We start from the raw sequence: 136,694 nt of genomic DNA on the forward strand, positions 1-136,694 counted from the left end.
GTGTTCTTTTTTCTTTTTTCCCGGCTGCGTGGGGTCTTCGATGCTGCACGCGGGCTTTTCTCTAGTTGCAGCGAGCGGGGGCTACTCTTCATTGTGGTGCGCAGGCTTCTCGTTGCAGTGGCTTCTAGGCGCACGGGCTTCAGTAGTTGTGGCATGCGGGCTTCAGTAGTTGTGGCTCACAGGCTCTAGAGCACAGGCTCAGCAGTTGTGGCGCACGGGCTTAGTTGCTCCTCGGCATGTGGGATCTTCCCGGACCAGGGCTCGAACCCGTGTCCCCTGCACTGGCAGGCGGATTCTTAACCACTGCGCCACCAGGGAAGCCCCACTTGCTTGTGTTCTGATAACTGATATATCTGAACATATCTGTACTCTTTACTTTGTGTTTCTAGTTAAATATGATCCTTTGGCTTTTCTCTTCCTAGTGTCCCTGTGGGATTGCTTGCACTTTCTCTTCATATTTAACAAAGTCTAAGCTAGAGCTTATCAAGACCTCTGTTCTCTCAGGACGCTTTAGAAGCAAACCACCTGGCTCCCTTCTTTAGTCCTGCCAAGGTTGGAGGGCCTCTCTAAAAACGCTCCTGGTTTGCTTCTGCTGAGCAGTGAGTTTCAGTGAGAGCTTCTAGGCTGAGGAGGACACCAAACCCAAGTGAAGCGCAGGCCCCTAGCTATGTGTTCTTGGGGGGCCTTTCCTGACCCAGGGATCCCAGTACCTGGGAAGTATGGCTTTTTGGGGTTTTGTCGTTTGTTTTCCCTGGTCCACTCTTGCACTGAGGTTGATCAAACTGCGTTTACAGTTAGAATTTCAAACATAATTTTAACTTTTGTTTCCATTCTTCATTTCTCAGCTTGGAGCCATATTTTCATAAATTACTAGGTGCAGATGACATAATAGAGGGATCAGCCATCACAGTCAGTACGGTGCTGAAGTCCTGGCCCTTGGAACGTGATCCGCTGATCAGCTGACTGGTCATTTTTGGTGTACGTGGCCACAGCAATGGGGGGCTCACACAGCGCCACCTTCCTGCCCCCGTGTGCACGTGTGTGCTCACGTGGGTGTGGTGTGTGTGCGTGGCGTGTGCGTATGTGTGTGGCATGTCTGTATGTGGTATGTGTGCGGTGTGTGTCTGCTGTGTGTGCTGTGTCTATACGGGTGGTGCGTGTCCTTGGGTGTGGTGTGCATGTGTTTGGTGCGTCTACACGTGCGTGGTCTGTCTCTGTCTGTGGCGTGTGCCTGTGGTGTGTGTTTACGTGTGTTCGGTGTGTGTGCGCTCGCGCCCGCCCGCGCCGCTCCGCAGCCCCGCTCTGCTCCCTCCTGGTCGCGCGGTCCCGGCCAGTCTCGGCTGCGCCCGTCGGCAGCCGGCCCTCCAGGTCACTCACCGCGCGCGCCGGGCTCGCAGCGTCGGGACCGCCCAGACCCCACCCTTCCAGTGGCGAGGCCGGAAGCGGAAGTGCCTGCCGGCCGCTCACTTCCGGGCGGCGGCGGCGCGCACGGTGAGGCCGCTGCGGGAGGGTGGTGCCGGGTCGGTGGTGGCGGTCGCCGCCCGCTGCCCCCTTCCCCGGGCTCCGGCGGGTGCGGGCGCGGCCGGGAGGCGGTGCGGGTGGCAGTGGGGTCCCGGGGGCGGCCGAGTCGAGCCGCGAGGCTCGCGTCCGCGGAGGGGCCGACGACGCGCCGCGCGAGGAGGGAGGAAGCAGGTGCAGAGCTGCGCGCGCGGGTGGCGGGCGGGGAGACGCGCGGCCGCCCCGGGGTGTCCGGCCCTGTGCGCGGGCCTGTGATCAGGAAAGGGGGCGAGGAGGGACGGCGCCGCAGCCCCGCTCCGTGGGCGGGCACGAAAGGCACTCGTGTGCAGGGCCCTCGGGGGTCTGCGCCGACTTGGGTGGTGCTCTGAAAGTGTGTGGGGAGGGGTGAGAAATGTCTTTGAGAATTGTGCACAGAAAACACGCATGGAGACGGGCGGCTAGTAGCTGAAGTCAGTCCTCCTCTGCCAGACGCTCACCAGGTGTCCGTAGCTCCGTGGCTGGGGTGCTGGTGGAGCTGGCGCTGAAGGCAGCTGTGCTGGGTGTCCAAGCACCTGTGCCCTGTGCGCTGCACCTGAGTAGAGCGCCTTCTGCCCGCTCGCCTTTGTTGACTAGGGCTGTTAAACAGCAGGAAATGGAATTTGGGGTACTGCAGACAGTGATTTTTGAGGGGAACGGTAGGATGGGTGCTGGAACCTCAGCTAGGGAGGGTAAGGTGCGTGCTGTCCCTCTGCCTCCACGTGTTCACGAGGTGTCCTGGCGCGGCCCCCGCCCCCCGTGTGTAAAGGGGTGGTGTGAGGGCTCTGGAAATGAGAAATTGGCCCTATCTGGGGGAGAGAAGTGCCCTGGAGACTGACGTCTGATACGACGAGTAGTCTGGGGCCCACATAGAGGCGTCGTCTGTATGTTAATATCTTATACCTGTAATCGCCCCTGCTCCGCCTAAAGGTAAAACTGTGTTCTGAAGGTTTGTATTGCTTATCGAGGAGTTCATAATCCTAGTTCAACTTTCTTTCAGGTTTACTGGGTGAATGATCTCGAATGCTCTCATTAGAGCCCCGCTGTGAACAGCACTGTTGGTGGAGGGGGGTAAGTTTTGTTGCTAACATTTCTACCTCCCTAACCCATCTTCCCCCTCCTGTTCCCTCTCTGCTATGGACACAGGATGCCTCTAGCATGACAGGCGCAGAGCTTCTGCCAGCTTTGTAGCCATGAAGGAGATGGACCGGGAGGCCGTTGCGACAGCGGTCCAGAGGGTTGCTGGGATGCTTCAGCGCCCGGACCAGCTGGAGAAAGTGGAGCAGTATCGCCGAAGAGAGGCCCGGAAGAAGGCCTCTGTGGAGGCCAGACTGAAGGTATGAGGCCAGAGTGGCCACGGGCACCTGCTTCCCTCCCAGACGGGACAGAGGCTTTTATCTCAAGTTTCAGGCCCCTGCTTAACAACTGGACTTTGTGATGACGTGGAAGGGGGCAGCCTTGAACGTTACCTTGACTTAGCACGTTCCTTCCAACAATATACTGCCAATCAGTAGACTGACAAGACTGGGGGAATGTTGAACACACCAAAGGAACAACCGTTTTGAGCACCCAGAAATGTCCATTTAACTTTTTGAAAAACACTAGAAGAGTAACAGCTTCTCTTCTTTATTAACAGCTCTTGTACAGAGTGAATCCAGAGAGCATTTTGTTTGGCTCCTTCTGGCACATGCTGTAGTAGGCTGACTGCGTGCGTACCAGGCATGCTGCTGGCCCTGGGGCAGGAAGGAGGGGAGCTCAACACATTTATTAGAGTGTGTGAGAGTGAGGCAAGAAAGAAAATCGATCTTTTATGATTTGGATTGGCTTTCAACTTAATTCACACAGAGGGAGGGGGTTTTATTAAAATTACACACACTTGGTGTAGTTATAAAAACGTCGAGACCGAGGCCTGCTGTAGTTGACTGACAGCACAGCGGTCTTGAGGACTCGAGAGCGCGTTTGAGGAAGGTTACTTCTCATGCTGACACGGCAGTGAGGTCACCTCTCCAGTCGAAAACATTAGCGTCAGGTAAGTGCAGGTTTGTTGAGACAGGATGAGGGTCATTCATTTGCACCAGCGAAGCAGCCAAAGACCTGTTGGACTAATTTGAAACAGTTTCATGTCAATTTAAAAAATAGTTTAGGGCTTCCCTGCTGGCACAGTGGTTAAGAATCTGCCTGTCAATGCAGGGGACACAGGTTCGAGCCCCAGTCCGGGAAGATCCCACGTGCCGCAGAGCAACTAAGTCCGTGCGCCACAACTACTGAACCTGCGCTCTAGAGCCCGCGAGCCACAGCTACTGAAGCCCGTGCGCCTAGAGCCTGTGCTCCACAAGAGAAGACACCGCAATGAGAAGCCCATGCACCGCAACAAAGAGTAGCCCCCGCTCGACGCAACTAGAGGAAAGCCCACATGCAGCAACGAAGACCCAATGCAGCCAAAAAAAAAAAAGGAAAAAAAAATAGTTTAGACCTGCTACATTTTTATTCAGAATTTTGTTTTATTTTATTTTATTTTATTTTAAATTTATTTTTGGCTGCATTGGGTCTTCGTTGCTGCACGCGGGCTTTCTCTAGTTGCGGCGAGCGAGGTCTACTCTTCCTTGCGGTGCGTGGGCTTCTCATTGCGGTGGCTTCTCTTATTACGGAGCACGGGCTCTAGGCGCGGGGGCTTCAGTAGTTGTGGCGCCCGGGCTTAGTTGCTCCGCAGCATGTGGGATCTTCCAGGACCAGGGCTCAAACCCCTATCCCCTGCATTGGCAGGCGGATTCTTAACCACTGCGCCACCAGGGAAGCCCTTATTTAGAATTTTCATCTGTTCTAGGACCTTGTGGGATTAGCTAACAGTTGTTGTGGTTTGTTGGAATCGTCGATTATTTCTCAGCGCTACTTAGTGTTTCGTGGGTGAACAGGATCCCCGGCCACCACTGTGCTCCCTGGTCTCCCCCTTCCTTTTCCCGCCCACCTGCTGCTGCTCCTTCGTGCCCTCTCCGTTCTGACTGTGCAGCTCGCTGGGGGGCATTGCCACGTGCTCTCAGAGTGAGTCTGAATCTCAGGTGTACCAGCTCTGCGTCGTGGGGCCGGCCGTCCTGGAGCGCAGTCTGGCTCTGGCCGAATGGCAGGAAAGCCCTCTCCGCTCAAGCTGATGAGCAATTCCTGACGCTGTCTCCATCTAGTGAGGGCCCGTCAGGAAGCCGAGGGGTGCCTGAGAGGTGGTGTGGAGAGTCCTTCTAAGGGCACCGCTTAGGGGCGGCCCTGGGGCTCGGGGCACTCCCACGGTGGAGCCTTGCGTTTTCAGGTCAGGGGGCTGGAGGAGGGGTGTTGTGAGGTTTTCTCAACAGAGCTTTAAAAACGTTGTTTTGTTCTAAGGCAGCAGTGGAAAAAGGGAACAGTTACCTTATGAATCAGTGGAATCCTTGTTGCGTTTCATTGTCTTGTCTGTGGGCATTGGCTGTTCTCTGCTATTGAAACGCCTCTTGTCTACACTCTGAGCCTCCTGGGAAGGTCCGCTCGTGGCCGTCCCGGCTCTGCTCACCCACCCAGCGTCTTCCCCAGGCCGCGATCCAGTCGCAGCTGGACGGGGTGCGCACGGGCCTCAGCCAGCTCCACACCGCGCTGAGCGACGTCCAGGACATCCAGCGGTCCCTGGCCGACGTCAGCAAGGACTGGAGGCGGAGCATCAACACCATCGAGAGCCTCCGGGATGTGAAGGACGCCGTCGTGCGGCACAGCCAGCTCGCCGCCGCCGTGGAGAACCTCAAGAACATCTTCTCAGGTAGCCGGGCCGCGCGCGCCCACCACTCTCGTGTGTGTCTCCTTGCCCCGCGGCTGCTGCAGGGCAGTTGCAGCTGTCGGCGCCCTGCTCAGAGGTGTGATTCCCGCCTGCACAGTTAGGTTCGTATTTTGAACACGGGCGGATGGTCAGTTGAGTAAATAAAGGCTAGTAGGACGTTTGTGGTTCTGAAATTGTCAGGACAGGCACAGGAACGTGTAACTGAGCAAGCGCCGCGTGAGCGTCCTTCCCTCGGCTGCCGTGCGGCCCAGCGGGACTGGCCAGGCGCTGGAGGATGCAGATGCGCCCCCCGCCGCAGCGGCTCGCGGTCTGCGGGCGAAGCAGCCCTGCGAACCGGAGGACAGAACCGGACGACAGGGCGCGGTCCCCAGACGGGAAGAGCGTGCACAGGCCCGAGGCTGGGGGCGGGCCAGGGGGCGGGTAGGGCACACCGTGGAGTCTCAGTCCCCATGGGAGCCGGGCTGGTGGGGAAGGTGTGGGCACGGGAGGGGCCCTTTCAGAACCCTGCCCCGGTACCGCGCCGGCGGGAGGAAGAGTGCTCCCCGGCCCGTTTGGGCTCAGCGTCAGCCGTCAGCCATCACCAGCGCAGGGTGCCCTGTTGTGTCCGGCACGGCCCCCTCGTGCTCCACCCCCTAGAGCTAGTCCCTCCCCTCGTCCCCTTGCCGCTGTCAGGGTCATCAGCATCCCAGCCGGAAGCCTTGGGATGGTCTGACCCCTTCCCTGCCTTTATCTGGTGTCTGGTCTCAGCGAGTTCTTTCTGCACTTCCTCCGAACTCTGCTCGACCCCTGAGTGTAATCTGGTGCAGTTCTTCCCCTCCGCCCACCACGTGTAAACCCGCAGCATGGGTGGCCTTGCTCCTGTCCCTGTTCCTCTGGCCTCCTCCTACGTGTCTGATGGCAGCATTATTGAGTACTTGACCCCGCCCCTCTGTGCGTGCTCTGCTTCCCGGGACCTGATACTTAGGGCCGTGCTCCGAGGCCCTTCTCCGTCCCCCCATGACTGACACGGCACTAGTGCCGACTGTGGTGGGTGCTCTGGAAGCAGCTCCTCTAGGTGACTGTTGACGACCTGGAATTGGTCCCGTCTCCCTGCCAGAATCTCCTTCATGACATTCAACCAGCCTTCTTAGTTCATTTCCCTCTTATAATTTCCTGTTGACTGACATTTTCTTCCAGTCTTGTAAAACTAATGCCAAATGACCAAAAAGTTACCTTTTCATCCACATGACCACATTTGGACCCACATGACCAAAAAGTTACCAGTTCATCCACAGAGGTTGAAAATAATTTTCTTCCTTTGATGAACGATGAGGCTGTGATGTAGATGTGGTTTTTGTTAGGAGTGTGTTTCTATTGGGAAGATGTTGTGCTTGTTTGGCTCCCTTCAGACTCTTCTCATTGCCTGTAATTCAGTAGTGTTGTGCACACAGCCTGTTTTTTCTCCACACTTTTAAAAATTATAAAATACGCATAATGTAAAATTTACCATCTTGACCATTTTTAATTGCACAGTTCTGTAGTATGAAGTACTTTCAGATCGTTGTGAAACCATCACTATCCATCTCTAGAACTCTTTTCACCTTGCAAAATTGAAACTTTATTATATAGTGCTCTGTGTCAATTCTATCTCAATAAAACTGAAAGAAAAAAAAAATCTGCAGCCATTAAATGATAGCTCCCCATGCCCCCTCCCCCCAAGTCCCTTACTAGGTATAGGTCTATTTAGATTTTCTGTTTCTTTGTGGTTTAGGTTTTGTGTTTCTAGGAATCTGCACTTCATCTGGGTTATCCAGTTTGCTGGTGTACAGTTGTTCATAGTACTCTTATAATCCTTTTTATTTCTGTAGAATTGGTAGTAATGTCCTCACTTTTATTTCTGATTTTAGTTTTTGAGTCTTATTAGTTCATCTAGGTAAGATTTGTCAATTGTTAATCTTTTCAAAGAACTACCTTTGGTTTTGCTGATTTTCTGTTTTGTTTTTCGATTCTCTGTTTATCCCTGCTCTAATCTGTATTATTTCCTTCCTTTTGGTAGCTTTGGGTTTAGCTTTTTTTTTTTTTTTTAAGAACTTTTTAAAAAAAAATTAGTATAGTTGACTTATGTTAGTTTCTGGTATACAGCAAAGTGGTTTAGTTATACACATATATATACACATATATGTAGGTATATTCTTTATCATATTCTTTTCCATTGTAGTTGAGGGTTTAGTTTATTCTTTTTATAGTTCCTTAAGTTGTAAAGTTAGGTTGTTGATTTGAATTCGTTCTTTTTTTTAACTGAAGTGTTTATAGCTGTACTTCGCCCTTAGCACTGCTTTGCTTGCATTCTGTAAGTTCTGGTATGTTGTGTTTTCATTTTCATTCATCTCTAAGTATTTTCTAATTGCCCTTGTAATTTCTTCTTTGGCCCATTGATTAAGAGTGTGCTGCTTAATTTCCACAAATTTGTGAAATTTTTGTCAATTACAGATTTCTAACTTTATCCATTTGTAGTTAGAGAAGATATTTTGTATGATATTTATCTTTTAAGATCTATTGAGACTTAATTCATGGTTTAAATGAATTCATGCCTAATGATTTAATTTAATTCATGCCTAAGGGTATGGTCTGCCCTAGAAAATGTCCCATGTGCACTTGAGAGGACTGACTGTGTGTGCTGTTGTGTTGGGTGAAGTGTTCTGTATATGTCTGTTAGATCTAGTTAGTTTGTCGTGAGGTTCAAGTCCCATTTCCCTACTGATCTTCTGTCTGGTTGTTGTGTTCATTATTGTGAGCGGCGTATTGAAGTCTCCAGCCATTATTGTAGAACCGTCTGTTTTTCCAGTTCTGTCAATTTTTGTTTCATATATTTTGATGGTCATTAGGTGTGTAAATTTTTATAATTGTATCTTCTTACTGGGTTGAATGTCTTATTAATATAAAATTCCTTCTTTGTCTCTTATAACCTTTTTTGACTTTGAGTCTGTTTTGTCTGATGTTAGGACGGCCACCCCTGCTCTCTTTTGGTTACTGTTTGCATGGAATAACTTTTCCTATCCTTTCACTTTGAATCTATTTGTGTCTTTGGATCTCAAGTGAGTCTTTTGTAGGCAGCATAAAGTTGGATCATGTGTTTTTATCCATTCTGCCAGTCTCTGTCTTTTGATTGCAGAGTTTAATGTACTTACATTTGAAGTAATTACTGGTAAGGAGGGACTTAATTCTGTCATTTCCCAACTGTTTTCTGCATGCCCTTATTTTGTCATTTTCTGCATTATAGTCTTTAGTTGATTTTGTTTTTGTAGTGAAGTGTTTTAATTCCTTTCTCAATCCTTTTTTTTGTATATTCCATAGCTATTATCGTTTTTTGTTCCCATGGGGATTACATTTAACATCCTAAAGTTATAACGCTAATTTGAATTTATACCAGCGTAACTTCAATAATATACAGAAACTCTGCTCCTATACAACACTGTTCCCATCTCCTTTCAGTTATTGGTGTCACAGAACTACATCTTTATACATTGTGTATCCAAAAACATAGACTAGTTACTTTTTTTAAAGAAATGCATTAGTCTTTCAAATTATGTAGAAAGTAAAATGTGGAATTATAAACCAGAGTTACAGCAATTCTAGCTTTCTGTTAGTACTAGCTTTGGACTAATATTTTTTTTTTCTTTAAATGTACTAGTCTCTTGAATTATGTAGAACAAAAAGAGTTACAAAGCAAAGTTACAATAATACTGGCTTTACAGTTGCCCATGTATTTACCTTTACTGAGACCTTCATTTCTTCCCACAGCTTCAAGTTGCTGTCTGGTGTCATTTCACCTGCAGGACTTCTTTAGCATTTCTCACAGTGTAGGTCTAGTGGTCACAAACTCCTTCAGCTTTTGTTTGGGAATGTCTTAATTTCTCCTTCACTTTTGGGGGACAGTTTTACCAGATATAGGATTCTTGAGTTACAGTTTTTTTTCCTTTTAGCGCTTTGAATATTACCAGCAGGCTGCTTTTTGTCCTCCAAAGTCTCTGAAGAGAAATCTGCTGATATTCCATTGAGGATCCCTTGTATGTGATCAGCTGCTTCTCCCTTGCAGCTTGCAAGATTTCTCTCTCTCTGTTTGGTTTTCCATGGTTTGATTATAATGTGTCTCGGTGTTGGGTCTCTTTGAGTTTTTTCTGTTTGGAGTTTGTTGAGTTCTTGAATGTTTATATTTATGTCTTTCATCAAATTTAGTAAGTTTTTGACCATTATTTAAAATACAGGCACACCTTGGAGATAACGCAGGTTCGTTTTTAGACTACTTCAGTAAAGCAAATTATCTCAGCAAAATGAGTCACGCGAATTTTTTGGTTTCCCAATGAATATAAGTTATGTTTACATTGTGCTATAGTTTATTAAGTGTGCGATACCAGTATGTCTTAAAAAAACAATGTACATACCTAAAATAAAAAATACTTTATTGCTGAAAAATGCTAACCGTCATCCAAACTTTCAGCGAGTGATAATCTTTCTGCTGGTGGAGGGTCTTGCCTTAATGTTGATGGCTGCTGACTGACTGATCAGGGCAGTGGTTGCTGAAGGCTGGAGTGGCTGCGGCCGTTTCTTAAAACAAGACAGCAGTGACGTTGGCTGTGTTTACTGACTCTTCCTTTCAGGAATGATTTCTCTGTAGCAGCAATGTTGTTTGATAGCATTTTACCACAGGAGAACTTCTTCTAAAATTGGAGTCAATCCTCTTAAACCCTGCTGCTGCTTTGTCAACTAAGTGTATGTAATATTCTAAATCCTTTGTTATTTCAGCAATTTTCACAGCATCTTCAAACTTCAGGAGTAGTTTCTATCTTAAGAACTTTCTTTGTTCATCCATAGGAAGCAACTCTGCATGTGTTAAGGTTTTATCATGAGATCACAGCAGTTCAGTCACATCTTCAGGCTCCACTTCTAATCCTGGTTCTCTTGCTGTTTCCACCACATCTGCCATTACTTCCTCCACTGAAATCGTGAACCCTTCAAAGTCATCCACGAGGGTTGGAATCAACTTCTTCCAAACCCCTGTTAGTGTTGGTATTTTGACCTCTTCTCATGAATCACGAGTGTTCTTAATGGCATCCAGAACCGTAAATCCTTTCCAGAAGGTTTTCAATTGACTCTGCCCTGATCTATGAGAGGAATCACTATGGCAGCTGTAGCCTTACGAAATGTATTTCTTAAATAATAAGATTTGCAAGTCGATGTTATTCCTCTATCCGTGGGCTGCAGAATAGATGTTGTGTTAGCAGGCATGAAAACAACAAGGATCTTGTTGCACATCTCCATCAGAGCTCTTGAGTGGCCACGTGCATTATCAATGAGCAGTAATGTTTTGAAAGAAATCTTTTTTTCTGAGCAGTAGGTCTCAACAGTGGGCTTAAAATATTCAGTAAACGATGTTGTAAAGAGATGTGCTGTCATCCAGGCTTTGCTGTTCCGTTTATAGAGCATAAGTGGAATAGATTTAATATAATTCTTAAGGGCCCTAGGATTTTTGGAATGATAAATGAAGATTGGTTTCACCTTAGGATCACCACCTACATTAGCCCCTAACAAGAGAGTCAGCCTGTCCTCTGAAGCTTTGAAGCCAGCCACTGACTTCTCCTCTCTAGCTATGAAAGTCCTAGATGGCATCTTCTTTCAATAGAAGGCTGTTTTGTCTGCATTGAAAATCTGTTGTTTCGTGCAGCCACCTTCATGAGTTATCTCAGCTAGATCTTCTGGAGAACTTGCTGCAGCTCCTACACCAGCACTTGCTGCTTCACTTTGTGCTTCTGTGTTATAGAGACGGCTTCTTTCCTTCAACCTCATGAACCAGACTCTGCTGGCTTCTGACTTGTGATCTGTAGTTTCCTCACCTGTCTCAGCCTTCATAGAAATGAAGGGAGTTAGGGACTTGCTCTGGATTAGGCTTTGATTAAGGGAATGTTGTGGCTGGTTTGACCTTCTCTCCAGAACACTCAGACTTTCCATATCAGCAGTAAGACTGTATTGCTTTCCTACCATTCATGTGTACACTGAAGTAGCACTTTTAATTTCCTTCCAGAACTTTCCTTTGCCTTCAGAGCTTGGCTAACTGTTTGGCACAAGAGGCCCAGCTTTCAGCTTATCTCGGCTTTCAACAGGCCTTCCTCACTCAGCTTAATCATTTCTAGCTTTTGATGTAAAGTGAGAGATGTGCGACTCTTCCTTTCACTTGACCACTTAGAAGCCATTGTAGGGTTATTAATTGGCCTAATTTCAGTATTCTCGTGTCTCGGAATAGGGAGGCCTGAGGAGAGGGAGAGGGCAGGGGGAGCAGTGAGAACACACACCACGTTTGTCCGTTATGTTTGCCATCTTATACGGGCACGATTCTTGGTGCCCCAAAACAATTACAATAGTAATGTCAGAGATCACTGATCGCGGATCACCATAACACTGATAATCATAGTGAAAAGTTTGAAATATTGAAAGAATAACCAGACGTGACACAGAGACACGAAGTGAGCAAATGATGTTGGAAAAATGGTGCTGATAGACTTGCTTGATGCAGGGTTGCCACAGACCTTCGGTTTGTAAAAAATGCAGTGTCTGTGAAGCACAGTAAAGCGAAGCACGGTAAAACACAGCATGCCTGTAGTTGCTCTGCCCATCTTTCTTTCTTTTTCTGGGACTCCCGCAATGTGCACCCACAAACCCCTTAGGCTCTGTTCACTCTTCTCTAGTCTGTTTTTCCTTTTATCCTCATGCTTGATAATTTCCTTTGTCCTGTCTTCAAGTTTGCTGATTCTTTCTTCTGCTTGATCAAATCTGCTTTGAAAATCTGAAGTAAATTTTTCATTCAGTTACTATACTTTGCTCCACATTTTCTTTTAGTTCTTTGAGCGTGTTTAAGAGTTTACTTTAGAGTCTTTGTCTAGTCCACCATCTAGTCCTTCTCGGGGATGGTTTCTGTTGGTTTATTTTTTCCTTGAATCTCCGTTCTCTCCTACATCTTCGTATGCCTTGTGATGTTATTGAACGTTGGACATTAGAATCTAATAACGTGTAACTCTGGAAATCAGATTTTCTTCTTTGCCGGGGTATGCTGATTTTGTTTATTGTTTCTGTTGTTTTGATTGTTGCAGGCTGTGTCTGTGCTGAGGATCAGGCTGAGATGTAAACTCAAGGTCTTCTCAGGTCTTTCTGAGCCTGTGCCTCTCCTGGTCATTTGCAGTCAATTTCTACTTTTCTACTGGTGCTGAGAGCTGAAATGCACCAGTATTAACCACAACTTACTTTCACACCTTTCCCTGGAAGTTGTGTGCCTTCCGTAGACTCCAGAGTTCCAAAATAGGTACTCAGATGGCGTCTGTCAGTGCAGTAGTTGTCCAAGTGGGAGACAGATTGCTGGTCACCCTTGTCCCCATCTGCCCGGAGTCCCGCATGGCCCTCTGTGTGGTTTTTCACGGTGCCATCTGTGCCTTTCCCCGCAGTGCCTGAGATTGTGAGGGAGACCCAGGACCTCATAGAGCAAGGGGCGCTGCTGCAGGCCCACCGGAAGCTGATGGACCTGGAGTGTTCGCGGGACGGGCTGATGTACGAGCAGTACCGCACGGACAGCGGGAACGCGCGTGACATGACCCTCATCCACAGCTGCTTCGGGAGCACGCAGGGGCTGTCCGACGAGCTGGCCAAGCAGCTGTGGGTGGTGCTGCAGAGGTCCCTGGTCACCGTGCGCCGTGACCCCACCTTGCTGGTCTCAGTTGTCAGGATCATCGAGAGGGAAGAAAAAATTGACAGGCGCATACTTGACCGAAAAAAGCAAACTGGCTTTATTCCTCCTGGAAGGCCCAAGAACTGGAAGGAGAAGATGTTTGCCATCCTGGAGAGAACCGTGACCACCAGGATTGAGGGCACACAGGCGGACACCAGGGAGTCTGACAGGATGTGGCTCGTCCGCCACCTGGAGATCATAAGGAAGTGCGTCCTGGACGACCTCATCGTTGCCAGGAACCTGATGGTGCAGTGTTTTCCTCCTCGTTACCAGATCTTCAGGAGCCTCCTGAGCGTGTACCACCAGGCTCTGAGCGCACGGATGCAGGAGCTCGCATCAGAGGACCTGGACGCGAACGAGATCGTGAGCCTGCTGACGTGGGTCTTAAACACTTACACCAGGTAACTCCACCGGTACACCTGGCGTTTCCTGTGTCGTGGACGCTGTGGGTGAGGCACACTGACAGTTCCTGAACGCCTGCTGAGCCCTCGTGCTCAGGGCGGGCGCTCGGCACCCACGGGCGTTGCCTTCTGGCTGATGCGTCTCCTTTTGGTCCGTCTGTGACCCGAGGTCGGGCCCGGCCCGTGGTCGTGGGGACGCTCTTGCATTTGGGTGGTGCCTGTGCTCTGGCTCTTCAGTCCGTAGTGAGCAGGTCGGCATTGCGTTTCCTGCACTCCTGACCCGCCTTCTCACGGTGACACTGAGAGCAGGTGCTGTCACCTGTTGGACAGGTGAGGACACGTGGACCCAGGAGGTCCTGAGACCCGCACAGAGTCACGTGCTGCTGAGGAGACACCAGCTCGCTCCTGCTGGCTTCTGACCACCCGAGTCTGGTTTCTTCTCACCAGCATGAGAGGAAAATCAGCTACCCTTTGGCACTTCATAAAAGGGCTGTGAGCCACTTTGTGCAGGCATTACTTTGAGGTAGGGTTTGAAAAACGAGCCAGGGGTGGGGTATTGTGAAATTCTTTTAGGACTAGCTAGCGAGAGGAAAGCACGTTTTATTCTAGCCTGTCTTGTCGCTAGTGGGTAGAAATTAATTAAACTTCCCGTTTTAGCAGTAAGGTTTTGGGATTTTTTTGGTCTGTGTTTGTTTGTTTTTTGGTAGCTGCTTGTAGTAGAGAATATGTACATTTCAACACAGAAAGATATAAAGAGAAAGAAAACATCATATTCATTGTGGCTGGTGCTCTCTCTGCTTTCCTGTGCTGGGCCTGGGCCTCAGCGCCTCCTGTGTGCCGCCCTCCATTGCCATCACCTGATCCTGTCGTCGGGTCACCCTCGAGGAAGACTGCTCACCGTCACCTTCGTTTTGAGGCACAGGGAGGACCATGCCCAGGGTCGCACGGCCCTCGGGTGGGGAGCAGGACTTGCATCTGGGGTCTGGGCCCTCGCCGTGCTCCAGCCACCAGACTTTGTGCATTTGTGTGACCTGCATGGTTTTAGGCCTTGATTTTGTTTTTCACTCACCACGTTGTAAGCATCTTTCTGCCCTTGGCAATTCTCGACAGCTTCTTGTTGGTCACCACGTCCTATCGTATTGGAGTTTCTTACGGGAAAAGTTGGACTGCTTTCACACTAGAAACATTTTCATGCGGACTTAAGGTTTTTGGGGCAGAAATAATCTAAGTTGTAGATGGTCTGTTAATATTTGCAGAATCTCATGAAGTGCTTTTTCACTCAGGAAGACCTTGGATGTCTTAGGAGTGGTGGGCAGGCTGTTAATACTCGGGATCGTCATTCTGAATCCGTACTTAGGGAATCATCTGAGCAATCAGCCTTGGACATGTAGGCACCCAGCCACATGCCTAGCTTTTATCTGTTTTTTATGAAAACTGTTTTCTGAAGCTTGGTTCACACCCCTCCCTCCTTCAGCACCATAGGCTGAAAGCACGGACGCTTTCCTTGCTGACGCGCGTTTGGTCGCAGGCGTCAGGTGTTCTCCGCTCTGGTCCTTGTCCTCCTGCTGGACCAGCGGCGTTAGCGCCTGTGCCCTGCGTTTCCAAATTCAGTGCTTGTCAGTTGTTCTCCAGCTCAGGGGACCTCCTACCTGCCAGGTGCTGGTCTTCCTCAGGGGGCACCGTGGGTGGATTAGACGAACCTTGCCCTGCAGGCCCCTGGGACAGGGGATAGCAGCACCCACCTGAGGGGTTCCTCTTTCCCCTTCCTGGCTGTGCCCGCAGTGCAGAGATGATGGGGAACGCGGAGCTGGCCCCAGAGGTGGACGTCGGGGTCCTGGAGCCTCTGCTTTCTCCAAACGTGGTCTCCGAGCTGCTCGACACCTACATGTCAACTCTGACGGTGAGTGGAGGGATGTGGTCCCAGACGGGCCGAGTCGGGCTGCAGCCGGGACCCGTCTGGCCGTCGGGCTTCCCGAGGACGCGCGGCTCTTTCTGAGAAGTTGGGTCTGGAGACGTCCTGGCTGTGCCGTGGCGCCTGCCTGCCTCACAGCGCCGAGCCCGGGAGTGGGAGGGCGGCAGGCGGCGGGGGGATACCGCCCAGTGCCCTCGGGGGTCCCAGGGTGCGATGAGGCGGTCAGGTCTGCTCCTGGGACGCGGGGAGCCTGACACCAGGCAGCCTCTGACGGAGGCGCCGAGGCTGTGCTGGGAAGCAGGGGCGGCTGGGGCAGCGGCCCTGGGGTCTGGTCTCCGTGAATGGCCTGCCAGAGGCGTGTAGGTCTCGTGCTTCCCTGTCCTGACTGACCTGGCCCGTCCTCCAGCATGACCGTCGTCCAGAAGGTTAAGTCGAGGGAGGCTGGCGGGGCCCCGCCGTGGAGGTGGCTCGTCCCCTTGTGTGGGGACTGGGACCCCCAGCGGGCGGCGTTTGCGTTTGCAGCTGCTCCGCTGAAGAGCGGCCTGTTGACTCCAAGGCTGGTTCTTGTCTTCCCTCCTGCTTAGTCGAACATCATTGCCTGGCTGCGGAAAGCCCTAGAAACAGACAAGAAGGACTGGGTGAGAGAGACTGAACCTGAGGCCGACCAGGACGGCTACTACCAGACGACACTGCCCGCCATCGTCTTCCAGGTACCGGACCTCGGGCTTCACAGATGCGCACGCTTGTGTGCTGACGGCGGAGAGAACCTGCTTCTCTCTGGAGCTGAGGAACCAAGGGTCAGACTTGCCAAGTAGTTTTGCCCACGGTCGCAAAACCTAATGTTTTTTGTTCTCCTAATGGTTTTTGATCTCAAACCAGAAGCTAATTATATGTTACGTGTGTCTGATGCTCACATATGAGTTTGCTTATTTCCTGATGTAATGGCCACGTTTGTCTTCGTAAAGGCTACACAGTCGAGTCTGATCCGAGGTGCTTTGGGAGGAGTCTTTCAGGGTTCTAGGTCATCGTGTGTTCTTACGGTCAGTCTGCTCTCTTTCTCTGGCCTGTCCAGTCCCCTTCCTTTGAGGAACACTGCTGACGGTAGGAGGGCCGAGCCGTGCTCCAGTGTTCTCCTTCTGCCGACGCGGAGCGTGGGCTCCAGCTGGGCTCTGCGTGATCCCATTAGTCCAGGACATGTTGGGCTTCACCCTTTCCTTTATTTTGGAAACTGACATCCCGTGAGCACATGGGGTGAGCTCTGCCTTCTGGCCCTTCTCCACCTTCCCACGTCTGGCGCCCCCAGCTCCAGTGTGTATCCTCCTAGTGCTTAAGAAACCCACATCACAAACCACAGCCCAGCCCCTGGTACCCGTGTGACCCCAGCCACACCCGACCTCCCTGGACCCCTCGTCTCCCCGTCTCCCCGTGAGAACATACGTGTCCCCCTGTGGAGACCAGCCTGTTTGCAGGTAATTAGGAAATAATTCCCTGGGGGTTTTTTTACCTGGTAAGAAAGTTTTGTGTGTTTGTTTAAGTAACTTTGTTACTTTTCACCTGGCTTCATTTTTTCCTCTGAATTTGGACTGTCCTGACTACCAGTTAACAGGTGGGGGGTTTATATAATGGGAAATCTGCACGCTCGTGAGTTTATATCAGAATTCATAAGTTCTCCGATTTTTAGATGTTCGAACAGAACCTTCAGGTCGCTGCTCAGATAAGTGAAGATTTGAAAACAAAGGTACTCGTTTTGTGTCTTCAGCAAATGAATTCTTTTTTAAGTAGGTATGTATTCTCGCCAGTGTGCTAATTTAGAAAGTGGTTTTTTTTGTTTGCTTTTTTAATGGAGAGCAAAACTGTGTTGATCCTAATCTGGCTAGTATTAAAAAAGAATTCAAGCCTGGATTCACTGTAGTCACCTTTTTCTGTTAGTCAGAACTCAGGCCCTTTCTCGTTACCTGCCTTTTGACTGGGTTGCGTTCCCCCGGGGTCCCGGCTGTGATGGCGTGGGGTTCTCAGCAGTGGCTGGTGCTACTGCAGCCTTGGAGCTGGGGACCTCCTTCAGTCAGCCTTCCTGGTGTCCCATTTCCCGGGGTGCCCCCCACAGGGATGCTCGCCCCCCAAGTTGTACACAAAGGAGATTTTCAAACGTATACGGAAGTAGAAAGAATGGCCTAAAAACCTGTTTAGCCCACCATCCAGGTTCAAAAGCTGCCCTTTAAAGCCACCCCTTGCCTCATCTGGCTCCCCTCCCCCTCGCTCTGCTGAAGTACACTTGACCCTTGAACAACATGGGGGTTGGAGGGGCCGACACCCTGGTGCGGCTGAACGTCCACATGTAAGCTTGCGGCCGGCCCTCCTGCCGTGGTCGCGCATCCACAGATCAGCCAGCCTTGGCTCGTGTGGTGCTGCAGTGCGTGTTGACTGAAAAAATCCACGTGTAAGTGAACCTGCACACTTCAGACCCACGTTGTTCAAGGGTCAGCTGTGCTTTACAGCAAACCCCAGACGTTGTGGCATTTCATCCCCTGCATTCCCTACCCTAACTGCAGTGCCGTCAACCACACGGAACTGTCAAGAGCGTTCCGTGGGGCTGCCTGACACCAAGTTTGGGTTTGGGTTTTCCCACTGGTCTCAGACCCACCTGTTTATAGCTGTGTGTTCAGACCAGGTCGGCAGAAGGCCTGCACGGTGTGGCGCTGGAGGGCAGCCCCCCCCCGCTCAGCCGCTGGCTCGTGGAGACGCACAGACCCTCCTGTCCCGTGCCCTCCAGCCTGGCCTCACGCTGCCATCTGCCCACGCACCACAGGTTGGCTCTGAAGGCCGTGGGGCTCCTCCGTGCTTTCTTCCTGTTTGCCCGTAACCTGGCACGGGCTGTGCACTCCACGCTTCTGCTCCTGTGGCGCGGGTGCCGACGCCCAGACCCCTGCTGAGAACCCTGTCAGCTGTCCACCCGTGGGTCATGGCCTGAGTTAGTCATCCCGTGGGGATCGTTCTGTAAAGTAGATGTTTTCCTCAGCAGCCTCAGCTGTGTGCTTACCTGAATCATGCATTGGACAGAAGGGTGGAATAAATGCTTGATTACTTCCCTTTAATTGCCCGTTTTCAGTGTGCTCCTTCCTTAACATCTATTGAAAACGCACACAAATTTATACAGTGTTGTGCTTTTCTTGTACTCCCATATATGTTTGAGAATCTCTGTGATAAGTTCAAAAATGAAGTATGTAGCCATCTCAGTTGTTTTCTTGACATGTTAAAGAGTCTAATTTATTTTTAGTTTGATTTTTTCGGGGAAAGTCTCAGAAAAGGACATTTTATCTTAACATTTGATTGTGTTCCGAACACTATTGTATGAGTTTCTAGGTGAATCGTGTCAGACGAAATAATAACTTTCCCAATTACAAATGTTTCAGAATATTTGTAAATTCAGAACACTGAGCCATATTTCGAAGCCTGATAACGAAATTAATTTTTAATGATCTTTTTTAGTTGATCAACTTCTATTAGCCTAGGTCACCCCCCCCCCAGAATCCTTTATTTTTGAAGACTCGTCTGGCCAGATGCTAGCGATGCAGAATGTGATTGTGGGGCCGCGTGTTGGCGCCGTGCTGCGAGGCTGCCCTGACGTGGCCGCGTGTCCCCCAGGTACAAAGAGGAGGTGCAGCTGTACAGGGAGGAGCATCTGCGGAAGCGGCAACACCCGCACTGCTACGTGCAGTACATGATCGCGCTCATCAACAACTGCCAGACCCTCAAGTGAGTTGGGGGGGGGTGGGCCCTGGGGCCGCGGGGCGGGGGGGGGGGCCCTGGGGCCGCCTCACCAGGCCCCTCTGTCTCCTCCTCCGTCTCCTCGCAGAGAATCCATAGTCAGTTTAAAAAGAAAGTATTTGCAACATGACACGGAAGAAGGCGTGTCTCTGAGCCAGCCGAGCATGGATGGGCTTCTGGACGCCATCGCTGAGGAGGGCTGCAGCAGCCTGCTTGAGGAAGTCTTCCTGGACCTGGAGGTGGGCGCCGCGGGCCGGGTCCCCTGGTGTGGCGTCGAGGAGAGACCCTTCCGGGAAGTGTTAGAGACCAGAGCACTCAACAGGTTACAGGGTAGAAGCTGGTATTGGAGAGGAGACTGGTTACGGTCATTAGCAGATTCTTGCTTGAGGGCACGAGCAGGCCTTCACGCCCATCACACAGCCGGGCTCAGGTTTGAGCAAAGGCACAGAGCACAGCCATAAACAAAGTGCATTCAGATCACATCCAAGGCGCGGTGTGTGATGAGCAAGTAAGTTTATTTCAGAAGGTATGAAAATGGCTCAGCATCATATAGAATTGGCAGAAACCAGAATGTATTTAAAAAATAGAATCATGATCATCTTGGGTCCTGCAGGGAAGGAGCTCCTGGGGTGATGGGTGGTATCATTTCATGACATCTGTAATTTTCTCAGAAATGGTTTAGAAAACAAAGTGTATTTAAAAAGACAGCATAATAGAGAAATAGACAAAGAACATGAATAACTATTTCACAGAAAAAGGAGTCATGTGTCCTGAGTAGGAAACAGAGTGCCCAGTCTTAACTGCTCTTCAAAGAAAAGCAAATTAAAACTGAATATTTTTGTTGCTTACCAGGACAGTAAGGATTAAGAACATTGCTACCACGTGATGCTGAGGGCATGAGACTCCTGTATTCTGTGTAGAACTGTGAATTGGTACAGTTATGGGAAGGCAGTTGGCACAAGTTTTGGAGGGCAACAGTCGTCAAGGTTGTAGTTTGCATACTTTCTGACTAATAACTTTTAGGAATTTCACCTGCAAAAATACACAGATTCAGTGCAGCATTCTTTATAATTGCAAAATGAGACATTTTAAATGTTCATCAGAATTGGGTACACAAATTACAGAGCATCCACACAATAAATAGGTATAGTCAATTCAGGTAAGATGTGTACACACAGATACCGCCCTTGCGTCTGGTAGAAGTCTCTACAGTTAAAGTACATATTTGCAGAGTTTCTGCATGAGCATCGCTGTTGTGATCAGAGCATCAGGCGGGCGCAGGAAGGTGGCTCCAAGTGCCTCTCTGCCGACGACAGGCCGTCATGAGGGTGTTTTCTGTGGTCTGTGCTTTCAGCAACATCTCAGTGAGCTGATGACAAAGAAGTGGCTGTTAGGGTCGAACGCTGTAGACATCATCTGTGTCACCGTGGAAGACTATTTCAATGATTTTGCCAAAATTAAAAAGCCATATAGAAAGGTAAGAGTGTGGGGCACACATGTGGCCTGAGTCCCCTGGCATCTTGTGTAGAATTTGGTGTCATCAGTTCTTGGGTGGAAGTTCACGGGTGGTTTTGTGAACCCAAGCAGGTCGGAGACGTTGCTGTCTGAAGGTGGCAGAGGTGGAGGTGATGGGGCATGCACCTTGCTGTCCAAGGCCACGCTGACACGGCCGCAGACCCAGAACCCCGTGGGTGGTGGGGACTTCCTCAGCAGGGACCCCTCAAAGGGCGGGTGGGGCTGTGGCCATGGCTCTGATGAGAGGCTGGAGAGGAACGGCAGTTCCCTCTTCACGTCCACGTTCGGGGGCCAGCAGGCGGCTCTCAGCACAGGGCCCACGGGAGACTCCAGGGTCCCCGGCCGTCGGGGTCCCCTCCAGGCCCTGTGAAATGCCCCAGTTGCCATCTGGGGCTCAGGCAGCTTTCTGCGGGGGAATTCTCAGGGCCTTGGGTGGTTTCTGCTGTTGTTGCGTTAAAATCAGCCTTTCTGTTTCTGGTTTATGGAAGCGTGAGTGGTTTGACACACAGAGCTCGGGTGCAGACACTTCAGGACGTGTCTCCAGGTCCTCCGGGCATCCCTGTAGACGCTTGTCTCATTGGTGAGCAGCGTCAGCGTGTCATTTCATTTCTGGTTCTTGTACCTTCATGTCTTCTCTCTGTCTCGCTGCCCTGGCTGGGACCCCCCAGCACGGGGGCACCTTTGTCTCATTCGTAAGTTTAAATTCTCCTAACCCTGCCATTAAAGGTGATGCTTGCAGGGAGACCCAGGTGTTTTAAATCCACCTGGTTGGTCGCTTCATAGCTGTCAGGAGCCTCTGATGGTTAGAGGTCGGTGGGACCAGCTCTGTTCAATTTGGAATTTCTTGTTGCTTGTACAGTTTTTGGTTCCACCTTTTATGTTTCTCAGCATTCTGTCCTTTGATCTAATAGCGGGTGTGTGAAGTCCTTGGGGCTTGTGTCTCAGCCACTCCTGGTCCAGATGGCTCGCCTCCTGGAGCGGCCGGGAGCCCGCAGTCTCACTTGCTCTGCCAAGAGCCTGGCCTCCGCCTGGGTCCCTGCTTTGTCTCGTTTGGGGCCCTTGGGGTCCCCCTCACTGCCCGGCCTCCCTGGTACACAGAGCTTCTGATGTCTGTTGTTGGGTCTCTGAGGCTGCGCCTTGTGTCAGCAGAGTCGTGCTCGCGTGTTCTTGGGTGACTGCCAGGTGTCCATCTACCTGAGGGTGGGCTCCAGAGAAAACCACGGCCTTCTCCAAAACTTCCCCAAACGTGTGGACTCGGGGCTCCTCTTTTCCCAGAAGCTCGTCACACCATCTCCAGAGACTGGTCGTTGACTAGCCTTCTGTGCACGAGGTGTGATGTGTGTGGAGCCCTTCAGCCTGTGAGGGGCAGAGCAGGGGCCTGGCCCAGGGTCCCCAGTCCTCCCACTGAACCCACACCCCACACTCCTGGGCTGAGAAGCTGAGAGACGCGTGCAGGATGGGCAAGGCGAGGAAAATAGACCCGGATCCCCCAGGGGGGGCCCGTGAGCCACCGGACGGGTCTCAGTAAAGCGGGTGCCGCACTGGCACCTGCCCCTTCGCCCCCGACGGGAAGCTGCTCTGCAGCGGGTCTGCGCCCAGAACGACGTGTCTGGTGGGGCTGCAGGTGGGCGTCCCCGCGGCGTACTTTATTCTGTGGGCTTTCTAGAATGGACATGAGCATCCGAGGTGTCCAGGCAGTACCGGCTTTTGGCTGCTGCCGTGTGGCCGGTGCGTCTGCCCGTGTCCCAGACGTGAAACACAGTGAACCTGCTACAGTTTTCTAAAACAGAATTTGTAATAAGGGCTCAGGTGTGCTTCCTTTGTTGACTCTAAAATTTGTATCGATGAGAAAGGGGAAGGAGCGCGCTGGCCCGTGCACGGTGGACCTGGACTCGCCTTGGGGCCCGCGTGCCAGGCTGACCCCGTTCTCCATGTGCCCCGTAGCGGATGATCGCCGAGGCGCACCGGCGCGTGGTGCAGGAGTACCTGCGGGCCGTCCTGCAGAAGCGCATCTCGTTCCGGAGCGCCGAGGAGCGCAAGGAGGGCGCCGAGCGGATGGGGCGCGAGGCCGAGCAGCTGCGCTTTCTCTTCCGCAAGCTGGCGTCCGTGAGTGCGCCTGGCCGGGCCAGGTCCCCGGGACCAGTCGCGTCGGGAGCCGAGCGCCCCGCTGGCGGTCTCCTTCCGTGAGCCGGTCTGTGTGTAGACCTGCCTGGCCTTGGGGCTGGGGGCCGGCAGCAGCTCTAGCCCCAGCGCTCGCTGCCCCTGCCCCTCAGAGAGGGGCCGGGCCGCCGGCAGGCTTGGCCGCTCGCCACCGGGAGTGAGTCCTGAGGGGTTTGCCGGCCTGGCGGCCTCCGCCGCAGAGGGTGTGACGGATGCCCCGGTGAGCGGCCCGCTCAGCCCCTGTGCTCTGTCCTGCAGGGGTTCGGTGAGGAGATGGACGGGCACTGTGACACCATCGTCGCCGTTGCCGAAGTCATTAAGCTCACGGACCCTTCTCTGCTCTACCTGGAGATCTCGACTCTGGTCAGCAAATACCCAGACATCAGGTAGCGGCAGGGTCATTCCTGAGGTCGCTGGGGAGAGGGAGGGTCCCGGGCATTAGGTGGGAGCCTCCCGGGTGAGTGTGGCGGGTCCGGGCTCCCGCGAGGACCCCAGACGCCGTGCGGACGGCGATGCGGGCAGAGTGGGTTTCAGAGACGACAGCGGTGCCCGCTGGCCCCACCGCGGGTCACGGTTCCCGGGCGTCACCAGGCCACACTTGGCGCTTGGGGCGCCGATGGGAAGGTGGCCGAGCAGACTGGTTGCTGGAGGCTGATCCTGTGCCCTGTCGAGGTGGAGCCGAGGAACGGAGCCGGGCCCCTCCTGCGTGTGGGGGAACGGAGGGAGGGAGGGAAGGGGCTCCCCGGTGCCGGCTCCCCGCCAGCCTTTGTGACCCTCCAGGAGCCCTGCCGCCCGGTCGGGGGCCGGGGGGCTTGAGTCTGCTTCGGAGGCTGGGTGGCCGCGGCTGCACCCTGACGCCCCCTCCCCGCCCAGGGACGACCACATCGGCGCGCTGCTGGCCGTGCGGGGGGATGCCAGCCGGGACATGAAGCAAACCATCATCGAGACGCTGGAGCAGGGCCAGGCCCAGGCGAGGCCAGACTACGTGCCCATCTTCAGGGGTATCGCCGTTCCCAGCCTGAACGTGGCCAAGCTCCTCAAGTAGCCGGCGGGGCGCCCCCCCCCCCGGGCGTCAGCTGCGTGTCTGGGGGCGGCCTTGTCTCTGGAGAAGCTCCCCCTCACCTCCGCGCTGTGTACACACTTCTGAAACTGCTGCTCAGTAAAGAGTCTGGACGTCTGCTGGGAAATGCGGGCTTCCCGCCGTGAGGGTCTCTTCCTGGTGATGAGCCAGCCCGCTGGGGTGTGGTGGGCGCACTGCTCCCCCCCTCCTCCCTCCCATGGGGGCACACCTGCCACCGGCTGGGTGTGGCGGGTGAATCCCCGCTGCCTGCAAATCCATCTCACTTCTCCACCAAGTGAATTGCAGAGTCGCACCCTGAGTAAGCGGTGAGCCCCGTGTGGTCCCTACCCCCGCCGCCGCCCCCCCCGCTGGACAGGTTTCTCGCAGCCGAGCTCCGAGGGGGCCACAGGGCTGGCTCCAGCGTTCGCCCCGTTCCTCCTCCCGTGCAGGACGTGGCGTGTGCGGTGCTGGGCTGCTCTGAGGGTTCCAGTTCCTTCCTCACAGGCTTTCAGGACGGAAGAGTGGATGCTGTGCTCTGATTTCCTCCTCACGAGGGGTGAAAAGTTCACAGGTGGGACTTTTTTCTTGGAAGAATCAAAACCTAAATGGAGACATTAGGCTGTTCTTACAAGCGTTGCTCAGAAGAGACGTGACCTTCCTCCAGGTTTCTTGCCAGTGTGCTGTCTTACCATACACGTTAATCCAGTTCCCTGCATGACGAGACTTAGTGTCTAGTAGGTAGCGGTGCTCAGTACACGGGTTTTGAATTAATAAAGTCGAGTGTTAACAGTCGTTAGTCATTGCCCCTTATGATAATGAAGATACATTTATTTTTCCACTGGCTGAGAGAATTTTCACTCTGAGTTACTTCTGGAATAAATACCCGGGGTGACTCTTCACAACAGCAGACCCAAGTGACCTGTGCTGTCCTTGCTCTGATTACACAGTGGCACCACAGGACAGGCAGGGCCCTCAGTCGCTGGGGACAGCTATGCGATGGTGGGCCCCGAGCTGAATGCCAGATGCCACCATGTTCCAGCGGGGCCAGGATGTGCTGGGAGGTGTGGTGAGGGCCACGGCAGAGGGCCACGTCCCGGTGGGTGGGCGGTGGCGTCCACACCGGCACCCAGGGGAGGGTCACCTCCAGGTCACTGGGCGAAAGGCTAGCAGGCACCCACACTGGAGGCCAGTGCCTGCCTCTTGATCAGGCTGCCACGTGCCCGGCAGGGGAAGTGGGTGTACCAGGACGGACAGCCTGTGGCCCACGCCGGAAGGCAGCTTCACCTTGTCAGGCCGTGGCAGACTCACCGAGTCTTGGGGTGGTTTTCCATATAAACACTGCCATTCAGTCGAAAAGCGTCTTTGAAGTCAGGAAATTTCCAACTCTCAGTTTTACTCAGCGGGTTTCCAAAAAGCAGGGGAGGGGGCGCCTGACCCTGTGTGTCTGTCGCACTGCCTGGCGTGCTCTCCCCCTGCACCTGCCCACGTACAGTCCACGCTGCCGTAACAAGGACACCCCACAACGGAGCCCGGAAGCAGGGGGTTTCTTCCTTTCCCGAGGAAGTCAGTCGGGGCTGGGGGGCAACCCGGGGGCTTCCAGGTGCCCCACGTACCCTCCTGCGTGGGCAGCTGATGTGGAAGAGTGGAGGTGGGGGCCCTAAGCAGACGTGCCTGTCCCGACGAGGCGACGCCACGTGGAGACGGGGTTGTGGTGAAGCTGCTACCCGCCTAGGAGCACTGGAGGCTGAAGCGGTCCGAGGCGGCGCAGCCCTGCCCTCACCTGATCGCCGACTCCCTGCAGTAAGTGTTGTTTAAAGCCACCTGCTTTGTGATACTTTCTTACCCCGGGGAGCGAGGGGAGCCGCAGGACAGAGCCCCCTCCTTGCTGGAGTCTGCTTTCCCCCAACATGGAAAGGGCTGTAAGTTTACTGGGTAGGCTCCACTTGGAAACAGTGTCTGTGGACTCCCCTTGGACTTGCTGTTTTCTTTTTATAGTAAAACTAAAAATTTTAACTATTAAAATCAAAGGCTGTCTCTGGCAGGGAGGCCCCAAGGATGACCTGCAGGAGATGACCCACAGCTCCGGGCGGCTCCACCTGGGGGACGGGGTCCCCCAGGACATGCAGGGGCAGGTCCGCCCACTTTGCTGCCTCCCCCACCAGCCTGTCTGCAGCCTGCAGAGCCGCCTCCTTGCCCCCCAGGCTCTGGACCCCGCTGTCCCCACGCACCTCTTTTCAGCCCCAGGCCCACGCCTGGGACAGGTGCTTGGTCCTCCCACTCTGGCCGGGTGGGCTGCCCCTGCCCCAGAAGCCAGAGTGGTGCGTGTCCAGTCTCTGCTGAGGAGGGACTGGCTCCCAGGGCCCAGGATGTGCCGCAGCCTCTGCGCTACCCCTGACCCTAACGCGCACGTGGGCGCACACGCACGCACAGGCGTGTCCGTGTTAATTTCAGGGCCAGAATACAGTCTGCCTGCTGGAGACGGCTCCTTAAAGCCTCCTTGACATGAACTCTCACTTGTCAACAAAGTTTTCTCCCAAACGCCTTGAAACGTTTTTAATGGACTTGATCAAGCAGTTGTTGTAGGGTCTGTGGTGGGCGCTGCCCAGACGCTGCTGACAGCACATGGGGCAGGACTTTGATAAGGCACGCGGATTGTGATTCGGGTCACACAAAGCTTGACTAGACTACGTTCACAAAATTAGCATTCACAGTCTTCACCATTCACAGCTTAAAATACATTCCAATTCCAGTTTCAGTGAAATTTCTCCATTAAATCTCCTTTAACAATAGAGATCAATAGTACACAGTATGTGAGCACTGTAACAAAATTATTTTCAAGAAAATACAGAAGTGAGAGTGACCCCTAAATTTGTGTACTTTATGGTCTACCACAAAGTAGGCCAAAGTTCGGTATTAAATAAATAAGAATTCCTTCCTAATAAAAATTCTTACAAGTTTTCCTAAGGAAATACATTCATAAGACTGTTTACATTCTGTTTTACAATGACAAGAACAGCTAGGATTCTCATTTATGAAATGTATCCACAGTACTAGGGTTTATAACACCGTGTCACAGACCAAACACAGTCTTTCAGGTTGAAATGTCCGGCCTGGAACCTTCACGATGCTGTGCTCAGCTTGTGCCAGTCACAGAGAGCCTGCCTCCCAATCCCAGAAAACACTGGCTGCAGAGCCGGCCCAGGAGAGGTTGGCCACCTGCAGGTTTACTGTCTACTGTGTCGAGTGGCTGTCCAGAGCTGCTCTCCCCGGCTCAGCCTCTGGCCCTGCAGCCGGGAATCAGATCTGGGTCCAGCGGTCCAGGGGAGTTGTTAAGGCAGCTGGAGATGCCGGGCTGGCTGGGCTGTGGAGTCTGGACTGGCCAGCCTGCTCTGGATGAACCACTCCAGTGAGTGGACGGAGCATGTGCCTTGGTCTGTGGGTCAGACAATGGCTGGCTTTTGTGCTCACAGAGTGGGTCAAAGTGGCTGCGAGTGTGGGCACAAGTACTGCAAACCGTGTGTCACTCCTGTCCTGGTGACGGCTGAGTGAGCGGCTCACGTGGTGAGCAGATCCGCACATCAGCCTACAGACCCAGAAGCCACCGTACTGAGACTGGGGTGTCTGCGGGGCGAGGGCTGGGCTCTGAGAATCTCAGCACAAAAAGGATGAGCAAACGAAGAATGTTTCTGCGGCTGTACCTACAGTCCCTAAGGTGACAGGTGGTTCAAAGACCTGGTGAGTGGACACGAAGATATCCCGCATCCCACCCTGGAGTCGGGGCTGCCCCAAGGTGAGAAGCCTGGGGGCTTTGGGAGAGGCCAGCCTGGCCTGGAGTCTTGGGTGGGTATCACAGTGGGCAAATCTCATCTGGTTTGGGTCTCAGTTTCCCCAGCTGTGATGAGAATGGACACCGGTGGCAAGAACTCAAGCACAGACTGTCCCTGAGTCAGGGGTGACTGTGGAAACAGTAACACATAAGTGCCGGCTCAGTTCAAATCCAGGACAGGGGACAGAGGGCCCACAATGGAGTCTCCCGGCAAGGGCACCCGCCCAGGCCTCCCAGAAGGCGGAGGCGGCTCACGGCCCACTTCCTGGCCCGCAGCGGCCTCTCCCCAGGAACCCCATGCAGTGACGAGGTTCAGGCCTTGCTGCACAGCTGGTCCCCGGGGAGTCCAGCTCCTGCCCACCCCAGCACCCGAGTGGATGGGTGAGCGTCCAGGGCTACTCCAGGCGACCGGAAGACCCCTTGGGAGTGAGCCCATGGAGGGCACGGCCCCAGGTGAACACGGCCATAGGAGCAGACCCCCGGATGGGCGGCTATGGCGGGGGTAGAGACCCCTGGAAGGCGAGGTCGTGAGGGTCGAGGTTATCGCCTGGGGCGAGGTAATGGGTGCAGATCCCGGGAAAGCCGCCGTGATGGGGTCGGAGACCCCCCGAGGGGCGCGGCCATGGGGGGAGTGGAGACCCCAGGGGGGCGCGGCCGTGCTGCACACCCCCGGGGGACGAGGTCGTGCGTGCAGACCCCTGGTGGGCGGCCATCACAGCGGCGTCTCCTCCTGCTCCAGCGCGTGCGGCGGCGCGTGGCACGACGGCTGCAGCGAAGACAGCTTGAGCAACGCAGGGCGGCGGCGCGCGCGGGGCCGCTGGAAAGAGCGCCGGCTATGCACGCGGCGCGCCGCCGCCGACCGCGCGTGCGCGCCAGGTAGCCCGCGGCGCTCTGGCCCCGCCCCCGGAGCAGGCCCGGCTCCCGTATCGGGGTCGGGCGGCGCAGTGGGCGGGGCGTTCGCGGGGCTGGGCGGGGCCGGGCTCGCGGCGCGCACGCGGAGGGGCTTCTCGGCGGCGGGCGGGGCCACGCGCGGGGACGAGCGTCCGGTCAGCGGCGCGTCGGAGCCGGTGTCACCTGCGGGAGAAGCCGGCGTGAGCGCGCGGCAGCGCGGCACCCCCCGCCCAGGCGGGACCGGGGACCACACCCCAGGCCCGAGGAGGGTGCGAGGCCCGGAGGCGAAGCCGCGGGAAGAAGACTGCCGCAGAGGCGCCGGCCCTCGGGGAGCCCCCCTGCACTGCCCTCGGTGTGAGGGTCTCTCCTGGACTCACTTCTGTCAGTGGGCTTTCCAGGGCCGCGGGCCTTCAGGGAGAAAAGCACCTTCCGCTTCCCTGTGCCCCGCCCCCTCTGAGCTCACGTTCTCCTAACCGACAGCCTAAAACAGTCACGTCCTTCGACAGCGGTGATCCCCCACCCCGCTCGGTTGGAGAAGCAGGAAGTCAGATGGGTCTTTTAAGAAACGTGCGCTGGAACAAGAGGCTTGTGAGAACAGGCTTAGAAGGAGGCAGGCAGCTGCCGGAGAGAGTGTGCAGAAGCTCAGGTCCAGGCGGGAGGAGGCGGGCGCTGCGAGAGGAGCAGAGAGGCGGGGTTAGAGGGGCCAGTTACATGTGTGTGGACTCGGGCGGGGCGTGGGTCTGCTCCTCGGGGCCGTCGGCCAGCAGGAAGGAGTCCACGGACTTGCCGCTGAGGCGGAAGGGTGCCAGGCGGTGGAAGTTGCTGGGAGAGTGGGGGATCTGCACGCGGGCCCTCTGGGAGGGCACCACCGTCTCCCCAGGAGACAGCCAGGGTGGCACCGCAGAGAGGATGCCGGGGTCCTCGTCCGGGGAAAACACGGGGTTGTCAATTCCTAGGAGAAAGGGCAGCGGCTCATCAGCTCCCCAGGCACGCCCGAGGGCAGAGAGGGAGGGAGCTGCCCTGGGGTCAGACACCAGCTCGTCCGGCGGCCGCAACCTGGAAGGTCACCTGGAAGGTCAGGGTCCCGGGCCTTTGGGGTCTCAGGCCCTCCACCGGCTCTCGCTCTCCCTTCTTGCAGAGCAGAGCCTCGGCCTGCTGCCCACAACTGTGCAGCCACGTGGACCCAGCGCTCGACTGCCCAGTCCTCCCGCCCGTGATCGTTTCTGGGGTAGCAGAGGGCCGTCCCCTCACCTGAGGGGGAGTCTGTCGCTGTGTCCTGCGTGATGTTCGCCAGGAACTCGATCCCCCCACTCATCTCCTCGGCATCATAGCTGGGGGCTTCCTCAGGGTCTGGAAGTTCCAAATCTGGTGGCAGGGAAGGGGCAGCATGAGGGGAACAGGCTGGAGGCGCAGACGACCTCGTCCCACGCTCTTGACCAGCGCCCTGGGCCAGCCTGCCGTGCCCAAGTGCTGGCGTTGCCTCCACCGCACCCAGCAGCCTCTGGGCAGCTCATGGACGGCGGTGCCCTCGTGGTCGCACCAGCACGGGGCTGGGCAAAGGGAACCACACCGGGGGTTCCCGCTGCTCCCCCTCCCCGGCCACACTTGGCCGTTCTGAGGAGGGGGGCAAGCTGGAAGGGAGGGGCTGGGACCACGTGGCCACAGGGGAAGGGGATGCGGAGCCCAGCTCCAGGGCACTGCCCACCAGAGCAGCTGCAGCGGGAAAAGCAGGGCAGCAGCCTGTGCAGGAGGGTCCTGGGTGCCGAGGGGAAGGGTCTCCCTGGAAGGACAGCCCTCTGCACCCGCCTGCCCCTGGCGCGTTCCTGAGTTCCCACTGACCAGCGATGCTGACCAGCGATTCTGCCGCGGCCCAGCCGTACCTTTCTCCGTAATGGTGAAGTCGTGCAGGGGGCTCACCATCGGCAGTTTCCCGTTGGGAATGCTGCTGTTCCTCTGAGAAACAGAAGGGAACTGCTCACAGCTCTGGGGCGTGCCCGATCCGCCTGTCCACCCCCCGGGGAGACCCCCGGCCCTGCCGCCAGGGCACCCCCCTCGGTGAGGCTCAGCCCAGGCGTGGCCCTCTCACCCGCTTCTGGACACGCTCCCTCTTGAGCAGCTTCGCGGCCTTCTTGTGCGGGTTGACGCCCAGCTTGGCCGACTTGAAGGACTCCAGGCGTTTCCGCATGGTCCGGTGGAAGATCTCCTTGTCCTGCTTCTCGTCCTCGTCCGCGGTTAGCTCGTGTCGACTGTAGAGATGTTTGTACTGGGGGAGGAGGGGGGGCAGGACAGTCACGGCTGCGCCCGGACGTGAGCCTGGGGACCGAGCCCCGCCCCTCCCCCGGCCCCCGCCCCCCCCCCCCCCCCGGCCCCCGCCCCCCCCCCCCCCCCCCCCCCGGCCTGCTGGAGCCGTCCTGCGCTAAGTAAGGACCCGCCCTGTCCGGGGCGGGGCGAGGGGGGCGAGAATGCTGCCCCGCCCTCGGCTCTGGCGGGAGGGGTCCGGGCACGCCCACCTCCTGCCGGGGCTTGTACAGGTACTGCTGCAGCGTGTGGTGAGTGACCATGTCCTCCGTGTCGCGGATGCTCTGTCGCCTCTGCTCCAGGGACTGCATGTCCAGGCGCACGGCGCTGGCGTTCTCCCTCCTGTGCGGGGCCTCGGTGAGCGCACGCTGCGACGCACCCTGGGGCCTGGGGGCCGTCCCCCCTAGGGCTTCTCGGCCTCCTAGCAGTGCACCCGCCCCTCCAAAGCCCCGGGCTTCTCCCCGGCACATGGCTGCCGGCGGGTGATGTCCAGAGTAGCCCTGAGCTGACCGCAAGCCCCAGTCAAGCAACCCGGCCGAGCAGAGGCCGGAGGCCTGAAATCCAGGACCGGCGGCCCTGTCTTTCCTGGCGGGGGGAAGGGGCACTCCCAATGAGGCCTCCGGCCTTAAATCTGCCGCCCGGCCCTGCCTTGCTGCCTCTGCATCAGTGCAGACACCAGCACCGACTGACACTACGGGGGAATCTGGGGCGGGGGCTCTGGCCCCGTTCCCACGCCCCCTCCGCTCCGTGCCGGGAGCCCCAGCGTGCCCACTGCTGGTGCCTGCGGCTTGGTCGCGGGGCCCGGGGAGAGCCTGGCCCGTGGCAGCCCTGGGGCACGTACAGCAGGTAGGAGACGGAGGCCTCCACGGTCGAGGGGCGCGGGGTGCTGAAGTCCACGTTGACCATGTTGTCCGTGCTGGGGGAGCGGATGAAGGCCAGGGACCCGCGGCGCTCTCCCTGCGGAGGTGGCAGCCTCATCAGCACCCGCGGCCTGGCTGCAGAGAGCCGGGTGGGGCCAGAGGGCCCCAGCCGCTGCGAGGTGCTGTGCGCTGGCCCCCAGGCACCTTGCAGCCACGGGAGAGCCGAGACCCTGGAAGCCGTGGTGGAGGCCGTGCTGGAGCTAGATGGCTCGCAGACGATTGTGCGAAGGACACGGCACCTTGGTGCACCTCGGGGAGTGTCGGGAAGACACTACGAATCCCCACGGGATTGGGAAGGTGGCCCTGTCCCCACTGGGGCTCCAGACCAGCTGCCCTCGTTTACCCCAGAAGGGCACCCCCAGGCCTCCAGAATCAGATTAAAACCACACAGAGCAGAGCCCTGGGAGAACGGCAGTCCCACTGCCCAGCGGGATGCGGCACTGTGTGCTGGGCTGCCCTAGGAGAGGGGGGTGGAGCTGGGAAGGGTGGCCGGGCGGGGGCCAACCCGCCACGGCAGAGCGGATGCTGCGGGCGGGCCTGCCCGAGGCCGCGCTCACAGGCACAGCCCGGTGGACATGCCACCCCCTGTCTGGTCTGAGCAGGGAGGCGCCCACAGGCCTGGGTCCCAGGCACCGACGTGGCAGCAGCGGGTGGAGGGGAGGCTGGCGCCCTGCTGGGAGCCTGTGTTACCTCGTGGGGACTGGGGGCCGCAGAGGGCCCCCAGGAGAGAGGGTGCAGCCAGCAGAGGGGGACACCACCAGGAGAACACCTCCCACCTTCCCAGCCCCGTTCAGGCTGCGAGGCCTCGGAGGCATCACAGTCACAGGGGTCGGGATTCGTGCGCTGCACTTTCTCAGCCAGGGTGGAAGGTGCAGACGACAGTCCTTCCAGTAGCTTCCATCCCCTGGCCTCGCCCCTGCTGGAGCCTGGAGCTTGTGCATTTTGGGGTTTGCGATCTCAGACCCACCAGCGCCACAGACTGGGGGCTGTGACATAACCCATTCTCGGGAGTGCCTGAGGACCTGGGAGCTCAGGTGAACTCGCGGCTAAGGCATCGAGAAGACCGTGTGTCGCCCGCCAGCTGCCCCCAACCCCACCCCGGGGCCTCGGGGTGCAGGACCCTGAGGCCCACTGTGTGGACCCCAGCAGCTGTCCACATCTGTGTCTGTCTTGCTTCAACCCCGACTCCAACAAAAAGAGCAGACGAGATGTCTGGTACCTCGGCCACGTAGCTGATGGCATCCTTCAAGTTGAGCTCGTGGAAAACATTCAGAATCCGATCTCGTGACTTTTGAGCTGACCTTCTCATAAGGATTTTGCTGAGGAATTTCCTATCAAAATTGGACCACCTGGGGGGTCAAACCAATAGCTGTCAGGGCTCGGCAGGGCCTGGGTGAGGCCCCAGGACAGAGGAACGCTGGTGGCATTTGTGGGTAGCAGGGGTCCCCCTCCCACCATCCAGACTCGGGATGGACACAGTGTTTGGCTGCTGGGACAGGACACCTTGATTTCCATTTCCTGTGACAACCACACAGGCGAGCTTTGAAAGAAAAGATGTAAGCCTCCATGCTGCCACCTAACGCCTGCCTCACAGTCGTGTGCGTTGCTCCTGCCTTCCTGTCACGGCATTGGTCATTAGCGTGTGCGTAAAAGTGGGATTACACCTTCTCTAATGCGATGTTGCAAGCAGTTTTCCTGTGACTGCCTAACCCTCCAGAAAGATGGGTGGAGGGCGGGGTGGGCCGGCAGGGGCGGGGCCTGGGTCTCTGGCTACAGTGACCTGGGTGCATTTTACCTGCACCAGTGGTAGGCTGGGAGAAGCCACCTGAGCTCTCACACTTAGAGAACTAGCCTGCCGAGGAGACTTTAACTCCAACACAAATCGAATATTTGGGTTATTTGGGTCAGAAAAGGAGGTGGCTGGGCCAGACTTGAATGGGCACAGTGGACATGGGGGGACAGGGGTGCCCAGGGGGAGGAGGGGATCTAAAGGAGGGAAGGGGGTTCCCAGGAAAAGAAGGAGAGGGATTCTAGGAGGAGAAGTGGGCTTTGGGAGAGGAGGGAGCTCCAGCGGGAGAAGGGGCAGGAGGGGGAGGAGGGGGGACCCAGACAAGTGGGCAAGTGGCTTCTGGCTCCTTTGAGGGCAGTATTCTTAGGTCACTAGGGCTTTGTGGGGTTAGGTTTATGGTGATGCCAGAGATTCCTTCTATAGCCTGGGGGTCCCGCGGTCATCAGTTAAAGGAGGAGGGGGACTAACAGCCGAGACAAACGTGCCTCTGAATTTTCCTATTTCACTTCGGTCAGGGGCCACTCCAGCCACTTACTTATCTCTGAGATAATTGTGTCCAATTTGCCCTGATATGTCCTCGATGGCTGAGAGGATGTGGTCAAAAGCCTTTGGGAGGAAAGGCAAGTGGGTCAGCATCACCTGGACAGACCCGTCCCTCCCTCTCCCCCTCCCTCCTCCTCTCCTCTCCTCTCCCCACTCCCCCTACCCGGCCGTGCAGCTTCTCGTTGAGCTTGGGGTCTCGCTGTTCACTTCTCTTCACCTTCAGCCACTGCACCAGGGGCTTGATGGTCAGGCCCTAGAAGACAGGGCACCCGGGCCCTGAGGCTGGAGCAGGCCCCACTGTGGCCCACCAAGCCAGAACCCACCCACACCCGCATGGGGAGGAAGGAGCCGCCCCTTAGCCAGGCTCCAGGTGGTCTGTGCCCACCTCCCGGCGGGAAGGAGCCCCTGCCACCTGCGGGTCACCGGACACCCTCGGAGGCCCCTGGCCGGCTCCTTAGATTAGCCAAAAGCAAGGCGAAGTGGGGCCCTTCCCGGGCGTGTCTGGTCAATGAAATATTAACTGGGGTTTCGCTAACCAGCAACAACCGAGGAAGGACGTTTTTAGGCCAAGTCGTGCTGCATCCCCAGTGGGGCCACATGAAAACCTACAAAACTGCTCCTAGTTACTAAAATTATCAAACCCAACTGGGCCTGGAGCCTGTGAGAGTGGGTCCCGCCCACTATGGGAGGGGAGGGCACAGTACCTGGAAGATGACAGTGAAAAAGATGACGATGATGGTGGTGCTGACGAACAGGTTCTTCTCCTTGACCTTGTTCTCGTCCAGAAGGACCACCAGGGCATAAGCCACGGCCCCGCGAAGGCCACCGTAGGACATGACCACCTGGTCTATGATCTCCAGCTGCACCATCCGGTACCGGTTCAGAATCCAGGTCTGCAGGACGACACCTGCAGGGTCCAGTGTGCGCTCAGCAATTCTGGGAGGGGGATGCAGCCCTTCCATCCCTGCCAAGGCCCTCCTTGCAGCCGCAGTGCAGGAGGGGCCACGGTGGGAAACCCCCTCCTCCAACAGCCGCATTCTGCACGTGGGACCAGGAAACTCCACCCTGTAGCCCCCTCCCGCCAAGTCCCTTTGTCCACTTTAGACCCAGGCCCCTGCCCTCTGGGCCACCGGCCAACCTCCGCACACCCCGCAGCTCTGCTCCCAGCAGCTCTGGAAGTTCTCAGGTCTCACTGTGACCACGGGTGTAACTGCCCAGCAGCTCCAGGACCTGATGCCACCTGTCTGTGGAGCATCTGCTCCCTGGAGCCCTCAGTTCAGTGACTGTGGGCAGAGTGGGTGGGGGCCACCTGGACCGGCTCTCGTCTCCTCCCCTCCCTGGCCCTGGGTCAGAGCCGCACACCAGGGACCAGGGACCTGAGCTGGGTGAGGGCAGCAAGGGCTCCTGCCTCTCACGTGCCATGGTGACTGATGCTGTCCCCGAGTGGCCACATCCAGAGTGAGTCAGTGGGAAGCCACGTGGGTTCCCCTGGGTTCTGGAACCTTCCACTCTGACCTCTAGGTTGTCCTATTTCAGTCGTGAGGCTACAAGGTTGTGAGAAGGCCTGTCCCTTCACTGAGGAGGACCAGTGGCCAGGCCAGCCTGAGGCTCCACAGGGTCTCTTGAACCTGCCATTCACTGGGCTATGGGGCTGGGGGCTGGGGGCAAATGCATGTCCCTGGTTCCACAGACTCCCTGCAACCAATCCCTGCTGTTGCCCGACTGTGTCCCCTCATCCTGCCATCATCCTCCCATCCTCCCCACCATCCCCCCATCATGTCCCCATCCCCCCATCACCTCCCATCCCCCATCCTCCTCCCATCCCCCATCCTCCTCCCATCCCTATCACCTCCCATCCCCCCATCCTCCCCCTCATCCCCCATCCTCCTCCCATCCTCCCCACCATCCCCCATCATGTCCCCCTCCCCCATCTCCCCATCACCTCCCATCCTCCATCCTCTCCCTTATCCCCCATCCTCCTCCCATCCCCCCCTTGTCCCCATCTTCCCTCCACTGCCCCCCATGCCCCCCACACCCTCACCAATGGCCCGGTACACAGAGATGAAGACCAGTGTCAGAAGCACGAAGGCTGTGTTCCACTTCCAGATGAGAGGGTCCACGGCCGAGATGCCCAGGAACATGAAGATGATGGTCTCGGCCCCGCTGGCCAGCATCTTCATCGTGTAGCGCACCGTGGTGGCGGACTGCTCCGAGATGTTGGCCTTCACGTACTTCTGACAGCAGATGCCGCAGAAGGTGATGCTGAGGGACGGGTCGGCCCACCGTGAGGTCTCGGGCCGAGGCTCAGCTCCCACCGGACCCCGTGGGGCTAAGGGCCCGTCTCCGGGCAGGCGGCACCTCAGGGCCTCTGCGTCCCAGATAAACGTCCGCCCCACTGGTCAGCCCTCCTCTTCGTGAGCACAGCGCTGCTCCGAAGGACTCGGTACCCCGTGCCGGGCGTGTCGGCCCCCGCGCCCCGACACTGTTTACGGGCCTCTGGAGGCCTGGGCCCCGCACTCCAGCGGGGGCGTGGGCCGCCTCGGTGTCTGTCCACACCCCGCAGCGGGGCGGCTCTGAGACTCAGAGCCCCGGGAGGGGCTGCGTGCGGACCCTCCCCCTGCTCAGAGCAGGCGCTGCGGCCCCTGGACGGTTCTGTGAGAACGCCAACTCCTTATCGAAGAGACTGAATAGACCAAATTCTTTGCGCCCACAGTGAATTCCCACTCAGCGTGGGGAAGTGGGCCAGGCAGACCAGGCGGGAGACGGGCCACCCCTCCCCTGGGCGGGTCCGCCTGGCACGTGGGGGCCAGGTGGCGTGACCGGCCTGCAGCCACCCCACCCCCCAAGGCCCAGGACCCCGAGGCTGTGGCCCACCAGCAAGGGGGACTCACGCCAGGATGGCCGACAGGGACAGCATCTCCGACGTGAGGTAGGACAGGTAGGAGAGGACGAACACGAAGCCGGGCTCGATGATGCGCACGTGCTTGGTGAAGCGCGTCACCAGCGAGAGCAGGAAGGCGAAGACGACCCCCACCAGCGTGCCCCCCAGGCTCACCACGAAGAAGGACACTGCAAGGGCAAGGACGCCGGCGCTGGCCCCTGAATGGCCCTTTGTGGCCGCGGCGTGGGCGAGCTGGCCGCCGGCCTTCCGGGCCATTCCTCGTCGAGGTCTCCCGCTGACCCCACGAGGCACCAGCAGCTCAGCAAACAAGAAGCTGATTCTCTCGGAGGACAGAGACAGGCCGGGTGTCGGCTCCAGCCTCCACAGGGACAGCTGGGGAGGGGACAGCCCTGCGCCCGAGGGAGGCCCGGCCGCCCCCCCGTGGAGGCAGCACTGAGACCAGCGGCCCTTGGGCGGAGCGCTGGCAGCAAGGACTGGGTCCTGGGCCCCCAGGGACAGCCAGCTGTCACTGTCCCTGCCCAGAGAAATGCCCAGGACCCCCAGGATACGGGATCCACGTCCTCCTCGTGGGCCTGATGGGGCGATGACCCTTGCCGCCCAGGGTGCCTGGGGCCTGATCAAATCGCGTTAGTGAAACACGAGGGGGAGGGAGGGCCCTGTGGCCGAGACTTGGAAGTGGAAACGCCTTTTCCTACCCGGGCTGTGGGTCCCAGGCCGTCCCAGACACCGCCCTGTGGGGCCCATGTTGTGGAGAAGAGACCGGCCCCAGCTCTCCCCTGATGCGCGGCCCCGCCAGTCACCCACCTATTCCTTTCGCGCAGTCCACACCAGTCACCTTGTCACCACCCAGCGTCACGAAAGATTCAAACACGTTGTACAGGACCTACGGGGACAGGTAGACGGGACACCATCAGCCCTCGGTCAGCGCTGACCCCTCCCTGCCTCGGGCCCCAGGCCCTGTGGAACTTGAGCTGAGTGAGGGGACTGTGGCAGCCGTGTGAACGGAAACCGAAAACCCCCGGGAGGAAATCGTCCCGGCAGCAGTGTGGGGACTGGGGGCAGGAGAGCAGCCTGGGAGGAGTGAGAACCTTCAGAGAAAACCTGGCCTTTCCCACCGTCGGCTAAGCAGGGCGACCACGAAGCCAGCCCACAGTGACAATCCTCAACGTCATTTCCCAGGACAAACCCAGAGTTTCATCTTGAGCGACTTTGCTGCCATGTTGGGCCCTGACTGTGAGGAGGCACCCGGGGCATCTTTGCCTGTTGACATGTGAACCTTATCCCACCAAGACGCTGAGACAAACGCCCAGCACCTCATGCTCGGCCTCGGGAGTGGGCGCTGCTGTGTTCTCTGAGCTCCTAAACGATGCAGTGGCTCCACGTCCGGGGCAGGGGCCCAAGGGGCAGCCCGGGGTGGGCTGCAGGCCCCTTGGGAAGAAACCTGTCTCTGTGCTCCCAAGTCTGTGCTCTCCAGCGGGGGAGAGGGCCCTCAAGGGGCGGGTTGCAAAGCTGTGTTAACGGAAGGAAACCCACGCAGTGCCGATACACAGGGACTGCGGGCGCGGCGCAGCCGTGAAGGTCACGGGACCAGACCACAGCCGCCCCGCTTCTTTACGGGAACGGGGGTCCTGGGGAGATGAGCCTCACAGAGGGGTCAAGTGAAGAGCTCCCTGGCTCGGGCAGAAGTTCCCGCTTCTACGAGACACGAAAGCGTGGGGCTTTTAGAGCAAAGAGGAGACTGCACGTCTGCTGCGTCTGCGAATCCGCGGGCCGGGCGCCAGCGGGCAGGTGCCCAGACGCACCGCCGGCTGATGCGGGGAAGGAAGGCGGCTCTGCGCTGCCCCCGCCCGGGACCTCACTGCCCCGGAGCCCGCGGCCCGGTGTCGGGGGAGATGCCGACGTCCAGTCACAGCCGCCTCCCGTTGCCTGCACCTTCTGTCCCCCCCGCACGGAACTGACGCGGGCCCCTGCCGGCCGCCAGGGTCGTGGGCACCCGGCAGCGCAGCTGATTCCCCTCCGTGGTTCCCGTGAGACTGTGATCATCCACCGATTCCACAGTTGGGAACGGGGGCCCCGGCCGGGACCCAAAGCTGGGAACAGTGCTCGTGGGATTTCAGCAGTGACGTCGCTAACTGCGAAGGTGTGAAGTGGGCTCTAAGAACCATGACACTCTGACCAGAGCCGCCGGTCATTCTGAGTCAGGCGGCCCTGGAGCAGGACAGCCCGGCAGAGGCGCTGGCGGGGCGAGCGCAGTGGCCCCGAGAGGCAGGTGCCTCCCCCCGTGTTCTCACCACAGTGACGGCGTCGTTGAGCAGCGACTCCCCGAAGACGATGATGAACAGCACCTCGTTGACGTGCACCTCCTCAAACACTGCCAGGACAGCCACTGGGTCCACGGCGGCGATCAGGCTGCCGAACAGGAGGAAGTCCAGCAGCCCGACCTTCAGGTCTCCTGGAAGATGAGTGGGCCATGGGGGAGGGCCCGGGGCCAGCCTCCCAGGCAGGAGAGCCCGGGGGTCAGCCTCCCAGGCAGGAGAGCCCGGGGGTCAGCCTCCCAGGCAGGAGAGCCCGGGGGCCAGCCTCCCAGGCAGGAGAGCCCGGGGGTCAGCCTCCCAGGCAGGAGAGCCCGGGGCCAGCCTCCCAGGCAGGAGAGCCTGGGGTGGGGGCAGCCTGCCCTCCTCCCTGGCGGGTCAGTCCACCACCCACCAGCCCTGCCAGGAAGGTCTCAGGACCGCACTGTGGGCTCACGGCCGCCAGGCTGTGTGTTCCAGGACCCCATTTCTGCCATGGCCTTGCCCACTTGCAGGGCCTCTCTATGGCCCAGAGCTTCTGGGTGCTGGGCCGCTGTGCCCAGATGCCCCCCCAGGTGACCTTTCCTCGGAGGCGCACCCTGGCCTTGGGCCACACCTCAGAGCCTGGAGCCCGGCCGCCGGGCAGCAGAGACTCACCGCTGTCCTGCAGGCTGCAGGGCCCCGGCTCTGCGTGTCCCCTGGGCGCTGCTCTGCTCCGTGACCTTGGCTGACACCCAGCCTTGACCAGCTATGTCCCAGGGGCTGAGCACAGGCCTCAGACAGCTGTGGCCCCTCGAGGAGCAGGAATGCCTGCTCCAAACCCCAAGACCTACCCTTGGGCCCAGGAGCCGGAGGTGGCCCGATGGCCTTAGACTGTCCCAACTACCTAAAGGCACCGCCAATGAAAGCAGTCTAATCGCACTCACACGGCCCCTGCCACTCAGGCGTCTGGGAGGCCTGGCCAGGCGCGTGCGGCCCCACGCCAGCCTTCGTGGGCTTCCCGGCCGGGCCTGGGGGTGGTGCCGGACGGCAGCGGGGGCTCGCGGAAGTGCACGCTCCCCACGGGGTGAGGACAAAGTCCCGAGGTGACTCCTCCAGACAGAGGACCTTTGGTCCCTGTTTCTTAATAGTCTTGTCACTGCGATTTCAAGGTAGGTCGTGAGCCCCACCGTGGGGCTCGGGGGGTGCCATGCTCTTCCTTCAGTCAGACGGCCTGGCCCTGGGTCTGGTTCAGCTGGTGGAAGTGTCTGAGGCCAAGGCTGAGCATGGACTGGTGCCCGGGGTGCCGACACCCACCCCCAGTGGTCCCCGATGCCAGGAGCTCAAGCTGCAGACCCCGGAGGCAAATAGGGGCAGCTGTAGCCACCCCGGGACGGGCTGCGTTTAGGGCTGTGCAATCCGGCACATCTGTGCGAGGCCTCAGGTGAGCTCAGGCCCCACCTGCTCCAGCTTCCCCGGTGGATAATGGCCAGCTCCCAGGTGGGTGGGGTGCGCCTCGGAGGTATGCCAGGGCCGAGGTTAGTAACCAGAACGGCAGGAAACACCGGCAGGGGAGGGAGCAGGAGACGCAGATGCCATGGTGACGGAGGAGAAGCTGGCGTGGCTTTTCCCTGCCAGTTTGAGTAGAAATGACACCCAAACCTTCTGCTCAGGTGCAGGTTTACCTGGGCTCCACAATCGTGGGACTCGGATGCCGGCCTCTGCCAGAGGGGCCTCCTCCTCTTTCCCTGGCCTCTTGGAGATGGGGGACTGAGGCTGGACCCCATCTCCCTGCCAAGGGGTAGGGACGGCAGCTGGGTCGTTCCCACTGCCCCACCCACTGCCTGACCGGGTCGGATCAGACTTACTCCCAAGCAGGACACGTGCTTCGGCCTGGGGCCGGGCGTGGACCGGCTATTGATGACTTACAAGCCAGGAGGGGTAAGTGGCCACTGGTGACATCTCTTGATGACTCCTAAGCTCACCCCCCCTTTAAGGTCTGTGTTTTTCGTCCTGAGCTTTCTTAAATGAGGCTGCCTGGAGCCCGCCCTGAGGACCCCCCAGGACCCTCCATGAGCCCCCTGGTTGGGGGGCGGTGCCCACTCACCCATCAGGCCGCTGCGGAAGACGCCGTAGAGGGACAGGCCGGTGGTGGCCGCGTTCCACACGGTGCCGATGACGGCGTACAGCAGGATGGTGCCCAGGTTGCCGAAGAAGAGCCGGTTGGGCATGAAGTAGCCGGCGTCCAGCACGATGGGCGGCAGCAGGTAGAAGAAGAAGACCGTGGGTGTGAGCGAGAAGGAGGCAATGTGGTCGGCCGCCAAGACGATGCCACCCAGCACCAGGCCCAGCACGATGAGCAGTGCACTCTCGGGGACGACGCTGGTGACCTTGTGGGACAGGTGGAAGCCTGCGGGGGAGGGGAGGGGAGGGGTCAGGGGGGCCGGGACCCCATGGGGGAGGGGAGGGCAGTGGGGGGTCCGGGACCCCCATGGAGGGGGGGAGGGGAGGGCCAGGGGGCCGGCCTGGCACCACAGGACAGACATGAACTCGGGAAACAAGGCCTAACATCCGGGTCTGTGGCCACAGAGGAGGCCCTGCCAGTCCCCCTGGCCCCAAAGACACCCTCCTCAGATGTCCCCCTGCCTCCTGCTCAGAGAATGGCCCCCCTCCACAGGGAGCCCCCTGTGATAGGCCAGAGGGGCTGCATGGTGGCTTGGGGACGGAGGCCCAGGTTGGTGGGCAGCGTGCAGGGCCTGCAGGCCCCCAGGCCCCACTGACCCCCTCCGGCATCATCCCTCGTGCTGCACCTGGTGACCGGCACCCTCACCCTGCTTGAAGCCCAGCTGTGTTTTGATCTTCCGTGGAGGGACCCCATGCTGGCCGTCCCCTCTGCCTGGCTCTCCTGGGGTCAGAGCGCCCAGGACGAGAGCCTTGTAAGGCCAGGGCCTCAGGGCTCCCCAGCAGCAATCAGCCCCACTGCCACAGTCACGCTCTCGGGGGACAGCGGGGCCGCAGAGGTCTCCCCAGCCACGGCCCCCTCACCTGTCAACCCTGCCAGGACCTCGGGGGAGGCGTGCACTCCAACAGTTGGGGCCATTTCTCCTTTGTTCTATTTTAAGACTCAGGGAAAAAAGTGATAAGAATCCTGTGTTAAGTCTGATTTCAAAATAGTTGGAATGTTGACAGAGGAGATGAACTCGTCAGCTTAAGCAGAGTCTGAGACAGTTCTCTCTTCACTCACGCAAGTTCTGTTTATTGAGAGGTCTTCTTGTGTATTCTAAGGAGAGTTGTCTCCTGAGGTGCAAGGACCCCAGAGCAGCAGGAGGCGGCGCGTCCAGTGGGGGAGGCTGACCCATGCCGGCCCGTCCCAGCTGTCTCAGGGAAGACTTCTTGGGCTGGGTCCCACGGGTTCTGATCCAGGAGCCCTGCACCCTGTCCCTGGCCTGTGTCCTCGCTGGTAACCAGGGGACATCTGGGGGTTAGGTGCTGGCTCTCAAGGGGGCTCCCCGAGGAAGGAGGGCCCGGGTCACTGCTCCTCGTCCCCCGGGACGGTCCTCTCCGAGTCTGGTTGAGACGCAGCGTGACAGGCGCGGGCCCTGCTCTGTGGCCCAGGGAGGGTCAGGTTTCAGCCAGTGGAGGTAGAACGGGCACTGCTTCCAGGACCCGAGGACCCGCTGGTGCCCCAGCACCAGCTGAACATTTTCATTTGGGAGCGAGCTTCTTCCTCTGAAAGTTTTCACACGTGGCAGGTGGGGGGTGAGGGCAGCTGCTCCCCCAAGTAGAGGCGCCCAGGAGCCAGCAGAGCGGTCCCGCCTTCGTGGGGAGACTCAAAGGCCGGGAGGCTGATGCCTCAACGTTTCCACGTGACGCAGTTACCAGGCCTCGGTGGCCGCCGCGGGTACCGCAAGGGAGGCCGTGTCTGAGCACGAGCCCCAGCTCCCTGCAAGTCCTCCAGCCCTGCCCTGCCCGTGAGCACGGGGCATCGGGGTTTGGCAGGCTCACGTCCCCCTGGAGGGGCTCTCTGAGCCCAGCGTCAGAGGGGCCCTGACGTGGGGAAGATGGGCCGGCGCCCCAGAGCCCCATTCTGGCAGCACCTGCTCCCCCCGGCCGCCCGGCGAGGACGCGGAGAGACGCATCTTCCCTTGACGGCACACTCCCGCACCCTGGGCTGAGTGATGGTCGGTGGGGGCCGCCCTAGGCTTTGGGAGGAGACCTGGGAGGCCGTGCCCCGTGCCCCCTCCGCCCCGTGGCTCCTGGCCCCGACGGCCAAGTGCACAGGGCAGCGCAAGAACCCTTGCAGGTCCCAGGCGCCCCCCGGACACCAGGATCAGCAGGGCCCAGGCCCAGGAGTCCGCACTGGGCTCTGATGGCCGCTCGGGAGCTGTGCTGTCATAGAAAGGCCTGGCGCTCTCGCCCCTCCTCTGCACCTCCCAGGCGTTCCCTGAAGTCCACAGACGGCGGGCTCGTCCTCTCGTCTCCTGCCCGATGGGCTTGGCGGCCGGGAGCCGAGTTTAGAAAAGCCGCCCGGAGCCGCAGGCGCGTCCCGAGTCCCCTACCTGCTGGGCAGTTGTGAGGTCGTGCCTTTCTCTGGGGCGCGGGCGGCGTCCACTCCTGCCCCCCAAACTCCCAGCGAGCCCGGAGCAAACTGCACGGAGGGCCGCCCCCCGGACCCCACCCCATTCACCGGAGCTGCCGTTCCCCACGAAATGTGTGTCTCCTGCTGTTCTCCTGTCCTGGCCAGGCTCCAGCAGAGGTCACGTCTGGGACAGCCCCTCAACTGCTCCTTCACCCCCTCGGTGCCCGCTGGTCTGGGGGCCCCCTGAAGCTGAGGCCAGCACCGCGGGTCGTTGGGCCCAGGGCCAGGCGTGGAGCACGAGTGACCGCTGACCCCTAGCGAACCCCCTGCCAAGGCGGCAGAGGGGGGCGGCCCAGGGCTGGCTTCAGGTCCTGGGGCTCGTGTTCAGTCTTTAGCCGAATGTCTCCCCAGATTAGACATTCTGAGTGGACCTCGGATCTCCATCACCTCTGACAACTGCGGGGCCAGCGGGGCGGGAAGGTGCCGAGGAGCCAGGTGGCCCTTAACAACAGCAACAAAACTCGGCCCCTTGGGAACTCGGAGTCCTAATCCTCCGCCACATTCCTGTACAGCAGCCGGTTACCAGAAAATCTTATTAATTTGGAAAACGGGTGGATGAGACACGGGCTGACTTCACACCAGATGCTCTCGCTTGGAAGGAAGCCCTGAAAACCCAGAGAAAAAGTGATTTGAACTTTTTACCCATTGAGAAAGAAATATATACACACACAGTGTGGACGGACGGGCGTGCCGTTCCAACTTCTGTGTCTGGCGGTGTTGGACACACACCTCTGTGCACGGCGGGGCCTACTGAGCGCTCACCTGTGTCCTGCGCAGATGCCCGTCTCACCTGCCCACGGGGGGGGGCTGGGGGCGGTGGTCACCTGTCCCTCATCCCAGGCAGGTGGGAGACGGCATCTCCTGGGAGATTTAACCTGACTTTCTTATCCTGAGTGAGGTTTGAGCGTCTCTTCCCATTTGGGAGACGTTTCTTCCTTTCCTGTGAACCATGTATTCGTGGCCTTTGCTGCCGCGTCACTGGGTTATCAGCCTCTTCTTAGCGACGGCAGCTCCACGCACCGGCGCAGGCGTACTTTCACTTTCAAAGGTGTGGTCACTTAGCCCCTCGGTCGGGGTCTGCGACGGGCACGCCTCCTGTTTGGGCAAATCTGCTCCATGGCTGCCGAGTGCTGTGTCATGCTTTGGAAAGCCATCCTTTCTCCTGTGTTTTCTACTGAATGTTTGATGTTCACTTTAACTTCACTTGAATTTCACAAAGAAAATATTTAAAAATAGTCCTGAAACTGAAGGACCTGCCCAACTCCGGAGAGAAAGGCTCCCGAAACCCCGCGAGTGAGCGTGGCCCCTCCAGCCCCTGCGGGGGTCAGGACCCCACCGTTCCCTCCGCCGCAAGGTCCTCGCCCAGACGGTCTCAGCACCCGTCTCCCTTGGGGGCCAGGGGTCAGCACCACCTTCTCACGTCTGCGGGTGTCTGCCCGGCTGGGCCCCTAGCCTCCTGCAGACCCGGGGGACGGGCCGGACCAGCCCGGTTTTTACTTTACTTCTCCCGTGTGGTCGCCTGTTCGCTTGCTTTTCCTGTCTGGTTGTCAGAAGATGTTTTGTCTTTGAGAGCATCCTTGTAGCAAGGGCATATCTTAGCGCCGATTCTCCTTCTTCCTCTGATACTGGGGACGTTGGCTCAGCCTGCATTTCAAGGAGGCATCCCCGTCCCCCGGCAGTGGCCAGGCCGGCTCCCCGAGGGCATTGCGCTAACTACGCGTGTGCCGCACGCTCATTGCTCACGGTCGGTTCCGGGCAGACCGCGGAGTCCCACGGAGTCCAGCAAATGCGCCGGGAGGAGGGAATCACCGGGCTGGCTCCCGCCCGCCTGCCACCCACAATCTCTCAGACCTTTTGTCCGGCCGGTGGTTTGCCTCCAAGACTTCCGTCTGGCTCCTGCTGTTCCGAGTTTATTTCTCAGATCTCACTGTGTTAGTTCTTCTCCAGTTTTCTTAGCTAGGAAAATCCTCTTGATATTTTCAGCACCATTTTATTGTCTCAATTTGAGCTCCTGTCTTATTGAATTTGTATTCTGGCCCTTGTCTGTGACGTAAAGCTCCACGGGGACTTTCCTTCTGTTTCTTGGGTGATGTTTTATTCCAGGGGGTTCCTCCCTCCCTCACTCCCTTCCCTCCTGCTTCAGCGTCAGTCCCTGCCGCCCCGTGTCACACAGCTCTGTCCGCAGCCTCTGCCTCTCAGGTGTGGGGGGAACGGCCTGACACGCACTTGCTGCCTGTGTGGGTCCACGTGCCTTCCCCTGAGCGAGCGATCGGGGCAGACGGCGCTGTCCCTCCCCCGTGGTCCGAGACCTCTGGCATCAGGTTGGCCCCTGGTTCCTGGTTAGTCTTTCTGGTCTGGGGGGAGGGGTAGCAACAGTCTGCAGGGGGTCCCCATTCTCCGTCTTCGCCCAGAGCTCCGGGGTCTCTGCTTGATGGGAATTCTTCACGAGCTGTCCCGCCAGCCAGGCCCGGTCAGGCCCGCGGGCGGCTCTCCCGTGACCACCATCAGACGGCAGTCCGCATTGTAATGAGCTAATTAAACTGAAGACTTGATTGATTTTAAATGGCAATTTGTTAGTGGCTCAGCCATTAAGCCCATAATGGGCGTTTTAGGAGTCGGTGGGCCAAGCTGCAGGTGCCCTGGGCATCCGCGTCTGCCTGAGGACGCTGTCTACCAGCCGGGAGGGAGGCCGCTCCCGGTGGGGCAGGTCCCTGCAGGCCGGACCCTTCCTTCGGCCGCGGACTGTGCATGGTTAGGACGGTCACTCATGTCGCAGCTTCTGCGAGACGGCGGGGATGACGGGGTGGAGACAGCGGCCAGAGCACGTGCTGGGCCCCTCCTTCCAGCATCCGCGGCCCCGCACGGCCGGGTCTTCTGGGGAAGCTGCGAGGACAGTGGAGGGGCTCATCGCTGCCACCCCTCGGCACCCCGGTCCTTGCTGGGGGCACCAAGACCCCAACAGCGGCGTGCGGGTCCTCATCCCCCTCCCAACCTTTGCCTCCTTTTCCTCCAAAGACAGAAGGGCCCGCAAAGCAACTCGGAGCCGCCATCTTGGTATCTTGGGTCCTGCAGCTCCGGGGCCTCCACGTCCGGCCAACCCAGAGCCTGGGCCACGGACATCGAGGGCCTGTGTCCCGGGGCCGCGCCCCTGGGAAGCGAGTTGGGGGGGCAGCCCTCCCCATCGGGCCCGCATTTGCTGGGAAGCCAACCCTTAGGCTGGGAGGGTGGAGGCCGCCTGAGACCTCGAGGGACTCCCGCGCCCTATGTGTAAAGGGCCCACGCGGGGCCCAAGTGCACGTCCGCCACGGGGCCAGAGCCAGGCCGAGACCCACAGGCAGCAGCTTCGCGGGCGACTGGGACCCCACAAGTGTTACAGGTGCTGATGCAGGGAGAGCACGTGACACACACCCGGGACCCGGCAGAGCGCTAACGACCGCAGGAGACAGGACACAGTCTCTGTGGAGCACAAATCCAGGGGCGCCGCGTCGGCACGGCCCCGAGGAGCCGCATGAGGCCGGGCCGGAGCTGCCCGCCCGCCGGGCCTCCCAACAGGGACTTCCGAGCCCACGGGTCTCTGATCGCCAAGGCCTGGGGAGTCACAGCTAATTAAGCACGGCTGCAGGACGGTAACAGCAGGGACACGTGTGTTTACTTCTAATTACAAACCCTCGGACTGACGTTAAAGGTCGGGAGGCACCCGCGACCAGCCAGCCATTCTGGAGGGGGCCTGCGCAGGGCGGGCACCGAGAAGGTCACTGCCAACGGTCCTCACGCCCCCTCAGAACGCAGCCGGGAACCCGGGGCCCAGGGTCAGGCCCTCTGTGGCCACCGCCCCCAGGGACCTCTCAGCAGGATTCAGCTGAGTCCACGCAATGCAGCGGCACAGTAAATCCCTTGGTTTTACTTTAACACATACGAGCCTTGGTAAATCCAGCTCTGCTTCAAAGTAACCAGATGAACGGTGAAACCCTTCCAGCAGAAAGATGGGAAGTCACTGGAATGCACAGGGGACCCCCCCCCCCGCTCGGGAGGACGAGCGGTCCGGGTGGGACCTGAAATGTCACACACTCAGGGGTAAAGACACACAGACACACCCACGCAGTGACACAGACACACACAGGGACACACACAGGGACACACAGACACACACAGTGACACACGCAACACACACAGACACACACACAGTGACACACAGACACACACAGGGACACGGACACACACGCAGGTCCCAGCGCTGACTCTCCAGCACTCTCTAGAGTCGCGCCGTGGGGTCCCCGCAGCCCCTCCCAGGACAGGCACTTGCCCGAGGACCCTCGTCCTGTGCTCAGAGGCGTCCCCCCAGATGCCACCCCCTGAGGGCAGGCAGCAACCACCCAGCAGGTGTGACTGGTGATGTCACGTATAATTATATACATTAATGATAATAATTAACAAGTGTTGTCAAGTGAAGCCATGAGTGAGTGGCCTGGCCCCAGCGCCAGCTGGGTCTGCAGCCGCCAGCCCCCCTCCACACGCAGCGCTCTTCTCCCCAAGAGGCTTCTCCATCCTTCCTCTGTGTCAGCCTGCTCCTAAGTGCTCCACATACAAAGAAGCACACATTTTAAGCTTTGCCTTCTTATGATTTCATGATTGGCTCTGACTTAAAGACTTGGGAGAAGAATTCATGACAATCACACCTCATGGATGGGCACCAGTGGAGTAGTTCCCATTGTCCCAGCAATGGACCCACTGTCAATAGCTGTCCAGCCAACTGTCCTCTGGGTAATGACCATGAGCTCTGGAAAAAATACCCACAACAAACACAACACTGAAGAGAGAGTAAATGAAGGCAGACACCAGATGGGCTCTCCACATTGAGGAAGGGACCAGCGCCAGCCAATTTCCTTGTTTTTTTATGGATTTTTTTCAGAGGGCAGGTCCCAGCTGGGGCCATGCAGAGCAGCTAAAACTCAAATAGAAACCTACAGTCTGACTGGATTGAAAAATCAGAGGCTAGAGATCAGGGCAACCACAGGAGCTGAAAAGAGAGGGGGGAAATCCCAGAAAGGAAAGAGCCTGAGAGGCCAAACCCCAAATTCTGTGCATGAACTCTTGAAATCTCTGGCTGATCCTTGAATTACACACAAGAGAGACAGGTCCTGAGCTGCCAGAAGCTAGAAATTCAGAGGTTTCAGCTGCTATCACCACAGGGAGACACATTTGGAGTGTTTCGGTCCAGTCCTGGCAAAACCACAATGCAGCAACAACACCCACCACAAAAATCAATGCTCTCCAGAGGAACATAACAGAATACAGAGTCTCTACAATGTATCATTCATAGTGTCCTGGAAACAAATCAAAATTACTAGACATATGAAGAAACGGGAAAATGGGATCCATAAATCAGTGGAGACCTCAAGATGACCCAGATGTTGGAATTAGCAGACAAGGACTTGAAAACCGCTATTATAACCATGCTCAAGAATGTAAAGGAAAATATGCTTGTAATGAATTAACAATAGTAAATCTCAGCAGTGGAATACAACAGGATTTGGTAATTTTTTTCTAAAAGAGCCAGATAGTAAATTGTTTAGGCTTGTGGGCTACACATTCTGTTTTTCGGTTACTCAGCTCTGCCACTATAGCACAAAACGGTCATAACATACATAAACAGAGGAACACCACTGTGTTCCAATAAAACTTTATTTACAAAAACTGGTAGCCAGCCCATGGGCGTAGTCTGCTGGCCCTTGAAATAGAAGATATCTAAAAGAACCAAGTTGGAATTCTAGAATTGAAGAATTCAATAACCGAAATAAAAAAGTCAATGGATAGGCTTAACAGCAGATAGAGATGACAGTAGAAATGATCCAATCTGAAGAACAAAGAAAAAAGAAAGATAAAAAGTAAACAGAGCCTCAGTGGCCTGTGGGACAATATCAGAAGAAATTGGAGTCCTAGAAGGAGAGGAGAGGGCAATGGAGTAGAAAACAATCTGAAGAAGTAATGGCCAAAAATGCCCCCAATTTGATGAAAGATATCAATTTATAGACTTGAGAACTACTTCAGATTAGACGATTTCTATTGCTCTGCTTCAAGTGAAGCTGAGGGTCCAGGGCAGGTAAGTTTGGGTGCGGGAAGGGCCTAAAAGCTGCAGGTCAGAGGTGAAGTGGGCGCCTGGACTTCGGGGTGAGCTGGGTGGGGTCTGGGGCCAGGCCCTCAGAAGAGGAGGGCGGAGGGGCTGCTCCACGGCCTGGGCCCAAGCAGAGCACCACGGCAGGGCCAAGGCACAAATGGTTCACGCTGACGGTGTCAGTTTAATGACACACAGGGCATGATTGCTGAAGGTAGCTGGTAATCAGGTCACTGAGACCTTACTTCACAAAAGAATTCATTGAACTTGAGCTGTGACAGGCACAGCAGCAAAAACAGCAAAGGCAGGTAGAGGTAAGGTTTCCAAATCAGAATCACACAGATCCCAGCGCCGGCAGCACACAAACTCCCTTTCTCTGCGTGAGGTGTAAAAAGGGCCACAGAATGGCATGTGCTCGGTGACTCTGCTTTTACAGAATGAGGAAGCTGGAGGCTGGTGGCCCTGGAGGCTAAACAAACCAGAAGAGGCATTCTTCAAAGTTCTAAGATTTAAGAACATAAAGTTAGTTACATCACAGGGAGCCATCATTGAGGGGAGAAAAGTCTTGACCTCAGTGGAGCTGCTGGTTGGCTGGAGGTTTGGAGACTGACTGCAGTGATCAGATTCACTGTGACGTCCACCGGAGCCAAGATGCAGGCTGTTCCACTCTGGCGTGGCTTCGGGGAATCTGGAAACAGATTTCCTGTAGAGGAGCAATGTTACATCTCGCTGACCTTTATACCTTCGTGTGAAAAATTTCAGCAAGGCCATTTTCTCTGAGGATGTCTTCTGTGCAGATAAAGTGCGTGGGCAATGTCCCAAGGTGTCATAAACCACGTCTGCCATTCACGTGGCTGCCGGGTCACCGCAGCCCCTGCTATCAGGGCGCTCCCAGCACTGGCCCCGAAGCCAGGACTTTGTCACAGGCCACTGCCCAGACCCAGAGCAGCAGGAAGCGATGGGACTACTGATTTCTGATATGGACACCGTGCTGCAGAGGGCAAAGGGCTCCCGAGGCGGGGAGACCATCAGAGGACCCTGCACGGGCACCGGGTCTTGAGAAAAGCTGGACCGAGCTATGTAAACTGTCCCTGGGGGCGAACGGCACAGCCAACACCCTCACTGGGACTGCTTTGCACCCCCAGGTTCCCATCGTTCGGCCCAAACGCATGCAGGGGGCTCAGGACCAAGGGCAGGAGCTGCCCCCCACCCTGTGCTGGGGCCACCCAGAGGAACAGCACCTGTCAGAGGGGTCAAGAGACAGGGTTTCTGCACATTCGAGGGCCTTCTTTTCTGAGGGACCTGTACTGCCGGTCACTAGCAAGTTATTATTTTATTCCTTTTAGACTTGGTTTCCTTATCGTAAGATGACAGTCTAGACCTTTCTGGGCTGTCGTAAAGATGAAAATCAGATTCCTGCAAGGAAGGTGGATTCAGTGTTTCCTTCCCAAGCCCGGTGAAAACAAAAGGGCAATGGTGTCATTTATTTTCTTTATTTTTAGATTTTTGGCCAGGCCAGCAGGAAGGGGGGGTCTGAAGACACTGGCATCCTGGCCTCCCCACCCCTGCAGCCCCCGCGCTCCCTGCTGGGCACCGTGAGGTTGGCCCCCACGTGCGCGGACCCAGCCTGATCAGCCACCCTGGGGGTGGGGCGTGGGAGGTCTTGGGCTTGCAAACCAGTGGCCGAATCGTGTAAAGCACAAGCAGAGCAAGTGAGGAAACGCTGCAGGGAGAGGCAGGTCCACACCGGGAAAAGGAGCTGCATCCTAGACAAAAGAGTGCACTCAGCGATTTACAAACTCTTGTTAATATGAGAAAATACGGGAGCAGAAACTAAAAACTCAATGGAAGGACCTCCCTGGTGGTCCAGTGGTAAAGAATCTGCCTTCCAAGGCAGGGGACGCGAGTTCGATCCCTGGTCGGGGAACTGAGATCCCACATGCCGCGGGGCAACTAAGCCCGTGTGCCACAACTACCGAGCCTGCGCGCCTCAACTAGAGCCCACGTGCTGCAAACTACAGAGCCCACGCACTCTGGAGCCCGCGCATCACAACTAGAGAGAAGCCTGCAGGCTGCAACAGAGAGCCTGCATGGCGCAACGAAGATCCCGTGTGCCGCAACTAAGACCTGACGCAGCCAAAATAAATAAATAAATAAATAAATATTTAAAAAAACAACAAAACTCAATGGAGGTGTTGGAAGATGAAGTTAAAGGCTCTCTCAGGGGACAGAGGAAAAAGACAGAGACACCAACACAGGAGAGAAAATTCGCGCGTGGAAAGGACAACACAGGCTCTCTGAGAAGGAGCTAGAAGAGGGACAGAGGGGGACACGGAAGCAGCAGCCACAGACGTCTCTGGGTGAAAGGCCTGTGCTTCCCAGGACCAAGCTCGACAGATGAAATGAGACCTGCCTCAAAGCACATCATTACTGGGGAGAGGAGGCGGGGAGGAGGGAGGGGAGAGGGGAGGGGGTCCCCAGCATGAATCCAGTAGGTCATCAGTCTGCTCAGGACGGTCGAGTCACCCTCCACTGCACAGCCAGTCCCCAGAGGAAGGGGGGGAAAGTCACATTTGGTGGAGAACGAGTCCACCAAAGAGGGGCTCCCCAAGACAGAAGGCATGGGATGCCAGGCGGGGTGCCCCATGGAGGGCAGAGTGACGGGAGGGCCGGTGCTGTGTTTGGCAGAGGGAAGCCCAGGGACCTGGTGTCTCGGGATGAAGCAGCAGACACGGGGGCTGGAGTGCTGTGCAGCACAGCAGCCCGCAGGGGTTTGGGGCAGGGAGTTATTTAAGTACATAGAAAATGGCACCACCGACCACAGACAATCATTAACTTTAGGTAAAACGAACGGTTGTGCAGGAAATGGAACAGTGATCCGTGCTATTCCAGGCTACGTTTCGTGTCGTCATAACAGTATATGGCACTGAAATCTTGATGGGAACATCAGAACTCAGGGAGCAAGCACGTGGGTGGGGGCAGGTTCCCCACATCTGGGAAGCTCACATCACAACTCCTTCCCGCCTCGCCCACCTCATGTCTGGTCCCGGCCAAGATAGCTTGAAATGCCCAACACATGGCAGCAAAGCCAGGAGCCACAGGGCGAGCACACTGGCCTTACTGGGGGCGGGGCCGCAGGGCAGACGCTGTGTTCCCAGGTGACATGATCACCTGAGTAGAAAACCCCAAAGAATCAACAAAAAACTCCTGGAACTAGTAAGTGATGATAGCAAGGCTGAAGGATATAGATTGTCAATTGCTTCCTATAAACTAGCAGTGAATGTATGGAATTTGAAATTCAATACACAATACTGTTTACATCAGCACCAAAAAAACCCACGCTTAGGTATAAATCTAACAAAATATGTGCTGGGCCTGTATGAGGAGAACTTCTAAACTTGGATGAAGGAAACTGAAGAAGATTTAAATAAATGGAGAGAGAGTCTACATTCATGGAGAGGAAGACTCAATATGGTCAAGATGTCAGTTCCCAACATAATCCACAGATACAATGCAACCCCAATAAAAAATCCCAGCAAGTTATTTTAAGTGAATATCAAGAAATTGATTCTGAAATTTACATGGAGAGGAGGTAAAAGACCCAGAACAGCCAAGGCAAGATTGAAGAAGGACCGAGTTGGAGGACGGACACCACCCAACTCCAGGACTTACTGTGAAGCTACAGTAACCGAGATAGTGCGGTGTCGGGAACAGAATAGACATATAGATCAACGGACAGAACAGAGCCCAGAAACAGACCCTATAAATGTGGTCACTGATCTTTGACAAAGGAGCAAAGACAATGCAACGGAGCAGAGACAGTCTCTTCGACAAATGGTGCTGGAACAACTGACGTCCTCACAGAAGATGAATCGAGACCTCACACCCTTCACAAAAATCAACTCAAAATGGATCAGGGACCTAAAATGAAACTGCAAGACTATGAAACTCCCAGAGGATAAGACGGGAGAAACCTAGATGACCTCAGGTTTGGAGATGAGTTTTTAGACACACCACCAAAAGTATGATCTATGAAAGAAAGAATTGATAAGTTGGGGTTCCTTCAAATTAATGAAGTGTCTGTGAAAGCTAAGAGAATGAAAAAAGTCATAGACAGGCATAAAATATTTGCAAAACACACATCTGATAAAGGATTTGTATCCAAAATATACAAACGACTCTTAAAACTCAATCAGAAAACAAACAACCCAACTGAAAAATGGGCCCCAAATCTAAACAGACACCTTACCAAAGAAGAAGTGCGGATGGAAATTAGGACACGAAGAGACACTCACACCATGTGCTGTTGGAGACACAAACGGAAACAGCACCACTGCTCATCCTCCAGAATCATTAAAGTCCAGGCACTGACCACACGAATTGCTGGTGAGGACGTGGAGCTCCAGGAACCCCCATGGGAATGCAGAAGGGCGTCGCCGCTCTGGAGGACAGTGTAATAGTTTCTTATAAACTCAGCACACTCTTACCATGTGATCCAGCAATCATGCGCCTTGGTATTTACACAAATGAGTTAAAACCTTATGTCCACACAAAACCCTGCACACAGATGATTATAGCAACTGTATTAATCATTGTCAAAACTTGGAAGCAGCTAAGGTGTCCTTCAGCAGGTAAATGGATAAACTGTGGTCCATCCAGACAGTGGAATATTCTGCACTAAAAAGAAGTGAGCCATCAAGCCATGAAAAGACATGGAGGAACCTTAGATGCATGTGACTAAGTGAAGGAAGCCGATCTGAAAGGCTGCATCCTGTAGGATTCCAACTCTAGGATATTCTGGAAAAGGCAAGACCATGGAGACAGTAAAAGCATCAGTGGTTGGGACTTCCCTGGCAGTCAGGTGGTTAAGACTCCGCACTTCCAATGCAAGGGGCACGGGTTTGATCCCTGGCTGGGGAACTAAGATTCCACAAAAAATAAATAAATAAAAAAAGTAGATACATGTCATTAGACATTTGTCCACACTCATAGATTGTATGACACTGATGGAAATTTAATGTAAACCTTGGACTTCAGTTAATAATAACGTATTGATATTGGTTCATCTATTGTAACCAATGATCGGTGCCAGTGCAAGATGTTGACAATAGGGAAACTGTGTGTGTGTTGGGGGGGGAGGGGAATAGGGATGGGGAGTACAGGAAACTCTCTGGACTCTTTGCTCAATGATCCTGTAAATTTACAACTAAAAATATTCAGTCTACTAACTTTTAAAAGCCAGCATCTCTGCAGCCACGGTGGGTGCTCCTCTGGAGGGTGGGCCTCACGCTGGGATGTGGCCTCAGGAGGCCGGGCCAGGGACGGAGGTGACACACTGAGTACAAGAGGGTGGGATGGGCGGGCTGGGAAACATGCCTGCTTGTCACCCAGAGGGAGAACCCGGTGCCGTCAGCCTGCAACTTCCCGCCAGTGTCAACCATCCGTCCTGATTCTACTGCGCCAACACGACGGGAAGGTTCCCCCAGAAGTTTTACAAACAAAAGCCCCACTTTTTACTGCAAAGGGTGTTGTTGCCACCCACAGGGAGGGGTCCCACGGACCAGCAGAGTGAGGTCCGGGACCCGGGACGCCGGCCCGGGAGGGGGCCTGCCCGTTGGGGGTGTGCGGCGGGGCGCCAAGGAGGGAGGCGTGGGCGCCAAGGAGGGAGGCGTGGGCGAGCGTGAATGTGCGCGAGCGTGAGTGTGCGCGAGCAGGGGCGGCACCATCTTCAGACACCGGCTCTGGCGGCCCCGGCGACGACGGCAAAGCCCGCTAGCGACGTGGTGGACCCGCGGTCCAGCGCCGGCCAGGCCCGGGTGCGCGGCAGTCTCAGACCTTCGAGTCTGCGGCACAAGGCGCTTCGCCGAGATCCGGGAGCTCCGTTCACACGGGACTCGGCGCGAGAGGACCTCCTGGGGGAGAAAGTCCCGCCCGGGGCGCAGCGGCCTCGCTGCCCGGACCAGCGTCCGCTCCTCAGCCCTGCGGGCCTCTCCCTGCTCCGAAGGAGGGGCCCCGACGACCACCGACGCAGGGTCCTCGGAGCCCGGGAGCTCCACGGGAGGTGAGAGCCGAGGCTGTGACCCCTGCGACCCGCCCTGCGCACACCCCGTAGGCCCCCGACGGGCGGGCCCAGGCCAGGCTGCCGGGAAGAGGTGCAGATGGGTGCGCGGCTGCGAAGCGGAGGACCTTGCTCCCGGACAGCGGACGGCTTGTCTCGTTTAATTTTAACTTCCCACGGTCAGGCCGGGGGGCCTGCGTGGATTAGGCTGAGAACAGCTAAGCGCGGCCCCGGGGCTCCTGCAGGCGGGGGGGGGGGGGGGCCGGGGGCGGGGATGCCGTGGTCCCACGCGCTCCGGGCGGCCTGTCCTCGGAGGTGGCCACCGCGGGCACGGGGTTGGGGCCAGGCCTCCTCTGAGGACAGGCCGTCCGGGCAGCCGGCCTCCTTCCCGCTCCTCTCCTGGCCGCCTCGGGCCCCCCTCCCCCGAGACTCCGTGGCCACGGGCCACAAGCACGGCTCAGGACGGCAAGGACTTGCAGCCTGTGGCTTGGGAGGGCGCTCACGCCATCTGCCTTCCGGACGTGTTCAGCTCATTAACACTAAAAGGAATCTCCAGATCGTGAGAAACCCAGGATTGTAAATGGAAAGCCCGCCGGAGCTACTGCTGGCATGCCAGTTCCCTGGGTGCCCTTGAGGGCCAGGTGGGGGTCTGCGGGGGCTGCAGGGACAAATTCCCCTGGTCTCTGCCCCCCGCACCAGCTGGAAGAGGCCGGGGGGCCGGGCGTGTTGGGAGGAGGGTCCCAGAGCACTGGGCCCGGGGGGCAGTCGGGTTGGACTGGCTCCCCTGGCCTGGCGAGAGGAGCCTGTCCTTGCCCCCGGGCGGCCGGCCACGTGTGCTCACCCTGCATCCTCAGTGCCTCCCTGGGGTGCCCCGGCGGAAGGCAGAGGCGGTGCTGGGCCAGGATGTGCTCCCCTCAGGCCCCCAAGGCAGGCCGTGGGCAGGGCTTGGGGCTGAGGGCGCCCTTGCCATCGGAACGTTCCTGGTTCTAGCAAGTTAATGAGTAAAGGGTTTTGACAACAGACGCCGCATTCTCCATCCAGGGCCTTCTCAGAAGCTTAAAGCTGCCCTCCTTTTGTAGTCTGTCCCCAGGAAGGTAGGCTGTATGGGGTTGGGGGGGAATGAGGGGGAGAGGGCTGGACCCTCACAGCCTGCACGTGGGTGTGTGCCCACAGGCCCCACCTCACACACTCACCCCTGAGCCCTGCTCTGTTCACTAATTATATTGCTAAATGGCGGTCACGTGATCCCCCCTCCCAAATCCTAGCAACACTGTACTGGAGACCCCGGCACCGAAAGGGTCACCTAACAGCCGGGGTTTGAGGTGCACCTGCGTGGGGCCAACACCAGGTCACAGAGAGGTCACTCCTCACACTCCTGGCCGGCTCCGTGCAACAGCCTCTCCAGCTGGGAACTCACTGGGTAAAAGCCAGCACTTGCTGAGTCCACAAAATCATTCCCACCCCAGGACAGGTGGGAACTGGGAGGCTGCAGGTAACAGGTGTGTGGGGGGCAGGACTGCCCAGTCCCCTCCTTACCCGGCATTAAAGGACACTGGCCCCTGCCCTTGCTGGTGCCACGAGGTGCTGGCTCCCACCGTCCACCTCAGACTTAGTGTCTGCAGTTATTGTGTGACTGTCTTGGCATTTTCGTTTTCATTCAACTATCGTTCGTTGACCTCTTATTAAGGCCGGGTGCTGTGCAGGGTAACTACGGTGCTCACAGAATGTCCCCCGGCACCTTCTAAGCACCTGTTTAAGTCTGCACCTGAGGGAGATGCCGAACCTGGCCGTGTCCCTGCTGAGGGGGCTGAGGTGTCAGAGGGCACAGCAGCTTGCCCACAGCAAGGCCATCACAAGTCCTCTTAGATGCAGTGGCAGGCCAGGCAGGTGCCAGGGTGTGGGGGGCCCTGGGGAGTCCTCAGATTCTGTGAGGTTGCAGGCAGCCTCCAGGAGCCCAGCCGGGTGCCGCCCGCTCAGGACAGCGACCGTCTGCTTCCGCCGGCTGCCCGCCCTGGAGACCCACAAGCTTGGGCCTGGCCCCTGCCTCACCCCAGAAGCTCTGATTCGAGATGTTGGGGCCGACGACCCCCAGGGGACTGAACCGGACTAAGAACCGGGGGTCTCGCCAGGCTTCCCAGAAGCTGATGAGAGTCTGAGGCCGGCGACACGCCCACCCCAGGCTACAAGGCAGCCGGTCTCCATCCGGATTGTCAACTGAAGGAGGAGAATGAAGGTTTTGCTGCCTCAGGGTGTGGAAGGGTTAGGGTTAGGGTTAGGGTTAGGGTTAGGGGTTAGGGTTAGGGGTTAGGGGTTAGGGTTAGGGTTAGGGGTTAGGGGTTAGGGGTTAGAGTTAGGGGTTAGGATTAGGGTTAGGGGTTAGGGTTAGGGTTAGGGTTAGGGTACGGGTTAGGGTTAGGGTTAGAGGATTAGAGGGTTAGGGTTAGGGTTAGGGGTTAGGGTTAGGGGTTAGGGGTTAGGGTTAGGGTTAGGGTTAGGGTTAGGGGTTAGGGTTAGGGTTAGGGTTAGGGTTAGGGTATGGGTTAGGGTTAGGGTTAGGGTTAGAGGATTAGAGGGTTAGGGTTAGGGTTAGGGGTTAGGGTTAGGGTACGGGTTAGGGTTAGGGTACGGGTTAGGGTTAGGGTTAGGGTACGGGTTAGCAGTCACACGTGGAGGTGTTCTGGCACGTTCTGCTCGGTTACTGAGTTACTGCTGGTGCTGCCTGGGGGTGACACTGCCTTCCGGAGAGCCTGGCCTCCGAACCGGCCTGTGCGAAGTAGCAGGAGGGAGGCTGCACCCCTCCCACCCCCGCCCCCAGGCAGTGCTGAGGAGGCCTGCTCTGGGGCCCTGCCCTGGGGGTGCCTGGCGGCGTCTCCAGCAGAAAGGCCTCTGTGACCCCAGGATACAGCTCTCAGGGGGCCAAGGCTCTTCCCAGCCGCGCCCCTGGGAGCCCGGCTTCTCCTGCTGGAGTGGGGCCCGGGAGCCTCCTCATGGCCCCGTGCGCCCCCGCTGACTGTGTGGGGTGAGGACGATGTGAACACTCGCCAGAGCCCCAGGCCTGTCTCACCCACTCCTCACAGACCCTGGTAGGGAGAGTGTGACCCAGAGGCACATGAGGGGACCTCAGGTCCTCAGGTCCCCAGCATCCACGGCCACTTGGGGACTAGATCTTAGTGCCACGGGTGAAACCCTCAACCCACGGGCACCAGCACACACACGCAGGCGCGAGGGCCTCCCGGGCGGCCCTGCCTCGATGGGTCCACACCGAGCAGCAGGCAGGGGGGCGCTGCACAAGCACCCAGCACGTGAGGGCCACGTTCCAAGGAAAGCAGGCTGGGAGGCTGCAGGCCCGTGTTCGCTGTGCCCCAACGTCTAGGGCCCGCTAAACCTGCGCAGAAACGGAGCCCTGCGAGCTGGCGGTTTCCACCCTTTGTGTGATTCCAAGAGCTGTGAGAAGCAGCCATTTCCAGCTTTCACATTCGGCCTTTCCCAGCTGAGAACTCAAAACCAGTTGGACTTTGGCAAGAGAGCTCCGCAGGTGGTGAACTCATCGCAGGTTTCCTGATGTACCCAGGAGGAAACGGGGCCTGACCCTCCCCCTCCAGCCTGCGGCCTCCTCCGCGAGCACCGGGTGGGCCCTGGAGGACCCTGGTCTGCCCCCGGCCCCGGAGGCTGGAGGTCCAGGCTCACAGGACGCCCTCCCGAGCCGACACCTGGCCACCCCGCCAGGGCCACATCTGTGCCGGAAGCAGAGGGTTCAACCGGGGGCCCGGGATGACTCAGTTCAACACCCCCCCAAATCCACACCCTCCAGCCTGTCCCACACCTCCACCGTCCAGCCCTGACCACCCCCCACCGTGGCTCCGGTGGCCCTGACACCTTCCCCACCCCGCCAGCGCTGGGGCCCCGTGGCTGGCATCTCCGCCTGGACCACCTCCCCCAGCCCCTCTTGCTCTGCCGGCCCCTCCCTTTGCGGCCCATCTCGACTGCCCCCCAGAGGGGAAGCCTGCACCCTGGCCACCACCTGACCCCTCAGCCTGGACTCTGAACCCCTGTGTCCAGCACACCCTGGGGCCTCTCCATTCATTCTAGAACCGATGCGTGAACACTCAGGTCACAGATGTGGGCCTGAGATGCAGCCAGCTCCAAGGAAAGACCCCATGACCTCAAGGTGCCACCCGGGGCCTTGCAGTAGGACCTCAGCCCCGGCCCTACAGGCGGGTCAGGTCTGGCAGAGCCGGGGTCCCGGCAGAGGCGAGGCGGCACCAGGCCCCTCCCTGTCCTGGGACACTGTAGGCACTCTGCCTGGCTGGGCCCTCAGTGCTCAGACACCTCGTTCGGAGTCTCCGGAAGGCACACCTGGATCTCCCTTCCGATCCTCGAGCAGGTACGCACCGTTTTTCCGGCTTGTCTGTTCTGAACACGCTTATGGGAAGAATCTTACAAAATCAGAGGGATTTTGCAAACATTACAAACCACCACGGGGCAGCTCAGCTCAGGGGGTGATGGGTCTGACCCACCCTCATCTCTCCCTTGGGGTCCTGTCCCTCCCGGAGGGGTCCAGGGTGCTCAGCCCAGAAGCCTCCGAGGCCCCACTTCGCTGGGACGCGTGTGGCTGGTGGACCCGCTGGCCCCTCACCTGCCACCCCTCTCCTGGGTGGCCTCCTCAGCTGCCCCGCAAACATGCCCCCATATGGCCACCTCAGGGCCTCTGCAGGGCCGTCTGGACCCTGGAAATGTCCCCCTAACCCTCAGGGCTCACTCCTCCCCACCTGCGCTATTCCCTTCTTTCCCTGTTCTGCCAGGACTTGACGCCATGCATCCCGCGGCTGGGCTCGCCTGCTCCCGGGGGCGTGACTCACCCCGAGGAGGTCTGGGTCTGTTTCATTGGAAGCCGTGTCCTCGTGGCCTGCAGCGGTGCCATGCACGTGGCAGCATTAATGTTTGTAAGATGAATGTTAAACTAGCGCTCAGAGCTGTGGCTGCTAAAAATCAAGCATTTTGGCTGCACTAATAAAATAAATCAAACGTTCGAGCCCAGATGTCATACTGTGCCGGGGATACTGCGCGGCTGGGGCCCGAGTCCAGGCTCCGCCCAGTGGGCCCGTGAGCCGGCGTGCAGGCGTCTGTCTGCGGCCTGCGAGTGGGGACCCGCGGACCTGTTCTGCCCTGTCTTGCTCCAGAAGGCAGGACTGGGTGTGAACTGACCGAATCAGCTCGTCAGGGAGCTGCTTCAGGCCAGGCCTCGCACGGGCGAGCTCTCCCCACCTCAGACCTACAGCCCACGGTGCTCCAAGCTGATGCGGCCTTGCCCTCGGCGTGGGGCGGTCACCGGGTGTGCTTGTGTGGCAATTCCGGTCGAGAATCTGGCTAAGGAGCTTAGCATCTCGAGGGTTTGGACGAAGCTCACACCGTCGTGGAGTGTTCATCCCTTCACCCACTCACGCGCCTGTCCAGCTACCCGTCTAGCGGCCCGTCCGGCCGAGCACACACGTCTGCACGCACACCTGCAGGAGCGCCGCTGGGGCAGGCCAGCCTCCAGGCACTGGGGACGCGCAGGAACGGACAGACGCAGCCCCCGCCTCTGCAGAGCTGACCTGGTTGAACCCAGACCCCAGTGTTGAGGGGGCGACCTCAAGACCCCAGTGGGCTGGAGGGTTCTGAGCTCAGAAGAGGAGGGGGCAGAGATGCTGGTGGGTGGGGCTCCTGGCCTGGCCGCAGGGGTGATGGGGGGTAGCGGCTGCACTTCAGCTAGAACCCAGGGAAGCCGGCAGGGCCACAGCCTCGCACCCACGGGGCCTTGCCGCTCCCGTGCCCGGCGCTCCTTGGGCCTCTCCCACCCCGCCAGTCCCCTGCCCATCCCCCCCCACTAATAGTGTGCCTCCCTCATCCCCACCCGGCCCACAGGCCCCTGGAGCTCAACTCCCCCAGTCTGATGGGCTCTGTAGGCAGGGCTGGGTGGGGAGGGCCTCTGCAGGCACCTGGGTTCCGCCAGCACCCCTCTTCCTCCTGCCCTGGGCAGACAGAGGACACAGACTTCACAGTATGAAGAAGGGATGGAGAAGGGGCAGGAGACACTGAGCAAGGTCAGGAAGGAGGGCGGGGGCTGGTTGGGAGCAAAGGTGCAGGGGTGGGGTGGGCAGAAAGCCACCCCAGTGAAGCAGACATCACACCAGGAAAGCACCCAGGTGCCTCCAAGGTTTCCTGGTGCAGGGGACGGGGCCCCAGCTGTGCCCACCTCAGCCCAGGGAGGTCACCACCCACTCTGGGCTCCAGCGCAGAGAGGGCTGGAGGAGTCCCTTCTCAGAGGGAAGGCAGGAGGAGTGGAGGGAGCCCAGGACCACCAGCCCTGACCTGGTCCACTGCACACTGAGCCCCCTGCCCCACTCTGCCACACGCTCCTGGTAAAACTTGCTGTCAAAAGGGACTCGGACGCTGGGAAGAAATAAACGTGAGGCTGATCAGGCGCCGGATTGGGAGAGCCCAGCGGCAGGTGTCAGGGACCTTTGGGACTTGCGGTCTTGGGAACACTGCCGTGATTCTCTTGGACCCTCTTGCGGGAGTTGGCTGGATGGGAAAATCCCTGGAGAGTTCCTTCTGCCAAGCAGGCAGGACTGGGGCTATCAGCACTTCCCAACCTTTGCCCCTCTTCCTCAGGATACTCCAGAGAGATACCTTAGCTCCAAATGCAGTGGATTGTTTTACAGCCCGTGGCTAATTCTCCCACGGGCAGTTCCTGACAAATGAGACTTTACACTTTCAGCACAGAATGTCCCTCCCATAGAGACTCTTGGGAGAGGCCTTGGTTCCAAGACCTTGGATGATGGGTCTCGACTCCATCTGTCCTGCCAGGCTTGGGGTCCACTAGGGCCCACTGGTTCGTCTACTCCTGGGAGGACGGGGTCCACCGAGGACTCTCGCTGCTCACCCTGCCTTTTTAGGTCACCCTTGCTCTCCAGATCCTCTCATGCATTCTTTTGGGCGGTGTAAGGGAAATTGGGTGGGAACAGGGAGAAGAGCACGGTGGAGGGCGCCGGGGAGCCCACAGGAAAGAGGGACAGGGGTTGGGTGCAGCGATGGGGGTTCTGGTCTTAGGACCAGAGCACACAAAGCGAAAACCACAAGCTTCTGGTGTCAACCCAAGGAGGTAAATATTGCCCACCACTCCCCGACAGCCTGGGAGCACAACCCAGGGCAGACACCCAGCACCCGAACTTCAGAGAAATCCACCGACGCGGCAGGCGCTCTGGACAGAAGCCATGGGTGTCCCAGCACCCGGGGGCTGTGCCCCTCCCCTGGCAAGGGCTGGGGCTGGACCAGAAGAGAAGCCACAGTGGAAGCGCTTTGCAAGTGACAGGAATCGGGGTCTAGGGGCCTGGAGAGCAGAGTCTGACCTGATAAGGCAGCTGCCGACAACGTCCGGTAGAACAGAGCGTGACCCCAAGGCTGAGCTCCAGCTGGAGCACAGGTGGGAAAAGGGACCTGCGTCTCCAGGAACCAAGGTGCTGCAGTCTCGGAGGGGCAGAGCGGGTAAAGTGTGCAGATAGGGTCGCACGCGTGACCCTAGAGGCCCTGGCTACTCCTCAGGGTGCCCGGGGGACCGTGTCCGGCTTCTGCTGGTTAGGAAGGACACCCCCCGCCCCCGCCGGGGTCTCTTCCTCCAAGACTGGGTGAAGAGGGAGGGGGTGACCAAGCACGGAGCAGGACCACTTGCAAAACCCCAGGGGCCACGGGGGAGGGGCCGAGGGTCTCAGAGGGCCACGGCAGCTGGGCACGCCTGGGCCAGCGCCACCCACCGCAGCTGCTGCCTTCCCTGAATCCGGGGGGACCCGTGGGCTCTGGGTTCTTCCCGAAGTGTTCCTGCCGGGGTGTGGGGGCAGCCCCCTCCCTCCTTGGGGGTGGGATCCGGGCGGGGGCCGCCCTCTTAGAGAGAGAGGAGACGGAGAGGGAGAGGAGAAACAGCAGAGACGGCGAGTTCCGCCTGCCCCTCTGGCTCCCCAGCTCAGAAGCCAAGTCACCACTTCCAGCAGCTCCGGCCAGAAGTCAGCGGTGCCCTCAACCCACCGGCTCGGCGCCAAAGCACGAAAAACGGGGCCTCCCTTGCGGCCTCCAGGAGCACCTACCCTGGTCACCCGCCACCTCCAGGCTCTGTCTGCAGAAGCCACCTGGGTCTCCACCCTCAGGTGGGCCCCCCCAGTGCTGCCACAGCTTCGCGATCCTGCACGGCCCAAGTGCGCCCACCGAGCCCACTAGGCGTTGGCCCCAGAGGAGGCCAGGGGAGATAGGACAGGATGAGGGAGAGGGAGTCCAACAGGGGCCAAGGCCCAGACTGATCCTGGTGGGAGCGGCTGCAGACTCGAGGCCCCCCAGGGAGCACACGTCCCACCCGCGGCCCCGGCTTTCCCCACACACCCAGGGGCAGACACCGCCCCACTGCAGGAGAGCCCTCAACCTCGACCCTGCAGGCTCAGCCGGGAGCTGCACACCAGCTCCCTGCCTGGCTTCATCCCCTTCTGCGTTTCTTGACAATGCAACAGCAGGGAGGGACCCGGGCAGGCCCAAATGCACCCGCGAAGAGGGGCCTGGGGTCTCGGGGGTCTGAGCGCTCGGCAGCCACACCTGCTCCTCATCTCCGTCTGAGCTGCGGGGAGACGTCTGTGCAGAGACACCTGGTGTGCTAGAGGCGGGGGACCCGGGCACCAGACGGATACTTGGAGGTGCTGGGCTGCGGCGGGGAGGCCTAGGGTGGGGTCCCGGGGTATATGGTGAAGGGGCAGCCGAGGGGCAACAGGGACAAGACAGGGCAGAAGGGGATGGGGGGACGCCGGAGGGAAGGGCAAAGAGGCGGGGTCACGTGAAGCCCATGCTGAGCCACCCGGAGGGCCTTGGGGACCTGGGCAGGGTCAGTGCAGTGGGTTCCAGAGGACAGGGGCGTGGCTGGGAGGGGGCTGGGCCTGGGGAGGGTCCCAGCTTACGTTCTAAGATGGGAGAACGCAGTCTCTCTGCTGTGCAGCCTGCTCACGGGCGAGACCCTCTGCCGTCACAGCAGGAGCCTCCAAATGCAGGACAGCGTGGGCAGCGTCAGGGCCAGGCCTGGCCCAGGGCAGGAGGGCACTCCCAGGCCAGCCAGGCTGGCCCCGTGGGTCTTCTCTCCGGGGTCCTCTTCATGTTCCCTTACAGCCCCCCACTGAGCCTCTACCCAAGCTGGCCCCCCTTCCCCCTCGGATGGGGCCAGCAGCCCCAGGGGAGGCGGAGCTACTGAGGTGGCGGCAGGAAAACACATTCTGGGCCCGTCCTGCCCACGAGGGGCGGAGCTGGTGGGAGCAGTCCCTCTCCCCCCCAAGAAGGTCCCCTCTGGAGGAGACAAGTGCTCAGGAGACCTCGGGGTAGGCTCTTCCTGGGTGAATAACAGACACTGGACCTCCAGGTGCAGGACCTGGGGCTGGCTTGGCACAGAAAGGACAGGGGGGCTCCAGGTCCCAGGTGGGGACCCCCGGAGTGTCACGGGTCCACCCTGCACATATCCTGACCGCGGTTTCACAGAAGAGAGAAGGGGGCTGAGGAGGAGACCCCCGCTCTGCCCCAGAAACTGGTCAGCTCCCAGGGGAGCCTCAGGACGGGGTGCTGCTCCTAGAGCCCCAGGGTGAGGCTGGACCTGCCCCGTAAGTGACCAGCAGAAAGTGGCCAGTGTCGGCAAGTCCCCTGCGGCAGAGACGTCCAGAGGAGACACAGCACGTGAGACCCCATCTCGGTGCCGACATTTCACTGCTGACGTCACAACCCCCCACAAAAAAGCCAAGGAGTGGAGGGCAGCTTGGGCCCATGGAACTAAACAGACACCGGAGGAAAAAGGGGGAGGCAGAGGGGTCGGAGAGCTTTTAAAGAAACAGAACAAAACGAGAGACTTAAAGGGAGGTCGCTGGCACAGCAGGACACATGGCAGGCAGGGCTGAAGGAGAAACAAGCTGTAACCAGCCGCCAAGGAACACCAGGAACCCCCAAAGCCAGGTCCAAAGTCCTCTGACCGACTCTCCCCAGAGCCTGCCCCTCCTGGTCCTGCTGAGGAGGTCAGCAGCCCCCGGCCCCTCCCCATTCCAAAACCTCTGCTGACCCATCCCTGTCCGGCTGTTCTGTGGTGAGGGGGGAGCCCTCAGACCCCCTCACAGGGTTTCCCCCGCTCCACCTACTAATCACACCTGCCCTCACATCTCCGCCACCTCAGGGAAGACCCTCCCTGGTGTTGATCAACACGTTGAAACTTTGGTCCTCAGAGGCTCTTAAGAAAGCTGACCTTCCTGTCACCTTGCCCGGGAGTTACCTGCAATTCCCACTTTGCTGGCTCAGTGGAGCAAGTCAGGAGAAGAGAAATCTGACAGACTAGGATTTTTAGAAGAGAAACACTGTCAGTGGAAAACTTGCTCCTATAAATAGGACTGTACTGGCTTTCATCTTGGTGACACCATTTTTCTTTCTGCACTGGGGACGGAGTGCTCCAGCGCTTGAAAGCAAGGACATTCCCTCTCTCCTCCACTAACAGCCCCGACAAGCCCGACGGACAGAAAACCTGGCTGCGGGAGCCCCAGCGCGGAGCAGTCCACGACGTCTGCTGGCCTGGATGGGGCAGAGGGAGTCCTGACCGCGGAGACCCGGGGACCCGGGGACCCAGGGACTCAGGAGGCTGCGCCGCCCGGCCGGGACCGGGTAACCCTCGGCCACGAGCACTGCCACTCCGGGCCCGGCCAGGCTCGCAGTCCCCGAGCCTCGCCCTGAGCGACCCAAGGGCCGAATCCCCGGGGCTGGCCGCGGCGCTCCCCGACGGGACCGCCGGGCAACCGACCTTGGACGCGCCCCTTCCACAAAGAAGAGCGCGGACCCGGCGGAGACCGTGAAGAAGGCGGCGCAGGCAGCCGGCTCTGTCGGCCGGGGGCGCAGGAAGGGACCCGTAGACCCCGCGGGTGGGCGGAGGGGAAGTCGCGGCGGGGCCAGGAACCCGCGCCCACGGAGTCCGGGCCGGCTTACCGATCTTGGCCAAGCTGGCCACGAGGATCCAGAGCGCGATGATGTACGGGTCCTGGACGTGGTGCCATTTGAAGGTGACCACCTGGAAGCCCTGGCTCTCCCCGTGCGCGCCGCCAGGCTTCTCCTCGACGCCCTGCGCCCGCGGCAGCTCGCCCAGCGCCAGCAGCCCCAGCAGCAGCCCCCAACCGGGGCCCGGAGCCCCGCGCCCTGACATCGCCGCCACGGCTCAGCGCCCTGCCCAGATGCTCAGGTCGCGAGAGACCTGCTGCGCTCTGCGGGACGTGCCGCGCCGGGGCCGCCGGACCAGCGGGGTCGGCGGGACTCGCGTTGGGCGGCGCGGAGCCGAGTGCGCTCTGGGTGAGGGCTGCTGTCCCGGTCCCCGCCCGCCAGGGTGGCCTTTAATCCGGCGCCCCCCTCCCTCCCCGGGGCGGAGCCTTCCCGCCCGCGCCGCGCGCACGAGAGCTCAGCCGGAGTCGCCTGCTCTCGGCCCGCCCGCCGGCGTGCGGCGCACGCCCGCCGGGCCGCCAGACCTCGCCTCCCACCCCCGCGCCCCGGGAGCCTCATCTTCCACCCACGCCGGCCTGCCCCCTCCCCGCCCCGCGCGCTCTCCGTCCCGCCCTCTCTGGCGCCCGGGGCTGGAGGGCGCAGGCCCGGGCGACCGCCTCCCTTGGGGGCGGAGGGCAGCGCCGGGGTCCCTGCGGTCTCAACTGCTGGGTGTGGGCGTCGGTGCCTCGGGCGCCCCTTGGCTCCACTCCTGAGTTGCCTGGGGCCGCTGTGGGCACACTCACGCGGAGGCGCTCCTTGTCCCTAAAGGCGGGGGCCTGGGGCTGCGCCGAACCCACTAGAAGCCTGCGGGTCAGAAGGGGCCAGGCCTTAAGGCCCCTGCTGTGTCTCCGCCTGGAGCCTGCATTTCCTGACAGGGTCAACAACTTGTCAGAAACCAGCGCCTTCCCACGGCGCCTTGGTGGGGGAGAATCCAAGTCCCTCTGCCCTCCCCCATCCAGGGCTGCCCCTAATCCTCTCGTGAGGGGCCCCTCCCCTCCGACCGGGGAGCCCAGCACCCCTGCCCCCACAAGACCTCCGGCAAGGGGACCCCCCGGCCCTTTCTCCCCAGGGCTTGGCCGGGGCTCCACGTCCAGGCCTCGACCTGCTCTTCCTTGTGCTGCCAGCTAGATGGCTCACCTGGGCCCTGGAAGAGGGCAACACAGCGCTCATTTCCTCCCAGGCCCACCCTGCAGCCTCAGGACCTACCGGGCATACCCTCTTCCGGCGTTTCTGCCCCAGGCCTAGGAGGCAGGCGCCCTGCTCCGATCCCCCGGCATACCTGTCCGCTGCACCTTCAGAACCCACACGAAACCTGGCCTCTGCTCAGCACCTGTGCCCACCACACAGCTGCTCAGAGCCTCCCTCCCACCCCCTTCACCTGCCCTGCCAGCCGCCTAGGGACCCTCCTACTTAGAGGAAAGGACTCGGCTCCCTCCCTGACCTCCTTGGAGACCCTTTCTGGGTCTCCTTCCCTGAGGTGTTGCCTTCTCCTCCCACCACAGCTGATCGCATCTCACAGTTGTGACACGCGGGCTCCCTCCTCCAGGCTTCCGGCCGGGCCTGCCCTCCCCGTGGGAAGATCGTTCCATGAATGAGGGGCTCCACGAAGCCCGTGAGGCTCCTGGATGCCTCCCCAGTTCCTGACACACTGCCTGACCCACAGAGCACCCGGGAGACACTGGTTGGATGGACAGACAGATGGGTTGGTGGGCAGGTGGGTGGGGACGTGGGCGGGTGCATCTTCTAGTATCTGAGTCTATGTTGGAGTCCCAGGAGACCTGAGCAGTATGACTGTTCCTCGGGTTTTCTCCCCGGTTTCTTGCTGATGGGAAGTGGCCACCAGTGGTGTAGTGGAGAGAGAGCGGGTTCAAATCCTGCTCCACTGGGCGGCTTGACTGGGTGGCTGAGCTCTGAGTTGGGGGCGGGGGGGGAAGCTGGGTGACCATTTGGGCAGATGCTGCCGAGGGGTTCAGTCCTCACTGGGTGTCCTTCGAGGACTTTCTGCTGTGAGGTAGTCCAGGGGTCCTCAGTAGGGGGAGGAAGGTCAGCCTCAAAGGTTGCTGTCGGGGGCTAGACTGAGCTGAGCACAGGGTCTGGCACACGGCGCCCAGCACCAGGGGTGTGGCCCGGTGCAGTGGGCTGTGGTGGGCTCAGCCGTGTCCATGTTTCTGTCCGCAGCTCCATCCTCAGCCCCCTGTCCCGGAGACAGAGCCATCAGACACGCTTGGGGTACCTCTGGCCCAGCACACGCCCCTGTCCCTTTGTCAGGGCTCCTGAGCAAAGCCTTTCGGAAGAGTGGCCTCTGTGGAGACAGCGCCCTCACATCGCACAGGCCAGCCACATCCCCACCAGAACAGTGTGTGCTGTACTGCCTGCCCAGTGACCCTCCGCTCATGTCACCCTCTGGGGTTTTCACCAAGAGCCTGTCCTAAGAACTCATGGCATTTCTCCTGCGTGGGAATGCTTCTGAGACCCAAGAAGCCGTTCAAAGGGCAGCAGAGCACAGCGTTACCCTGTGGACCCACGGATTCAGAAGGAATGTGATGCCGTCGTTGGCCGCTGGACGGGGTGCTGCAGAGGTGACCACAGGATGCCCAAGGACAAGGGGACGGGAAGCCCAAAGCCCCTGCAGAGGCACGGGTGAGCAGCTGGGGCACCTCACACGGGAAGCAGAGCTCGGGTGAGAAGCGTGGCTGTTTGGCTGGATCTGTGGGCATCTGTAGGATGAAAGCATCTCCGGGGCAGATGGTCAAGAACGGTGCGGAGGCCAGCCTGCCCTGTGAGCCTATTCAGCGTAGGGGCGTGGAATGTGCACTGTTCCTTCCCTTCTGACGCCCACGCCCAGCTGCTGGCGCCTCCCCTCGACCACTTCTCCACAGTGTCACCCCCGTGGACTGGGGCTGTGGGTGGGCGTGCAGCCTCCATGACCTCCTTGCTTCCACCTGGGGTGTGATTTTAGGCAGGGCTGCAGTGACTCCACTCCAAGGCTGCCATCCACACCAGGACACACCTGCAAGGCCAAATGTACCCAGAGGGCGGTGTGCATTTGGGCAGGGGGGTTGGCAGGGCGTGTTGGGAAGTGTCCTCAGGACCCTGATAACTGCGCTACTCACAGTGGCCATCAGGCAGCCATGAGCCTCCCCTCTCTGCCCCGTGCCCCCACTCCCCTCCCCTCCCCCTTGGCCTGGATCACCTGTGGGTTTGCCTGCACACAGACGCTTGTGCTGCCAGAACACAGCACCACAGACGGGAGAGCTTAAACAACAGAGATCTATTTTGTCACAGAACTGGAGGCTGCAAGCCCAAGGTCAAGGCTTGACAGAGTCCTGGGTCTGGTGAGAGCCCCTTTCTGGCCGTCAGCTGCTGTGTCCTCTGTGGCCTTTCCTCGGAGTGCAGGCGGGAGGGGGGAGGGAGCTCGCTCTCTTTCTCTTCTTATAAGGCCACTGATCCTATTGGATTATGGCCCCACCCTTATGACCTCATTTAACCCTAATTGCCTCCAAATACCATCACAGTGGACGGTCAGGGCTTCAACATAGGAATTTCAGGGGGGACACAGTTCAGTCCATAACACCCATGGAAAAGCCACAACCATACAACATAACCTAAAAAGTTAAAATAATGCAAGTAACCAGTCTAAACCCTGAACTGCAAAATTAAGAAAATAAAAATGAAAAACATCGCATCTAGTCCATCATGGTAATTTTGGTTATGAATTTCATTCACGTGGTTGGCGAAAAACATCTTGTGAATAAAGAGGCAGAGGCTTATTGCTTTTGCTGACAACACACAGGGATGAGAGTCACGTTTTTGTTTTATGTGGGAGGCTGCACACATGGCTTCATCACCGCTACCCAGTGGTCACTCCGGCTCCTCTGAAGGTTTCATTACCCAGGAACTCCTGCACTGCCTTATTCCCTCTGCTGAGCACCTACTGTGTGCCAGGGACTGTCCAGGCGACAGCCCCTCTGGGAGCTGTCCAAAATCACCATAATTGAATATTTATGTTCTCTTGTTTGATTGCTGGAATAAAATTGCATTTCTCGAAAAAATTGTGAGTCCAGCTCCTCTGTAGTATGTCTGTCAGGCTTTGAGGCCTCGGGTGAGCCTGGAGCCTTTGGCCCAAGGCCGAGCTTGCAGGGAAGGAGCCTTTGGACATTCAAGCAGGCGCTATCCTGTCCCCAGTGCCCCCAGGACACCCCCCTTGGGGTTGGACTCACACCCCCAGCACTGTCCCACTGCCGGGATGGCCAGGCCAGGGTCCAAGGTGGGGTCGAGGTCCTGGGAACTGTGGGCTGTGCCACAGGGTCTCGGCCCCCATGGGCCCCCCAGGGCGATGCACAGTCTGGACTTTGGGGGCTGGGCCGGCTGCAGACCCTGACCCTGACCAGGGGCCACGCCCGTCCTCCCCTCCCCACCCTCGAGGACACCGGAGACCCTCCCTGACTCCAGTGACCTGAAAGACCCCCACCCCCCTCTCTCACTGACGCCACTCCCCTCCCAGCTGGTCCTCGCAGCCTTGACGCTGGGGACTCTTGGTGGGACCCCCACTCTCCGGGCCTGACCCCTCCCTGCAGGGTCTCAGTGCCCCCTTTTCTGGAAGCAAGACCCCCATTATGGGAGGGACCCCTACCACAGATGCCCCTGACATCCCATGCCCTCCCCCGGCTGGGACTCCTCAGGGACCAGGCACCCGCTCCCTGGGTGACCTGGGACCCCAAACTGCAGACCGTGCTCCTGGCGCTGAGACCCCACAAAAACCCCTCGGGTGGGGGCATGCTTGGACCCCGTGCCTGGTGACTTGCCCTCCCGGCCTCCAGGCCAGCCAAGCGGCCGGGAAACCCTGCCCACAGGACGCAGCTGGACCCTCCTAAGCCCTTGGCCCCCAGAACCAGCCTGTGACCATCGTTTGAGAGACTGGGGAGAAAGTGGGTGACCATCAACAGAGGCAGAAAGGGCCTTTGGTGAAATTGAAAATCCACTCAGGACAAGACAGACAAGAAGGAGAACTCTTAGCAATGCCCAAAAGGACTTGGACAAATGATTAGAACTAAGGAGAAGTGGGCAAGCAAGGCTGCTGGCTACAGAACCAGCTCCAGTTCTACATGCAGCAACAAACTCTTTAGAAAATGAAAGTTACTTTATTATTATTTTTTTTTTTAATTAATTAATTTATTTATTTTTGGCTGCATTGGGTCTTTGTTGCTGCGCGTGGGCCTTTCTCTAGTTGCGGCGAGCAGGGGCTACTATTCGTTGTGGTGCGCGGGCTTCTCATTGTGGTGGCTTCTCTTGTTGTGGATCATGGACTCTAGAGCACAAGCTCAGTAGTTGTGGCTCTCAGGCTCTAGAGTGCAGGCTCAGCAGTTATGGCACATGGGCTTAGTTGCCCTACGGCATGTGGGATCTTCCCGGACCAGGGCTTGAACCCTTGTCCCCTGGGTTGGCAGGCAGATTCTTAACCACTGCACCACCAGGGAAGTCCAAAAGTTAATTTAAAAGTACTATTTACACAGCATCAAAAATACGAAATACCTAGGAAAAAAAATCTATCACGAGATGTGCAAGATGCTGTTGGAGAATTCTCCAGGGAAGCATCCGGGCCTGGACTTTTCTAGGTGGAAAAGCTTTAAGTTATAGATTTAATTTCCTTAATAAATCTCAGACTATTCAGACTTTCTGTTTCTGTTTGTGTCCATTTTGGTAAATTGAATTTTCAAAGATATTGCCCTTTTCATCAAAAATATCATGTTTATTGACACAAAGTTCATCATAGTGTTTTAAGATCCTTTTTGGGTCTGTAAGACTCTGCTGTGATGTTTTGCTTTCCATTCCTCATGTTGGTCATTTTTGTTTTCTTTCTTGTTAGGGATCAGTCCTACTGGAGGTTTATCAACATCACGAATCTTCTCACGGAACTGGATTCTGGTCCTGCTGACTTTATTGTAGTTCCGTCTTTTGTTTCATAGTCATCATTGTCTCTTTCCTTCTTTCTTTGCTTTTATTTGATATTCTTTTTCTAGCTTTTTGAACTGGAAGCTTAGGTCTTTGATTTTCAGTGTTTCTCCTTGTTTAATATGTGACTTTTTCAATAAAAAAGAAAAAACTATAAAGCTCCCTCTGATATTCCAGTGGATTTAATATGCTGCATTTTCTTATCAGTTCAAAATATTTTCCGATTTCCATTGTAATTTCTTCTTTGACATAAGTTACTTAGAAGCGTGTCGCTTATGGCAGTTGCTTAATTTCCAAATATTTGGGCGTGTTTCCTGTTATCTTTCTGTAGTTGAGATCTAATAGAATTCCACCATGACCAGAGAACGTACACTGTGTGATTTCAATCCTTCTACATTTGTTAAAACTTGCTTTGTGATTTAGAATCTGGGCTATTTTGGTAAATATTCCATGCACCCTTGGTAAGAGTGTACATTCTGCAGTTGAAGGATGTAGGGTTCTATTATTGATATTAGTCTGTTTAGTCAAATTGGTTAATTGTGTTGTTCAAATCTATATTGTTACTAATTTCAGTAACTGAGAGAGATAACGTTAAAACCTTCCTCTCTGGCGGTGGCTTTGTCTGTCGTTTTAGTTCTATTAGCTTTTGCTTTCCATGGTTTAAGCTGTGTTTGAGGACTGCTGTGTCTTCAGGTTGAATTGGCTCTGTGTCATTATGGACTGTCCTTCTTTCTCTCTCCTAATACTTCTTGCTTGAAGTCTCCTCTGCTACTCGTGTAGCCACACCAGTTTTCTTTTGGTTAATGTGTGTATGGAGAATCATTGTCCATTGTTTGGCTTTCCATCCTTCTTTATATTTAAAGTGCATTTTTTGTTTTCTCATCAAGTCTGACGAGGTTTACGTTCACGCATCTGCTCGTAACTAGTAACGTGTGCGTGGCGATCGTCGGGTTCAGGGCCCGGGCGTTGCCGTGGGCTTCTTGCCGCGTCTGTCTTTCCTGTCACCTCCAGCGCCCGCCAGGGACACAGCTCCCCTCTGCTCTGTCACTTGCTCAGACTTAGCTCAAAGGTCTCCATGTGCGCGAATGTTTTCTGCTGCTTTTTGGGCCCAGTTAATTTCCCCAGGAGTTCCTTTTATATGCACTTCCCTTCAGCAGAGATTTGCTTGACCCACTAGGCTCTGCATGTAGCAGCGACGCCCCGGCTGCCCAGCCAACCCGTGGGAAGTGGACCTTCGTGCATAAATGTCAGAACAGCACGAATGAGCCCTGGAGACACAGAGCAGGGCCGGTCCAGGTGGCAGCGGCCACATGGGGATCCCTTCACCACCACCCCAAGTTCCTGTGGTCCCGTCTTGCTCGCCTCTGCCCTGCGGCGTTCTAAGTCACCGTTCACACAGAATTTGGCTGTTGTTGGAGTTCCCGGGGCTTCTCACAGGTGAGTGGTCATCCGGGCCGCGTCCTCTGGCCTCCTCCCAGGCCCAAAGGCCCCCGCGGACTCTGGGGTGTGTCCCGGACAGATGCAGTGGGCTTGCTGGGCTGAGCCTTTGGGTCAGCCTCGTTGCTGGATTTGTCCTGGGCCCAGCCCAGTCCTACCAGGCCCACCCTCTGGGAGGGCCCGTTCACCCCCAAAGTCAAGGCTGCAGCCCTTGCAGCCAGACTCCAAGGCTGCGTGCTGGCTGGGGACTCCCAGTGCCCGCCCGGGAAGGATGGGGCGCTGAGTCCTGGGGCCGCAGGGCTGTACCCACATGAGTGAAGGGGCATTCAGAATGGGCTTGGGGGGGCCCCGGTCGCCGTTGGGTCTGCCCTCCAGCGCCGCATCGCTCCGACTCCTGGACGTTACTGAAGAAGAAAGGAATTGACTCGTCGGGCAGCTGCGTCCCAGCCCTAACACTCTCCCCACGCGCATCCTCCCTCCTGGGGGGCGTTCAGACACTCCTGACGCTTTTACTTTCCGTGCTTCCCCTGAAACCAGAAGGGCCTGGAGCTGCTGACACGGGAAGCCGCTGGGCCCACACCCGCACCCAGACGCCCACCTGCTTCGGGCAAGGTCTCCTTTATGTTGACGAGCCCGAGTTCCCCCGGGTGGCCGCCCACCACGGAGCACAGATGTGGACGGCCTGGTGGCCTCATCTGCACCCCGCGATGTGCACCACGGCGGGTCCCCTTGGGACTGAAAACCTTCTCTCTCCCGCCTCTCCTGCAGCCCCACCTCACCTGGCGATCGACAGTATCAGGCCAGGCCCAGAGCAAACACTCGCCCAGAAGGCCAGGTGACAATAGCCAGACAGGGAGAGCAGGGCAGCTGGGCTTTGTCTGGGGCCGGCACAATGTGCGCGGAGGGCTTCGGAGGCTCTGGACCTCGGAGCTGGGGGCCGCCCAGTGAACGCTGTGCTTCCGCACAGGCCGCCGGCCGCCGGGATGAGCCCCATTCTCCGGGGACGCGCTGGCTTTTTTAACACATTCACTCCTGATAGCAGTTATTTAAAAAGAATCCAGAGTGGGAACTCCCTGGCAGTCCAGTGGTTAGGACTCTGCGCTTTCACTGCGGCAGCCTGGGTTCAGTCCCTGGTCGGGGAACTAAGATCCCACAAGCCGTGCAGCACGGCTCCCCCCGACCACGCCCCCCCCAGAAAAAAGGAATCCAGAGAGATTTCTCCAGGAATAACTTTAGAACTCCTACTAACATGCTATGAAAATTGGCTGCGAGCAGATTCATGCATCTGTCCTTTTATCCTCATTCTTAAGTGTGAGCGGTGTCTGGTTGGCTGGCTGCGGATTCACAGAGAGCCAGGAGCCTTCTGTGAGCCCTGGGCCCGCACACCCTAGAGGGGCCGGGAGGCCTGGGCAGCTGCAGAGCCTGGAGAGGTGGGGCCCCGGGGTGGCGGGAGGCCGCGGGGCTGGGAGCAGGGCTGGAGCCCCGGCTGCCTCTGTCGGGACTCAGGCTGGCGCTCTGGCTGGCTCTGGGGGCCTGTCATTGTCACCAGCGGGACTGTCCCCATTTAGGAAGCACCACAAATGCCACAGGCTCCTGTCTGGGGGGCTTCACACTGGGTCGGGCAGGGGTCCCCATGGGGACTCCCAGGCGGAATCGATGACCAGAGTCTGAGTCCTGAAGCCAACCGACGGTGAGCGTGCAGCCGCCGACCCGTCCCCCTGAGCCTCGGAGCAGCTGCCCCCCGCCTCCCTTCAAGCTCTCTGACCAGCTCCGGTGTTGCCTGAACCTGAAGGCTTCCCCGAGGACAGCGCGCGGCAGGACCAGCCGACGATGGAAAGTTTTCACGAGGGGAGCGTGTGCGGTGTGTGGTGAGGAGGCACATTCCTAGGCAGGGCTGCGGTGAGCAGAGCACTCATTTGCACACATTAGCCTTTCAGATGGCGACGCCGCTCATGCAAGACCGCCTGGCACAGGGCGGCTTCTGGGGGACTCGGCGTCCAGGGCACAGCCAAGGTCCGCCCGCCCCCAAACAGCCTCTTCCCTCGAGGCCCCCAGGCGAGAGCTGCCTGCCTTCGTCAGAAGGACCACAGGGAGGACAAAGGGCTCTGTCTGCGAGGTCGGTCAGGACGGCCCTGCACCCTCTGGCCTGACGCCTCTGCTGGTGCTTTCGTGAAAGCGGCACCGCTCCCCGCTCAGCGAGGGTCCCGGACACACTGTCCCTGCACCGTCCCGAGTGACCCTCGCGGAGTCCTCGGCCCTGGCTGCAGGCGGGGCCGGCTCGGCGCAGAGCACCCAACCGTGTCCGGGCAGGAGGCCGACCCCAGCCCAGGCACCCACTATTGCTCCCCGGGCCTCCCAGCCGTGGGAGGCCCTCTGCCTGGATGCTGCAGGGCACGAGCGTGTCACCTGTCCCAGGGTCTGGGGGTCGCTTCCGCCTGCCCTGCTGTCATGTGCAGCATGCCGTTGAGGGGGCCACCCCTGTTGGCCCAGACTTGCCTGAGCACAGCTGTTTGTTCAGACTCCCCTGAGAAACACCCCCAAACAGAAATAAGGGCTCTGGAGGAACCCGTCCCCACTGGAGGAAGAGGACCCAAGGTAGGGCTGCCTGGTCCCTGAAGACGCTGGCATTCCCCTGTAGGGCACAAGGGCCATGGGGCCACGGGGCCAGGAGTGGCAGGGGGAGCTGGGGCTGCTGGCCTCCTTGGTGAAGGGGTGGAGCCAGAGGGCAGGGCGACCCCACATGCTTGTCCCCAGGCTCCCAGACGCCCCGGCCTTGGCCCCAGCAGGGACCTGCCCTCTCAGGGTGTGTGCTGGATTCCAGGGGATGCAGGAGCCAAGATGGGAGTCCGCCAGGCCCCGTGGCCAGCCAGGCTCAGCGAACCTGCCTTTGTCCTCAGCGCATCTCCCACAGGACTGTCCTGAGGGAGGGCCGCGGGCGCTGCGTGCGGGGACACTCCGCGTCGGCCGAGCCGTCCCCTGCTCCACCCCTTGGGGCCTGAGATGGCTGAGACCCTCTGACCCTTGCCACTCCCGCACCCCCGCCAGGGCCTCTCAAGGGACGCCTCTCGCCGGTCCCACGGCCGGGGACTCCAGGACTGGGCCTTGAGCCACGCTTCGTCAAGACCAGCTCTTGTCCCCGAGGGGGGCGAGTCTGCCTCCCGGTCCCCCAGTGGACATCGTCACAGGCCTGTTGGAAGCGCTCTGCAGGTTGCTGCCCCGTCCCTGGTGCATCCTGCCTGTGTCCGGCAACCTGCCCGTGGCACGAGGTTTGCCGGGCGCCACTGCACACCAGGCTCCCAGGACACTGGTGCTTTCATGGGGATTGTGGAGCACCGTTGGGTACGTGGCCTTTCTGTGCCTCGGTTTCCCCATCTGTAAAATGAGGGTGAAAGCAGATCGAGGGAGGATGAGAGACTGGGAAACCCGCACAGAGAGACAGCCCCAGGCTGCGCGTGAGGGTGGCCTGTCTGCGGGGACTCCGTGGGCAGGAGCCAACACCCCTGGGCTGAGAGTCTCACGGGCCAAGGTCCAGTCCGGGGATGGAAGGGATGCTGAGCCCGTCACCCTGAGGAGCGGCCTGAGCGGGCCTCCCGTCCGCAGCTCAGGTTTGGGGCTTGGGGCTTCTGGCCCCTACCAGCTTCCGGTGGCTCAGACTCAGCCCAGCGGACCCCTCCCGAGTCCAGCTGCGTCCCCTCTGGCCTCCGTTCCCCCCCCACCGCCGGGGAGGACTTGCCCCATCCTGGATGCGTCCCATCCTCACTCGCCACTCCTGACCCAGAGCCTGGCCCGAGCACTGCCCAGGCCAGGCAGCGAAGGCACCGGTGGGGACAGGCCATCCTGGGCTGGCCCTGGCTGGGCCGAGGTCAATTGGGGGCTGTAAAGGAGATACGGCCGTGTGGGACATAAACCGGACTTCTTTCCAGAAATAGAGTCGCCAGGTTTATTGAGTGTAATTCTGAGGACGAATTGGGAAAACAGCACCATCTGAGTCACCGTTTAGTGGCCCCAGAAAGGGCGTGGAAGGGCCACTCCCCACCCCTCCCGCAGCAGCAACACCCCCCCGCCGCCCCCGGCCAGGCCAGCCGGGTGCAAAGGTCACTGCGGAGATGTGGGGCGAGGCGGGGGAGACAATATGGAAATTCAAGTTTTTCCTCCCCAGTTCAAATGTGCTTCCTTGACCGGCTCCAGCCAAGCCCAGGGTGAATGCTGGCATCCTGAATCGGAGATGCCCAAATATCCAGGCTGCTGGGAAATACCAGCGGCAGGTTTAGATTTCAGGAATAATATTTTCAAAAATCAATCTCTCCTGCTCCTGCATTTCAGCGTGTGAAAACAAGGGTGTTTTTCTTGGATGCTTGCTCGGGGCCCTCCCGCAGAACAGCCAGGCTGGGCCCTCCCGGCTGGCTCGCCTGGCCACAGTCGGCCGAACCCGACCTAAGAGAAAGAGCAAGTGGATGCTTGCTCACCACTTCCCTCACGTGAAAATATTTTCTCAGTAATTCTGCGACTCTGACACCTTATCAAATGCATATTGTCTGCCCACGACCAGCTCACGGCGTGGACTGTCGCGGGGAATTCCTGAGTCTGCGGAATTGCCCTTTGGGTTGGGGCCATGGTGTCCTTTATTTAACACACCTTTGGCGTTTAAGAAAACGTACCAGGAAGAATCAGTGGCCCGCTCACACGTGTGCGTGTCCATGAGCCGGCCGCACGGTTCCCCGGCCACACTGCTGTCTGCTCCCTGGGCTCCTGGCTCAGGACACAGATGGGCCTTCGTGCTTGCCTGCAAATGAATATGCTCATCGTTCTGCCTCAGACTTCCCTATTTAGAGATCGAGAGTTACATACGCAGAAAAATAAAAGCAGCCGCTAACCCCCACTACGTCCCTGATCTCACTCGATACCCCTGGGAACCCCATGCACAGTGAGCCCCACGAGCCCCGTCCACGCCTCCTAATCCCATCGTAAAGCAAGGAAGCTGGAGGCTTCGGCGAATCACTGCACATCACATGGCCCCGGAGCCAGGCCCCCTGAGCCCCCTCGGCTGCCCTGGCCGTGGACATTCTCCCTGAGGGGCAGCAGTGTGGAGGGTGGGCCTGCGCCGGCCCCAGGGCCTGGGGGAATCCTGCCCCTGCTCTGGCTGGCTGTATTGCCTTTGGGGAGTGACTTAATCTCTCTGTGCCTGCATACCTCATCTATCAGATGGGGTGATGGCAACAGCGCCCAGCTTGAGGGCTCCACGTGAGGGTCCAGTGTCTGGGCTCAGTGAGTGAGAGGTGTGGGCGACTGTCCACCTGTGCAGGAGGAAGGCGCTCTCTGCGGGCACCCAAGGCCCCTTGTGATGGTCCCAGTGAAGCCACTGCCCAGGCGTGGGGCCGGCACAGAGCTTAGCCACAGTGAATGTGCCCCACTGAGCCGGACTGGCTGGGGGGCTGGCTCGCCTGAAGGAGAGTGATGGTGATAACAGCAACTGGTTTATGAACTTGCCCAGACGGTCCTGGGTAACAGGCGCTCTGCTCACGGGCTGCCTGCCACCGACTGTGGCGGTCGCCCCTCCCTGGTGCGCGCCCACACACCTCGGCCTGAAGCCCCTCTCCACTCACCTCACAGCACCGTCGCCCCAGAGCCCGCAGTGGGAGAAGCATGAGGGCTGAGTGGGAGGCCTGGCGGTGGGGGGCAGCTGGCCTGGGGCGACCGGGAACCCTGATGAGTCCTTGACCAGCAGGTTTCGGGAGACTCGCCGAGAACCTCGGCTGGAACACCGCTCGGCCTCGTCCACCTGTGGACAGTGTGGCCGCTGGCCGCCCCGGAGTGTGTCTGCACACGTGTGCTCGGGCAAGAGGACAGCGTCGCTGGGGGAGATGGCATCTCCGGCGGGCTGGCCAGGTGACCACCAGACATTTGCTGACCAACACAGCAGTATTTTCATTAACACCACAAAGCCGCAGAGTGGACCTTGTGTCGCGTGTGTGATGGTCACGGTGCAGGTGGCTGGAGGAGGTTGCATGCACCCACAGGCTTTCTCGGGGGCGCCCAGCTCTGCCAGCCGCGGGCCTGGCCCCATCAGCTGGCGGAGGTGAGGCGGCCAGCACCGCAGCGGCATCCCGTGCCCGGCCCCATGGCGTCTCCCAGGCAGACACCCTCCACCTGCTCGCAGCGCGGGAGACCAAGGGCAGGAAGGCTGTCCTTGACCAGGACCAGACGTGTGCAGCAAAGCCGTGTGTGAGCGCGTGTGTCCTGAGACTCCGGATGCTGAGCCCTGTGAAGCCACACCTCTGAGCAGCTTGTGGGGGCGGAGGGGGGTGTCCCCCCAGTAATAGTCCAATAGCTCTTCTCTGACATGCGTGGGTGCCCCCCTTTCCTTCCCATGTTTGCTCATCTGAGAGGGGGCCGTGCCCAAGGGTGCCCATCACCCCAGGAAGGAGGGGGAGGTGTGGCCTGCGCACAGGGGCATTGGGCAGGGTCGGAGGTGCCCCAGAGGCCCTCCCCTGCTCCCCCAGAGGCCAGCACCCCGCCCTGGCAGAATCTTTCTGGGGAGCAGCGGGCACGGGCTCTTAGTCACCAGCCCTACTTCCGCTGGCAGCCGGGCCCATAAACGGGCAGTGCGAGGGCCCTGGGCTCGGGCCGGGTGGGAGATGAGCCCAGTTTATGACGCACCATGTTCTTACTTTAACCCCAAGAGCCTGTGCTCTGCCCGACCTGCCACTGGAACCTGCCAGCAGGAAGGGAACTGCCTGTACGCGGGATGGGTGACCTTACAGCCACTCACCCTGACCCTGCCTCTCAGGGCTGCTGTCTGTGAGCCAGGAGGGAAAAGCCCATGGAGACGGAAAGGCCGGGGCTCCCAGGGTTACCTGGGTGACCAGCCCCTCATCAAGGCTGTGGCCCGGGGTAGCCGTTAGCACAAAGTAGTGAGAACAGAATAACTCAATATAGACCAGTGCTGAGGTATCACCCCAGAGTCACCCAAGGGCGGTGCAGACATTGGTGGAGCACCAGGGGTCCCGACGGTCGGGCCCCACGTGGGTGGCGGAGGGGCAGGTCTGTGCCCTCCCCTGGGACCCCCTCCTGACCTTGGTGCGCCTCACAATGGGAGAAGGCTCTTATCAGGTGTTTTCCCTCCTTCTTCTCATTCAGTCCTTATCAGACAATAGCCTGGTTCTGGCAAGATACCATGGGCTGCAAAATTACATATTAACTCGTGCTAATTCACGTTGACGGCAGAGGGTGCCTCGGACCACCATCCGCAACAGGACAGCGGCTTCCAAGGAGAGGTGGCCCCTGGTCCAGCCTCAGGCCACAGAACCTCCCCCCAGTCCCCATCAGAGCCCCCTCCCTACGCAGGGAGCTGTCCTGGCCACCCCTGGGCCTCTCCAGCAACAGGAGCGGCGGGGAGGACGCCCGCTCTGAGCCCCCAAGGCCTGTCTCTTCTGCCTTGTGGCTGGAGAAGCAGCCCCTGCCCATCTCTGAGGCTCCCCCTGGGCTCTGGGTCCTCCCTTGCGCCCCTGAGGCTTCTTTCCTGCCTCGGGCCCTCCCCTCTCGCCCCCAGGCCAGCTGCAGACCCCCTCCCTCGTGCCTCCTCATGGGGATCTCCAGAGGCCAGCCTTGACCTCCACACCGTCCATTTTCTCCTTGTCCTGAGCTGGCTCAGCTCGGGTTACCTCCCCCTGCCCCTCCCACTGCCTGTTCGGAAGCCAGTCCAGACACGGTTCATCCACAGTGACAACAACGACGGTGTCCACAAGCGCGGTTCCCGCACAGGCCTCAGGCCTGGAGAGAGTCTGCCCAGAGGAGGGCTCTGGCCCTGGACCGCTGTCCGGGGGCGGCACCCGAGCCTGGGAATGTGCCCACCGGCGGCAGACAGGAGTGGACCAGCCCCACCTGGGGGTCTGCCCTGGGGCCCGGAGGAGCCAAGGCATGAGGGCCCGGCCGGCGGTGCCTCCTGAGTCGGGGTGGGGGGGCGGGGCCCCTGGCAGTGGGGTCAGACGAGGAGGCGGGCTCCAGCCAGCCCGGCAGGCAGCGGAGGGGGGGCCAGCTGGGGTGGACGCAGTGGGAGCTGGGGGGGCGGAGGTGTGGAGGTGGGGCGTCCCTGCCTGAGAATCAGCTGGTCAGCGAGACCCCAGGGTCTGGGACTGGAGAAGGGGCAGCGGCGGCATCTGGGCCACCCGCGTCACAAGCAGGCCATCCAGGGTGACTGTCAAGGCCAGGCACGGGGCTGCACGGCGCCCTCAATCTGCCCCCCGCGCTGGTGTGCAGGCCGTTTGACCCTCTGTCCCCTCGTCCTTGGGCCTGGCTGCTCTCAGCTCCCTGCTCCCGCGCCCCCTCCCCAGCGCCCCCTCTCCCTTAGAGCCGCAGGAGAGGGCGGGGCCGGGAAGGGCCTTGGGGGCGGGGCTTGGGGGGGGAGTGTCAGGGCCGGGGCGGAGCCGAGCTGATACCGGGTCTCCCTGAAGGCCATCCCTCTGGCCTGTAGGCAGACTGAAATTGTGGGTGAGTTGTGGGCAATCATGGTGCATTGTTACAATTTGACTGCATTGGTGGAGTCGCAGCCACGTCTTATTTGGGGTTCAAGCGAAAAAGCAGTGTGCCGGGCCCATCACACTGCCCAGGCTCCCCACGTCCCAGGAGAGGACCAGGCGCTAGCCCCATTCCCCACTTTTGGGTCGCAGGGGGTGCCAGCTGGCCGAGCCCCCTTCTAAGAGGAGGCAGTTGTTAGCTCAGGTGGCGCCTGGGAGCTCCAGATCTGCACACCCTCTGTGGCCAGGCCAGGTGCTCAGGCCGTGTCTCCAAGGGAGGTCCCACCTGGCTGTGCAGCAGGTAAGGCCGGCTCCCGCAATTCTGTGGCTTTCTCACCATGACCACGGAAGCTTTTCTTGAAATGCCCAGCACGAGTCTCACCAAGGACAGTTTTGGGCGCTGCCTCTTGGAGCCCACTGCCCACGTGCTTGGGGAGCCCACCTGAGAGCAGGGCCCCCCCGAGTCCTGCCGCAGGTGCTCTTGCGGGGGGTGGAATGCCCTGCGGGTGGACTGAGGCCAGTGTGGGTTCCAGCCCGGGGTCCTGCTGGAGTTGTGAGCTGCACCAGGTCACCCAATTCGTCTTTCCTGGGGAGAATTTCAACAAGGAAATGAGAAACTTTGTTGGATCCTCAGGCCTAAGGTGGGAACACCCCCTAGACCCCTGAAATCACATTCAGCTTCTCAGACTGGTGCTCCAGGACCCAGAGCAGGAGGAGGGAGCGGCTAAGCCCAAAAGCACTGCCTGCGATGCTGCTGCAGAGGTGCCTCTGTGGCGGCGGGTGCTAGTTCCAGGCAGAGACCCCCCTCGGAGCAGGACCTGTGCCCTGCGGCCCTGGGCTCCAGTCCTGCGACCTGCTTCTACACTCGCCCAGCAACCCCCCTCGGGAAACGGGGCCTGGGGCAGCAGACAATCCAACAGTCATATTTGGCTTCAAAGCAAAATTTGTATTCATTCCCCAAGAAATCCCTGCCAATCACTGATTTGCTCAAGGAAATATTCAGATAGATTTGGTTTTTCCAGCTCGTACTCTGAGGGAGAGTGGCTCCGGGAGGTGGCAGCCTCGGGGGCATTACATCAGCCAGGGTACAAATGGTGCTGGAAAAACGGATGTCCACAGAGCAGATGAATTGAGACACAGATCTCACACCCTTCACAAAAATCAACTCAAAATGGATTAGGGATCTAAATGGAAAACTCAAAACTATGAAACTCCCAGAAAACAAGACGGGAGAGACCTAGATGACCTCAGGTTTGGAGATGAGTTTTTAGACGCAACAGCGAGATATGACCCATGAAAGAAATAACTGATAAGCTGGCCTTCATTAAAATTAAAAACTTCTGCTGTGCAAAAGATAGTTTCAAGAAAATGAGAAGATAAGCCACAGACTGGAAAAAATGCTTGCAAAAGACACATCTGATAGGGCTTCTCTGGTGGCACAGTGGTTAAGGATCCACCTGCCAATGCAGGGGACACGGGTTCGAGCCCTGGTCCCGGATGATCCCACATGCCGCGGAGCAACTAAGCCCGTGCGCCACAACTACTGAGCCCACGTGCCACAACTATGAAGCCTGAGCACCTAGAGCCCGTGCTTCGCAACAAGAGCAGCCACCGCAATGAGAAGCCCGGGCACCACAACGAAGAGCAGCCCCCGCTCGCCGCAGCTAGAGAAAAGCCCGCGCGCAGCGACAAAGACCCAACGCAGCCAAAAAAAAAAAAAAAAAAAGACACATCTGATAAAGGACTATTATTCAAATTATACAAAGAGTTCTTAAAAACTCAACAGTTAGAAAACAAACAACCCAATTAGAAAATGGACCAAAGACCTTCATAGACCTCTCACTAAAGAAGATAAACACACTGCACATAAGCATATGTAAAGATGCTCCCGCTTATATGTCATCAGGGAAATGTAAATCAGAACAACGAGAGACCACTACACCCCAATCAGAATAGCCACAATCTGGGACACAGGCAATGAGCAACAGGAATTCCCACTCGTTGCTGGTGGGAATGCAAACTGGTGTAGCCACTTTGGAAAACAGTTTGGTGGTTTCTTACAAAACTAAACATTCTCTCAGCATCTGATCCATAATCACGCCACTACTCGGTATTTATCCAAAGGAGTAGAAAACTTATGTCCACACAAAACCCTGCACACAGATGTTTATAGCAGTTGTATTCATCATTGCCAAAACTTGGAAGCAACCAAGGTGTCCTTCAGCAGGTGAATGGATAAACTGTGGTTCATCCAGACCTTGGAATATTTTCCAGCTCTTAAAATAAACGAGGTATCAAGTCATGAAAAGCCGTGGAGGAACCTTAGATGCATATGACTGAGTGAGAGAAGCTGATCTGAAAAGGCTGTATCCTGTAGGATTCCAACTCTAGGACATTCTGGAAAAGGCAAGACTGTGGAGACGTTAAAAGGATCAGTGGTTGCCAAGGGTTTGGTGGGAGGGACGAACAGGTGGAGTGCAGGGAGTTTTTAGGCAGTGAAAATACTCTGTGTGACACCAGAATGGTGGACACACGTTATTGTACATTTGTCCAAACCCATAGCATGTACAGCACCAAGAGTGAACCCCAGTGTAAACTGGACTCTGGGTGATGAGGATGAGGCAATATAGGTTCATCAGTCGTAACGAATGTACCTTCTGGTGGGGACGTCGATATGGGGGAGGCTGTGTGTGGGGCAGGGAGGGGGTATGTGGGAACTCTCTGTACCTTCCATTCCGTTTTGCTCTGAACCTAAAACTGCTCTAGAAAAATAAAGTCTTAAAAAATAGGAAAAGATAACAGAAAGTGTGTCTGGACAGGACAGTGTGTTGAGTCAATTCCCAAGGATAAGCAGGACGGGGCGATGGTCACAGGCCGTGCGGGGTCGTGACACCTGGCTGGTCACAGCTCCCTGGTCTGGTCCAGGCCCTTGACCTGTAGGAGGTGAGGCCATCCTTTTAAAAGGTGGGTGGGCCGTCAGCCTCCTGATGATGCCCCCTGGAGAAATCAAAGCCCACCTGAGACCTGGCCCCTGCGCCCACACCTCTTCTTGACCTCTCTCCCGCCTCCGGCCTCTGTGAGAGCTGCCCTCCCCCCAAAGCCTGTGCTGCCCGGCCCCCTGCAGGCCCGTCCTCACACCGTGCTGAGTGGCACCGCGCTCCGACCTCCAGCCTTGAAGACAGCGACCCCCAGCGCACCCCTTCTGTTTCTGTAGCGTCTGTCTCCCCTGACGCGGAGCTGGGCGCCAGGGTTTCTCTGCCTGAGTCAGTGCTGGTCCCCTGGTGCCCGCGTGGGGAGGACGAACCCGCGAATGAGGGATGAAGGCGGGGATGGTCGGGAGTGGCCACGCGGGGGAGACGCAGCCCCAGCCCGCAGCTCCAGCCCCGCCGGCAGCCCCCATCTGTGCAAGCCGTGCAAACGGCGCATGTCAGCAGCAGGTTCAGAACCAGCAGAGCTGCTTGTGTCAGAAGCAGTTGTCTTCTACCTTAAAGTTGTGAAGAGAGATCATCTAGGGAAGTTTCACGTGTTGTTTATTAGGAAGACACCGGTGCACAAGCTCAGCCAGCCCAGGCGGTAATGCCTCTGGGGTTTCTGCACACGCACCCTGGATGGGGCACTGGATGGCAGTGGGGCGGCAGGGGCCTCAGGGAGCCTCAGCTGGACGCCCACCGGCTCTGTGTCCCAGGGGGCTTTGCTCCGCAGGCCTCAAGGCCTCCTCTGGGGACGCTCCCTGGGGCCTCGTCACCACCGGACACGAGAGCGAGCGTGGTCAGGGCCGCACTCATGGGGTGGAGGACCCGGGCACACGCCCACTCTCAGGGGCCCCGGAGGACTGGGACCCGGGCGCACGCCCACTCTCAGGGGCCCCGGAGTGTCCGCCCTGCCCACGCCCAGCTGTTAGCCTCTCGCGGTTTAGACGCCCTCATCAACCTAGGAGAAATGATGCGCTGCCAGGAGCAATTACTGGAGCTGGACGTCGCGTCACTGGAACAGAGAGCACGGGCAGCTGGGGCGGGAGCTCCTGACGGCAGGCGGGGCTCCTGCCTGGACGCCCAGGCTGAGGATCTGAAAATCGTTTTACGATCAAGTCACCTCTAGCCAAGCTCGCTCCTCAGAGGGCAGAGGGTCAGCGCCGGGAGCGAACACGCCTCTGGCCGCGCGCGCGGAAGGGGCCGGCGCCCGGGGCGTCTTCACCCCGTGGGACTTCGATGCTTTATAATTGTGCGAGCAGGGGGAGGGTGGTGGCGCCTGCAGCTCAGCCATCAGATATGGGGCTTCCAGAAGGCAGAGGCTGGCACGGCCGTGCGCCGGCCGCTCCCCAAGGGTACGCCGCTTATCTCAGCTGATGCAGAGCAGGGCCGGCCCTTCCTCAGGAAGGTGTGGCAGCCCCGGACACCCGAGGGGGCCTCCTTCCTGACCCCTGGGCCCATGCGGGCCCCCACCCGGTTGAAGGCCCAGGGATGGGGGAGCCTCGGGCTGCCACCTCCCCACCCCCTCAAGGCCGTGAGGACCCCCCACCACAGAGCCCAAAGAATCGGCCCTGGACCCCAAGGGGCGCAGGGTGGGGACGTCCCCGCAACCCCACGGTGGATTCCTGGGTTCCCGGCAGGCTCAGCCTCTGCGGCCTCTGGCAGCTTCGGGCAGGTGCCGGAAAGGTACCGGGCAGGTACTGGGCAGGTGCCGGGAAGGCCATGCAAGAAAGTGACTTTGTCCCTCCAAGTCCGGAGCGGCTGCCAGGGGCTTATCGGGAAAGGCGGCCCTGCGGTCCTGCCCGCCATGGCGTGACTGTGACCCTGACCCCGGGGAACCCACGCGGGGCTCTTCCACAGCGTGTGGCTGCCGGACCTCATGGCAGCAGGCAGGCCAGCCCGCCCAGGCCGAGACCCTGCCAGCGCCCTCCCCTGGAACCGGCCTGCAGGTCTCGGGGGGACCTTGGACCATCCTCTGCCCTTCACCTCATTGTGGCCTTGCTCTGGGCTGGGGCACCACGTAACTGGTGCTGTTAGAAGACAGGTGAGTGGGCCTGGGAGACCGCCCCTCCTGCCAGTAAAGTCCCCCGAGTTACAGGCGTGGACCTCGTGATACCCCATTATTCCTGCGCTAGGCCTGCTGCTGGGGAACCAAGGCAGGAGAGCTGTCTCCACAGCTCAGCCTGGGGGCCTGGAGCCTCCAGATGGCCAGGAACGTGGGTCCCCCCCGCTGCTGTCTCCCGCCTGCTCACAACCAGCAGGGGGGCACCCAGGACCCCCGGCAGAAGGGAGGCCCAGCCTGGGGCCCAGGAGGCAGAGGGTGTGCTCCGGGGGCTCTGAGGGGCCAGGAGTGCCTCGCCAGACCGGGGTCTCCCTCCTGCCACCCTGACCCCGGCAGAGCGAACACCCTCGGGAGGGAGTGGGGTCAGGCCCTGGCCGCCCCCGCCCCCAGGGCCCGCCGGACCGGGGAGGGGAAGCTCTACCTTCAAGCACCCCGGGGCTCGGCCTTCCCAGGCTCACGTCAGTGCCACGGGCGCTGTCCAGCAGCTTGCACAGCCCAGGGATGTGGTCAGGGGCTCAGGGTCAAGGCTGTTCAAGCCTGGCACCAGCAAAAGGAGTGAGAGACATGGGCTGCTAGGCAGGCAGCCGGGGAGGGGCTGGCGAGGCAGGTGGGGGGCCGTGCCTGGGTCAGGGGCCGGCTGCCCCAGGGGGTCTGTGTTCCTAGGCACAGGGGCAGGCTGGCCCCCGGGACCCGGCGGGGTGCGGCTGGTCTGGGCGGTGCTGCCCGGTGCTGTGCGGGCCTTCCTGGCGTCCCTGCCCGCAGGCCGCTCGGCCCAGGGCAGCCAGGCCCACGGGGCGGTCCGGTCAGTGTGGGCTCCTGCCAGGGGCCTGCCCTTGGGACAGCCACCGTGGGCGGTGCTGCTGGCTCAGGTGAACCCAAGGGGCTCTTTGCTTTGCTCACCTGAGGCCCAGGCGCCAGGTGGTGAGAGCCCCCAGCCCTGCCCACACCTGCACTTGGAGCCAAGGCTGTGGTCCCTCAGCCGTTGTGCTGGGGCTGGTGTCCTGCCCCCCAGGAGACCAGAGCCACAGGGACACCCCCCGCCCCAAATATCACGCTGGGCAGCTGTGAAGGACAAATGACCCGGTACCTTTGGGGCTGTGCCCTGTGGGTCTCGCTGGCCTCCTGACCTGGTGGCCTTGCCCATTTCTGCAGGCGTCACCTTCCCAGGGTCCTCTAGCAGCAAGCGCACAGTGAATAAATATCCATTTCGTGCCAGCTTGAATACCGCCCCAGGATAGTCTTGTCTCTGGATTGGGCACAGTTTATAGAGTCCCTTTGTTACCAGAAAGGTGAGGAAACATGTGGGATCTGCACTTGGGGCTGGGTATGGGGGTGTTGAAGGGTCAGTGTTCGCACACGGACACACACTTGGGTCCATAAAATGCATTTCAGTAAGCAGCCTAAACAAGGGACTGATTAAATAAATTATAGTGTATTCATCTGATGATGTTATGCTTCCTTTAAAATTTCAAACAATTTTAATGACATGGGAAAATGTTCACTATGTGATGTTAGGAGAAAAAAAAATCAGGACCCTCATATGTGCAACGTGATGGTGACAGCAGAGGAGAGAAGGTCACACTTGGGTGCTGACTGCACGGACGTGCGTCGAGGTCCTGACAGGCTCCAGACCACACGACTTGGGAGCGGTTTTGTTTCATCAACTTATACTTCTCTACAGCTCCCAGGGTTTTTACAGTGACCACGCATGGCTACAAGCAAATGGAAGAGTTATTTGGCCGGTGTCTGCCCAGCATCTGCTCTACAGACTGAACTGCACGTAGCGGCCAGGCCCGCTCGAAGAGAGCCAGGAATAAGCCACACGAGGAGGGGCAGCCCCTGGTCCTGTTGTTTCCGGTGTTTCCTCCCCAGTTTGGAGTCTCGTGCCAGCCACCCAGCACGTGTCTACAAGAAGGTCCCGAAGGTAGCGAGGGCCTCAGCAGGCGCCCCGGCCGCCGAATTCGCTGCCGGTCAGGTCTCTCCGCTCAGTTACCACGGCAGGTTTATGATGAGGGAGATAAACGAGTCTTTACCTTTCAACAAATCACTTTGGTTGTTTATTTAGGGTGTTCACCCCTATCTCCTTCTCAAAGGCATTTTGGGCCACTTATATAACTATGCTCAGCACGGCACAAGGCTCCTATAAACAGGAACCCCAGAGGTGGTGACACCTGGGATGGTCCCTTGGTGAGGCTGGCAGTCCTCCCTCTCAGGGACCTTGCGAGGGTTGCTTAACTCTTATGAACCTCATGCACGGCCTCCCTCGCATTGCTGTCCTGTGAGTAACCTGCGTGAGCACCAAGCCCCAGCAGGCAGGGCAGCTGCCCAGGTGCCCCTGAAGGGCCACAGCTCCCACCCCCGCTGGGGAAGGTTGGCGGCCCGCCTCAAGCAGGGCAGCAAGCTGCACCCGACCACGGCCGCTGGGTCAGGCTGCAGGGACGTCCCAGGGGCCCACAGCTGCGGGTCCGAGAGCTCTCCCCATACACCTCTGCCCCGGGGCCCCACCAGGGACCCTGCCACACACAGTAAGCCGTGTCCATTCCTCCCCAGGTGCCCACACCCAGCTCCTTTCAGAGAAGAAACCAGCCCGACCACCACAGGGCTAAGTGCTGGGCCCCAGAGCTTCTCTCAAGCACAAACAAAACCCAGACGTGCCTCCATTCTGGACCAAAGCAAGGGCGACACAGCTGTTTCGTGATCATTGGATATTTACTATTCAAAACATCTAATGTAAAGATAAGACCACAGCCCCAGTATTTGTAGGGAAAGTTAGCCAGAAATGGAAATGAACGGCAGGGAGCTCACTGCCTGCCAGGAAGTCAGTGATGCTGGGGTCTCCAGGTGTCCCTGGGATGCACCTTTCCTCCCCAAGGTGCCTGGGCCACCAGGGGCTGCGGCCAAGACATGGGGTCGGGCCGAGGGAAGCACGGATGCTCAGGGGTCTGACCGGTGGAAGCAGGCGCGGGGCCAGCACAGGTTTTGTTTCCAGATCTCGGGGGCCAATTCCCGGCAGTGCCACGATGGCAGTGCGCCACGGCCCCACTGAGCTGGCGCGTGAGAGAATAGGTAAAGACCCTCCGGCCTCTCTACCGTTTCTTACGGAGACACACTTGTTAATCTTCCCCAAGCTGAGGACGTTGAAACATTGAGAAGTGGCGTGTGGGGGGCTTTGATACTGAAAAAGAAGGTACAGTTACTTATCTGTCTTCATGTGGAGTTTGGGAGGATCTCTTCTCTCCATGACTGACTGGAGAAGCCAGGTGAGGATTCGGGGTTCTGGAGGCCAGCGCTGCCCCGGGAGCCGACTTCTGTGTTCCTGGGATTGTCCCATGGCGGAGGCCAGCAGGAGGGGGGCAGAGTACCCAGACCCCCTCCTCCTGAGTTTTCCCCTTCTCCCCAACACGGGGATGGAACAGCGGCCCCCATGGCACCTTTCAGGGACCCCGAGGGCTCCTGGAGCTTCTGGGAGGGTTCTCAGCTGTGCTCTCTGGATTCTGACCTCCTACCCTTAATTCTGATTAAGTATAAAAACCTTGTGAGAATAAACAAAAGGAGCGCGTACATCCCCAAGATACAGGAAATGTCAGCGCAGCAACGTTCCCCCTGTGTGGTGGGTTGAAAAGAGAGAGAAGGAGCGAGCGGCGGGAGGGGACCTCAGGGCTGGCGGCCCCAGCGAGGAGGTGACGGGCCTGCCACCTGCTGGACAGCCGCTGCTTCCCGGTGCAGAGGCTGAGGGCAAGGCCGCCAGGGCAGCAGCAGGTTTCCAGACGACGCCCAGGGTTACGGCCTGGCTGTGATGGCGGAGCGGCGCCCAGACCAGCACTCAAGCCACACTCGAGGAAAGCCCACTGGGGAAAGGGGTAGAGCCTGATGTCTCCATGGTTGTCTCTCCTCTGCCTGGACCCCACCCTGCCCGGACCACCCACCCTGCCCGGACCACCCACTCTGCACGGATTACCCACTCTGCAAGGATCACCCACCCTGCCCAGATCACCCACTCTGCACGGATCACCCACCCTGCCCGGACCACCCACCTTGCCCGGACCACCCACCCTGCCCGGACCACCCACTCTGCACGGATCACCCACCCTGCCCGGATCACCCACTCTGCAAGGATGACCCACCCTGCCCGGACCACCCACCCTGCACGGATCACCCACCCTGCCCGGACCACCCACCCTGCCCGGACCACCCACCCTGCACGGATCACCCACCCTGCACGGACCACCCACCCTGCACGGATCACCCACTCTGCACGGATCACCCACCCTGCCCGGATCACCCACTCTGCAAGGATCACCCACCCTGCCCGGACCACCCACCCTGCACGGATCACCCACCCTGCCCGGACCACCCACCCTGCCCGGACCACCCACCCTGCACGGATCACCCACCCTGCCCGGACCACCCACCTTGCCCGGACCACCCACCCTGCCCGGACCACCCACCCTGCACGGATCACCTACCCTGCACGGATCACCCACCCTGCCCAGATCACCCACTCTGCACGGATCACCCACCCTGCCCGGACCACCCACCTTGCCCGGACCACCCACCCTGCCCGGACCACCCACTCTGCACGGATCACCCACCCTGCCCGGATCACCCACTCTGCAAGGATCACCCACCCTGCCCAGACCACCCACCCTGCACGGATCACCCACCCTGCCCGGACCACCCACCCTGCCCGGACCACCCACCCTGCACGGATCACCCACCCTGCCCGGACCACCCACCTTGCCCGGACCACCCACCCTGCCCGGACCACCCACTCTGCACGGATCACCCACCCTGCCCGGATCACCCACTCTGCAAGGATCACCCACCCTGCCCGGACCACCCACCCTGCCCGGATCACCCACCCTGCCCGGACCACCCACTCTGCACGGATCAGCCACCCTGCCCGGACCACCCACCCTGCCCGGACCACCCACACTGCCCAGTGCACCCACCCTGCATGGACCCCCCACATTGTCTGCCTGGACCACCCACACTGTTCAGGGTCCCAGTGTATCTGCCCCTTAGGAAACAAACAAGGAAGCTGACGCAGTGGGACGCACAGTGTAAGCAGTTATATCAGCTCATCTTTCTCACCGCCAGTGAGGTGGGGGCTACGACCGTGTTATCTCATAGGCGAGAAGCACCGTGTGCCACTCCCTGACCGAGCAGCCCTTCCCAAAGGGACAGACGTGCTGTGATGCTGGGATGGCCTTTCACGCTCCTGCTACGATTAAGGAGAGACAAGGCACCACCCTCTTGCCGTACGGACACCCCCTCCTCTGGGGCAGAGCTGGGCCAGATACTTCTCAGGCAACAAAATGACCTGTCTCAAGATGAGAAGGTTATTTTCCACACTTTTGAGGTTACTTATTAGCTTATAGCTAACTGACTAAGTACGTACAAGTTTGCTAGACAAAAGCTAAATAAGAACCATGTTGTCTTCCATGTGGAGGGAAAATAACATAAGTGAAATAAAACGTCTCAAAAGATAAGTTTATCGTTAAGTTAGTTTCAAATTTTAAAACTCCTCTTCAAGAAAATACACCTTAGAAATGAAAAAAAAAGAAAGAAAGAAAGAAAGAAAAAGTTATTGACTGTGAGAAGATATTTGCAACTCATAGAACAGATGTTAGTATCCAGAAAACTAGAATTTCTGGGGATCAGTATGAAAAAGACAAGTAATCCAAATTTTTTGTTTGAAGTAAGAATCTAATTTTCTTATTTGCATATTCCTGAGCCAATGTAACGTGCTCTTAATAAATGATTTTATAATAAATCTTGCTATGTGGTAGGGCAAGTCTTCCCGACCTTGAAAATGGAAGCCAAAAGAAAATTGAATGACGTCTGAACGGTGGCAGAAGAAAAGAAATCCTGCCAACCTATAAACTTATACTCACTGAAAGTATCCTCCAAAATGAAGGCAAAATAAAGCTGTCTTCAGATAAGCAAAAGCAGATCTGTGCTACAAACACAGACGACGTAGCAAGGAGAAGTCTGCAGCTGGAGGGGGACAGACCACGCGGAAGCACAGACTGCAGGAGGAAATAAGGAAAAGCAGATGGGGAGACCCGGGGGCGGGGCGCCGTGAGGAAGCAACCGCAGCAACCTGCGGGTGTGGAAGTGGCCTCAGCGCTGGTGGCGGGCGGGGGGGACACTCACGGGCATGTGCAGGACTTGGAGGGATGTTGGCAGATTGCTGGGAGGGTTCATCCAGGGTCCCTCAACCTTAGCATTGTTGGCATTTTACGCCCAGGTCTTTCATTGTGGTAAAGCACACATAACACGAAGTTTACCGTCTTCACCATGTCTAAGCGCACAGCTCAGCGGCATCAAGTACATTCATGTTGTCGTGCAACCATCCCCACCATCCAACTCCAGAACTTTCTCATCTTCCCAAACTGAAACTCTGTCCCCATTAAACACTAACTCCCCCTCCCCCAGCCCCTGGGAACCACCGTCCAACTTTCTGTTTCTGTGAAGTTGACTGCTCTAGGGACGTCCTGTAAGTGGGATCACAAGGTATTTGTTTTTTTGTGACTGGCTTATTTTACTTAACATAAAGTCCTCAAGATTTTATCCATATTTTAGCAGGTGTCAGGAGTTCCTTCCTTTTTAAGGCTGAATAATATTCCATTGTGTGGACATATCACATTTCCTATCCTTTCATCCACCAATGGACACTTGGGTTGCTTCCACACTTTAGCTACTGTGACTAATACTGCTGTGAACATGGGTGTACAGATATCTCTTCCAGAGCCTGCTTTCAATTCTTCTGAGTATATAACCAGAAGTGAAATTGCTGGATCATATGGTAATTTTATTTTTAATTTTTTGAGTAAGCTCCCTACTGTTTTCCATAGAGGCTGCCCCAGTTTACCTTCCCACCAACTGTGCACAAGGGTTTCAATTTCTTCACATCCTTGCCAATACTTACTATTTTCTGTTTTTTTTTTTTCGATAGAAACCATCCTAAGGAGAGTGGAGTGGTATGTCATTGTAGTTTTGATTTGCATTTCCCTAATGATTAGTATCTTTTCATGTGCTTATTGGCCATCTGTATATTTTCTTTGAAGAAATGTCTATTCAAGTCCTTTACCCATTTTTGAATTGTTGTTTTGCTGTTGTTGAGTTTCAGGAGTTCTCTATATATTCTGAATATTAAATCCTTATCAGATATATAACTTGCAAATATTTTCTCCCATTCTGTGGTTTGTCTTTTTATTCTGTTGATAGTGTCTTTTGATGTACAAGAATTTAAAATTTTCATGAAGTCCGATTTGTCTATTTTTTCTTTTGTTGTCTGTGCCTTTAGTGTCATATCAAAGAAATCACTGCCAAATCCAATGTTGTGAAAATTTTGCCCTATTTTTTTTCTGAGGGTCTTAGTTTTAGGTCTTCCATTTAGGTCATGTATCCATTTTGGTTAATTTGTTTTATAAGGTGTGAGGTAAGGGTCCAACTTCAATTGTTGACATTTGGGGCCAGGTAATTCTTTGTTGATGGGAACAACCTGTGCATTGTAGGATGTTTAGCAATATCCCTGACTTCTCCCTGATAGACGGAGGGGGCTCTATTTCCTGGTGGGACAACCAAAAATATCTCCAGACAATGCAAATGTCTCCCTGGGCAGCAAATCTCATCCCTGGTTGGACAACTGGTGACAAGGTGGTCTTTGGGATGGAGCTGGAGCTATGGAGGGACCTCCTGGGACAAGCACAGAGCATTAAGATGTTGGAGTCCCTCCTGAATGCCCACCAGGGGATGCCGACAGCAGAGGGTCCCTCCATGAGCAAGTGGACAGAAGACTGTGGCTCAGTGAGCCCAGGGGCAAAGTGGCCAAGGCAGCAGAGACAGAGGCTCTGCAGGGGCTTAGCAACGCCCACATCCCCACACCAAGGCTGAGCATCCAGTCTGCCAACAGCAGAGGCCAAAAACTCACCTCCAGTGTGGTGCCGCCGCCTGGGGGAGAACAGAATGCTGCCTGGAAACAAGGTGATTAACCGAGAACCCTCCCTTTATGGAGGGGGCTGCACTTTGTCTTCCAAATTAGGAAATAGGGCATGTTCTTGTATCAGAAGACTCAATTTGCAAAATACGTTTATCTGTGGATTCAATATATTCCCAATAAAAATTCCAATGAGGATTTTGCTGTACTTGACAAACTCATTCCAAACGCTACACGGACATGCATGAAGCTCTGAATAGCCCAGAACACTCTTAAAGATGAATGAGGCAGGTGTTATGGACAGAACTGTGCCGCCGCCGATATCTATGTTGAAGCCCTAACCCTCAATGAGGCTGTATTTGGAGATGGGGTCTTTAAGGAAGTAATTAAGGTTAAATGAGGTCATAAGAGTTGCCTCTAATCCAAAGTGACTGTGGTCCTTATAAGAAGAGGACATCAGGACACAGATGCACACAGAGGGATGACCATGTGAGGACAGGGGGAAGAGACAGCTGTCTACACGCCCAGGAGAGAGGCCTCAGGAGGAACCCACCCTGCGACCCCTGGATCTTGGACATCCAGCTTCCGGAACTGAGAGACAATATGTCTGTGTTTAAGCGGCCCAGCCTGAGCGGACTGTGTGTAGTGGAACAGGCTCTCCTGGGCGTCCCGACTAACAAACCACAGTGGTTAGGAGAGGCCGGGTCTGCACAGAGGGTGGGAGGGAATAGGGAACCCAGATAGAGTACGATGGTCACTTGACTTGTGAAAAAGGTGCTTCGCAAGCTCATGGGTAAAGGATGGTCTTTGTGAGTCAAGGGCACTGGGATGAGTAAGTGTCTATATGGAAAAAAACCTACGTGTCCTTTTGGAAAGATGGCTTACACAGGACAAAAATACACTAACCATGAAACACAGATAAATCTGACTACATTAAAAGAAAACTCCTATGCACTCAGAAGACATGGTTTTAAGGGAGGAAAGGTAAGCTGGAGCTGGGGAGCGTCTGTGACGATACGTGGGTGACAAAGCAGCAGTGTCGGGTCACACAGAGTCCTACAAACGAGAACAAGGAAGGTGGACCAAAGGCTCAAACAGTACGTCACCGTCGCAGAAATCCAAGTAGCCAATAAGTAAATATATAAAGAGCCTCAGCAGCCATCAAGCAAATGCAAACAAAACCAAAACGAGATACCACAGAAAGCCTGAAACGCAAAGAGCTGATCAGCCCTGAGCTGCGAGGGTCGTCGGGCGTGGGACTCGCTGAAGCCCTGGCGGGGCTGGTGGAGCGGCTCCGTCGGGCACTCGCTACCCGAGTCCAGCGCGCACGTGCGTTTCCCCGGCAGAGCTCGTGTCCCTGTACAACAGGGACAGGTCCGCCCAGACAAGGCCGCCCACTGGGGCAGGTGTGGCTGTGCCCCTCGGATCCACCCCCACGGCTGCAGGGGCCACCTGTGGCTGACGGAGGGGCTCCCCAGGGAAGCCTGGGAGGTGACGCCCCTGCAGCTTTCTGGCCATCACTGTGGGGCCCGTGCACAGTTCACCGCTGAGGATGCTCCTGATGAGAAGCAGCGCGCAGGCGGAAGGGCGTTCGTGTGAGCCCTCCTGAGTCCATGTTGTCCGAATAGCCACGCTTCTGCACAGACACATGGAGGCTTCAGTCCTGCAAAGTCTGCCACTCTTGCCGGCGCGCCCACAAGCTCGGGGATTCCTGGACTGTCCCCCCACGCTACCCCGTCACCAAGGTCAAGAGGAGGGCGGGCCTGGGCTGAGCCTGCACCCACCTCCGTCTCCTGGGGGTGAAGAGGCCACCACGTCCCTTCCCCATCACAAAGCCTCACCTCCTCCCTGCCCTGAGTCCTCGGGACCAAGCCCACTCCGTCCCTTCTCTCCATCGGTGCCCCTCTCGAGAAGCCCCGCCTCCCGGACCACCCCTCGTTTCACCACTGTGTGCCCACGAGGCTCTGCCTGCCCCTAGAATTCTTCCACTGATTCTGGACCCCTCCCTAAAAACCCAGGTCATCACCGATGGCCATCCGCTGCCAGGCCATGTCCCCTCATTTCCCCAGCTCATTTCATTAGCCCCCAGATCAATGCCACCCTCTCCATTCACTCCTGCCTGAATCTGTCATTGTGGAAATGCACACTCAGCTCCTTCCCGGACCGGCCCTTCAGGAGTCCTGGCCTCCGCCCCCCTGGCCCCTCACTGCCACGGCCTCACCCCAAGCTTGTCCTCCCAACCCCGACTGCACACCTCCTGCTCCTGACACCCACCAGCAGGGGCTCCAGGCCAGCGACCCGGGCCTGCGCTGCCCCTACCTCATGCACCCGGCCCACAAGTGCAGTCAGCCCTCGAATTTCCCTCCATTTCCTCCCATTTCTCTGCATCGTCACCCTGGGACCCCCCTGGCAACGGCTCCATGTTTAAAAGGATCCTAGGTCTTCCTGCCGCCTGCTTCCTCCCGCTGATAGGAGGGTCCCTATCAGCACATAGACAAGCTGTGTGTCCTCCTACCTTGGAAGACAAGCCTTCCACCAGAATCCCCTCGGCGCTCTCCTCACCGCCCCTCCAAGACATGCCCGCTGCCCCCAAGCCTCTCCTCCTCCAGCACACGGAGGAAAGGGCTGTCAGAGCCCTGGATGGCTGGCTCTGCCCACCCAGCATGGCCTCGTCCACGCTCACGGTTGCCCGAGTGCTGTCACTCTGGCTATCACTTCCCTCCTGAACCACAGGCCGATGGCCAGCGCCATCTCAGTCTGGTCCACTCCTGCTCTGGGGTAGGCAGCTGCAGCCATGCCTGGACACCTGCCACCCGGCCCAGACTCAGGCAGCACCTCGTGGACCCGCCTGGGCTCTGGCCATGCTGTCCCTCCCCATTTCCTACCTTGGAGGGACGCGGTCCCAGCCCCCTGCAGCCGTGGGCAAGACCTTGGTTGTTTAGTCCCTTCCCGGCCTCCGGTCATTCTGCAGGTAGATGTGGGCCCCTCACCAGACCCTTCCAGGCTCTCTCTGGGATCCCAGGGGGCGGGTCCCTTCTGCCACAGCAGCAGAGGGATGTAGGTGCACATGTGTTCTTGCCCGGGGAAATTTCTAGGGCCAGGAAACTGGCTGTCCCGAGAGAGCCCTGCATTTTGTAGGTGTCTCTTCAATTAGCAAAGTCTTACCTTCCTTTCCTCGCTGGCCTGTGCGCCCGTGGGACGTGGCTACCTGAGGGTCAGCACTTCTACCAGCAGGAAGGACATGTGGTCATCAGTGGCTGCCAGACCGGAAGGGACCCTCAGCCGCCCACAGACACGCCGCTCACGCCCGTGGGTGACCACCCCACGCAGACAACGGCACCGAGGGGAGTATTCTGGCCAAGTCAACCCTCCTTGCAAAGAGGTCATTGGACTCAGACATAATAGAATACACCGTCTTGTCTTGATTGATCACACGTTGGATGTCAGTTTTTAATTTAATTTGATATCATAGCCCCAAAGTTCAACTTATCCTCAGAGCTGAATGCTGCTGCATACTCTCACCAAGCAGCTAAGTGCTTATAAGGAATAAATACTCACAAATCCCGACTCCGCCAGTTTAAGTTTGTGAAAATATGGGGTAGTTGGCATTCATCCTTTCATACTCAGTATAAGAACAGCTAAGTGAACGTGCTAGGAGGAGACCCTGGCCCACGAGGGAGCAGGACCCTCTGTGTGCTTAGCACAGACAGGAGGCTGGCCCCTGGCCTCACCACTTCCTGGGGCTCTGTGGCTGTTGCATCAGCCAGGACGGTGCCCGTGTGCTCGGATGAGTCATTTCCCCTCAAAGGGGCCCCCAAAGGCCCATCAGCCGCCCCGGCTCAGCCCTCCGCCCCCTACGACTCTGGGCAGGTGCGGGACTAAGACCCCAGGCAGGGTGGCCGAGGGGCCTTGGGGGTCCACCTGCTGTTCCGGAAGGGAGTACTGACCCGAGATCGTCACAGGGCACGAGGAGTCCTGAACCAGAGCCAGAACCCACACACACACTCGAGAGGCTTGCCCCGCGGACAGGAGTGGACCCGATCCGACGTATGTGCTTACCCAGGACGGACGACAGGGCCACGAGGGTCCACAGGCTGAGCAGGAAGGGGGCCCGCACGGAGAGCCACTGCAGGCTGGCCACCGGGACCCCGCCACTGCTGTTCCGGGGGGCGGCAAGAGGCTGCGGGTGCACGGTGTCCAACAGCCAGGCCAGCAGCGCCAGGGCACACACGCCAGAGCCCTGTGCCGGCATGCTGGACGTGGGGCCCCCGCACACGCCTCGCCAGGCTCGGGGTGTCCACTGTGAGTCCATCTCCTTCCCTGTCCTGAGTTCTGGCCAGTGGGCTGTCCTAGGGCTGGCTCTCTCCCAGCAGGAGTTCAAAGCCTTTGCAGGGAGCGTTGCCCACTTCCCTGTGCTGGGAGATAAGGGGCCGGCCCAACCCCTCATGAGATTAGTCTGCCTGTCGCGTAAAAGAGAAGCAAATGAAGAAACGGGGTTTAATTGGTGCTTTATCAGGTGTTCCAGTCTTTGCTTGGAATACTGCCCGGGATGGGGGAACCACAGAAAGGGATCACACCCAGTAACACTTCCCCAGGTCCAGCGCTGGGCAGTGTGGTTCCCACCGTGGGGTCTGCAGCTAGCATGCGCTTCACAAAGCCCCCTCTCACCTCCTTGGGGCTCCTCGGGCATCAGGGCGGCCCCAGGGCCTTTGCTCCTGCCAAGCCCCCTTCCTCCAAGTCAGGCTCAGGCTCCTGGGGCCCCCATCTCAGCTGGCTCCCTGGCTGCTCCTCCTGCCACTTACCTGTGCCCAGGTAACCTTGCCCATGGCAGGTGAGGACCCCCGACCAGAGGCTGGGGAGGTGGGGTGGGGTATCCTGCATGGTCAGGTCCAAGCACACCAGGCAGATGGGGGTGGGGACAAAGGTCTGGACTGGCATGTTGTGTTGGAACCCAAGCAGGTGAGGGGACCCACACGCGTGAGAGGAAGAGGCTGTCCTGGGGGGTGAGATGGAGATGGGTTCCCTAAAGGGGTGGATCAAACACATAAGCACATTGAGAACAATGGGACCTGGGTTTCTTACTGTCAGCAAAGGGAGTTACAAATTTCAAGAGAGAAAATGACTGTAAACTCTGACTTGGATTGTAATTGATGGCGTCTGTGTGAACTTATCATTTTCAAAATATGCAGGTGGCTATGGACATAATCGTAGATATAAGAAACCGTGTATCCCCCACTTTGGACCAGGGACGTCTGGAAGCAAGCACACCCAGCGCCCAGACTGGGGCTTCTAAATACCATCCTCTACCAAAAGGAACCTGCGATCCACCTCGGCGGGTGAACAGTTCCAGGGCCGGGCCAAGGGAAGCACAGGTGAGCCAGAAGTCTTGTGTCAGAAGGTGAGTTGTTGTTTACAGAAAGGCTGGGCAGGGACACTGGGACATCACGAACAGGCTGCCGCTGGCTGAATCTGGGACAATTTGGTCACGAAACTAAAGAATGACAGTAATGAACCATAACCCACTGAATGCGACCGGAATACACGAGTCCAGACTTACATAAATAAAGACACAGCAAATTTGAGGAGGAATATGGGATATTTACCGCCTCAGAAAACCTCTCCATAAAATGCTTCCTAACTACACTGGGGGGAAAAGCAACTTTATAGTGAAGATGCCTGAAAACGCTGCCTTAGGTAAAGGTCAAAGTGAACAGGGGAGCCTCTCAGCTGAGGGGCAGGTGGGAGTCCTGCCAGGTGGCAGAGCGCCGTGGGGACAGCATCGCCCCGCGTCTGGGACATTCCTGCCGCAGCCCTGTAACCTGCCTCTGGTCACAAGGAAAATCTGACAGGTCCACACTGAGGGGTTTTCTGCAGAATGAATGAACCGTAACCGTCAAGGGTGACGGCTAAAACAATGCTCGATTTTGGGTTGGAGTCTCTGCTAAAGGATGCTGGGGGACAGTTGGAGAAACTTCATAGAATCTGAGGACTAGAGGGTGGTCGCAATTCGAGTTAGCGTCCTGACGCGGAGGTATAGGGGGATGAAGAGACATCTCGTTTGCAATTTACTCTCAAATGGTCAGGAAAAATTTCTACAAATAAAGTTTATATAAAAAATACACATTTATTGATAACTTCTGCTTCAGTTACAATGTAGAAAGTCACAAGAGACTGTCTAGATTCACCCAGCAATCATACAAGCTGGTTAAGCTATAAATTTATAGTTTTAAAAACCCATTAAAAGGCTGAGGATACAAGGAAACCTAAAAGAATTAAGCCCCAGGAAGTGGGGAGCCCCTCGTGGGAATGCAGGGGGTGGAGGAGGCTTCCACTTTAGTCAGGGACAGTGGACTTACAGGACCCATATGCAGGTGGGAATGACAGAAAAATAGTCAAAAATCTAAAACCCTTGTAAATGGAACCCCAGCCCAGGAGAGGAGAGGCAATGGGACAGAAGCAATACTTGAAAAGTTAGGTGCCAAGAATTTCCCCAAATTGATCAGCAACGTCAAGCACACATTCACGAATCTCAGTGAAACCCAAGCAGAACACATTCGTAAAGACCCACACAGCTCGGTACGTCACAGCCAGCTCCTGCAAACCAACGTCAAGAGAACATCTAAAAACAACCAAAGGAAAAAGACATCACCCTTAGGGGTCAGCAGTTAGCATGTTAGCTCTCATAGCAGCAGAAACAACGCAGTCAGAAGACGGTGAAACACGTCACCCCTGAGCTGACCAAAAAAAACAAAACAAACAACCATAAGCAAAGGAATAATCCCTGCACGCCTGGAATTTCATGCAAAGCAAAAATATCCTTCAAACATGGAGGGTAAATAAAAATGTCAGAGCTTGGAATGAATTTGTTGTTAACAAAACTCATGTGATGAAATAATGAAGTTTTTCAGGCTGGGAGAAAAAGGCCCCAGATTGGAAACAGAGAAGAGCACGGAGGAATAGCTGTCCGAGAAGGGTAATCATGCAGGTAAATACAGGTGCGATGCCCTCATGCAACATCTGTGTGACGCCAAGACAAACGGTGAGGAGGCCAGGTGGGCAGGAATATCTGATGCTCTTGACTTGTTCAGTCACCACTTGCAGCAGGAACACAAAGGGTACAGTCTCCAGGACGAGCCTTAAGGAGCCAGAGCTACAAAGGAATATGTGAACGAATGAAAAGGCATAGGATTCTTGGACTGAAAGATTTGATACCATGAAGAGAAAGATTGTAGGTAAGTAAATCCATAGACTTAATGTGATCCCAATAAAAATATCGAAAGAATACTTTTAACTATACTCTTTTTAAAGTGTAAATAAACAAAGTAAAGGATTTTCTTTTTTTTTTTATCCCTCCCCTGCTTTCCCTTTGGTAACCGTAAATTTGTTTTCTATGTGAGTCTGCTTCTGTTTTGTAAATAAGTTCGTTTGTATCATTTTTTTAGGTTCCATGTATAAGTGATATCATACCGTATTTCTCTTTCTCTGACTTACTTCACTCAGTGTGACAATCTCTAAGTCCATCCATGTTGCTGCAAATGACATCGTTTCATTCTTTTTTATGGCTGAGTAATATTCCATTGTGTATATGTGCCACATCTTCTTTATCCATTCCTCTGTGGATGGACATTTAGGTTGCTTCCGTGTCCTGACTGTTGTAAATAATGCTGCTATCAACACTGGGGTGCATGTATCTTTTCGAATTATGGTTTTCTCCGGATATATGCCCAGGAGTGGGATTGCAAGGTCATATGGTAGCTCTGTTTTCACTTTTTTTTTACAATCTAAACACTTTATCAACAGCGGGTCACCCTCGTGGGCCAAGTGGTCACGAGACGTCCAGGACCCAGTCCCAAGTTCAGCACAGCCTCCGAGCCTCTTGCTGTGACTCCAGTGGGGCTGAGCACGTCGCCCTTGTGCACGGGGCCTTTCACATCTCGGATGATGGAGGGCTCGTGTAGCCCATGAATTCTATGTGCACCTGCGTGCACTGTCCCCGTGAACCGGTCCCGCCCAGCACCTTGGTGACCCTGGCAAGCTTGATGGGCTGCACACGGCTCGTGCCTGTGATGGCGGCACAGCGGCGGTTGGGCGGAGAGCCTGTTTTTACTTTTTAAAGGAACCTCCATGTTGTTCTCCACAGTGGCTGCACCCACTTCCAGTCCCGCCAACAGTGTAGGAGGGTTCCCTTTTCTCCACACCCTCTCCAGCATTTATTGTTTGTAGACTTTTTTTTAATGCTTTATTTTTTAATTTTTAAATTTTATTTTATTTACTTTTTAATACAGCAGGTTCCTATTAGTTATCTATTTTATACATATTAGTGTGTATATGTCAATCCCAATCTCCCAATTCATCCCACCACCACCAGCCACTTTTCCCCCTTGGTGTCCATATGTTTGTTCTGTTTGTAGACTTTTTGATGATGGCCATTCTGACCAGTGTGAGGTGATACCTCATTGTAGTTTTGATTTGTATTTCTCTAATAATTAGTGATGTTGAGCATCTTTTCGTGTGCCTGTTGGCCATCTGTATATCTTCTTTGGAGAAATGTCTATTTAGGTCTTCTGCCCATTGTTCAATTGGGCTGTTTGATTTTTGGTGTCGAGTTGTATGAACTGTTTGTATATTTGGAAATTAAGCCCTTGCCGGTCACATTGTTTGCAAATACTTTCTCCCATTCTGTAGTTTGCTTTTATGTTTTGTTTACAGTTTCCTTTGCTGTGCAAAAGCTTATAAGTTTGATTAGGTCCCATTTGTTTATTTTTGCTTTTATTTCTTTTGCCTTGGGAGACTGACCTAAGAAAGCACTGGTGTGATTTATGTCAGAGAATGCTTTGCCTATGTTCTCTTCCAGGAGTTTTATGGTGTCATGTCTTATGTTTAAGTCTCTAAGCCATTTTAAGTTTATTTTTGTGTGTGGTGAGAGGGTGTGTTCTAATTTCATTGATTTACACGCAGCTGCCCAGCTTTCCCAACACTACTTGCTGAAGAGACTGTCTTTTCTCCATCATATATTCTTGCCTCTGTTGTCAAAGATTAATTGACTGTAGGTGTGTGAGTTTATTTCTGGGCTCTCTATTCTGTTCCATTGATCCATATGTCTGTTTTTGAGCCAATACCACACTGTTTTGATTACTGTAGCTTTGTAGTATTGTCTGAAGTCTGGGAGGGTTATGCCTCCTGCTTTGTTCTTTTTCCTCAAGATTGCTTTGGCAATTCTGAGTATTTCATGGTTCCTTATAAATTTTAGGATTATTTGTTCTAGTTCTGTGAAAAATGTCATGCATGATTTGATAAGGATTGCATTAAATCTGTAGATTGATTGGGTAGTGTGAATAAAGGATTTTCTGGCTAAATAGATAATAGCCAGGAAAATTCTGGGAAGGGAACAGCCATGAGGTGGAGCTAGCTCTATCATATTATGATGTATTAAAAACCTTGGATAATCAAGACAAGTTCTAAGGCATGAATAGATCAATCTGTGGAGGAGTGAAAATCTGACAGAAGATGCCCAAACATGGAGAAAAAGAATGTTGCAGCATGGACGGCTCTGGAAGCACAGGGGCCAAGCCAGTGACCGATTGCTTCTGGGGTGAAAACTAGGTGTCTAGGGGACCCGCTCATCACGTAAACCCCTTTTGTCCCCTTTGAATTTCCTACCGTATACATGTGTTTTCTGTTTAAATAAATAAATGAAACATGATTTCAAAAATTAATGTAAGTGCCAGTTGCCCCTCTCCCTGTGTGTGAGCTGGCCTGAGAGGCATGGAGAGGGAGCAGGCCCAGTTCTCTGGGGTGCTGCTGACCAGCAGAGCCAGCCAGGGGCTCCCCGTCCCTCACCCGATTCCACGACCCCCCCAGCCACACGTGTTAAGAGGAGACGGTTCACAGGGCACAGTAGGTGCGTCCGGCTGGCTCTTCAGTGCGATCCTCCACAAATCAGGACTCCACGTTCATCACACTGCACTTTCCTCTGAACTGAGCAGGTTGCCCTAACAAACGTGAGTCATTACTTTGTTACATAACCTCTTTCTCTTTTTTTTGGCCGCACCACGCGGCATGTGCGATCTTAGCTCCCTGACCAGGGATCAAACCAGCGCCCTGCAGTGGAAGCGCGGAGTCCTAACCACTGGACTACAGTGGAAGCGTGGAGTCCTAACCACTGGACTGCCAGGAGGTCCCAATTATTTTGTGACAAAATTTCTTTTCTGTTTGCTTTTTGTTTTTTGAAAAACAGCTTTACTGGGGTATAATTCACATACCATGTAATTAATCTGTTTAGAGTGTGTGTTTCAATGGCTTGTAGTGTATTCCCAGTTGTGCATCCATCACCACGATCAACTTTAGAACCTTCTTAATCCCCCAAAGAAACCCTGCTCCCCTAGTCATCACCATGCAGCCCCCCTCCCCCCAGCCCCTGGAACCACCAATCTACATCCTGTCTCTATGTTTTTGCCCATTTAGGGCATTTCATGAAAAGAAATCATAGCTACGTGGCCTTGTGCCTGGTTCTCTCACCTAGCACAATGTTTCTGGGGTTCACCCAAGCTGCAGTGGGTGTCAGTGCTTCAGTTATTTTTATTGCCAAATAACATTCCATTGTGTGGATGGACACATTTTATGTATCCATTTACCAGTCTATGGTCATTTGGGTTGTTTCTATGCTTTAGCTATTGTAAGAAATATTGGCCTGAATATCCATGTACAAGTTTTTATGTAAATAGATGATTTCATTTTTCGCAGGTATATGCTTAGGAGAGGGTATTACACTATCTGTTGGTTACCTCTATTCCTCCAAACTAGACTTATTCTCCTCAACCACTTTTTCTTTCAAATTTTTTATTGTGGTAAAATACATATAACATAAAATTTACCATTTTAACCAGTTTTAAGTGTACAGTTCACTGGTATGAAGTACACTCTGTGTTGTGCCGCCATCAGCACCATCCATCTCTGTAACTCTTCATCCTGTAAAACTGAAACTCTGTCCTCATAAACAACACTCACCTCCCCCTCCCCCAGCCCCTCGCCCCACCACCCTACTTTCCGTCTCTATGATTTTGACCTCTCTCAGTATCTGATATCATGAAATCAAACAGCATTTGTCCTTCTGTGACTGGCTTACTTCACGGAGCACAGTGTCCTCAAGGTTCAGTCGTGTTGTAGCAGGTGTCAGAATGCCCTTCCTTTTTAAGGCTGAATAAGGTTCCGTTGTGTGTTGTTTTGGTCTCAGCCTGCTGACAGTGACGCCACCTCTGGGAATGCCTGGGGCGCTCACCTGGGCCGTACTACCTGCCTGGAGCCCCGCAGACATTTCCCGGAGATGGTGTTGTGGCTGGACCGGCCCCTGTGGTTCTCAGTGTGACTGCAGTACGCCCTCGGCGACAACCATCAGGGAACTTTGAAAAGACAGGTCTATTACTCACAGGTCCTGGAGGGCACACGGCGCGCCCTGGGTGCAGCGAGGTCACAGGTCACGGGGAGAGAGTGTGGAACACTTAATATGCTCCTGAATTCAGTCTACTAGTGTTTTGTGGAGGATTCTGTATCAGTGTTCATAAGGGACATTGGTCTGTAGTTTTCTTATTGTCTAGGGTCTTTGTCTGGCTTTGTTATCAGGCAATGCTGGTCTTATAGAATAGTAAGGACATGTCTCCTCCTCTTCAGTTTTTTGGAAAAGTGTGAGAAGGATTGGCCTTAGTACTGTAAGTATTTGGTAGAATTCACTGGGGTCAGCCATTGGGTCCAGGGCTTTTCTTTGTCAAGAGATTTTTGATTTACTGATTCAATCTCCTTCTTAGTATTAGTTCTATTCAGATTTTCTGTTTCTTTGTGGTTTAGGTTTTGTGTTTCTAGGAATCTGCACTTCATCTGCGTTATCCAGTTTGTTGGTGTACGATTGTTCATAGTACTCTTATAATCCTTTTTATTTCTGTAGAATTGGTAGTAATGTCCCCACTTTAATTTCTGATTTTAGTATTTGTGTCTTCTTTTTTTCTTAGTTCATCTAGCTAATATTTGTCAATTATCTTTGCTTTTGTTGATTTTCTGTTTTGTTTTTCTATCCGATTATCTGTTTATCTCTGTTCTAATCTTTATTATTTCCTTCCTCTGGTAGCTTTGGGTTTAGCTTGTTTTTTTCCTAGTCCTTTCAATTGTAAAGTTAGGTTGTTGATTTGAAATCTTTCTTCTTCTTCTTCTTTTTTTTTTTTTTTTTTTTGCCGTGAGGCACAGCTTGGAGGATCTCAGTTCCCCAACCAGGGATCGAACCCATGCCCCCGGAAGTGGAAGTGCAGCATCCTAACCATTGGACCGCCAGGGAAGTCCCTCTTCCTTCTTTTTTAACATAAGTGTTTATAGCTGTACTTCCCCCTTAGCACCGTGTCAACTAAAAAAAAATATTCATAACTTAAAAGGTGAGAGTTATGCTTTACTGAGTGGACGTACTGAAGCCCGGGATGCAGAGTATCAAGTAACCCTAAGAAAACTGCTCCGAGGAGGCAAAGCGGGGAGCCAGGATATATAGGAATTTTGCAAGGACAAAATTGGACAGATAGTAGGAACAAAAGATTACTGCTAATAAAAGAAGACTAGGGACTTCCCTGGCGGTCCAGTGGTTAAGGCTCCTCACTTCCACTGCAGGGGATGCAGGTTCGATCCCTGGTGGGGAACTAAGATCCCGCATGCCGTGCAATATCTTGAGTTAAGGAATTTAGCACTTTTCTGTGTATGGGAAGATGCAAGAGTCTGGGCTCACTGAGATCATTCCTTTGATATACACCTCAGCTATCTGGGGTCAGTATCCTGTGTTTTCACATCCTGAGTTTCCACAGGGCTTACCCTTGGGAGTGGCTGCAGTCTGATGGCTGGTAGATGGCAGGCATTCTTTGTTTCCTTCCTGAGTTCCCTCAGGGCTCACCCGCTCACGTTGCATGGCTGCAGTCACTGATGACTGTGATATCCTTTGTTTACTGATATGGCAGGAAATATTCCATTTTTCAACCACTTTGCATCCTGTAAGTTCTGGTATGTTGTGTTTTCATTTTCACTCGTCTCTAAGTATTTTCTAATTGCTCTTGAAATTTCTTCTTTAACCCTTTGATTAAGAGTGTGCTGCTTAATTTCCACAAATTAGTGATTTTTTCATCAGTTACAGATTTCTAACTTTATCCACTGTAGTCAGAGAAGATACTTTTTATGATCTATTGAGATTTAATTCATGGCCTAACCTATAGTCTGTCCTGGAAAATGTCCCATGTGCACTTAAGAGGACTGTGTGTGCTGTTGTGTTGGGTGAAGTGTTCTGTATACGTGTGTTAGATCTAGTTAGTTGGTCGTGAGGTTCAAGTCCCATTTCCCTACTGATCTTCTGTCTGGTTGTTGTGTTCATTATTGTGAGCGGCATATTGAAGTCTCCAGCCATCATTGTAGAACCGTCTGTTTTTCCAATTCTGTCAATTTTTGCTTCATATATTTTGATGGTCTGTCATTAGGTGTGTAAAAGTTTGTATTTGTATCTTCTTACTGGGTTGAACCTCTTATTAATATAAAATTCCTTCTCTGTCGCTTATAACCTTTTTGATTTCAAGTCTGTTTTGTCTGTTGTTAGTACAGCCACCCCTGCTCTCTTTTGGTTACGGTTTACATGGAATAACTTTTCCCGTCCTTTCACTTTCAATCTATTTGTGTCTTTGGATCCAAAGTGATTCTTTTGTAGGCAGCATATCATTGAATCATGAGTTTTTATCCATTCTGCTCATCTCTGCTTTTTGATTGGAGAGTGTAATCCATTTACATATAAAGTAATTACTGATAAGGAGGGACTTACTCTGTCATTATGCTATTTGTTTTCTATATGCCTTATAGACTTTAGTCCATCATTTCCTGTCTTATTTCGTGTTTAGTTGATTTTTTGTAGTGTAACTTTTACATTTCTTTCTCATTTCCTTGTGTGTATATTCTATAGCTATGAAGGAGGGAAAGCAATGGCCCTTTAAATCCCCTGGAAGTCCCTCCAGTCAGAGAGGGGGGGTTGCCACACTGGCACCCCCTCTGTCTGCACCCCTGTGATCAGGAGCAGGAGGTGGCGATGAGCACAGGTCCCTGATGTCTGGGCTCAGGGTCCTTCTCCCACATGCTCTGCATGCAATGTGTGGCTTCTTCAGGAGGCTGGGGGATGGGCCAGTGAGATGTCGTCCAGGTGGGGGACAGAGTCCTGGGGTTTGCTCCTCCACTGTCTCTGGGAATCCTCTCTCAACCATTAAAAGAAACATTTCCTCCTGCCGTATCATTTCCTTCATCCTGGAGGCTTGTGGTATTAACCATTCCCAGGTGAGCAGTTGTCCCAGTTTGATTGGGACATGGTGACCAGAGATATTAGGTTGGCTGTACGTTAGATCTGGGTTTGGGGTCTTATGAACAAGTAGGCGTGCCCCTAACAAACGGATCCCTTTGCACGCGGCATTGGACAAGGGACACCAAAGCCTGGGGTCTGTGGGCTTGCAGGGCTGGGAGCTGGGAGACCTCCACGACGTGGCCTCGTGGGTCCAGGGAGGCACTTCTCTCCTTGGCTCTGAGACTCCTCCAATAGCACCCTCACCACATATACCTCAAAGGGAAACAAGAAGAGACCCGCGCTTGAGTTTCCCAAATGAAGAAAGAGAGCTCTGTCACAAGGTTCCTAAGGAGGATGCTGAGAGTGGCCAGAGCACCTCCTCCTTCTGGGACAGACGCCCAGGTGCTCCCACCAAGCTTGGCTCTAGACTGTGGGACTCTCCTCTGTGCCGATCCATCACCCCAGCACCACCTCGCTCAGGACCTTGAATATCTCGCCTTTGGCAATCGCAGGAGGATGGGCTCGACATTGTCTTGGAAGAAAGGAAGGGACAGTGAGACCTTCGTTGTCTCTCTCGGTGTCTCGTCTTACTGAAAGGACTCAAAAATAGATCTAATGTAGGTTGGAATGTCATCCGAAATTGTCATGTCCTAAAATGTGCAATCTGTGTATAAGTCTTAGAGTTTCCCAGAAATAAGCACCAAGTATACACTTCCTCGGGAAGGAGTGGGATAAAAAAAGAGAAGGGAAGGAAATTGGTAAATCCTATTAGTAAATGTGAACAGTATCAATTATTTTAGAAGGAAAACTTTGCAGTGAATAAAAACAATGTGGGGAGCTAAGCTTCGTAAATGGCAGGGTAGCTTGATCAGAGTAACTCTCCCACAGATAATAATTATGCACTCTGGAAAAAATATGAAACACTAGTCGAAGACACTGGAGGGCGACTTAGACACAGACAATCCTTGGAAGAAGGCACTGCAACAGGTGAGATTCACACGTGTACAGCTTTCGGCTAAGGACACACTTGGCTATGTGGTGTGGGGCTGCTGTAACCCAAGAGAAAGCTGCAGCCTTGCTGGATGGAAGAGCCAGATGCCAGGAAATGAAGGCTAAAATCACAAAAAGGAGGGAGCTCAAATCTGTGTGCAAATTCCATCCAAATCCTCAGCTGGTCCCTGACTGCTTTTGCGGGGAAGATGCCAAGGGTCCCATGAAGAAAGGCAACAGCTGGAAGAACTGAGCAGGGGCGCTGCCACTCACGGAAGGGGGACAGAGCTGCTGTTTGAGTTCAGTCAGGCAAGCGACCCGCTAGGACAAGTGAACACTCATCGGATGAAAATCACAAAATTCAGAGTTGTTACAACACACTGGCACAATGACAGGTGTACAACAGTTTACAATAAAAGTTACTAGACATGCAAAGAAACGGGAACCGTTAACTGTCACTACAAGAAGAAGCAGTCAATAGAAACCTACCTGGTAGGCAGGCAGTGACAAATGGTGAAATTAGAACTTTAATACGTTCAGAGAATTCAAGGAAAATATAATCATAATGAATAAACAGGGAGTCTCAACAGAGAAATGGAAGTGATTTTTTAAAAGAACCAAATGGTAATTCTGGAACTTAAAAGTACTATAGATCATATGCTGGGTCATAAAATAAGTCTCAATTATTTCCAATATGTGAAATCTTAGAGAGTATATTCTCTGACCACAATGGAGTTAAATTAGAAATCAATAATGATTGTACACAAATATTTGTAAATTAAAGAACACACTTTAAAATAATTCATGGGTCAAAAAAATCACCAGGGAAATTAGAAAATATTTGAGACTGAGTGGTAATGAGTATATAACATATCAAATCTGTAAAATGAGCGAAAGATGAGCTTAAAGAGAAAATTATAACCTTAAATGCTCACATTAGAAAAAAATTTTTTTCAAAGAAAGATCTAAGAATTCACCTTAGGAAGTTCAAAAAAGATGAGTAAATTAAATCCAAAATAAGTAGAAGGAAGAAAATGATGGTCAAAGGAAAAAATGATCATAAATTACCAAGATCAGGAATATAAGAGAGAATATCACTACAAATTCTATGGGTTTTAATAGGACAATATTGGAACACTATGAACAATCTTATACTGATACATTTGACAATTTATATAATACACAAATTCTGTTAAAAGCACAACTTACCAAGATTGACAGCAAGTGAGACAGACAATCATAACGGCCCTATTTCCTGGGCAAGAACTTTAATGAACTGAACACTATTATAGACAACACCTTATTTATTCAAGAAATGGAATTTGTTATCAAAAACCTTTTCACAATGAAAACGCCTGGGCCGGGTGGCTTCAAATGAATTCTATGAAATAGCTAATGAAGGTATAATGGCAGTATTCCATAAACCATTCCCAAACCAGGGAGAAGAGGATGCTTCCCGACCTGACTCGTGAGACTAGCTAAACTGTGATGTCCAGACCAGGCAAAGACAGTATAAGATATGACAGTTACAGATGAACAGCTTCATGAAAAGAGACGCTAAAAATGTAAACAAAATACTGGCCAATGAATCCAGCAATATATGAAAAAGGTTATATACATCATGACAAAGTAGGGTTTTTCCAGGAATGAATGTGAGACTAGGTTAGTATTTGAAAATCAAATCAATGGAGTTCTCCATACTGAAAAAATAAAGGAGAAACCCATATAAAAATCATAATAGGAGCAGAAAGGGCATTTACCAAAATTCAAAAACCATACAAGATAAAAGTTCTCAGCAAGCAAAGGCATCAGCGTAAAACCTACAACTAACATTGTACTTAGTGGCAAAATATTGAATGCTTCTCTGAGACCAGGGACAAGGAAAGGAAGCCTGCTCTAACCATGTCTATTTCACACTTTACTGCAGGTCTTAGAGCAGTAAAGCAAGAAAGAAATAGAAGGAATAAAGATTGGCCAGGAAAAAGTAAAACTACCTCTAACTATTCACTGATGATGCAACTATTAACATGGAAAATGTTAAGGAATCTTCACAACAATTACTAGAATTAATAAGAGCTTAGCTGTGTCTCAGAATTCAAGATCAGTTATGTATCTATGTAGTAGCAAATAACTTGAAAACAAAAATATTGACTTATTCCGTTTTTAATAGTATCAAAACTCTAAAATACTTAGGACTAAATTTAACAAAAGGTATGCAGGGCGTCTTGATCAGAGGCATGGGAAATCGCCTTCACAGATTAGAACATTCATTATTGATGAGATGTCAATTCTACCCAAGTTGACTCTAGGCTCCAGGCGATCCCAGCTGTAAGCCCAGAGGGTCAGACGAATCTGGGGTGGAGGAAGGGCAGAGACGGGCTGGGTGGGAGGGAACCCTGATTCAAAAAGCAGCCCTTCAATAGCAATGGCGCCGGTGTCCCTGGTGGCTCAGCCTGGGACGCAGGGAGCAGCTGCATCCTCACGCTTAGGTTAGGAAACTGAGGCAGAGAGAGGCTGCTAGATCCGGCCAGAGTCACACAGCTGCACAGAGGCTGCGCTGGGACTCAAGCTCTTATCCCTCGTGCTCGACCGTCGTCCACCGTCACACTTTTATTTCCTTATCGCCATCCCGTTCCTCAATGGAATTAAGGAGGCCTAAAATATTATCAGTACTTGTAGACAACTATTTGGGGATATCTGTCTGAATTCTCAGGGTCGAGAAAGATGGGCTGACCCTGGTCTGTGCCCTCGCCCTAAAGCTCTGGGGTCGGGGGAGTTGGAGGGGGCGTCTGAGAGGTGGGCTCCCTGAGGGCCGTGGCCTGGGGCACTCGTCGCCTCTCTCTGAGGACGTGGGTTTGGGGACGTCATGGTGCTGGCTGTGATCGGGACGTGTGACCCATGGCCTCTGAGGCTGTTCTGCCCTCAGACTCCTCACTGGATGGCCGCGGTGTGAGTGCGGCCCAGCGGGAGCGCTCACTTCCTTTCGCGGGATGAGGACCTTGGAGGAAGGCCCAGGACCGCTGAGAGGGCCAGCCAGCGTGGGTTTCTCCGCCGGGCGTGAGAGCAACACAGAGGTAATGGAGTACGTGGGCAAACACCGCGTCCTTCTGTCCTAATCCTTAAATCTGTGGGCAGATTCCTCCTCTGATAAGCTCTTACTTGCTTTGAATTTCACCCAGTCTCTGTATATGTGTGTTTTAAAGATTTCTTTACGTCTGCTCTGCCCTACTAAGGCATTCACGTGACACCAAGCATAAGGTGTTCCCTTCCCTGCTCTTAATCCTTCAATTTCTGCTGATACTTAATATTTCCAATTCCTGAGCCTTCACACGGGTATTATGCTCCTGTTGGCTACAGAATTAAAAGGCAGGAAGAGAATAAACAAAGCAATGCCATTTGCATGGCAAGCTCCAGTGGCCCTCACCCTCAGCGTTCCTGATGGGGTGGCTGCCCTGTGCCCCCGCCACCTGGGCAGGTGTGGAAGGTGTCACACCTGCAGGTCTTTTGAAACCATACTGAAGGAGCTGGGTGGAGGGTAGATGGGTGGGGTCCAAGGAAAACCAAATGTGCACCATTTATAACTGTACTTTCAAAGCAGATTTACAACCTATAGTCACTGTGTGAATTAGTGACGTGTGTTTCCTCTTGGAATGGCATGCCTGTTTTTAAGGTGGTTTTTCAAGTTGTGGACAGAACTCATTTTGACATTTTGTTGTTGAAGCCACAGATGGAATTGTAGGACAGAACTCCGCTGTTTTCAACTTGTACAGAAAGCAAGCTGCGCCACTAGTCAGCACATCTCTGGCAGATGCTCTAGAGAAGCTGTGATGACCTCCTGCTCCAACTCTGGGGCAGCCTCAATTCATTCAGACGTGGCTGGATCCAGGTGCTTAAGTGATAAGTTCACAAATCTGCCCCAGTCCATCTCTTAGCCATTTTCCTCTCTGTTGTCGTGTTCTCACGATGCGGTGTTCTCACAGAGAGGTGGGCTCTCCCAAGTAGTGGCAAAGCGATCCCAGCTCCAAAATCTGGTACAAACACTGCCTCTTTCCTAAGAGTCAGCAGGTCTTGCTTCAGACTCTCACTCAACCAGCTTGAGGTGGGCGCCCACCCTGGTGCCCCTGGAAACACGTGGACAGAGAGGGCAGAGGCAGCCCAGAGGAAAATCAAGGTTTGGAAATCGGAGAAGGGAAGCCGATGCCGCAGCGGCGGAGGGTGCATGGGTCTGGCGGTGGGTGAGGCTGGGGTGAGGAGAGGTGTGCTCCAGTGTGGGACAGGGACAGGGCAGCGCCTTCCGAGGCAGGAGGGGGTGGGGCGGGTCCGGAGTATGAAGTGGGAGAGGAGGGGCACCTGGCCGGGAGGGCCGGGGCCTCCGCTGCAGGCAGGCGATGGGAACCGTTGCGGGTTTCACACAGGGCGTGGCCACTCTGCGTGTCAGGGAGGTCGCTCTGGCTGCGGGGTTTGTACCGTCAGGGCTGGTCCAGGGAGTGGCACCCATGAGCCCTTGATGGCTGGATGGTTAGACAGAAGGGTGGGTGGGCGGTGGACAGACGAGGGGGTGGACGAGAGAAGTCCAGAGGCTCAAGGGAGAGGGTGTGGGCTTTGGGGACAAACAGCTTTGGGCTTGAATCCTGGCTCTGCCCCTTCCTAGCTGTGAGCCCTCGGCAGGCCCGAACGCTGTCTCGGCTCCCTCATCTGTAAGATGGGGATAGTCGGGCCACACGGGGTCCCCACGCGGGGGGCGAGGGCGGGCGCACCGTGGTTCCGTGACTGAGCGGGACCCGCTGGGGCTGGCTCGCTCGGACGCCCTGGAACGGCGTCGACCAACCCCCAGTTCAAACCCGTCCTGCAGAGCTCCGGGCGCTCTCATCAGGAAAAGAACAGGTGGGGAATAGCGGTCTGTTGTACCGTGCGGCCTTTTGCGTAAAGCGGGGGAGGGTGATGAATGACGTGCTCATACGTTTGCTTACATTTGCATAAACAAACTTTGGAAGGACACACCGGAAAGTGACAGGCAGACTGCTTGCTGAACACCTGCTGAGCCTTCTGGGTGAGAGCCCAGGCCCCGCGCCTCGGCCTCCGGGGGGCAGGATGGCTGCAAAGCGGGGCAGCAGTGTAGGCGGGGAGTCAGGCCCCACGAGGGGCCCCATAACGCTAGCAGTGCTGCTTCTCTCCAGGGCCCCCAGCCCGAGACGCTCCGTTTCACGTGTGCCTCCAAATGTCCTCCCTTGGCGCCTTTTCTGCCCTGGGGGCCCGGCTGGCGCCTGCTCCCCCTCAGCGGCTCTCAGGCGGCCCAGGGCCTTTCCAGTCCCCCCACCCCTGCCTCAGCCCGTCCTCTCGCCAGGTGGAGAGCCTCACCAGCTTCGCACGACGGGCAGCTCATGGCTCATACAGGCGGACCTCGCTTTATTGCAATCCATTTCATTGCACTTCACAGACACTGCGATTTTTACAGATTGAAGGCTTGTGACAACCCTCTATTGAACAAGCCTTTCAGCATCATTTTTCCAATACCATTTGCTCACTTACTGTCTCTGTTACTTTTTGGTAATTCTCAAAATACTTTAAATCCTTCACCAGCAAAAAGATTATGAGTCACTGAAGGCTCAGAAGATGGTTAGTATGTTTTAGCAATAAACTACTTTTAGTTAAGGTATATACATTCTTTTTTTAGACATAAAGCTATTGCACACTTAACAGACTACAGTACGATGTAAACATAACTTTCACATGCACTTTCATATGAGAAACCAAAAAGTTTGTGTGACTCTCTCTATTGTGAAGCTTGCTTTATTGCGGTGGTCTGCAACCAAACCCACAGTACCTCCGAGGTTGCCTGTGTTATGAAAAAAGTGGAAGCGTTAGACTGGTTCTGATCTCACTTAACCCCAGGACTGTGGAGAGCGAGGTTAAACGTTATATGAACATTATATGTTCAGGTAATTCGCCCAAGATCAGGTTGTGGGTGCATTAAGTTCAAAGCTTGGTGTTAGGTGTTTCCCACTACCTTCTAATGCCTCCTAATGGTAATCATTGTTTTTGTCAACTTTTAAAAATTATTTCTTTCTTATAGAAGTAATAACTCAAACATTCTTCAGACATACCATCAAACAGAAAATCTGTCACAGATACCACACTGTATTTCCTAGGATGTGAAGATAAAGAGATAACAAAGACAGATTCTCCTGCACCTGCTTAATCATTGAGGTGGTGAACGTGTTTAAACCCCACCTGCATGTCCAGATGCAGGACATTCTGCATCAGTTGAGGGCTCCTGGTTACAGATTCAAGTGCTTGAAAAAAAGCAGGATCACTGCATGTGGCACAGGGGATGTGAGTTGGATCCAAGAAATAACTGAGCTGTGGAGATAGCAATGTGCTTCAGGACAGGTCTTTAGTGCAGCGGGTGGCACTGGGATGAAAAAACATGGCATTTTATATTTTATTTTTGGATATTTTCTATTTTCTTAAATTCACTGAAACTTGTTTTCTGGCCTAGCATGTGATCTACACTGGAGAATGCTCCATGTTCAGTTGAAAAGAATGTGTATTCTGCTGCTTTTGGATGGAATGTTCTGTAGAAATCAGTTAGGTCTATCTGATCTAATGTGTCATTTAAGGTCAATGTTTCCTTATTGATTTTCTGTCTGAGTGATATGTCCATTGATGTAAGTGGGGTGTTAAAGTTCCCTACTATTATTATGCTAATGTCAATTTCTCCCTTTATGTCTGCTAATGTTTGCTTTATGTATTTAGGTGGTCCTACATTGGGTGCATATACAATTACAATTGTTACATCTTCTTCTTGGATTGATCCCTTGATCATTATGTAGTGTCCTTCTTTGTCTCTGGTAACAGTCTTTGTTTTAAAGTCTATTTTGTCTGATATGAGTATTGCTACTCCAGCTTTCTTTTGATTTCCATTTGCATGGAATATCTTTTTCTATCCCTTCACTTTCAGTCTGTGTGTGTCTTTAGCTCTGAAGTGAGTCTCTTGTAGACAGCATATATACGGGCCTTGTTTTTATATCCATTCAGCTACTCTGTGTCTTTTGATTGGAGCATTTAGTCTATTTACATTTAAAATAATTATTGATAGGTATGTACTTATTGCCATTTTGTTAATTGTTTTGGGGGCTGTTTTTGTAGGTCTTTTTTGTTCCTTTCATTTTCTTTTTTTCTCTTCCCTTGTGATTGATGACTAACTTTAGTGTTATGTTTGGGTTCCTTTCTCTTTTTTGTATATATATTATAGATTTTTGGTTTGTGGTTATCCTTAGGTTTTTATATAGCGATCTGTATATATACGTGATTATTTTAAGTTGATGATCTCTTAAGTTCAAATGCATTTTAACAACCCTACAATTTTCTGCCCCCTTCATGATTACTGTTTTGACATTATATTTTGAATCTTTTTGTTTTGTGGTATCCCTTAACTACTTATTGTGGATATAGATGATTTTACTACTTTTGTCTTTTAACCTTCCTACTAGCTGTATATGTGGTTGGTTTACTACCTTTACTGTATATTTGCCTTTATCAATGAGATTTTTCCTTTCATAATTTTCATGTTTCTAGTTGTGGCCTTTTCTTTTTCACTTAGAGATGTTTCTTTAACATTTCTTGTAAAGCTGGTTTGATGGTGCTGAATTCTTTTAGCTTTTGCTTGTCTGTAAAACTTTTGATCTCTCCATCAAATCTGAATGAAAGACTTGCCAGGTAGAGTATTCTTAGTTGTAGGTTTTTCCCTTTCATCATTTTAAATATGTCACGTCACTCCTTTCTGGCCTGCAGAGTTTCTGCATATAATTTATTCCCTTGTACATAATTTGTTGATTTTCCCTTGCTGCTTTTAATAGTCTCTCTTTACCTTTAACTTTTGCCATTTTTATTACTATGTGTCTTGGCATGTTCCTCTTTGGATTAATCCTGTATGGGACTCTCTGCACAGGAATGGACTAGGATATCTGTTTCCGTTCCCAGATTGGGGAACTTTTCAGTGATTATGTCTTCAGATATGTTCTCTGGCCCTTTCTCTCTTTCTTCTCCTTCCAGGACCTCTATAATGAGAATATTAGTGTGCTTGATGGTGTCCCAGGGGTCTCTTAAACTGTCCTCATTTCTTTTCATTCTTCTTTCTGTTCAGCTTCAGTGATTTCCACTACTCTGTCTTCCAGCTCACTGATCTGTTCCTCTGTATCATTTAGTCTACTCTTGATTCCTTCTAGTGTATTTTTCATTTCAGTTATTGTATTCTACATCTCTGTTTGGTTGTTCTTTATATTTTCTAACTTTTTGTTAAAAACTTTTAACTTCTCACTCTGTGCATCCATTCTTCTCCCAAGTTATTTGATCATCTTTATGATCATTACCTTGATCTATTTCTTGGATAGATTGCTTATCTCCCCTTCACTTAGTTCTCCTGGGGTTTTATCTTGTTCCTTCCTTTGGAACATGTTTCTCTGTCACCTCATTTTGACTAATTTGCTGTTTTTGTTTCTATGTATCTGGTAGGTTGCTTATGTTTCCTGACCTTGGAGAAGTGGCCTTTTGTAGGAGATGTCCTAAGTGTCCCAGCAGCACACTCCCCTCTGGTCACCAGACCTATATCCTCTAGGGATGCCTCCTATGTGGCTGCATGGGTCCTGTTGTGATAGGCTGACTACGTGGGTCGTTTGTAGGCTTGGTTGGCCCCTGGTCTGTTTGGTTGCCAGGCTCTGCCTTGTGCAGAGGCTGCTGGCCACTGATTGCCAGGCCAGGTCACAAGGTGCAGGACTAGTGCTGCCCACTGGTGGGCGGAGCTGGATTCTGGGAGGGGTGGTTGCAGGCCCGGGGTTCCCAGATCTAGTATCAGCCTGCTGGTGGGTAAGTTCCTGACATGGCTGGCTGTAGGGTCCAGGGCGTCCCAAAGCTGGTCCTGGCCCACTGGTGAGTGGGGCTGGATCCCAGGATGGCTTGCTGTGGGGTCCAAGGTATCTCAGAGCTGGTGTTGGCCTGCTGGTGGGCAGAGCTGGGCCCTGGGTTCTCTAGCTGCAGGGCCCTGGGTGTCCTGGCATTGGTTTGTTGGCCCACTGGTGGGCAGGGTTGGAGTCCCGGAGTCTCAGGGCTGCTGCTGGGCTGCTAGTGGATGAGGCTGGTCCTGGAGCTACTGCCAGTCTGCTGAGGAGCCTAGCTGGGTCCCCGGGCCTCTGGCTGTATAGCCCGGGGGTCCCAGAGCATGTTGGCCCATTGGTGAGGGGGGCCGGTTCCTGACACAGCTGGCTGCAGGGTCCAGGGTGTCCTGAAGCTTGTGTTAGCCTGCTGGTGGGCGGGGCTGGGGCCAGTTGGTCCCAGGGCTGGTGCTGGCCTGCTGGTGGGTGGGCTGTGTCCTGCCATAGCAGGCTGCAGGGCTGCAGTTGTCCTGGGGCTGGGGCCTGCCCACTGGTGGGTGGAGCTGGGTCCTGGGGTCTCTGGCTGCAGGGCCTGGGGTTCCCAGGTCTAGTACCTGTGCACTGGTGTGTGGCCAGGTCCTGGACCCTCTGGTGGGCAGGGCTGTGTCCAGGGGCGGCTGTAGGCTCCGGGGGTCTCCAGGCAGCCTGTCTGCTGGTGGGTGGGGCTCTGTCCACACCCAGTTAGTTGCTTGGACTGAGGGATCCCAGTACTGGTGCCTACAGGCTGGTGGGCGGGGCGGGCTGGGTCCTGAGGCTAATGAGCTAGAGGATTCCACAATGGAGTTTGCCGGCAGCAGAGTCCATGTGGTAGAAGGAGCTCCCCAAGTGGCTGCCTCCAGCGTCTGTGTCCCCAGGGCAAGTGCCAGTGGCCTCCTGCCTATCCGGGAGGCTCTCCAAGTTCAGCAGGTGGGTCTGACCCAGGCTCCTTTCAAATTCCGGCTTCCGCCCTGGGCCCTGTGAGATTTTGTGTGTTTTAAGAGTGAAGTCCCTATATCCCCCAGCCCTCTGGGTCTCCAGAAAGTTCTGGGGCTCATCTTCCCAGTGCAGAACACCCCGGCTGGGGAGCCCGAGGTGGGGCTCAGACCCCTCGCTCCTTTGGGAGAACCTCTGCAATGTAATTATTCTCCTGTTTGTGGGTCGCCCACCTGGGGAGGGCGGCGTGCCTGTACCACATCCACACCCTTCCTACCCGTCCCGCGTGGCTCCTCCTTTATACCTTTAGTTGTAGAAGATCTTTTCTGCTGGACTCTTGTCTTTCTTAACAACAGTTGCTCTGTAAATGGCGGTAGTCTTGGCGTGCTGGCCGGAGGCAAACGCAGGGTCTTCCTGCCCCACCACCTTGACCCCACCTGGCTGTCTTCTATTTTCAAAGCTCACTTGCACACACATACACACACACACACACACACATGAGTGCAAGCACACATCTGTGTGTATGAACACTCTTGTCCTGCTTGTGAGTCTGTTCCCACCTGGGACAGACCTGCTCTGACACCTTTGTTTTGATCCCTCAGCTTGCTTTCTGGAGGTGACCTCAGGTTTCCCGGAGCTGCTTTGGCAAGTGCACAGGGAACAGGTGAGAAGGGGGTGACTTCCAAGGGGAGCTGGGGTGCCCGGCCTCAGCCACCCCCTTGGAGCGGGTGCCATCCCACAGGCATGAGCTAGAGGTGGCTGAGAGGAGGTGTGCCCGCCACCTTGCGTGGGGCTCGCTAACCTTCGTGGGACCCCGATTTTAGTATGTGTGCTTCAGTGTCGCTTTTGGAAAGAAGGTGCAAATTGAAGCAGAACGAGAAACACACGGGACAGCTCACACACACTTGCTCCGTGCTGGGCTGTCTCCAGTGCTGTGCCTGCCCTGACTCAGCTGCTCCCTGAAAGCTCTACCAGTACAGACAGGCCACGCGAGACAGGCCACGGGGGCCAGGCCACTGCGTGCGACACGGGGCGGCTGGGGCCACGCTGTGCCATGACCAGATGCTGTCCTCCCGGCTGGTGCTGCCTGATCTGACCAGCGTGACCTCCCAGCCCCAAAGCCTTGAATCCTGCAACTCGCCCTCGATGGCAACGGGGGGTTGGAACGTTCCCAGGGTAACCGAGGTTCCAACGGCCTTGATGTCCTGTGACCCCCTGGAGTAAAGGCTGAAAGAAAAAGACAGAGTTAGATGCTGCAGAGCAGACTCTCTTCGTCCCATTAGGGCCTTTCCATCCTCCTCTGTCTTCATGTTTTTCCACCCAGGGAAACACTTCAAGTTTCTTTCTCTAACCTGCTTAACTAGGTGTCAGGAAAAGATGGGCACAGAATCGTTTCTATGTGCAGTGGTTATTCTGTTTCCCCTGGAATGTGTGGTCTCAGGCATGGGGTGAGAACCCCGACCAGCGAGGTGGCACTGAGCGAAGTTAGCAAGCTTCTCCGCCGCAGGGCTTCTCAGACGTGCAACTTGCATCGTCCCAGGAGGGACCCCGTGCGCAGCCTCAGACCCCTCCCCGCCTGTCTCAGTGTCTTGAAGGTTCCCCATTGTCATCCCTGTCATTTTGGGGGGCAAAGAGTGGGAAACATTACCACTGCTCTGTGACCTATTAACTTTAGAAATGCTATGAAACGTTTGTGGATATTAGATTCTTAAATAATGGAGAGGTTTTCGGTCTATATCCCTGGAATAAAAATGAGTGAGACACCACCCGTGCCCATCCTCTTCACGGGGAGGTGCTGGGGCTCATCTCTCAGCAACACCCACTGGAGCGGCTGCAGACCCAGAGCCCTTCCAGGTCGGAAGGCGGAGGCCTGCATTGTTCTGGGTCCACAAGTCAACATGCCAGGGGTGTGGCGGCCACCTTGCTGTTCATGGCTCGGAAGGTTCTCACCTTCGGAGAGGTGTCATTCTGTGCCACCTGTTCCTGGGCCTTCAGGAAGCATCTCAGAACCGGCGCTGAGCCCTGATCCAGGCACTTTGACAGCTACTCCTTAGGACACTGTGATCTATATCCTTGTTTTGCTGTCATGCCACTGCTTTGCTAAGTCATAAATAATGCAATTGGGAACACGTTGTTTTTTCTCTGAAGAAAGACGACTCCCAAGTCACCACTCATACTCGAGGGGGAACACTGTCCAGAGTTCAAACCCCTGAGCTCCGCGGCTCCACCCAAACCGCCTGCGGAGAAGAGTGTCAGTTACCTGTCCCATAACTAATTGCCCCCAAACTTTAGCAGCTGGAAACAACAGACACTGTGTTCCCCCGGCTCCTGGGTGAGGACTTGGGGGTTGGCTGGCTGCTCTGCCTCAGGGGCTCTCGGCGGGGGCTTCGGCCTCACCTGGAGGCTCACTGGGGGGCTGGTGGATCCGCCCCCCAGCTCCCACACACAGGTTGGCAGGAGTCGCCAGCTCTGCCCCGGAGGCTGTGGGGCACCACCCAGAGCCGAGACCCCAGGGGGGGCGCTCAGGTAGGAACACGGGCTTCCGCAGGCCAGCTCAGAGTGACGCCCCTTCAGACCTGCTGTGTCCTGGGCCACACGGCCCACCCGGTGTGTGAGGGAGGTGACTGCGCAAGGTGTGAAGCTTGGGCGGGGGCATCGCGGGCCACCGAGGGGGCTGCCACAGCACAGCGAGCACATTCAAGTGCATTTCCATTATTTTAAATTAACATTTATTGGCTGCCTGATGTGTCTCTAATGTTGTGCTAAGTTTTAGAGCAAAAGATCATACATCTGGCAAGATCTTAACAGTTACACTGTTTAATTTTTGTCTTTTTCTGCAGAAGGAACCCACCTTGCAGAGAGAGGCAGAAACTTGCCCAGATACAAAAACATAATTATCTGGTGATAGAAGTAACTCCCATTTCTGTTTCACTCCACACAATTTCTAAGAAAAAACCACAAACTTTGCTTTTAAGAAGAATCTAGAAAAATTTCTTGGGAAGATAAATGCTTTTTTAATGAGTGAATGAAGAATCATAGACCTAGTATTTTCCAAAAACTATAGATGAATTTATCGTTCCACAGTGAAAGTAAGAGGAAAGCAGTGGGGATCTTAGCCTGTGAGGGCAAAATTTGGAACAATCAAGAAGGAAGCCGAGTCAGGGTATGAGAGATGAATAAAGGAAAAAAAGCAGCCAGAGGATCGGAGAAAGGACCACCTCACGTCAGAGTCTCTTGTCCCCAGAAGGAAAGTATTAGGTATAATTAGATGTGTTCCCTTCACATCCTAAAAGAATAATTTTCTTATTAAGAATATTCACTTTTAATGATGGGTTATAATGAAATTTCACTTTATATTTGAAAATATACATTACCTTTTTAGTCAATGATAACTAGTAATAAACCTTGTGTGTCAGTGAGTGAGGGCACAGTCAGGAAACAGCGACCACAACAATATTTGAACACAGACAATTGAATATAAAGCATTGTTAACTGGGTATGAAGTTTACCAGGTAACTGAAAGGTATCCTGTAGAAAGAAGCTGCCAGAAGCAGCTACTATGTCTGTGGGTGAGGGAACAAAGGGAAAAGATTGGAATTGTTAAAATTTTAAAGCTCAGACTTTTGAGGAGGGGCACCTGCTGCCAGGGCTGGCATCTTGGGGCTCAGAGGAGAGGCCCTGTGTCAGGTGGGTTTTAGTGTTTTCCATGTAGACATGAGATTGATCCAGCACTATTTATTGAAAAGATCATGTTTTCCTGACTTCTTTGCAATACCTTTGTTGTTCTCCCAGGAGTTTTGTTTTCTTTTATCTTTAGTATAAAAATATTTTTATTTAACTTCATTCTTGAATAACTTTTTTACCGAATACAGTATTCTAGGTTGGGAGTTATTTTTTCTTTCTTACAGCATTAAAGACATTATTTCATTGCCCTTGGCTTTCATTCTTTTTGTCGAGAAGTGCTGCTATCAAAGTGCCGCTCCTTTTAAAGTAAGCTTACTTTGTCCTCCAGCTGCTTTTATGATTTTCCTCTTTATTTTCTGCAGCTTTCCTATAATGTGCCTAAGCTGTGGATTTAAAAAAATTTTTATTCATTAATTTATTTTTAAATTTCTTTTTGGCCCTGTCACGTGGCTTGTGGGATCTTAGTTCCCTGACCAGGGATCGAACCTGGGCCCCCTGCAGTGGAAATGCGGAGTCCTAAATACTGGACCACCAGGGAATTCCTGGATTTGTTTTTAATTCATTTTGTTTGGAGTTCTTTGGAATTCCTGAATTTGTAGATTGGTGTCTTCACCTACTTTTGGAAATATCTCAGCTGTTATCTCTTTCCATGTTGATTCTGATCTGTTCCTTCCCTCTTTTCTTGTACAGCTCTAATTATACATATCTTAGACCATCTCACTGTGACTTACCCTCTCTTCTTCGTATTCCCCCTCTTGGTCTCACCTGACTTCACTCTGAATTATTTCTTCTGAACTATCTTCCAAGTTACTGAATCTCTCTTTCATTGTTGCTAATCTTCTGTTAAACTTATTTTTTGTGTGCTCTTAATTTTTAGTTATTGTAGTAAAGTTCTAGAATTTCTATTTGGTTCTTATTCAAATCTGCTATGTCATTTTTTGATAGTTTCCAGTTCTCTGTTGAAATTTTCAATCTTATATCTGTCTCCTTGAATATAGTAAGCACCACTATCTAAAGGCTTTGCACGACCATTCCAATACCTGGGACCTCTGTGGGGGGTTGATTTCTTACTGTGAGTTGTTTCTGCTTGTTTGTGCTCATTTCAGATGATCTCTTCATGTACTTGCTTAATGTTTATTGTGTGCAGGCACCTTGTCTGAAATTTGCAGAAGTTTTCTTGCTCTAGTGAAGATTTTTGTTTGCTCCTTCACAGAGCCTGGAGCCACCAACAACGTGGGATCACTTTGATTCAGTATCAAGGAGAGATTTTCTAGGCCACACAGATGACTCAGAGCTGGGCTGTTTTCCTCAGACCACCTTCCTCCTCAGGAGCTGCCGTGCAGGTTCTTAATCCAAGCACAGCTTGTACACCAGAGCCTTCATTCCCTGGGTCCTGATGCCAACATTTGCTCCCTGGTCCCAGAGGGCTTTCAAAAGGATGGCTGTGACTATTAGCCACTCTTTCTGGACTTGGCATGGCCCCAGAAGTCATGCCCTCAAATTGCAGGATCACCTACCCAGATTTATTTCCTCTCAGCTATCAGCTCGTCATCTTTGCACTGTCGTGTTAGCCTCCAATGCCTTCAGCCAAATAGGTTGTATTTTGTCTATCTTCTCCAGTTGTCCTTAGCAGCAGGGTTGGTTTAAGTTAACTAGTCTTCCATTCCTGGAAGTTGAATTCCCTTGGTTGATTTTTTCCAGAGCAATTTTTAAAGGACGTTGTGCATTTCCCAACCCTTCTGCCTGCACTGGGTATGTGGTCAAAGGTGCAGCTGGCCTGTTGCCATTGTATGTTCTTCCTTGTGAGGTGTCCCAGACCTGTTCCTTGTGGCCATAGGAACATGGCTTTGCTGGGTTCCCGTGACAGAGAACACTGTCCTCATTAATGTACCGTCTATGTCACAGGGTCTGGCTGCATTCCTGCGGCCCCTCATCAGAGGCAGCAGACATCACGGGCAGATCGCTTATCCATCCAATTCGGTCCAGTGCTCAAGAAACTCTCTGGCTCCTCGGAGGTGAGTGCCTGCTGACAGGAGAGCCACCCTCCCCAAGGCAGCAATGAGGCCCTGCCAAACAGCAACACGGCCCATACGGGAAACTTTCTCTTCGTTACCAAGCAGCGGGACCCTGTATCTTTGGCTGGAGCAGACCTGTGGGACTTGAGGGAGCAGAGGCTACACACATAAAGAAAAGATGTGTGTGAGTTTCCCAAGGCTGCTGTAACTTATTACCACAAACCCGGTGGCTTGAACAACAGAAGTCTGTTCTCTCACAGGCTGGAGGCCAGAGGCTACCCCCAAGGCTCCGGGGGAGGACCCTTCCTGCCTCCTTCAGTCCCAGTGGTGCCGGCGTCCGTGGTGCTCCTGGGCTTGTGGCAGCATCACTCTGATCACTGCCTCTGCCTTCACCTGGTTGTCCTCCTTCTGTGCGTGTCTGGTCCAAGTTTCCCTCTTCTTATCAGGCCACCCTAATGCAGTAGGACCTCATCTTGACTAAGTTGCACCTGCAAAGACCCCACTTCCAAATGAGGTCACCTTCAGGGAGCCGGGGCTCAGGATCTGAACACGTCTTTGTGGGACGTGTCAACCCACAATAGTGCGCTTCCCCTTCTGCTTAAGCCTGGGGTGGTTCTCCTACCTGGACCTGGTGTCCTTGGACCCGACACTGTGCTTTCCCCAAATTTCCGCAGGATGAATTGATGGCTCGTATTGATCGGAGCGGGCAATTGATTTTCAATCATCTGTTACACATTTGCTGTACCCCTAGACCGGGAGCTCTGTCTCCCCCCCTGCCCCGTCACAGGTGACAGGTGTTCCATGAAGTGTTTGCTGGGAAAATAGTGTTTATTTAAATTAATTAAGTTAGTGCTGGGAAGCACTCAGAGAGCAATGACCCACTCCCCATAGGGGAACATTAATTCAAACGGTTGGGGTTTCTCATCAGACATCATGGAGACCAGAGGATGCTGAAGAACATGTTTAAAGCGCCAAACCCTAGACACAGAAAACAAACTTACGGTTACCAAAGGGGAAGGGGGGGAGGGATAAATTAGGAGTTTGGGATTAACATATGCACACTACTATATATAAAATGGATAAACAACAAGGACCTACTGTACAGCACAGGGAACTATACTCAATATTTTGTAATAATCTATAAGGGAAAATAATCTGAAAAAGAATATGTGTGTGTGTGTGTAACTGAATCACTTTGCTGTACACCCGAAACTAACACAACATTGTAAATCAACTATACTTCAAAAAAAAAACTTTATTTACAAAAAAAGCACCAAACCTGAAAGGCCATCAAGTCAGAGTTGTGTGTCCCACAAAAGCATCATCAAAGTGAGGGAAATGAAGACCTTCTCTGGAGAAGGAGCACCAAGACAGCCTGTGGCCAGCACACCTGCTTTGACAGGTATACCAAGGAATCCTTCAGGCAGAGGGCATGTCCCCAGAGGGAACTCGAGCTAAAGGAAGGAAAGATGGAAGGGAGGGAGAGAGGGAGGAAGGGAGGGAGGGCGGGCAGGCGAAGCGGCAGATCCTGGGCAAGCTCAGTGGTTGGTTTCTCCTCGTCACTCCTATGGATGTTCCTGGCCCTGAAGTCAATTTGTCTAATGCTGATAGGGCCATTGGAGGATTTTTATTTAATCGATATTTGTCTGATATACCTTCCTCCGTTCCTGTATTTATAACCTACCTACACCATTATATTTTAAATTGTAGACAGCTTATAGATGTGTCTTTAAAATATGTATGACGGTTGAAAGCAGCAATTGTAACATGAAGTCGTAGAATTTCGGTTAGGGTTAGGGTTAGGGTTAGGGTTAGGGGTTAGGGTTAGGGTTGGGGTTAAGGTTAGGGTTAGGGTTAGGGTTGGGGTTAGGGATTAGGTGGATATGTGTGTAATACACGTGACAACCACAACATAAAAGGTAGAGAGGCGATAAGCTTTTCAGATCCCACTTTAAATATTAATTCTACTAGATTGATAAGTAGAGGGAGAAGTTAATGTAGATACAGTGACCCCTAGAGTTTCCCCTGAAGAAACTACACAAACAGATTTAGTTAAACCAGCAGGTAAATTAAAATGAAATACTAAAAATTATTTCAATAATCCAAAAGAAGACAGGAAACGGGGGAGAAGAGGAGGAGACAAATAGGGATCACGTAATAGAATGGTGGCTCTAAATTCAAACGTGTCAACCATGAAAATAAAGGCAAATATTCTAAGTATCCAATGAATACAGAAACGGTCAGCCTGGATAAAAGCAACAAGAGCTCTCTACACGCCGTCTACAGAAACCTGCTGCCGATATAAAGATACAGAGACTCTGAAAGTAAAATGATAGAAAAAGACACCAAACAAACACCAATTTTAAAAAATGAAGTTACAAAATAAACCTTAGAATAAAGAAATTACTGGAAATAAAGAGGAATATTATGTAATGACAGAACAATCAAGTCACCAAGACATAATAATCCTAAATGCATGTGCATCTGACAGCAGAGCTTCAAAATACATGAGCTAGACCTTATAGACTTGAAAGGGAATAGACGACCCCATCACTGTAGCTGGAGACCCCACCCTCCCGTCTCAGCCAGCCTGCCGCTGTCACAGCACCACGGCCTGGGCAGCTTGAACTACATTTACCTTCCCACAGCCTGGAGGCCGGGGGTCCAGGATCAAGGTGCTGGAAGGGCTGGTTACAGAGAGAGTTCTCTCCTTGGCTTATAGACAGCCACCTTCTTGCTGTGTCCCCACATGACCCTCCTCTGTGCTTGTGTGGAGAGAGAGACAGAGAGACAGAGACAGAGAGAGAGATATCTGCTGTCTTTTTCTTCTGTCCTGTGGGCTTAGGGCCCCATCTTTATGACCTCGTTTAACCTTAATTACTTCTTAGAGATCCTCTCTCCAAATACAGTCACGTTGGAGGTTAGGGCTTCAAAATACAAATTTTGGGGAAACACAATTCAGTCTGTAACAACTCCTCTTTCAGTAATTGACAAAAAAGTTGGCAGAAAATTAGCAAGGATATAGAAGAACTGACCAAGACCATGAACCAACTGGATCTAATTGACATTTATAGACTACTACATCAAACAACATCAAAATACACATTCTTTTTAAGCACCAATGGAACATTCACCAAGATAGACATATCTTGGGTCATAAAACACACCTTAATAAACTTAAAATGAAGAAAAAATCCACAATAGAGTTAAACTAGAAATCAATAACAGAAAAACATCTGGAAAATTCCCCAAATATGTGGAAAGTAAACAACACACTTCTGGATAATCCATGTGTCAAGGAGGATATCTCAGCAAAATTGGAACTTATTTGAACTGAGTGAAAATAAAGATGTAACATATCAAAACTGAAGAGTGTTTAGAGGGAAATTTATAGAATTAACTGCTTATATTAGAAGTATTTAACTAGAAAGAATAAAGAAATATTTAAAACAGAAAAAAATTAGAAATGAACAATGTAAGCTTCCACCTTAAGAAATTAGAAAATGAAGACCAAGTTAAACTGAAAGCAAGCAGAAGGAAAGAAATAATAAAGATAAGAGGAATCAATGAAATTAAAAACACAAAGACAATAAAGAAAAAAAAAATCAATGAAACTAAAAGCTGGTTCTATGAAAAGATCAATAAAACTGACAAACCTTTAACCAGACCGATGAGAGAGGGAGAGAGGAGACGTAAATTAAGTGAAAGAGGAGGTGCCCTGTCGACTCCACAGACATTAAAGGATTGTAGGAACCATCATGAACTGCTCCAGCACATACACTCGACAACTTAGATGCAGTGGACCAATTATTTGAAATACAAACTACCAAAACTCATCCAAGAAGAACTAAATAGCCCGAATAATCCTTTTTGTATTAAAGTAATTGAATTCATAGTGAAAAAACCAAAAATGAAAATTCCAGATACAGACAGTTCCATTAGTGAATTTTATGAATATTTAAAGAAGAAATACAACCAACTCTGTACAATCTCCTCCAGAAGATAGAAGGAAAAAAACCACTTCCCATCTGATGTTCTGAGGCCAGCATCATCCTGATAGCAAAATCAAGTAAATGACAGTAGAAAAATAAAACTGCATGGAAATATACCTCATAAACCGAGATGCAAAAATACTCAACAATATATTAGCAAATCGAACTAAACAACATGTAAAAATGATAATGCATTGTGACCAAGTGGGATGTAAGGCTGGATAAACACTTGAAATTCAACCAGAACAATCTACCACATTAACAGACGAAGAGGAAAAACTACATGATCATTTCAAATGATGCAGAAAAAAAGACAAAATTTAAAATCCATCCATGACAAAAACTCTCAGCAAACTGGGACTAGAAGGGAGCTTCCTTAATGTACACCTAACATCACACTTGATGGCAAGAAAACTGAATACTTTCTCCCCAAAATCTGGATTAAGGAAAGGATGGCTCCTCTCACCACTCCTTTCAACATCATACTAGACATCCTAGTGCAAAAGAAGATAAAGGCATAAAGACTTACAGATTGGAAAGGAAGGAATAAACCATATCTATTTGTAGGTGTTATAATTGTTTATATAAAAAATCAACGAATTTAAAAAACAAAACACCTAAGGCTAACAAATTCGGCAATGTCACAGGATACAAGCTCAACACACAAAAATCAATCACATTTTTATACCCTAACAACAGACACATGGAGACCAAAACTTACACCTCAGTGCCATTCATAATTGTTCCAAAGAAAATAAAATACGCATACACTTAATAAAGCATGACAGGGTCCGTATGATGAAAATTACAATATGCTGATGAAAGAAATCAAAGAAGACATAATGTGTTCATGGCCTGGAAGACTCAACATGGTAAAAAGCTCAGCTCTCCCCCAGTCGATCTATGTGTTTAATGCAATTCCAATAGAAACATCAGCAAGATCTTTCTAGATAAAGAGAAGCATGTTCTAAAGTTTATACGGAAACGCAAAGGACTAGATTAGCCAAATCAGTCTTGAAAAAGAAGAGCAAGTTTGGAGGATTTATGTTACCTGATTTAAGACTCACCGTAAAGGTGCTGTGACACAGACAGTGTGGTACTGGCAAAAAGATAGACACAAATCAATGGGAAAAAACAGAGGGTCCAGAAATAGACCCACACAAACATGGTCAATTGATTTTTATAATGGATGCAAAGGTAACTCAACAGAGAAAGGGTTGTCTTTTCAACAAATGATGTTGAAACAATTGGGCATCCATATGCAAAAAAGTGAACATTTATATACACATCTGTGTTGATCTATAAAAATTAACTCAAATGGATCATACATCTAAATGCAAAATGTAAAGCTATAAAACTTTTAGAAGGAAACAAAGGAGAAAATGTTTTTGACTTTGGGTTAGAATATGAATTCATAGATCTAACACCAAAAGCACAAATTATAAAAGAGAAAAATGGATAAATTAGACTTCATGAAAACCAAAACCTTTGCTTTACAAAATGCACTGTTAAGAGAATGAAAAGACAAGCTACAAACTAAAAGAAAATGTTCGTGAGGCACTTATCTGACAAAGCACTTGTATCTAGACCGTATAAAGAACTCTCAGACAAACCAGTTAATAAAGGCAAAAGATTTGAACAGACATTTCACCAATGAATTGTAGATGGCAATGAAGAACATAGAAAGATGTTCAACATTGTTAGTCACGAGGGAAGTGCAAATTCAAGCCACAGTGTGATTCTACTCTGCATTTATTAGTACAGCACAAAAGGAAAAAGAGAAGAAAGGAAGAAGAACAGAACACGTGACAGGATCAAGTGCTGGTGAGGATTCAGAGCAACTGGAACGCCCTCCGTTGCTGGCGGGAGAGTACGTGGTGTAGCCGCTCCAGAAAACGGCATTTTAAAACGGTTTCTTTTAAAATTCAACATTCTTTTACCATATGATTCAGCTATCTATCCCTAGACATCTACCCTGGAGAAATGAAAACCTGTTTCATAGAAGAATCTATACCTGACTCTTTATAGTAGCTTTTTATCCATAATCACCAAAAACTGGAAACAACTTCGTATCTCTCAGCAGGCGAATGGATGTCCACGGATGGACTACCACTCAGCAATTAAAAGGAAAAAACTACTGATACATATGACAACTTGGGTGACTCCAAAGACGTCCTGCTGGGTGAAGACACCAGTCTCAAAAGGTAAATTTATATGACCTTCTGCAAAAGACAAAACTTTAGAGATGGGGAAACGGAAAGGAGTTTGGGGTGGAGGAGGGGTTTGACTACAAAAGGGGAGCCCAAAGGAAGCTTTTGGGGTGATGGAGCTGTCTTGTGTCCTCATCAAGGTGCCATTATAAGAAAAAAGTAGACTATGGTGTGCAAGTAAGTTAATTCATTAACCATATTAAAATGAAAAGGAAAGAGTATTAAGTTTCACAAGTTTAAGAAATACTGTCAGGACTTCCCTGGTGGTGCAGAGGTTAAGAATCCACCTGCCAGTTCAGGGGACACAGGTTTGAGCCCTGGTCCGGGAAGATCCCACATGCCTCGGAGCAACTAAGCCCGTGCGCCACAACTACTGAGCCTGCGCTCTAGAGCCTGCGAGCCACAACTACTGAAGCCCGTGCGCCTAGAGCCTGTGCTCTGCAACAAGAGAAGCCACCACAAGAAGAAGCCCACGCACCACAATGAAGACCCAACGCAGCCAAAGATAAATAAATAAAATAAATAAATTTATTTAAAAAAAAGAAATACTGTCAATATTGGCACTAACTGTTCAGCCTACATTTCCAAATCCTTATTCTGGATCCTGCTTTTAATTCATTGGTTTAAGTTCTGCGTTCAGATTCTGGATTCCAAGTTCTGTGCCTAGAATCTTGAGTCCAAAACCAGATTCCAAATCCTAAATCTTAATTCTGATTTGGATAACCAGCCTGATATGGGTACCCCCCGGTCTTTCTGGTTGTCTGAGGCCAGCTCTCCAGTACAGAGACCAGCGAACCCACTCATGGGCGGCATCCAGCCCAGTGCCTATTTTTATGAGACCCCCAGTAAGAGTGGTTTTTATATTTTAAATGGTCACATAAGAACCCACACAATAGGCTCAATTTGCCTCTTGGTCCACAGAGCCCAAAACATTTACCATCTATCCCTGTAGGAGAATGGTTGCTGACCACGGCTGCAGTGGATTCCTCAGGACGGGCTCCTGACACAAAAATCATCCCCTGAGGGCTGGGGGTCACACTGCTAGTCTTCGGCCCTTCTGTTAACACTTGAGGTCAGTCTGGCTGGATTTAAGTCCCGGCCTCTATTCTCTTTCCTTGATTATCTGGCAGAAAGATGACACTGATTTTCTTTCCTTTACCAGTGACTTGGTCTTTTTGTCTTGACGGCCAAGTAATTTCCCTTCTGCAAAGTTCACTAATTCCGTTGATGGGTGCCTCAGGGCTGGTCACTCTGGGCTGTTTTTCCAGGACTCGATGAACTCTTTCAATACATGTTTTCAAGTGACTTTTCTTCTTCCTGGAAGTTTTCTTTGTGCTATTGGTTCTCGTGTGTGGCCTCAATTCCTTCCTCGGGGCGTGTGTCCCTGGGTCTCTGCTCATTTTCTCTGCAATTCCTTCCTCTTCAATCCTTTCCTCCTCTTCCTGAACTTTTTAGTTTAAAAAACATTCTTCGTTTCTTTTATCTCTCTTAAGGCAATATCTGTTGTGATTTTTCACAGTTGTGTTGCTTCTGGTTTAGTCTTCTTTAAATTTTAAAAATATTTTAAATTCTTTCCTGAGTTTGGTCATCTGTTTTCAAATATTCACTTTCTCCAATCACTTTACTTCTAAGTTGTCCTAATTCTAAATTATGTTGTTCTTTCATGGTTTCTATCATTTTGTTTCTTTCTTTTTTTTAAAAATAAATTTATTTATTTTTGGCTGCGTTGGGTCTTTGTTGCTGCATGCGGGCTTTCTCTAGTTGCAGCGAGCGGGGGCTACTCTTTGTTGCGGTGTGCGGGCTTCTCATTGCAGTGGCTTCTCTTGTTGTGGAGCACAGGCTTTAGGCGTGCAGGCTTCAGTAGTTGTGACACGTGGGCTTCAGTAGTTGTGGCTCACAGGCTCTAGAGCGCAGGCTCAGTAGTTGTGGCGCACGGGCTTAGTTGCTCCGAGGCATGTGGGATCTTCCCGGACCAGGGCTCGAAGCTGTGTCCCCTGCATTGGCAGGCAGATTTTTAACCACTGTGCCACCAGGGAAGCCCTATCATTTTGTTTCTTTTTAGCTCCTTTTGAATGTTAGGTTATGGTCTTCATCTGCTTTCTACTATGTCCTTCTGGTGTGTTAGCTGAATTTAATGACACACAACTTTTCGTGTGGGTTAGAAATTATCCCATAAACCAGTTCCATGTTCACTTCAAGAATTAGAAAATGAACCACTTAAAGAATCCCATTAATATTCACCAAAAATAATAAATCAACTTATCAATGTGTAAACAACAAAATAAAAAACTACTAAAAATTGAGAGATATCTGTTTACATGTTTCAACTATTTGTCTATTCTGCTTCTTTGGATTCCTACTTCCAATTTAATTATTTATTCTTCCAATACCTACAGTTATTTCTACTCAAGGGTATGAAACCAACCATTTGACTACTTAAGTAACTGATCTGACGTTTATTTTAAAAAACTAAATGAAATACGTTTCTGTGTAACACCTGCCATTTGGCTTTGTACCCTGTGGGTCTGTCCAAACATGCAGAAAGACCAAAGGCACCAGAAGGTTAAGTGGGGCAGTGGAGGGTCAATGAGGGTCAGCAGAAAAGTCACTCGGGCGGGGAGAAGCAAATGGTAGAAGGGGAGACAAGTACTGATTTGGCTTTCTGGCTTCGAAAGGGGCTGGCGCCGGCGGTGCAGTGCAGCCCCGGGGCGGACGAGATCCCCCGCCTGTGCCGGCCACCGTGACCTTGCCCGGCTCTTCTCTGCCCCACACCTTCCCGCGGGGCGCACGGTGTGGACAGCGAACCTCAGCTCGTCAGCGCTTTGCTCAAACGCCCACAGTGAAAGTCGAGACCTGCCCAGCGCCGCGTCCCGTCCTGCCCCCTCAGGGGTTTCCGTGGCACTTTTCATCCTTCTGGCAGTTTCTCTGCAGGGCGTGTCACGCCGTGCACCCCGCTTGGGGCTCAGAGCAGAGGGTATGTCAGCAAATTAAAAGCCCATTTCTAACCCTCTGTGAAATCGGTGAGGATTCAGGTGTGTATCTGCGGGGGGCGGCCGGACCCCACTCGCGTGCCAGGCGGAGGTGCCTCCCAGGGACTTCAGAGGTCCGGGAGGACAGGGGCTGCAAACAGGGCAGTCAACCCCTTGTTTACTCCCTCAAACATCAACTGGGTCCAGAGTAAAACTATTTATTTAATGAGCCAAAATACGTGGCGAGTTGGTTTTTGAAAGGATATTGCTTCCTGCTTCTTGAGACTGAAAAGAGGCCTTTGAACGAAATCGGGAGCAGAGACTGAGTTCTGAAAATGGTTATTTGAGGTTAAATAAGTACAGAAAACAGCGCATAATCCACAGGAGACAACTCAGCCTTTTCCTTGGGGTCCCGAGGAAGGTGCACACTTCAGGTGATACGATTCCAGCAGGGGACCCAGCCCCAGGAAGCGTGCTCCTGGGCCCCTCTGCAGCAGGCCAGTGACAAAGTGACCCTCCCCTCCATTCCGGTGTTCCAGGGTCCAGGGTCTCTTGGGAGCTGGTCTCCCTCAGTGTGAGGA

General features: G+C 54.8%; 2 protein-coding genes across 8 annotated transcripts; one reads left to right on the forward strand and one right to left on the reverse strand.

Annotated features, from left to right (window-relative positions):
* The first annotated feature begins 1,456 nt into the window (after positions 1-1,456).
* Positions 1,457-24,681, forward strand: EXOC3 (exocyst complex component 3). Of its 4 annotated transcripts, XR_009700804.1 has the most exons (14): positions 1,527-1,692; positions 2,680-2,870; positions 5,089-5,308; positions 12,796-13,477; positions 15,260-15,377; positions 15,974-16,099; positions 17,071-17,171; positions 19,032-19,142; positions 19,243-19,393; positions 20,509-20,631; positions 22,614-22,775; positions 23,088-23,215; positions 23,703-24,215; positions 24,339-24,681. XR_009700804.1 is itself a non-coding variant. In XM_061189090.1 (13 exons), exons 2-13 carry the CDS (start codon positions 2,727-2,729, stop codon positions 23,872-23,874), a joined length of 2,238 nt encoding a protein of 745 aa, XP_061045073.1. In that variant the 5' UTR covers positions 1,457-1,491; positions 2,680-2,726; the 3' UTR covers positions 23,875-24,681. The 4 variants fall into 4 exon arrangements, 3 of the variants coding, with proteins under 3 accessions (XP_061045073.1, XP_061045075.1, XP_061045072.1); XM_061189090.1 differs by lacking the exon at positions 1,527-1,692 and adding an exon at positions 1,457-1,491 and having other exon boundaries at positions 23,703-24,681; XM_061189089.1 differs by having other exon boundaries at positions 23,703-24,681.
* Positions 24,682-28,624: 3,943 nt separating this feature from the next.
* On the reverse strand, positions 28,625-67,447 carry SLC9A3 (solute carrier family 9 member A3). 4 transcript variants are annotated; one of them, XM_061187622.1, is made up of 17 exons: positions 67,154-67,447; positions 41,436-41,738; positions 39,350-39,510; positions 37,863-37,941; positions 37,048-37,225; positions 36,198-36,418; positions 34,861-35,063; positions 34,320-34,409; positions 34,149-34,219; positions 33,044-33,173; positions 31,746-31,861; positions 31,117-31,246; positions 30,693-30,869; positions 30,487-30,559; positions 29,858-29,956; positions 29,318-29,558; positions 28,625-28,789 (listed from the first exon to the last, which is right to left on the reverse strand). In XM_061187622.1, the coding sequence occupies exons 1-17, from the start codon at positions 67,365-67,367 to the stop codon at positions 28,786-28,788; spliced, it is 2,490 nt and encodes an 829-aa protein (XP_061043605.1). In that variant the 5' UTR covers positions 67,368-67,447; the 3' UTR covers positions 28,625-28,785. The 4 variants fall into 4 exon arrangements, with proteins under 4 accessions (XP_061043605.1, XP_061043604.1, XP_061043606.1 ...); XM_061187621.1 differs by having other exon boundaries at positions 29,858-29,971; XM_061187623.1 differs by having other exon boundaries at positions 29,858-29,971; positions 39,350-39,467; positions 67,154-67,301.
* Between the last annotated feature and the right edge of the window lie 69,247 nt (positions 67,448-136,694).

This window comes from Eubalaena glacialis, chromosome 4 (assembly GCF_028564815.1).
Source record: "Eubalaena glacialis isolate mEubGla1 chromosome 4, mEubGla1.1.hap2.+ XY, whole genome shotgun sequence".
Classification (NCBI taxonomy): Eukaryota; Metazoa; Chordata; class Mammalia; order Artiodactyla; family Balaenidae; genus Eubalaena; species Eubalaena glacialis.

Coding starts and splice junctions, on each gene's coding strand:
- EXOC3 (XM_061189090.1), top strand. CDS start 2,727: ATGAAGGAGATGGACCGGGAGGCCGTTGCGACAGCGGTCCAGAGGGTT. Junction 5,309..12,795: donor CCTCAAGAACATCTTCTCAG/GTAGCCGGGCCG, acceptor CTTTCCCCGCAG/TGCCTGAGATTGTGAGGGAG. Junction 19,394..20,508: donor AAGTCTTCCTGGACCTGGAG/GTGGGCGCCGCG, acceptor CTGTGCTTTCAG/CAACATCTCAGTGAGCTGAT.
- SLC9A3 (XM_061187621.1), bottom strand. CDS start 67,367: ATGTCAGGGCGCGGGGCTCCGGGCCCCGGTTGGGGGCTGCTGCTGGGG. Junction 35,064..36,197: donor CTCTGTGTACCGGGCCATTG/GTGAGGGTGTGG, acceptor TGGACCCTGCAG/GTGTCGTCCTGCAGACCTGG. Junction 29,972..30,486: donor CTTCACCATTACGGAGAAAG/GTACGGCTGGGC, acceptor CCCTGCCACCAG/ATTTGGAACTTCCAGACCCT.